The sequence below is a fragment of the Thunnus maccoyii genome, chromosome 15, assembly GCF_910596095.1.
Source record: "Thunnus maccoyii chromosome 15, fThuMac1.1, whole genome shotgun sequence".
Lineage (NCBI taxonomy): Eukaryota > Metazoa > Chordata > Actinopteri > Scombriformes > Scombridae > Thunnus > Thunnus maccoyii.
Genome location: NC_056547.1, coordinates 29,153,864 through 29,298,042, shown reverse-complemented (window position 1 = coordinate 29,298,042; position 144,179 = coordinate 29,153,864). Strand labels below are relative to the sequence as shown.

The 144,179-nt window shown below is 38.6% G+C and overlaps 3 protein-coding genes and 1 long non-coding RNA gene across 4 annotated transcripts; 1 reads left to right on the top strand and 3 right to left on the bottom strand.

The window, feature by feature from the left end:
• Nucleotides 1–51,217: 51,217 nt before the first annotated feature.
• Nucleotides 51,218–53,617, bottom strand: arl4ab (ADP-ribosylation factor-like 4ab). Its single transcript, XM_042436554.1, has 2 exons — nt 53,498–53,617; nt 51,218–52,353 (listed from the first exon to the last, which is right to left on the bottom strand). Exon 2 carries the CDS (start codon nt 52,273–52,275, stop codon nt 51,670–51,672), a length of 606 nt encoding a protein of 201 aa, XP_042292488.1. The 5' UTR covers nt 52,276–52,353; nt 53,498–53,617; the 3' UTR covers nt 51,218–51,669.
• A 6,033-nt stretch (nt 53,618–59,650) lies between these two features.
• scin (scinderin) lies at nt 59,651–82,338 on the bottom strand. The gene is made up of 16 exons (XM_042436553.1): nt 81,319–82,338; nt 75,232–75,386; nt 72,875–73,036; nt 72,609–72,758; nt 71,040–71,132; nt 69,470–69,602; nt 69,261–69,349; nt 67,514–67,729; nt 66,793–66,914; nt 65,856–65,946; nt 63,850–64,020; nt 63,578–63,755; nt 63,361–63,482; nt 60,944–61,021; nt 60,799–60,859; nt 59,651–59,902 (listed from the first exon to the last, which is right to left on the bottom strand). Exons 1-16 carry the CDS (start codon nt 81,509–81,511, stop codon nt 59,739–59,741), a joined length of 2,178 nt encoding a protein of 725 aa, XP_042292487.1. The 5' UTR covers nt 81,512–82,338; the 3' UTR covers nt 59,651–59,738.
• Nucleotides 82,339–90,673: 8,335 nt separating this feature from the next.
• Nucleotides 90,674–101,322, bottom strand: LOC121913358 (transmembrane protein 106B-like). The gene is made up of 8 exons (XM_042436053.1): nt 101,219–101,322; nt 99,259–99,462; nt 99,096–99,159; nt 97,687–97,846; nt 95,917–96,057; nt 95,776–95,825; nt 94,444–94,497; nt 90,674–94,335 (listed from the first exon to the last, which is right to left on the bottom strand). Exons 2-8 carry the CDS (start codon nt 99,452–99,454, stop codon nt 94,197–94,199), a joined length of 804 nt encoding a protein of 267 aa, XP_042291987.1. The 5' UTR covers nt 99,455–99,462; nt 101,219–101,322; the 3' UTR covers nt 90,674–94,196.
• Nucleotides 101,323–102,278: 956 nt separating this feature from the next.
• LOC121913842 lies at nt 102,279–119,947 on the top strand. Its single transcript, XR_006100383.1, has 4 exons — nt 102,279–102,430; nt 102,559–102,770; nt 106,056–106,111; nt 119,869–119,947. It is a non-coding gene; the product is annotated as an uncharacterized LOC121913842 (long non-coding RNA).
• Nucleotides 119,948–144,179: the final 24,232 nt, after the last annotated feature.

Below are 144,179 nucleotides of genomic sequence, written 5' to 3'. Positions count from 1 at the left end.
GTTCAAAACATACACACAGACACACACACACACACAGGGCCGCCAAGCCTCATGATTGACGTGAGAAAACATACAAAAGTTCTGTAATGACTGTCTAGTTATGGGTAAATCAGGATGAAATGCCCTATAGAATGCCTCTATATGTGACAACCTGCCTATACAGAGACCAAAACCAAACCCTGTGCTCACTGACTGCAACTGGCAACCCATGCTATAGCTGGAGATGCTATGATGCTGGGTGTATGGATAAGCTGTTGTTCTTCTGTAATGTTTGTAACACCCCCTAAAAGTGTAGATTGATATTCTTTTTTATTTCTGTTTGTGTATAGATTTAACAAAGAGCTTTTTAGCTCCTTTTTAGCTAATTGTTTTGGTTTGATGGCCCACAATCACAACAGCTCTGTGTGAAAAAACACAGCCCTCTTATTCACTTCAATGGGGGCAGTGTGTTGACGCAGTGTGGGTGCCAATGCATGGAGCTCCAGCAAAACAACACAGGGTCATCTGGCAAAAAATTGAACCTGGTTCAACATTTGCTGCAACGCAATGGTAATGTTGCTCTGTGTCTGCTTAATGTTCAAAAAGGCAACTGTTTGCTAATACATTTGTCAAAAACTATTTCATATGCCAATGTACTGTTCTGTTCATTCAGAGTAAGACATTATAATGCTTTTGTCAAACACATTCTCACCCCTTTCAAGCTTTCCTGACCAACAGACCTCAGTCTATGAGGTTTGACAACCACACCTCTTCCAACCTGACCCTGAACACTGGAGTCCCACAGGACTTCATGGTGAGCCCCATCCTCTACTCCCTCTTAACTTTCACTTCCATACATGGCTCCAACGCCATTATAAAGTTTCAATGCACAGATACGACACCACGGTGATTGGCCTCATTAATGAGGCGACCTACAGAGAGGAAGTCCTGCCCCTCACGGAAGGCTGTGCTAACAACAACTTTGCCCTCAACACCAAGAAGACCAAACAGCTGATCGTGGACTTCAGGAAAACTGGGGGCTACAGACACATCCCCATCTACATCAACTGAGCAGAGGTGGAGCATGTCTCCAGCTTTAAGTTCCAGGGTGTCCACAGCGCCTCTGTGGAGATTGAGATGATAATGACGCACTGAAAAAAAAGATTGCTTTAGTATTTCCAGAGAGAAGTTGAGGATTTTTGAATGGGAGTCAATTGGAGCATCTGGTGGTTGTTGGTGGCATTGCACTTTGAGGTACTTCCGCATTGGTTTCAGCCTACCGCTTGCTCCAGGACCAGCAGGCTCAAGAACAGCTTCTTTCCTACAGCTGTTAACCTGCTGAACTCTGTTCATCCCCATCCACCATCCCCATAGCCCCACTACAACACGAGAAACTATCACCTCATTCTCCACCTCAAAAAAGAAAAAAAAAAAGAAAAAAGTCACGTTGGAATGTATACTTTATGTTTGTTCTTCCTCAGCACTACATCTAGCTTTGTACTGCTCATTTGCACACCACCATTGTTGCTACATAGGACCCATTTTATACTACATAATTGCTGTTCTTTATACTGAACATGTCATATCTGACTCATTCCACTGTAGATATTGTTTCGTCTATCCTATTTATCCACCTATATCCAGGCATTTGCTACTGTTTGCACTATCTGGTTGGATGCTAACTAAATTTCATTGTGTTGGTACATAATTGACATTGACATTAAAGTTTAATCTTCTCTAATCGAATAACTAACGACTTGTGAATTTTGTTTGTCCCAAAGAGGAGACTATAAATATGAGAAAATTAGTATATGCCACAAGTTCTCTTTAATTGGTTGTATGTACTACTTATGAATGAATCTGTTCATCCTGTGTGTTTTATTTTTGAGGTGTTGATGGTAAACCTTTTTGAGAGGCAGTGTTTAAAAAGAACAAAATAAATCATGCAAGCCACAGGCTCATGAAAGCATTAACTCCTGGTGAGGTAATCGTAGAAAGTCAAAAACATGCATGGCCCTTAACTTTATACCCTCAGCCTTGTTTTGCAGCGGTGACAGAGTCTGTGCTGTCACTACTATTAATAACACAAGCGTGTCTTGTTGGCAGAGTTTCAGCAGTGGTATCAGTGCTCTGCTGCATGTGATCTGTCAACAAGCTGCTGCCCATATTTCACTTCTATTCTAACTCCACTACTGTCCATAACAGACTTACCATAAGTCTTACAGTATAAATACACTCAAGTCATTCTACATGACTGATACACATTCCAATAACACAGGCAGACGTACACTATACACTGAACATTCTTGAAATACAACACTGACAATTTTGGGGAGGTGAAAGTTTTACAGTATATTTTGTAGCATACATGGCCTGCCTGGCATGAGACTAAAGTTCAAACTAGAGTTCAACAGATATCAGTGTCTGAAGTCAAAGTTTTTTGACATGTTAGACATGATTTTTGATTGAAGCTGCCAATTTTCAGCATTTTCTTATGGCATCATCAAACAGATTGTAGGGAAGACCAACATAATGTTAGCTTAGCTGCATAAAATGTTTTTTTACTACTAGGAGGCCAAGAGACATTCCCACAGAAACACAGGGTATTGGCTAATTAGGTTGAACTGTGTTAACTATTTGCAGAACCAGCACAACATTCATTTGGAGTTTCCACCAACTCCAAACTCCAAACCAACTGAAAAAAAAAATCTTTTTGTACTGGGCAGGTAGTGCACACTTTTCTGACCTTGGTTGCTGCAAACATTTCCTTACGAAAGGTTTGTGTGGGCTGTTGAATCAAAACAATGATCTAAATGAGGCTGCAAGGTCTAGAGTTGACGGTAATAGCAACCCTCTCACATCCAACAGAGTTAATATGATGTTAATATAAAAAAAACAATAGATCTAACTATAACATCTCTCTCATATCACAGGTGAAGTCTGTGGAGGCCAAAAGCTGCTGTGATTGCTGCTGTACAAATGTTTTAATGTCTGCAGATATCAAATCATTATCTCATAATAATTTCTTAATGATCTCATTACCTTGAAACAGGGAAGTGGTGGTCATATATTTTGTTACTGTTATATATTGTTGAAGCCTGTTCAATTCAATTCAGTTCAATTCAATTTTATTTAAAGTGCAGAATCACCATGCAGCATGGTCCCAACACACTTTACAGTTAAAAAGAACAACATACAGCAATCAATTAACAATAATAACAATTAAAAGTGGAACAACCACATTAAAAACATCAATGTTAAATAGATGTTAAAAGGAGATGTTATCTGTTATCGAAAGATTTGTCTATGAAGATTCTCAGTCATCCAGGTCATGGTTATCCAAAGAGAGTTGAATCGAGGGTAACTGGACTTGGTTGTAGATACTTGAAGATGTTTCGCTCATCCAAGCAGCTTCTTCAGTTCTGACTGACTGGAGGGGAGTCTAACCTCTGTGGGGTTGTCATCAAGGTCACTGATACTACTTGGGTTGTTAGTGCTCCTGGCTGTTGTAATTACAGTTGTTAAGAGTTGTTGGCGTCACCTGAAGTCAAGTGTAAATGACAGTTGTTGGAGATGTCACATGAGACCAAATGTGAATGGTTATTAAGTCTCCTGGGAAGGGATGAAAGGATAGCATTGTGGGTGGGGGATAAGTGGTGTCGTAGACCTCCTCCTCTGTTGAGGGAGGCGTCTCTACTTTGATGTAGATAGCCTTCCTCACTCCCGTTTCAAACTATCTGTCCTCCCCATCCAAAATATGTACTCTGTTGTCCTCGAAAGAGTATCTTTCAGGTGTAGGTAAACTGCTGAATCTTTACCTGAGGAGTTGGCCTTCCTTTGTTGAGCCATGAATTTGATTAATGGTTGTTTAGTTTCCCCGATATGCAAGTCTATGCACTCCTCACTGCACTGGACTGACAACACTAGATAGCTTTTCTTGTGTTTGGGTGTGGAGTTTTTTGGATGGACCAGTCTTAGTGTGTTGCTGGGTTTGAAAAACACAGGGGTGTAGTGTTTGTTGAAAATCCTCCTGAGTTTCTCAGATACTCCAGACACGTATGGAATGATGATGTTGTTGCATTTATTCTTCTTTTCTTCACCACCTGCAGTGTTGATGTTCTTCCTGGATCTTATGGCTGTTTTCACAAACATCCAGTTAGGGTATCCACAAGCTTTAAGTGCATCCTTCAGGTGTTTATGTTCCTTCTATTGGGCTTGGGCATGTGTTGGCACATTATCAGGTCAGTGGTGCAGGGCTCTGATAACTCCTAGCTTATGATCTAGTGGGTGGTGAGAGTCAAAGAGTAAGTATTGGTCTGTGTGTGTGGGTTTCCTGTATAGCCCAATGTGGAGGCTCCTGTCCTCTTCAGTGTGTACAGCGCAATCCAAAAAGGCCAAGCTGCTGTTCCTGACATCCTCTCGTGTGAACTTGATGTTACAGTCCACTTACTTAATGTGTTCTGTGAAGGCTTGCACTTCCTGGGTTTTAATTTTGACCGATGTGTTGCCCACATATCTAAATCAGTTGCTCAGTGCTGAAGGAGTTCAGGGCTCTGCTTTCCATGAAGAGGTTGGCCACAATGGGAGATACTGGTGAGCCCAACAGACAGAGGTCCAGCAGTTTGCAAATCTGGTCTGGGCTAAGGTTGGTTCTATTAAGGGTGTTGTCATGTAGCAGTCATTTCCTTATGGTTTCCACTACCTCCATTGTTGAAATGCATGTAAACAATGAGGTCACATCATAGGACACCATGGTTTCATCTGGGTCCAGTTTCAATCCTCAAACCTTGTTCACAAAGTCCATGGAGTTTTGAATATGGTGAGAAGTGTTATCAACCAAGGATTACCTAGGATGGTAATATATGTATGGCTGATTCTGTTGCTGTGATGAGGTCAATTATTGGTAAATGCTGTGGTGTGATGGCAAAGTTTAATCCTTTGGCTAGGACACTTTGCTCTGACTGGCTGAGTTCCCTGTCTGGCAGGCTCTTCACCCATCTGTCGTATGTTTCATCCAGTGTGGAATTATCTTTCTTTTGCCTCCAGGTAAGGTCTTCTGCTTTTCTAGTGTTGCTGGCTAGGGACTGTAGGTTTTGGAATTTCCTTGTTTGTCTTTCCTTGCTTTTGGCGTGTTGAGATAGTTATGCCTTCTCAATAAAATCAGTGACCTTTTCCAAGACTGCACTAGGCAGATGCAATTTCAATTTCTGAAGTAGGCAGTCAGCCTCTTTATTCAAACCTTCAATTGTGAAATGGACCTGTCTCACTCTTTTATTCAGTAGCTGGCTCTGCGCCATCTTTAGGATCATTCAAGCTCTGTGGCCTTTCACCGTAGAAGTATGACTTTGTGTTGTAGGCATCTCAGGTTAAACTCTAGGTGGTTTCTGTAGTCTGCAATTTTCCTGGCTGTCCTTTCATACTCCCATATGCACCCACTGGAACTAGAAGTTATCAGAACTCTGCACCACTGAGCTGATAATGTACCAACAAGTCCCCAGGCCCAAGAGAATGAGCACAAACATCTGAAGGATACACTTAAAGCTTGTTAACCCTAACCCTAACCCAACACAGGAGGACCAACTCCTCAGGTAAAGACTCAGCAGTTTACCTACACCTGAAAGATAAGGTGCACTCTTTCGAGGACAACAACATACATATTTTGGATGGGGAGGACAGAGGCTTTGAAACAGGAGTGAAGGAGGCGAGGAGCACTTACGAACCAAGTGGTATCAATAACCTTGATAATATCCCCACAGGTTAAACAGGTTCAATACCTGGGACTCCACCAGTCAGTTAGAACTGAAAAAGCCCCTTGGATGAGAGGTGAAAAGTCTTCAAGTATCAACAACCAAGTCCAGTTACACTCGTTCAACCCCCTTTGGGCTGTCTGTTGATATCACATGTTCATTTCAAGACATCATAAATATAATGTACATTATTTTTGCTGCTTAGAGACAAGACTTATGCTAAGCCCAGGAAAAGGGGTTTATTTCTATGTGACCATAAAATAGTTATGTGTATGCTTTTAAAATGATAATGGAATACTGGGAATAGTAATGTAGTTTTGGGATCCAGTGTTGAATCCATCTTACAATCCAAACTGATGCTAGAGCTAACTGTGTCATGCCTAACTCAATAAAGACATTCATTTTATTCTATATTTTTGCTAACTTTTTTAAAGGCAGGTATAAGAAATTCCAGGTGCTCCTTTTTTTACCAAGTGAAAATGCCACACCTAGTTTGGCTACTTTTATGACATATCTAATGTGAAAGAAGTTAGACTAGGCCTTTTGGACTTTTAATATGTAACAGGTAGTTAAACAAATACTTAGAATCTCATTTATTTATGGGTCCCTCCAAAATTAAAATTGCTTACCTCTTTATTCTTTATAACTTCTTCCTTGGTAGGTACTCAGAAAGTATTTCATTGCAACCCTGTGTGTACAATATTTACACAATAATTTGTGGGCTGTAATCAAGGGCAAGGCTGTTTTCTGGTGCTTACTGCCTTAAAAACATTATTTGCACAGCTGCTTTTGGCCTCCATAGACAGACACTTTTGGAGCAGGTAACTTTAAAGTCTAATACTTCCCTCATACAGTATATGGCTGCAGTGTCTGAGGGTTTACATTTGAGCTTGTTTTCACACATCAGAGTGAGGCCAATCTCATTTCCAACTGCCTGCTGTGTTCCACTAACCACATGCTCTCCTGCAGGCTGCGATTGGAGGTTTTGACCTGATTTATACTCCGGTGGTGTCTTCTGCATGACCTTCACAGGCAGCCAACACTGCCGGGGCAAGTCCTGTCCCCTGCAATCATCACAGCCTGGGTGGGACCTGTAGAGACGGCGTGTGTCAGCCAACCAAGCCCAAAAGGACAATTTGTTTTGACAGCAGAGGATTTTTTAATTCCGTGGTGCTCAGTGTTTTTCCTCATCTCACCTTAACTTGTGCTGTACCAGCATGTATGCTGGCATGCTCAGGCTGACAACCTCTGTTTCTCTTTCCCTCTCTAACACACACACACTCCAACACACACACTCCAATCTTCCCCTAGGCAGTGGTAGTTGGCTGTGGCTGTGCTTGAAACTGGAAGGTTGTATAACAAACTCCCCCGGAGGCTGTGTCTAGTTGTGTTGTGTCTAGACCTCATCCAGGCTGAACAGGAAGACATCTGCTAATGTATTATTAAGACACATTCATGCGATATACACATTAAAGGGTAACAAAGGTAAACAAACAAAAAAGTCACCAGATTTATCAGTACATGTGCTACATTAAATGACCACAACATTACTGAGACATGAGGTGATTTTTTTTAGAGTACTTCTTGACTCATTTTGGTCTAGAGATATCTAAACAACTGCTGGCCGCATTTCAGTTCAGTGTGGAAAACCATTCTCCAGTGGATGATTCCTAGTGACCTTCCCTGGCCTTTCTACTAGTGTCACCATAATGCCTGAAGGCCCTGACATACCAAGGTAACAGTTGGCCATCAGGTAATACTGAGCCAAGTGAAGCCAGCCATTGAGGTGGAACTGTTAAGTGATTTGGCATTAGAGGCAGCTGGTGAGAGAGCACTGTATGACTGTTAAGATAAACATTAACACTTAATCAGTTTGATTGGCACACAATTTTCTGATCACATTCATGCTTCCAAAGTGATGAACCCCTTTTGTGACCACACTAAGAACAAATTCTCCAGCACTGGTAAGTCTCTAAGAATATTTGTACCGTCCATCTCATATTTATTGTGGGGGAAATTAACATTGTAGCTTGTAGAGCTGCTACTGCAGCTTGATTTTAAACTGTTCAGTCTTGTTCAGACTGATATCTCCTGCAATCATTCAGAGTTTAAACCATTGTGCCTTAAGCAGCGTTAGTCCATGACTTTCAAAAGGGTCAAGACTGTTCCACAAGTTTAATACTGGTCCATCCTAGCTAGAAAAACTACATGCACCTGTGGCTGTCTTTACTGGGCAAGCAGTAGTAGTTTGCTAGACTTAAGTCTCTTAAAGGATTTTAACATCTGCCTTTGCTTTAGGACTTAAACTGTGGCATGACAATATAATATAGACATATACACCCAAACACTTTGCAGTGTTACCCCTGCTTTTGTGTGAAGAACAAGGATAACATTGCAGTGTGTTTCCTCCAGGCTGATTGGTTTCCTGTCTTTGCGACAGCGTCTTTCCTTTCATTCAAACTCCTTTATTTTTGGTGAGCAGCCAGGCCATTATGTTCCAACGTCTATCCGGTCAGCTCCTCTTGGACCAGCTGTGGAGGCTCAGGACAGACACATACTTAATGCAGAAATGAAACAAGTCACTGCAGGCACATAGAAATGGTTGGAAAGGCTGTCTGAAACAGTGCATATAATTTAAGATATGCCCTTTGACGTTCCCAGAAGATATTATTGACGTAGTGTGTTTGAATGAGGTCAGAGCTAAGGTCTGCAGCATAAACCGGCTGTGGTGAGACTGTAGAATAGCACATGGGTGTGGCACAACTTCTCAAATTAGCCTGCTGATAGAAATGTCTTCATGTCAGTCCCTGCACAATGAAACAGATCCTGAAACAGAACTCCGTAGACAGTGAGTGACAATGAGGCAAGGTCGACAGCAATAGGTTAGAAGAAACTCTAACAGTGTCATTCATGGGACTGTATAATATATTTAGGTCACAATAAAAGCTAAACAACATTAAAGTCACTTTCACACATATTTCAAGGTAAATTACTGGGATAACCTTTCAGGCACCACTTGTGATTTTCACTATTCACAAATGCAACTGCATTCAGAAACATTTCCATCTTGTGTTTTTTCACACATACCATAGCAATGCTGGAATGGATGGGGCAAAGGACAGACCAGCAGATGTCGGTCATGCAACACTTATGGATGCCAATTGCCATAAAACTCAACAGAAGAAGAAGAAGTTGGGGCAAGGCTGGATGTACATGTGTGCGGCAGAAGATGTCTCTTATTATTTTCAGGAACATGGCAGGCGAGGAGCTGTTTTTGTCCAGTGCCAATGTTCTGGTAATGTATTTAATGTTCAACAAGTTTACGAGACAAATCACCCGCAAATGCATTGGCAAGGCAACCATAAACAAGTCGCAGAGTCAATTATGTCATCAGCAGAGTCTTGTGATTTGTTTGCTTGCTCCACATGAAAGCATCTTTCGTTAGACGGACGTAACCCTTTACGTGCTTGTTCCTGCATTGTTACTCCTTTCATTCACAACAGAACTGTACTGAATTTTCCCTGAAATATTATTAATCTTGAGGTGGGAAATTGGTGGTACAGACATCCCTGAATATTGATCTCTGCTCCCAATCACACATGACCCCATGTAGGAAATGGTCCTGAACATTTCAGGGATATACTACATGTTTGAAAGGGACTTAAGAGTCCACAGGCACTCTAGCAGCCATGGTTGCCATCTTAGTTTAGCTGACGATAGTGCTAGGTGAAAAGTTAAAGGATCACCACAGTGATTACAATTCATCTTGTGGAGAACATGAATGTGTGTACCAAATTGCATGACAATCCATCCCATAGGTTTTGAGACATGTCTCTCTGTACCAAAAAATGGCACAATGACTGTACAAAAATTTGTGCCAACCCATCTAAAATGTGTTGAGGTATTTCACTGGATATGTGAAAAAGTTGACATTCTGGTGGAGCTAGATGAAAAGTCAGGGGATCAGCAAGGTAATATTCAGGAGAACAAAGGAGGGAGTCCACCTCCCCCTCATGGAGGTGGATACATGGAGAAGCAGTGGAATGCGTGTAAAACCTAAAGTTCCATAGAGTCAATATGTGAAAGCAGCTAACATGGTCCTCCAACACATCAGACTTGGTTAAAAAGGCGCAACAAAGATTCTTCTTCCTCAAGAAGCTGAAACAGGCCCAGCCCCCACAGAAACTGCTGCTAAATTTCTACAGGAGCACCATTGAGAGCATCCTGACTAACTGTGCCGCTGTGTGGTATGCCAGCTGCACAGCTGCCGAGAGAAAGGACCTGCATTGTGTGGTGAAGGCGGCCCAGCACATTGAAGCTCCCAAATCTGGATACTATCTATGCCAGTCGACTGAGGAAAGAGACTAGCAGCATTATCAGGTTCACCACACACCCTGAACGCTCCTGTTTGAACCACTGCCGTCCGGCAAATGGTTCAGATCCCGCACCAATAGACTGAGGAACAGCTTCTTTCCCAGAGCACAAACTCTGAGCACAAACTCTGAGCACAAACACACATACATCAAGGACTGTAACACACACACACACACACACACACACACACACACACACACACACACACACTTCTACACTTATCAGACTGGTCAGTTACAACTCGATATTCTGCCTATTCAGAAATGGGATGGATGGGATGTCCCCCCACTTCAAAACTCATTCCAGTGCCGCTGCGTCAGTTACCATGGTAACCAACTCTGTGAAGCTAACCTGCTCGCTGGCAGGTTTTCTTCAACAAACCCTGAGTTTCTGTCTGTCTCCTGCCTCTTACAGAGTCAGACAGGCTTCATTTCCTCATTCATTCAGTCTATATCACAGTGCATTCATTAGCGGAGGTTTACTGTATGTCAGAATCAAAATTCTGGTTGGATATTAGTTTGTTACTCAAGAACTATCTAAAGTTATCACTTTTATGTGATAACTTTAGATAGTTCCCTGTGATAGTTAACTGTGACTCTGTGCACAAGACAGCTGTGAGTTTGTTAGAGCAGCCCCTGCACTGAAATGTTTATTGCACATAATGTATAATACCAGTTTAAATCTAAAAATCATTCTAAGCTTTAGACACATGGGATCAATGAATAATTATCTCTATCACTCACTGATTGGTCGCACTGATGGAACATCATATCTATAATATTGGCGATTATATGTTAATATTTCTGCGTGAGCAGGATCAGACCCTTTTGAAAGTCATGGACTAACGCTGCTTAAGGCACAATGATTTAAACTCTGAATGATTGCAGGAGATATCAGTCTGAATAAGACTGAACAGGAGCAGCATCACTGAATGCTGTTGAGCCAAAATACAACTACATGTCTAAAATTTTAAAATCTACTGTATTTTAACCTCGACACCTTTTCAAGTACAAATCACCATACACATTATTACTGGATCAGACTGTAAGCTTACAGTCATGTCTCTATGTCTTTGATCTATATATTGTTTAAATCTTTATATTTTTCATCTTCAGTTGCTGCCTCCTGTGTTTTGTCCCCTTCAGATTAAAGCTGAACAAATATATGTAAAATATAATGTAGCTACAGCCTGATACACAGTCAGAATCCACTTTATCATCATTAAGGAAATGTAAGTGTGGTAAATGATGAATTAATGGACGACACTGAATACAACTTTATTGTGTTAACATGTTGCCACTTTTCCCGCTCTGACTCAGGCTCTGTTTTTTAAAGATAAATGTGCACTGTCCGCATATACATGCATTAATATCTCTACATCCACTGGATTGCCATGGTCAATCATAGTGTCAGAGCTCCATTGATGATGGCTTTTTTTTCATTCATCACTTATGCACATAACTCAGAGTGAACATACTCAGAGTTGATTGAACTGACTCTGATCAGCTGTTCTGGAACCGAAAACTCGGAGTTTCCTATCTCAGGAGTCATCAACTCAGAGTTTGTTGAACCTGCTTTCTGGAATAGACCCCAGATTGACTAACGTGAGTTAAATTACGTAATGCTAACATTACTGCCTAGCTAGCTTCATAATAGCCTAACATTAGATGGCAGAGTACATACATATGAAAATATGAAGACATTGAACAACTTTGCTCATTTGTGACAATCATCACATAGCGATAGTAATCATAGTTAGCTAGCGAACAACGTTTCACTTACTTCCCAAACATGCAAGAACTTTCCTCTTCCACATGTGCAGGCAATAATAGTCTGCCGGCACTTATAGATGGCTGGTTTCATTGTCACCATCTGTTGTTGCACATTTCCGTTGTGGCTCTTGCATTTGTGTTTTAATTTTTGCATTTGTGTTTTCCGTTAATACGCTTGTGTTTTTCGAATTTGCAAAGGGTTTTGCATCTGCAGTTTGTTTGACACGTCTCAGCCACTGTGGTATTGTATCTGAAGGAATTATTATTATTATTATTATTATTATTATTATTATTATTACATAGGCACTAATACTTCAATAATAAAACACTAATAGGCAGACTGTGGTCTGGACCCAGATGCTGTCCTATCTGGACCTATAGCCAGTAAATTGTTGAGAATTATTAATTTTTGACAGAGCATTTCTATTTCAGCTTTTCTAGCCTTCATGGCACTGGTTTACCAACCCAGGAATCTCACAGACCAAGCATTTTAAATCATCTCACATAATGATACTCTGAATGAGGTGTTAAAGCTGTCCCATTGTTAAGATGTGTTGAGAATGTGTATTATAAAATTGGTTGAGACTGTTAAGATGTGAAATGGACTTAACAAAAAAGAAGAAAAAGGGAAACTCAAGCAACATTTTTTTTAAGAAGAGAAGAAGACTTATGACCAAATAATTGGTATAAAAAATCCAGGTCCAGGCACTCAAAGTAGGTTTGAAAAATAAAATACCTTTATTTCAGTGGGCTAGAATGATTAAAAATACACCAACACGTGTCGACTTAAGCCTTTTTCAGGGTGTGAACATTTGAAAATGAGGCACTTTTTTTAAGCTCTCTGTTATTTATTTTATTTTTAAAGGCAGATCTTATTGTACTTGAAATGAGAAAAAAACATTTGTTTATTATTAGAGTACTTATTTATAATCCCTCCAGTTCAATGTGAAAACTGACAATAAATATTGTTGAAATATTATTGAATTTTACTTTCTTTATTTGATTTGACAGTCAGTTGTTGACTACATACAGATGATACATCTATTAGGCTACTTCCTACTTCAGTATATACGGCACTGAATCATAATGCAAGTTAGACATTGTGATGTTTCAGACCTTTACTTAAGGAAATTTTCTCTAACTTGTAGCAGTCACCCATTTGTGGGACTTGCTATCATTTCCCTGTTTCCCCATTCTGAATTCGGATAGTTGCATGTCTAGGTTGATTGGAGGGTTATGCAGATCACCTGTGTGCAGAGTGTGGGGACTGGCTCCCAGGTGGTGATTGAGAGCAGCCGGTTGCATTCCCCTCTCGGCCAATCGGGGTGTGACGACGCCCTTTTTCTGAGATTTAAGAGGGGAGAGAAACTGCACACCGTGGTCACTCTGTTGTTTCCTCCACTGGGTGCAGACCTCATTTGAAAAGCTTGTCAGACAGAAACGCTGGCCTGTTCAGGTCCTTTTATGTCCTCTTTCTGGTCTCTTTCTTTCTGATGTGAGGGTACTTTTGAGGGAATACCATGACATAATCCAAGTGTCCTGCATTGGTTTCTCAGTGGCCATAGTGCAAGAAGTGCCCATCGTGCTTGCTCCACGATAGCCTAAACACCTACAGGCTTTATTTATTTATTTATTTTTATACATTAAAGAGGAATTATTTCATTAAGGGGATGTTTCCAATTGTGCAACACCTTGTGAGGTTCTCCAAGTGAATATTATTTGTTTTCTTTTTTCTTTTTTTTTCTTTTTTTTTTCTTTATGTGGCTGGGAGCTGGTTGTCTGACTTCTTACAGAACATCTGTGTTCAATGGAATCAGTACTGCCACAAACTGGACCTTTTTTTATGAATTCTAATTGAATAAAGTTTTTATAGTGGGAGCCTGCGTGTGACCAGTGGGCTCATAGTGCCCCCAAATGCAGGGCCTTTTGGGACAAAGTTGCTTTGATATTCATGAAATTTGGTGGGATCATTGCTCTCATCATTCTGGACATAATACATATTATTTGAGACATCTCAAAATTCTCGATACTGCCCCAACAAAATTTCAAAACCCCCACCTTTTTTAAATTTAATGTAGATGAACGAAATTTGGTAGGCACATATCATGTCCAGGAAAAAAAGGCTCTTGGAGCCATACTATAAGTCCAACAGCCATTTTTAATTTACTTTGCAATTTTTCTGCAGTTTTTTTTTCCATTTGCAGGCTTTGCACTTCAACAAACTCCTCCTACAGAATTAACCAGAGCAACTTCAAATTTGGTGGATGTCATCTAAAGACCTATGCAATGAAGTTATTGAAATCTTGAGTTTTCATGGAATGCCCTTGACATGGTGTGCAAGTAAAGTTGCATGTTTTGCCATGAAAAAGGAAGTTGTTGTATCTTGACTGGACTTTGTCAAATCTGCCCCAAATTTATCATGCTTGATTGGAGTCCAGGCCTGAACACATTTACATGTCAATATTGAGCCATAGTCATAGAGCCACCTACTGACAACAGGAAGTCAGCCTCATGTGACAAACATAATCCAATTTACATGGCATGGCCTACATATGATCTACAGCAATATGATGTATAATTAGTGGGTGTTCTCCAGTGCCACATGGTGGACACAGGAAGTGATATTTAATTCCTTTTTGTGCAATGTCTGATATTCATGAAAATGCATATGTATGTCAGGCGACCTCCACTAAATGTACTGCTGCATTAATGACCCTTTTGATTTACATGAAATTTGAAGTGTGTGTGTGGTCTACATTTGATATGCAGCAACATAACGTACATTTAGTGTTCTAGCATGACATAGTGGACACAGGAAGTGATGGTCAAATCCTACATGCGATGTCCAATATTCATGAAAATGTATATCTGTCACTTGCCCTCTGGTAAATGCATTGCTGCATCATGGTGCTCCACAATAACAACACTTCGATTGTGGCGTGCCCTGGTATTATTATTATTATTATTATTATTATTATTATTATTTATTATCATTATTATTATCATTATCATCAATATTATTAATAGTCATAGTATTATGCTGGAAAACTAACCTTTTCGTCCAATTTACATGTTGTGTTCTACACATGAATTTTGCAGACCTACTTTTTTTATTTTTTTTTATTTATTTTTTTTTTTAGGCAAAGTGTATATTATGTATATTTTACACCAGTAATCAGAATATAGTTTTTCTGATGCACATGAGTGACAGTCAAATAAGGAAATCTGTATATGAAATATACTTTTTTTTTTTTTTTTTTTTTTTTTTTTTTTTCCCCCCCAAAACTAATGAGTGTTCCCTAAGTCCAGAGCAAGATACCGCTAAGTCTTACAGTGAGTCATGCAGTTTGGAATGGATAATCATGTGAGTGATTATTCCTACAAATTTGACCCCTCTGGCCTTTCCTCTGACCCAAACATCAGGCCAAAATTTTGACTTGACTAATGTTATGTGACAAAATAATACCAATGAAAGGTCCACCTACTAGCCTTTAAGATATTTTTACCACATCACATGACCTAAGCTCACATGGTCGTATATTGGATGGGAGATCCTAAACCTGACTCAACAGGGACCACCAGAAGCATCCCAGCGGGACTCTTAAGTTAATTTTATCAGCCTACTAATTTCAAGTTCAAGAGTGAACCTTTGAGCTCAACATGGTTGTTCTGGCTTAGTTTCCTCATAAAGAACCAAAGCACAATATAGAAAAGGCTCCAAGTAGAACCTATAACAGCTCCTCCTATAAATATCTCCAAGAAATAGAAGTAGCATAACCCCCCCCCCCCCCAACACATACACACACATCTAGCTTCTATTTCAGCATGTCTCAGACTCGACAACACACGTCTGAAATCAATACTTTGTTTTTGACGACTGCTTTCAGTCACACTCCATCATATGATATATACACTTAGGAGTACATGAATCCTGACTTTACCAAACTAAACTATGAGTTAGCCCTCTGCTCTGGCTTGATCCATCACGAGACAGATTTCATTCAAGTTATTTAACCTGATGTGAAGTACACAGCAAGTTAACCTGTATTTATGCTGATTTTGATAAATGATTTAGCAATTACAACATTTTTACATGCTTTTTTTTTTTTTTTTTTTTTTTTTTTCTCTCAGCACCACTGTGCAGCAGCCTGGGAATGGGTACATAAGCCGTGGTCAAATCACTATTTAATACCGTGTCATTCTCACGAGAGAGATCACAAACTGTGGTTGAAGCTGTCAGTCACATCTGTGTGGCAGAAAAGTCAAGACACCTTTCTATCATCTATAACTTTCTCTGTGCTCACTCATTTTAAATGTTGATGCAGCTGGTAACACAGCTATTGTCATGAACCTGTTTTTTATGTTTGATTTTGTAAGATGAAGTTGTGGCCATAAAATAGTGTTTTTTTTTTTTTTTGTTTTTTTTGTTTTTTTTGTTTTTTTTGTTTGTTTTTTTCCCAGCTGGGCTATCTGTCCTACACATTACCAGATGTTGGCTGTGATGCAGTTTTGTTGTTTACTAGAAGTGAGTTGGAAATTCTAGATGCAGATCTTTTTCACATGAAAACAGTATTTGCCCATTCAATTTATTGAACTCAGAAGTTTATTCTTTAGGATCACTATGTATCAAACAAAATAACTCCACAGGACACCTTTATTTTCTTCTAAACAAGTTACCAAAACTTACTGGGTCTCATGCAAGAACATTTTTGTATTCTTATCCTAAAACTTTTTTTTTTTTTCTGTGAGGTTTGCTCATATGAGTGTTCCCAATCACACTCCTTGACTGCCTGAACTTGTTGTAGATCGCTTATTTCAGCCTGATGAATGTCACCTGTTCATTAGGTGTGCGTTTGTGACATTTGATCATTAGCATAATCAAGTCCCCTAAAATGTCAATATAAGGCAACCTGTTACAGTCTATTTGTGGGCAAGTTTCATTCCCAAAAAGGATACCAAGAAATGTAAAATCAAGAATTTAATACTGTGGCTCTCCTTTGAGAAACCAGCAAACAAACATAATAAGGTTAGGAGTGTCAGTCTGTAAGGGACCTGAAACAATTAGAAAATATTAATGCGACATGTCATCAGAGCAGCGGTGTATTCTGACAGAAATAAAGAGGGAATGCTTTGTGATGTTAGATGCTAAACATTTTTCTAAAGCAAAGCGCTCCATGATGGGAGGTGATCAAGGGATGTGACAGTCAGATATTAGAGGAGAGAATATTAGTCTACAGTAGGTGACTGTCAACTGCAACACAACATGATACTAGACAGAGAGACACAGAGGCGGCTGTCAGAAAAGTTTCATAGCAACTATTGAAATGCTGCACCAAAGTACAACAATAAAAATCAAAGTCTAAAAACCCTTTCTGTAAATTGGCAGCCATGATGATGATGATGATGATATGGTGAACAGATTATTCATTTTGCATGAATTTTGTTTTAGTATTTTAGTTTTTCTGGATCATATTTAAACTCCAAATTCATTCAGATTAACACATTATAATTCTGGGTCAAACAAGTGTTTTCCCCTTGTGAAGAAATCCTGTTCAGGACTTGTGCGACAGGTCTGGACTACTTGTAGATCCCGTTTGTACCCAAGAGAAAATCCTAAGTACGAGAAAAATTGATGGATGCCACAAATTTTCTTCACTCATACATGCATGAGGCCCATTGTGTGTATCCTTGAGGTGTAAAAAATGTGTCAAATCCAGTTTCTTCCTCATAAAACATTTGCAAGGCTGATTTTGAATGTATTTTAAATCCTGCATTGTTTACATCCATGTTTATTAACTTGTAGTTTTCTTCTTCCATGGCTTTGCTGGTGCATTGCTACATTTCTTAGCACATTTACAGTCACTCTGTATCATGACACCCACTGGTGTGTGTGTGTGTGTGTGTGTGTGTGCGTGCATGTGTGAGGCAAATAAAATGGGTACCCACTCATAAAAAAATGCCCTATAGTGCTGCTAGAGGACAAAAACTCCTCAGGGTACCTTTTTTTTAACTCAAGGTGCAGCTACTATACTAGCTTTTTTGTCAGCTTTTAACCACGTTACCATTTGCATCAGTGAATAGAGCTGGCTCAGGTGTCACCCGTGTGGTCCTCTGTGTGGGCTGCACACAGAGTCATTCTACATGGAGTTTGGACTGTAACATAAAGCAGAGGATGAAGTTAGGGCTGAATCTGTCTCAGGGAGGAGCATAAACAGATGCAAACTCAAAGACCTGAAGACATGTATGTCTCAGGCCAGAGGGTCTGACTGCCATACTGGCTCTCCTTTCAGCTGGGATTGGGCACTCACACTCACACACATACTCAGCACCACTAAGGACAGAGTACCAGGGGCCAGGGAGTAAAAATAACCCTGTTTTTGCATCTGTGAACATGTGTTCAGGCAGTATTTTCTGCTGATTATTTCTGAGCTTTCGCGTGCATTCTCTGAATAACTTATAAGAGGATTTACCCACCTAAAGTTGATGTTGTAATACCAAGTATACAAAACTCTCTTTATGTAAAACAGGCTGTAATCTTCTGCTGTAAGATTTTTTTTTTTTTTTTTTTTAGCTATTTCATCAGGCTTCACCTCAAAAACATCAGTCAGCCGATATCTGAAAAGCAGGCAGGTTTTATTGCTGAGGCTAGACGTGGTAATTATGTCATTATCCAGTTTGTGGTAAGGAGTGTTTTACACACGCAAAGGTGATCTGAGCATAGCAGCACTTCTCTGTGAAACTCTCTGTCTCTTCCAGATTCCCCTGAGCCAAGACATAATCCCTGTTATCACTCTCATTATGTCAATATGAGCCACCACAGGCTAAACTAGCAGCTGCTAAATATTTCACTGACTTTGTGTGAAATACAGTTTAATGTATAACTTTAAATGAGGCCAAAGCACTGTAAACAGAGATGACAAATCATTTTTTTGATAGTAAACAGATGAGTGATACCAGTATAAAACACAAACAAGCTAGAATGTTTTTGTTCTGCACACAAAACAAAAAGTATGTGAAGCAGGAGCTTTGAGTCTCCTATCTGCGTGTGTGGCTGTTTATGGCCAAATCAAAGTATATGTATGTGATCTGTGTAGGATAACAGTGCCAGGTTAGGAAAGAGATTTGTGCAAAAGACATAATGGTTACTGGATGTAACTCTAGTTCTATGAGTACATGCGTGAAGCATCATTATCATCAACTTAGTGATGTGGCTACTCAATAACTTAACTATCACAAAACATCACAACGATAAAGCTCTGTGAATTACTGTAAACCAAATCGATACATATACATTAACAAAAGTCAAGCAGTCCTGAGCTGAGTACATCATTACACGATGCTATGTCCAGTTAAGGTTATCAGTCCATGAAGGGAGAGGGTTCCTTGGTGTGCTTTGTTAGCTGGCTATTCCGTCGGTTGTGGATGAGCCAGGCTGGGAATTGTTGTTCTGATGTTGAATGCAGTCTTCGCTGTGCAGTGTCCCCATGGTGCAGGTCGGACGAAACTGTTGTTGTTGTTCTTGCAGAGTTAGCAGCTCAGCACTGACCTGCTTTGTTGCTCCTGCTGCTTGTAAAGAAGCTGGCAGACTTTGTCATAGCTGCTGGCTAATAAACTTGTTAACTATCGATTAGCGACACGTATTTATTTAACCAGGAATCTATCTTAGGCTCACTCCCGTGCTGCCATAAAGTAAGAGTTCGGTGCAAACAAAGGAGTGACTGAGTTCGGTAGTCTGCTCCAAGCAGACCACTGAACTCTTTCAGTAGAGCCATCAGTGGAGAAGAGCATAAAAGAGAACAAAGAGGACCTGGGGTTTTGTTGGCCTGGTCAGGGCATACTACATATAAATGGATATCAGATTACACTTACAGGAAGTGATTGGAGGAGAGGTGGCTATTTAATGGCTCACACTTCACAGTAAAAGTTAAGTTCAAGTTTCACAATGAAAGCTATAATATGTAACTAACTATTCCACAATAAAATGTCAAAACAACTAGACCTATGTTATATATTTGAGTTGTGTACTTGCATTATCCGAAATGTTTCCAACAATTTTCAAACCCAGAGAAATCTGTCATTTTAATCAAGGTAACAGTCCGTTTCATTTGGATGCCTATCAATGGTGTCATACCTCCTCTACCAAAGAGTATACCTGCACAAGATGCATGCCTTGGCGTTGTGTTTGTCCGCTACAATTGTGTCTACCAAAGATACACACATACAAGATAATACATTGGCGTTTTGGGTGTTTGACAGAAACTGTTATAAACTGACTTTTATTCAGTTTTAAGACACATTTTTATGATAAACATTTGCTTTGGGTAGGTATTTGCTAGGTTGCTTTTAACTATATCTTTTAACCAGATGAAGGATTTTAGTTATGGGATGTCTGGATCTTAAGTTATCAGAGAAACAAGCTGAGCAAACATTAGCAGCAACTCAGCTAACAGCCCCTACCGGACCTCCGGTGCCAGCTGAACAGCATCAGAGAAACACGGATTTTTAATGTGAAACTGCTTTATTTAGTATTTTACAGTTTAAATCCCCATGTACATTTCTTTTTGGAGAGGAGACCTCTGCGGATAATTCGGCTCTCGGTAAAAACATCTTGGATGATGAACACTGGAGAAATCCTAACCCGGAGAAGCTAGTTATTTAACAATGAAGACAACAACTCCCATGATCTCACGTTACTTCACACCGTCATTACTGTCTTTTTGTTATTGTTTTGATTGAGAGACCCCTAGTGGCTGAAGTTACATTGTGCGTTGAACAAATTCATCTGTGGAGTTCCAACTGTTAGTCTTTTTAGTGCCAAAGTCCTTTTTTTTTTTTTTTTTTTTTTTTTTTTTTACTACCACCACAGGTCAACAAGGAAACAGTCTGAGGAAACCCAAAGAGGGAATTTGATGCTAAAAAGACTGTAAATGTGTCAGATATCCACTTGATATGACTAACTCAGACTGCGGAAGCCTCATAAGCTTCACATCAACTTTTAAATGCATTTTTGCACAAAATGACTGTATGGACACACTGTGGCTTTTGGTCGTCATCACTTACTTAAATTGAAAGCACATTTGAAGCAGATCCAGTATGCTAATATCCAGTATGAACAGGAGGAATGATTACAGCGAGGAACATCTCTTTCAGTGTTCATATGAGCACGATGACAATGTAAAATTGTGAACCCTTTAAACTATTCAGAAATGCCACTATTTTGCATGTGAGTATACATGCATTAGGAGACTTTTTGAGATTCTGTAGAGGAGATCACAGCATTCCAGGGATATAAGAACCATGTTGATTAGACATTCTGAGCCTCAATAATGTCAAAATGTATTGATTGTGCTAAATTAACAATCTTTTACATGGTGAATCTGCTCCACAGTTACTTCTCAACACACAGAGATGGATGTAGCCGTAAAAAGATTCACTGGCTGGGTTACTTTTACTGGAGAAAATGTCATAAATTTGTCTGTGATTTCAAAGTAGATTTACTGGCAATGATTTTTACAGTGTGTGTATGATGTCTGTCTTCTGGTTTGACAGAGTTATGATTTTGAGATTATGAGGTACGAATTTTGATGCAAATTGCATCCCTTAGGTGCAAAGGGTTTAAATGGTACTTCCATAAAGTTGAGGGACTCATGGGAGACTGAGTCAAAATCCAAGCATAGGCTGAGATATCCAAATTTTTTAGTCCCTGGTATGGGTTAAGCTCCAAGAATGCTGGACCCTACAATTCCCATGATGAAACTCAGTAGCCTCTTTCATTAGACCCCTGCTTCCAAAACGCCCAATTCTCGCTCACCACAGAAGACATTATATAACTGTTCCACAGGCTGAGTAGTAGGGGTGGACCCGAATACAAACACGTTATAGCACAAATAGTGGGTTTTTTATAAACATTTATTTCGTACAAATATTTTAAATTATTTGTTTTTGGGAAGAAAAAAAAAACATGTCAAATACCAGTGCGTAGGTGGGTTACATCGCTATCTCAGTCTCTCTCCTCCGCTCTGCTGTTACGTCTATCAGCAGGTCTCAACGAGGGGAGTCACATCCACTTGCTACATGACGCACATTACCTTATTTGGACATCACTCCCAATGGAGTTAGGGATGTTCCCCAGAGATAAAGCTGAGCTACTGACACAAGCAAAGTGCTTTCAAGAGACTCTCCATAACCTGTTGTTCACCTTCTCTTTTCCACAAAGTGAGGTTGTAAAAAATAGGCAATAAATGAAAAATGCAAAGCAAAAATCACCTTTGAAGTTCTTCCCTACATGTTACATGCTGTGCTGTCTCTGTGTTATGGGTGTATAAATATATAGGTAGAGGTCTGCCTGCACATTTGCAATGCATTTGGTTTTAGCTCAGTAGTCAGCGTAGTCATCTATGATATGGGGGACCTCCTTCATAAGATAGTTTATTCATAATCACTTTTTTTAAACACTTAAGTATCCTAAAATTAAAAGCATAATAAAACCAAAAACCGTTTTTATATAAATTTTTTATTTGAATACAATATAAATAATTTTGCTGCCTCAACAAATTTAGATACAAATACAAACACTGGGCTCTCTGCACATGCCTACTGAATAGTACTCCCCATGATGAGTAAGAGTCAGTTTATGCTTGATAAGATCTGTTCATATGATGGAAGTGTTTGTAGTTGTTCTGAACAGCAACACCCAAAGGCGGTGTTAAAAGCCAGTTATTCAGTCTTGTCCTTCAAACAGCTAGAGTATATCAGTAAAGCTCTACCTCTGATGCCTTCTGTTCTCTGATCTCTCTTGTTTACTGAATTATTCACTGATAAACTGTGCTATTTGAGGAGCAGTGCTGTTCTTCTGTTCTTAACCTTGGGAATTCCTCCTATGATTCTGATAATTACAGCGCAGTCCTCCCATTTTTACATGACAGCTGAGTTACATAACTGGCAGAAAGCTGCAGTTTACTGATTAAAAACGGCATGATAATCTCTATGGGTAAATTGAAGGCAGGGCTGTTAAATGCACAAAAAAGCCTCATCTTGAATGGTGTAAGTAATAACACTAATGTTCTACATAAAGGCTGCAGTCTGTAACGAGTCATGCTTTAATTCATTAACTTCATATTTAAATAAACTGAATATTTTCTGTAGAGTTGTGGTCCATACATGAAAGGATAAGTCTGATGTTCTATATTTTTCTTCTCATCAACAAAACCCATGAAACTACCCAAACCAAGTACAAATTCTATTCTGTTTCAAATATTGTATTATTTGTGTGAAAGAAGACTTACTGATGGAGTCAGTGCTGCAGAAAGCCACAATATGCTGAATTAGTTCATGAAACAGGATAAACATGGAATAAGTTTTGAGTTTGTCTTAACCAGGAAACATGGGAAACTAGCAACAAGTCGTCCAAATTAAATTACATCATTGATCCATGCACCCCAGCCCGATATATAGAAGTGTTTTCTGATCTGACACCGCATCATTTGTCAGCGCCTTCCAAAACTGTTGGTTAGGTTTAAGGAAAGGCCATGGTTTGGGTTACAATGACTACTTCATTAAAGCTATAATAACAGTGGTACAATACATTTACTCAAGTACTGTACTTAAATATGATTTTGAGGTACTTGTACATGTTAAATCAGTACTAAACGTAATGTGCACAATGAGTACTTTTACTTTTGATACTTTGGGCCATATTATGTCTTTTTTGGTTTTCTGTTATTTATGTTATGATGTTAAACATGGTCAAAAGTGAGTTTTTTTTTCTACCTTGCCTATGAGCTGACTTCAGATTGTTCGCACATGCCCATAAACAGCTGTCCATTCCATAGCCATGGTTGCTAAGGTTGTTGCTATGGTTTTTCCATGTGTTGTTTGTATTGTCCACTCTCATATTTCTGACTGGATTCTGGCTCAATAATGGATTTTATTTGAGAAATAGTGAAAAAGTAGTGAAATCCTACTACTGTAGTTTGCATCATGGTTTGTTGATGTAGCCTCCTTAGTTGGTTGAAGTCGGCCGTGACGCAGCTTCCAGAAGCTAACCAATCAGAACAGAGTCATCGGGAGGGAGCCTTAAAGAGACAGGAATTAAAACGGCCTGTTTCAAATGGAGGCTGAACTGAGGGGCTAAGTAAAGGACCAATATAAGATATATAAGGAGTTTTTAATTGTAAATCATGCAAAGATATTCCAGTAGAGCCCCTAATTAAAAACATAGACCTGGAAATGTGCAGAATTATGTGTCCTTTAAGTACATTTTGCTGTAAATAGTAAGTAAATAACTTTTACTTAAGATTTTGAATGCAGGCCTGTTTAATTGTGATGAAGTCATTTTTTCAATGTATTCATTACTTTAGAGGTGTCAGTACTTTACACCACTGTAGAGTAATAACCACGAGGTTAAGATTAGGGGACATTTGTGGTCATGGTATTTAATGTTGACTCTAAATTGGGAACAGGAAATGGATAGTGTTCCAAAATCTAATGTTTTGTTGATCCATCCATCCATACTGACCTCCTCCTCCTTTGCTCTATCACAGCATCACCTGATTTCCTCCTTTGCTCTGGTCATAATTACCACTAGAGGTCACTTGAATGTGAGGATACTGAAATGACTGATCCTGTTGTTTTTATAAGGAGGACAGTCTTTAAATTAGGATTAAAAGTCTGTCCCTGATATAAGCCTGTTTCCGATAAAGGCCACCTCCTTGCTGTTGAGATAAAGGCCTCTGCTAATATTTGAGAATTTATGGTATTTTGTCCTGTTAATAAAATGTTTGCTAAAACAATACTGTGGCAAATTTTTTTAGGAAATGACTGTCTTTCCTTAAAAAACGAAGCTGTATTTTTGTGAATTGTCCTCAAAGCTTTGCATCTCCAGCAGGAACCAATAGGCTTGTGGCTGAATGAGACAGGATAGGAGAGTGTATGTGATAGTCCACCTCTTAACACTTAAGAGGTGGACTATTACATAGTTGGTTTTGGGCTTTTGATGGGATTTGTTGATGAAAAACAAAAATACAGCCTAAATGTAATAACTTAATCCTAATAACCTGTGTTACATCATCCCCTTAGTGTAATGAGATCACTCTGAAGGCAGGGTTCAGCCAAAGATAGCGGTACAAAGGAAACACACACACACACACACACTCACTTACTTCAGAAGAAGGGTGGCTCTGGTCTTATCACTGTCCACAGTGTGCTGGTTATCTGTTTCCTGCTGTACAGGCTCAACATGTTAAACCCTAACTCAGGACTAAGTTAGGCCTCTGCAGTTCACACAAGATGAACCAATGAATGAATGAACGAGTGATGCAAAGCAATGCAGTGAATTTTGGGGCCAAAGCTTCAAATCTTTACACCCTGGTTTTCTGTGTAATATTACAATAAAGGTTAAACCCCCCCAAAAGCAGTGATGGTTATGAAATTTTAATGACAGATATCTAAACCTAAAACATCAGACACACAAGGGATAATGTACAGCAAGCAGGTCATTATTGTGAAATGAACGCCGACTGAAAAGCTAGCAAAGCTATAAACGGAGCCATGTTTCCGTGTATATGCAAAAGTTTCTGCCTCCAATGATAGACTTGATGTGTTCTTAATAGTTTTTGGACAACAACGGGGATCTACAGCACAGAGGAATAAGATATATCAGGCTTTGGATTCACAATACTAGCCACAATAAAGCCATATCCTTTAAGTGTTATTAACATTCATTGAGCTTTATTTAAGTTACTGTTGGGTAGTAATGAAGTTGTGGACAAGTGCTACTTTAAAACGTCTTCATTATTGGTGTTATTAAAGAATGTGTTGGTTCAAAACCTCACCATCATAAACTTGAACCTGCTGTTAAACAGATTTTTTTTTTTTTTTTTTTTTTTTTTTTTTTTATTGCAAGGAGAAGCTTCTGAATCCATTTTATCCTTTTACAATGTCCTTGTTTCCTTATTCTCTGTCCTCTGAGTTTGATTATCCAACAGCTGGTGAATGCTTCCAGTTCTCAAATCTTTGATGTTAGAGCTTGTTGTATTTCAAACAGCAAGGTGAATTTCATTGTAAACTGGCCTGTAATGAAAGTAATTTCTGTCTGAAACATAGGAAATCAATGTCATGGGAAATGGTCAATGATGGACAGTAGACCTCTGTGTGATTTGTATGTAATGAGGAAAGTGTTACCACCAACTCTGCAGTTTCCCTCAGCTCTACACTCTCACCAGCTCCCTAGTGTTTTAGCTTCTTTCAGCTAATTGTTTCGTTTTTCTGTCCCTTAAACTCTGCCCTCATTAGCCAAAGGACTCTGACAAACCCATTGTACACTACCTGCTCAGCACCAAACAGTAGACAAAGTTAGAGACTAGCTGGTGAACATAGTGGCGCATGTAGCAGCTAAAGAGACTGATATTTTTCTCAGGAGTTGGTGCATACCAAACCAGAGCTAAAAGGAGAAACACAACTGCAAATGAATGCTAATGCTAAGAATTTAATACTCTGTGTCCGCTAATTGTTCATCATAACTATATAAGTTTATAAAGAGACAAATTTGTTCAGTTTGTTCTGCTGTCCACAGATGGCCATAAAATTATTAAATGCAGCTGTAAATACTCTCTTTATATTAGATAAAGCTAAATGGGATATGATTACTCATTGTATGTGGGTCTAATGATGACATAGGAAAAGTTGATTATACTCTTGTCACATGTTTGATAAGATGATTAATGGGTCACCACTAGAGAAGTATTCACCAAAGCCATCAGGGTTCATTCTCTGGGGAGCCTGCACACTTCAGAAAATTTGGTAACACTTTATAATAATAGTAATAATTATTCATTAGTAAGTTATTTATAAGACATGAACTAATCGTGAACAAAACATTGATATACCTTTTGGGAATGATTAATCAATACTATGGTAACATATCACAAATATATTGTAAGTCATCTATAAATCATTAATCATTATTAAACACATTAATGAACATTAATTAAATTAATAAACAATAATGCAACATTAATAAAGCAAAAATAAACAAAGCAACAGCTGACTCGAAGATATCTTACTTTACTCCAGTGATGTAACTCTCAACACTTCTGCTCTGCATTGGTTATGATGTTGTGGAAGTAGCGTGGCTACATTTTTCTGTTTTCACTGTTTGTTTCTGTGGTTCAAGATGCTAACACTGTAGCTGTGTAATGGGGAGGCTGTGACTCAGGAGGTAGAGCAGGTCGTCCACTGATTGGAAGATCGGCAGTTCGATCTCCGGCTCATTCAGTTGAAGTGTCCTTGGGCAAGATACTGAACCCCAAATTGTTGTGTGTATGTGCTTGTGAATGATTAGAAACTCCTCCTGATGAGCAGGTTGGCAACTTGTATGGTAGCCCCTGTACCCACTCAGCATATGAATGTATGTGAGTGGGTGAGTGTGACTCGTAGTGTAAAAGCGCTTTGAGTGGTTGGAAGACTAGAACGGCGCTATACAAGTACAGTCCATTTACCATTTACCAAAGTAAACATTAGGGTTAGTGCTACCTCTGTGTTTGTCAAGATAAAACTACATTCCACAAACTATCTCTCATGGCCAGGTTTATTTTTGTCACAATTGCCACTAACAGTCTGCATTTACTGTCAGACATATCCCGATTGTTTTCATTTGTTTGTTCAAGGTCAAGGTCACTTTTATTGTCTTCCTCAGGAGAAATTTGTCTTGGACAAAGGGAATTGCTGCAACAACATCACAATGAGAACAATCTAAGAAAAAACACTATAAATAAGAATACACATGCAGACCGTGGCCTAAGATAAAAAAATATCATTGAATTAGTACAAAAACCATTCACTAAAAAACTGCAGTCTAAGGCAAAAATATCTCAAGCATAAACACCTTAGTAAATAAATTCACATCTCACTTTACATGCTTACAAACAAACACACACAGTGAAGAGCAGCAGTTATGAGTGCCTCACTGTCCTTCAAGAGTTGTCTGTTAATAAGTTTAACTGATAAATGAATGTTTATAACGATTGTACTTACACAAGGGCGCCCTGTACCTCCTGCCGCAGTTCATTAGCACATACTCAGAGTTCAACCCATGAGACAAGGCCAGAGACAGTATTCAACCCTGTCTCTTTGAAATTTATGATCAAATATGACTAAATTGCAACATTAAATACAATTAGCAGGAAACCTTATGCTGGTGGAAATATATTTTCTCTCAAGAAAATGAGAAAATGTTGTTTACTAATGTATTTGACAAGTTGTAAATATGTTGTAAAATATGATTAAGACAAACTTGGAAAAATCCAAATCTATCTTTTAAAGTGTCATAAAATAAAGAAGATATGACATTTTAATTAGCAGTCTGCTTAACCTGCCTCTGCTGGTTATTGTTACTGTTAACAATAACCACTAATATCATTAACTGAGAGCAGTGTGTCATGCACACGTCACTAGTATTGAAGTGAAATGTGGCCCCATGTTGGAGGGATGAGCTCAGCTCAGCTGTGGATCTAGACAGCCAGCTCTCACAATATCCTCCATCAGAACCAACCCACACATGCAAGCTTTTCCACAGAGCTCGCGATCAACAGCTTTTCATACCGAATCCTGAAGAAACTGTATTTCACACCATAAAGTATCATTTGGATACACAAATGCAGATTGCAAGGTGTGTGTCTGACCTCAAAATAATTCAGATCAAAAGAACTGAAATCATCGTTGTGATAAACTTTTATTTATATGAATCTGGATGTGATGGTAAAATTATAATATTATTAATATATTATTAGTAATAACAATGAAGGAAACTTCAGTATAGTGCGATGTGTGTATGAGGCCGTGCCTACAAACTTTTATGGATATCTGTCAGCAGTTCAGGAGTTTAGACAAAAGCTATTTATAAAAACAACCTGAAAATGTTGGTTTGACGCATACAGTCTTTAATCCTTTAATCAAGACTGATGTAATTCATATGTTGACTTTAAAGTTGGTTGAACAAAACATTTTCCTCCCTTTTTTTTACTGAGGCTTTCCTCGGTTTACTTGTTTACACTTTAGATTAGGGAGATGCAAAAAAGTTTGTAAGAGCCTTGTGTACATGCATAAGCCTTTGTAACAGGTAAGAGTAATGTGAAAGTGATAGGTTAGACATTTATTGTTTACACTTTAGATTAGGGGGATGCAAAATCACTTGTAAATGACTCATAAAAGATTCAGTCATACATTTACACATCATTTATGACCTATGAGGAACACTGATGATGGTATTTGGGGATTGTATAGAGCTGATACATATGGAGTCCCCAGCCTCTCTTCACCTGCATGAGGAGCTATACTGGCAGGTCACACCATGTACAGGTTCACATTATCCCACTCCCACAGACCCAAAACACTGCCACTTGTGTTCCACGAAGCACCTGGCCAATAAGATAATAAGATATACCTGGGCTATAGTGCTGCATTCAGCTACAGCTGCAATCCATACTGGAAACATGGGAATGCTAGGGACTGTAAATCTCTGTGGTGGTAGGTCTGTGTATTTGCCCTGATTGTAAATCATTTGTCCACATAATAAATGAATTATTTATAAATTTGACAATGTTTTGTTCATATAATATGACTGAATTCAACTGTTTTACTATTCATGTGCAAAACCTTTTTGTAACTTTTAAATTGGAAAAAAAAATATACAGCAAAAGGATGTTCATATAATATAATAACATAATTTCATATCGTTTTGAATGGCTCACAAGTGATTCATAATATATCAACAAAACCATTTATGTTGAAACTGCTCTGAAATGCAGTCGACAGTATGATGCCAGTCCACACCTGTGTCTAGCAGTCGGGACCTTGATTTCTGGGCATTTATTCATATTATGTGACAGTCTTTGTTTTAAGATGTTGTTGATGACAGCAGCTGTCAGCTTATAATGAAAACTTACCTTTCTGATCCCTACAGTATCAGTGTGTTCTGTCATTAGCTGCTTGGTTTTAGCTCATTTAAAGGGCTGTATCTTGACTAGCTGTCACATTAAGTTCCACAAGTGTGGTGAAGCAGAGCAGAGGGCTTGATTTCCCTATGGTGAGGACAATTTTACCTACAATAGAAGGCTCAAGTCATAGCATTAAACTGTTTGTGTGCTCCTGAGTCCATGCGTTGCAGAAATTCTTCTTTTTAAATTAATAGTGCAACCACCAATGAGATGTTTCTTTTTCACACTGTACTGACATAACTAATACCTTTCCCACCAGAGTCTTTTTGTTAAAAAAGTAAAAGTAATATTTATATGGTATTTATGATGATTGCACCACAGAAAAACCCAGGGGATCACCAAAGTTGTAACACTTCAACCTGTGGGGATCATGAACATCTGTACTAAATTTCATTCCAATCCATCCAATAGCTGTCAAGACATTTCACTGAGATCCACAAATGCCAGCCTCATTCTGGTGCTAGTGAAAAGTAAGGGGATAACTCATGAACCAACCAAGCAACCAGTGTTGCCAAGCCTTGAGCCAGACTGCTAGCGTAACTAAAATGAATGTATAAAAAGAACTACTACCCCTCACTGTTCAACCACTTTACAGCTGAAAATCAGAACTTTAACCTTGTTTACTGTTTAATTACAATGTAACAAACTGCCCGTTATCTGTCCTGCTGACTTCAGATGGCTGTAGGAACTGAATCAATGTAAGGAGAAGGCTTTCAGACAGCCTAAACGAAGCTGTTACTAAATTAATAAATAATGCATAGAACCGAAATTGTTGAAATAGTATATAAAAAGTGACGTGTAGCATGATCTGTGGATTTCTTTGTATTTGATGTGTATGAATGTGTCCTTTCCTCTGTAGCGCTCAAACATCTCCAGAGTGTCCTGGATCAGGTCACCAATATTCTCTCTCTTCTGCTGGCTGTATTCAATGCCATCTCCACAGTTTATGTTCATGTTCTTTCAGATGTTGAAAATGGGGAGGATCTGTCTGTAGTAGGACACCAGAGCCTCTCCTTCCTTGTCTCCAGACATCACTGGATGCTACTAAACTTCTCACATGCTTTCATTTCAATAAAAGTTCAATTGATCCAATATTTCAGCAAAAATCAAAGATTAGAGAAAAAGTCTAAAAACTGAAAACAGATTTGTGAACTTTGTTTTTTCTTCTTTCCTCTCCCATTAATCATCTCACCACCCCTCAGATTTATCTGCTGACCTTTTGGAGGGGATCGACCCCTAGGTTGGGAACCACTGGACTAAACTAGCTAACTGTATATAAAGTAGTGTAAACTAGCTCCACCTCCAGCAGCTACAACAGTAACATGCTGCTCTAACACTGATGCTTCACTATTAATAATCTAATGATGTCATATATAATAATATATCAGTCAGAGGGACCAAACCACTACTTTTACTGCAATACTTTAACTACATCAAGCTCATAATACTTATGTACTTTTACTTTTACATTACTGTATTGGTACTTTTACTTAAGTGAAGAATTTGAGTACTTCTTCCACCACTGGAAATTATTGTAATCTTTACTGCTTTTGTTTCAAAAATAAAAGAAGGAAATTCAAACATTTGGGACCTTTCATGTATGTTCATATGTCATGTTAATCTCTTCTTCACCACTTCTCCTCCAGCTATAACAAACCCAAACCATGTTTCACTCAGCCTTGAGTGTAGCTCTATTCAGCTGCAGGAGAGGGAGGATTTGTCTATTCAAGTCCAGATACACAGGTGACTCTCGCATGGAAATTCTGTACGCATAGGCAGCAGGAATGAAACATTCATCTGCTTCCCTCATACCGGTGACCTTTGCTTATGTGAATAAGCAAATGTGAAAACATTTATCTCTGCAACTGATGGAAACCATGGAGAAAATCAATAAGCTTCAATGAATTACAGTGATGTGTGACTTAGCCTTGGCTCATAAACTACACAGATAAAGCCTGCAGTAAGCTTATAGCAGAAGCAAATTTAAGTTCATATATAGTTTCATGTGAACAAAATTGTCAGAAAAAAAATCAACTTGACCTTTGACCCCTACAGGTTGTGTGGAATTTTGTTCACAGCAAAATAACTAAAAATAAATAAATAAATAAACTACACCAAAAACTTGGCAGTTTAGTGTTGCTGTATTACCATCCATGTGTCCTCCTCCCTCTGCCAAAGGAAAACACATCCCTCCCAGCCATTGTTCCTCACACTGAGTTCATTAACATCAGTGTAGCAACAACACCCGGGGAAAAGGGGCTTCCCAAGGAGGTTGGGGATTCACAGTGGCTTAAAAGATTAGCATAATTCCTCCTGTCAGTATTGACTCTAAGGTGAGGTAGATTATAATTAGCAGTATGGGGTTTGAAGGCTTTAATGACAGGACAAATGCCAATAAATTTTAATAGCATTCAGATCATTATAGGATACTAAAAACAATCAGTGAATGCCAGGATACAACAAATACATTTGATTCAGTCAAAGGGCAGAGCAGTTTTTTTGTGGCATTTTTAGCTTTTATTGATAGTGACAGTAGAGCTAGGCAGGAGACATGGATGAAAGAGAGGATGACATGCTACAAAGGTCCCTGTACAGGACTGAACTGGAGATGGGGTAACTATACATGGTATGTATTTTAACAACTTGGCCACCAGAATGCTCCAAACAGTGCAGTATTGATCATTATCCATCATGTTGCAGGTGCACTACACTAAGCATTTTGATTAAAGGACAATATAAATCGTACTACATGCAACTACATGCAACTGCAAAGTTGAGTGCTACTTGGCTAAATAACATTAGAAGTTGTAAATGTTTGCAGCTTAAATTCATGAAATATTTCCATATGTTGGTGGCTTATCCTCAGTACTAACACGGGGGGGGGGAAACCTAACAAATCACACACAAATTAACACAACTAGAAAAGGATGCATTTTCTAATGAAAAATGTCAAATATTTTCAACTTTTGAAACTTTTGAATGTAAATTAAAAGATTAAAATGTAAAATAATTCTTGCTGCTGAGATGTTGAGACATAGTTACAGCACTTAAGGAGTTGAAGTGTCAACTGAAGCGTTAACAGTTTGAAGCTATAGCTGAAGTGTTAGCAAAGAGACAAGATGAGGTGTCTGTCAAAGTGTTAGCAATCAAACTGGTTATGTCAGTTGAAATTTAATCATTGCAATGAGCTTAAGTTTCAGGTGAAGTGAAAGAGTTAAAGCAAATGGACTTTAAAGGGTTAACTTAACGGGCTATTCAGCTGAAGTGTCAGTGAACACAAGCAGATGAAATGTCAGTTGAAGCACACACATTGTTAGCAAGTGAACTGTCCATTGGCATGTAACAACTGAAAGTAATTAAAGTGTCAGTTGTGTGAGCAAAGAAAGCAGAAATAATTTTCTGTTGAAAGGTAACCTCTGAAAGTAGTTGAAGTGTTAGTTTAGTAAGAGATGAAAGTAGTTCAGTTTTCAGTTGAGGTGAAAGGGCTCGATATATTGTAGTTCCTACAGTGTGCAATGTAAGAAACTGAAGTGTCAGGTGGTATATAAGCCTGACAGCTGTCGGTTGGAGTACAAGAGAAGAAAGCAGTTGCAGAGTAAGAAGCAAGCACTCTAGTTTAAATCATGAAATATCTGATCAAATAATAGTAAATAAGACAGTGAATATTAGCTGGCATTGGCATATGAAAATAATTGGTAGCAAATTATATTTCTGTTAACTAAAATTCAGCCTAATCCTCACTATCAGCTTGAGTGTCTTGGAGAAATAAATGCTGAAAGCATGAATGTAGCCAGTTTTCACAGTGTAATAATATATAGTGTGCCGTGGATATCTTTCTCTGGTGCCTATTAGAGTCAGATGTATAAGGCAATTATTTTGAAAAGTTAAGTGGTTGTGTGGTGCTGCCACTGCTACAGAAACACCTCTCTTAAAACCCAATGTCCTTGTCCCGCCAAAATATTATTCCTCCCAGATGCAGTGTTCTTATTCTCAAAGGATGTGTGATCTGGTCTGTTGGTGCCAAGAACACTTGGATAGACTGCAGGCCTATCTTACTGCTAAACAGCTGCCTCCTGTTGGAGCCGCTTCAACCATTTACACCACAGTCTCCACACCAAGGATCACACATTTTAGGTAATCTGCCTGCTGCAGATACACTCTCCACACTGCCGTCATTTCCAGCTCTCTTACTCTGACCAGCACACATGATCATTATCATCTGAGGCTGAGCTTCCATGCTTCCCTCCTTGTCTTTGTGTGCGGATGTAGAGGAGGAAACAGTGTTTAGGTACTGACGACAATAGGGCTGTGGGAGGTTTGGGTGTCTATGATATTTTCAGTTCAAGTTGCCAGTAGCCTTTTAAGGACATTCAAAATCTTTTTATTTAACAAAGTCAAATTCAGTCAATTGAACAATCATTATAATTATAATTGACAAACTTCTAATATGGACTGAATCAGATTTTAGGAAGAGACCAGTTTTAGTCCCATGTGCTGGTGTAATGGGTTTAACAGATCAGATAAAACCAGGGCTGTAGTCAACACTTAAAGGGTCTTGAAGTTGCAATACACAACATTCAGCCACTAGTTGTCGCACTATAGCACCAACATCTTAGACCAAAAAAAACTGTGCACGTCGTTTATTTAATAAAGTTGGAAGAAAAAAAAAGAAAGCGGTCCCTGGGCCGTCAGCTCACAAAACTCAGATCAAACTGTCAAACTAGGCAGTTCTAGATTCTGTTACTATGTTGCCTATTTCTCAAACGTTTCCAGAAACATATTTTAGTGTACTGTTTAGCTGTAATTTGAGAAAGTTTGTGACACGGCCACCATCTTGGAAATGGACATGGAGGACACGGAGGGACTCATATGCATATCAAATGCATGCTTACATGCACTAACATGAAATAAAATGCATGCATGACTGGATTGGCTACCAATATAAAGAACAGAGAAGCTCAGATAACAACACACACAGAGGGAGTGTGACTTCATTCTCTGCTCAGGTCGCCATTAATTCACTATATCTTTACATAGCAAATAGTTGCTTGCTGACATCTAGTGAGGCTGAATGTTGTTTATTACAACTTTAAGGAGAACTACTGCATATGTGAAAATGTAGTATAAAGTCTTTTGTGTCTCCAGAGGGAGCTGTGTGAAATCTGATATATTGCTTCGAGTGATATCAAATGAGTCAGTGTCAGTTGGGGCTGACTATAAGTTTGAAAATGAAAAAAACCTTGAGGGTGAGGAGTTAGAAAGCAATAAGGTTACCAGACCTCTGTAGCCCACTCCTCATCTCTGCTGGAGGCTAGCAGCTCCAGGATATATTAGCTACTACTAGCATAATACACTTGAATCTCTGACCGAACTGTCTGCGGTCGATTTGCATTTTGAGTAATGTAGGTGCCAGGCATTGACAAGGAAGAAGAATGTGTAGAATAAAAAAGATGATAACTCTGTTTCTGCTGCATCTATTTTGATACTTATTCATTTACTTATCATGGAGTACTCCTTTAAGTCAAGTCCAACTGATAATGAGAGTCAATCGTGATATTATGCCAATCAGCAGAAATGTGACAAGGACAGGAAACACAATATAAATCTGTCTAAAATTGCAATAATGATGATAAAATAGTGATGACCACTCTGAGGAAAAAAGTATATTAGTGACAATATATTCTTGCACAAAGCTAACTTTGAAGCTAACTTTGAGAGCATGATAGCCAACTTCAGATGCCCTGTTTAACACCTAAGTAGTTCATAGTAAGAAGTAAATAAAATAAGCTATTAAAGTATGTAAATGTTGTGCATAATGTCAGAATGAAAGTACCTGACTCATGTTAACATCAGTATCTCACTATCTGACATAATATATTTCTGAGAGAGGATCTGCAGTAGTCACATGACTTTGCTACATAGCATGGAAACAGAAACATTAATGAAATGCTCCTCTAACCAAATTCCCTTAACAATCAAAGTTATGCATCATTTCAATTACTGCATTCTCTGATTTGATTATTAGTGGTCAGATTTAGTGGAAATTCTGTATTGCTTTATGGCACAAAGTTATGCAAAGAATCTGGATAATTACTCCAATCTGTGTTCGCTGGACAGCAGAAATAAAATGATCAAATCAGGTCATAAAAATACAGTAAATTACAATGCAAAACAACATGTGTTAAAAAGAGCATTTGAAAACATTTTTAAGGTCGAGACACAATTCAAAATATTGTTGCGTGCATGTCTGTATGTCCAATAGAGTGCGGGAGTCAGGATGTGGTTAGCCTAGCTTAGCATAAAGACTGGAAGCCGAGGGAAACAGCTAGCCTGCCACAGTTCAGAAACACCTCAACAGAAAGTGTACTTCCCAAAATGTTGAACTATTTTTTAAAACATGTTACTCTTTTCAACTTTAACAGATGCTTTGCTCTTCAGTCATTTTCTAAAAGCAACACTTTTTATCTGCAGCTTCAGCCCTGCTATAGTTAATGGGCCTTGCTCAGTGAGTGAGGACACGAGTCAGAGCTGATCAGATCAAACAAACATTAGCAAGTGTGTAAGCTGTTCCAGGCGTGTGTTATTTGTCACATCCTTTAAAGAGGACGGGGGTGACATGTCAGCCTGTTCAAACAGTTGAGACAAGTGGAGAGGATTTTAGCTTCCAGCCCTCTCAGCATGTCAGTCAAAGGTGCTAATGAAGCGTCAAGTGGTGGCTCCCTGTTAGTCCTGCACTCTCCTTCCATCCCCCCTCCACCCTGCTGCTAGGGAGCTACGGGTGAACCATGCAGTGCCAACTAAAACATCATACAGTCATTTTTCCTTTATACAGTATATTAATAATTTCCAGTGTGCCTCACAAGTAGCATGACATGCAGTGAGTACAGAAGTGTGTCAGCCACACAGAGAAATAAAAAGCCCATCTGCCCTGATTATCACGCCACACTTCACTGTTGCTGAGCAGACTTCAGTCGGAGGCAGCGTCCACATGGGCTGAACTAGTGGTTGAGAAGCAGAGAGTCTTCTCCAACCTGTCTTTTTCTGTTGAAATATTCAGGCAGAGGGATGGGGCAGCGATAAAGAAAGATTATGTAAGGGTTGGAGGATCAGTGTGGTGGACAAAGACAGAGACGAAATTCCAGCATCTGTGCAGAACATGGGCCAAGTTATGTAACAGTTTGGAAGGAATACACATGCATTTACAAATGACAGCTGGAATTTTATTGGGCTGCTTCTAATTTGACTCCGCCTCAGTGTGTTTTAGCAAAACAAGGGCTGGGGTGATGCAACCTGCACCGGGCACAATAGTCAAAAGAGTGAGTCTAAAGAATGTGTTTTTGCACTATCTGCTGTAACATATCATCTGATTTACTGAGGCTGGACTGAGGGAGAGTATTTTGAATCTTTCCAAACTGAAACATAGAGTTATGTTTCCTCTCCGCACTCAGAAAATTGAAAATATCTCACCCTGAGAAAAGTAGTCTTGAGATATAAAATAATATCTTCTGCTAGCTGTCTCTTTCATGTATGTCTCTCTCTTTTTCTGCTTTGGTGCCAAGTCTCTCTCTTCAACTTGTTTTTGCACCAACCACCTTGCATTAAGATCAATTTAAAAATGCATGCACTGTCACAAGCTGTCAAAGTCATGTGTGAAATGCAGAAAGTAGTAGTTGAACAGTTTACTGCGGAAAATAGAAATATCAATGATCATCAGTCACAAGACAGAAGATAAATTATGATCTTTATTGACTTTATTAAATCAGGTATTTTTTTGGAGTTTTGACAGCTGGTTGACTGTATGTAAATAATCTATGATTAAAACAAATAAAGGCTGCAATTAAACTGTAGATGTAATGTGTAAAGCAGAATAAGCTGTTTGTCCCAGTGAAAATATGACTATTCCTCCTGTGTGAAGAGTGGTACTGGCTATTCACATGTGCTTTGGTGCCAAGTCTCTCTCTTCAACTTGTTTTTGCACAAAACACTTTGCTTTGCATTAAAGGGATAGTTTGCAACTTAAAAATGCATGCGCCATCACAAGAAATGAACATGTATGAAGTCAAGAAAGTATCAGTTGAACAGTTTACTGTGGAAAATAGAAATATCAATGATCATAAGTCACAAGTCAGAAGATAAATAATGATATTTATTGACTTAAGTAAATCAGGTATATTTTGAAGTTTTAACAGCCAGTTGACTGTGTGTAAATCATCTGTGATGAAAACAAATAAATGCTGTAATTAAACTGTAGATGTAATGTGTAAAGCAGAAGAAACTGTTTATTCCAGTGAAAATAAAACTCTTCCTCATATGTGCACAGTGGTACTGGCTATTCACACTGAAGGTTTACTGGTTAATTCTTTACAGGTCAGCTCATATGTTTACAATTTAAGTCCTTATTCAGGTTTCCATAAAATAATGTTAGAACTTGCCAGGGGTCACATGGTAGAAAACAAATATCAAATCTTTGTGCTTAGATTATTGAACTGTGTGAACAAATTGCTAAACTGAACACATGGCTGAGGATTAAGTTTTGAATAAGGCTTCAGGAATATGCGTCTGACATTCAGAATAAAAGCACAGAAGTTTGATAAGATACAAAAAGTTAAAAAAAATGGTGTCACAATAATATTCCATATGCTTACTAAAGCACAGCTGGTCATGGTGGATGCAGTATTTAGATAATTTACTTCGGCAAAAGAACCATTTCATTAATGTAAAATGATTCAATTACAAATAAAAGTCCTAGATTTTAAATCCTACTTGAGTAAAATATATCAGCAGTGAAATGTCCTCTGTGACTTATGTATTATTGTATATGACATTATTAAATTAATACTGCTGCATGCTAATTTGAACTACTTAACATACAGTCAGGTAGTGGTTTCCAGCCCAGAGGTTGGGCTCCAACAAAGGGTCACCAGATAAATCTGAAGGGTCATGAGATGATTAAGGAAGGAAGGAAAGGAAGGAAAAAGGAAAAAACAAAGTTCTGATGCACAAATCTGTAGTAAGTAGACGTATAAAGTAGTGGTACTTGAGTAAATGTACTTTGTTAATAGAACAGTATACTCCATAAGAACTCCTTGTCCAATGACTTGAATAGCTTTGAAAGCCCCCTCCCTCCACATCTTTCTAAAATATCATGCATGTACTCCTGCAGAGTTGCAATCTTTCTGTTAAAAGTCAAAAATCCCGTCATGGTGGAAGACACCGTCTAAGCAGGCCAGGAAAGAGTGGAGGGCCGGGCCAGGAAACTCTGTTCTTTCCCACCCGTTAAGTTAACAAACCCTCCTTAGACAAAACAGAACAGCACAGGTCCTGCTCTGACTCTGCAGGCTGCAATGCTCCAAAACCAACTCACCTCCGTAGCAGAAGGTTCCGGGCTAGTCTGCTTATTAAGTGCATAAAGATTCAGTCTGTGGCTTAGTCAAGTACTGCTGAAACAGTCTGCACTTTTGGAAAGCATACAGTTTTAACCCAGAACCCTCTCACTGTGAGGTGTCTGTGCTAACCAATGCACCACTGTGCCGCCAGATACAGTAATTAGTTAAATAGAGATCACCTGTGTGTGGTCAAGGGGATTCAGTTGATTGTAGTATAAATACAGCTGTATCTTTTATGTATTTCGCAATTTGTGTATCATGGTCTTTAGATTACAATTTTAAGCAAAGTGTACATTATTTTTTGGTAAGTGGTTCAAGTCAGTATTTCACCTTTAATTTAAGGTCATTTTTAGCCATTTAGAATATATCGCTGCAATGAAATTCAATTGAATCTAATATTTCTACATCATTACCTATATGTCTCATTGAGTAGTTTTATTGAAGCCCATTCCTGCCAGAAAAAGACAAATATTAGGTCAATGAGTTTTTAATTAAGTATCTTTTTAAAGTCAGAATTATAAAGCCAGATACACTGGCTTTTTACCAACACGTAGACCACAGCTGCAATTCCAGCATCATTGTTCACATTTGTTTTGTGTAAACATGGGTGATTAAAAATCACCGGGGCCTAATCATCCCTTGTTGACACAGAAATTCCTTGAACTTCAACTTTTGAACAACATAAACAGAAATGACGGCGACTCTCGTGGAGGTTGCAGTGTTGTAGATGTTGGGATCATGGCAGAAAAAGTGGCAGTGGCGACAATAAGCATCGGTATGAGTTTCTCTCCAAAACTTTGCAATATTGTTGTTGTGACTGGACACTGCTGCTGACCTTGTTTTGTGATACTGCCCCAACTGGTCATGCACTGAATTGCATCTCACAAATGCGTAGCGTTAATTTCTGACTACGTGCATAAACAGCTCCCCCAAGGAATGCAGGACACGCAAGGTAGCCATGATGCACATGCGAACCTGTAGATAAAAGCAAGTATATGAGTGACTTATATATGAGTCATACTTTGGCTTATTATCTTATAATCACAGACTCAGTGAGTTAAAAGTCTCAGAATTTCAACTTTATCTGCATATTTTTCTTTTTTATCATTCATAAATTTTCATCTTTTTTTGTGGTGGGAATGGGCTCCCATACTGTTTAATTTATTATATGAAACATAAGTAAAAAAAACAAAACAAACAAACTTAACTTTCCACTTTAATAAACATCATGCATCAAAGGGGTTGAACATGTGTTTCCGTTCTGCCGTACAAGGGAAAGAAATGATCAATTTTATATATAAATACGGTTAAAATTGCCACAGCTGAATTCACCTGTACAGTGACAAAAATTGCAGTTATTTTTATATAGGTAATAATTTCCTGTGAGATTGGGCACATTGCTGATATATAAATTCTAGATACTTTATTAATCAAATGACAACAGATACACACACACACACACACGCACAAACACACACACATTTTTCATCCTCAGCAAGAAATCTGGACAGCAGATTCAAGCGTCATGTCATGAGACCTTGATAACTTTAAAGCAGATTTGCCCTTCAGAGTCTTTTCTGATGCAGTTTATTATCTGATTGATGGCACATAAAATACTTAATTACAGATTGAATCTCTTTGAAGTGTGAGGTCCACAGAGGAATAATACCACCTTGAATTCTGTAAATGTGGCGAGTGTGATTACTGACGCACAGATAACATGTGGCCTTTTTATTACGGCACAGAACAAGGTGGTGTGTAACCCGGCTTCCTGGCTGCTGGGACTGTCGCAACTTTGCTCCCATATCTGTCAGTCATGAACCTCTGACCAGGAAAATAAATCCTGAACATTAGCGAGTTGCCTCCCTCTTCCTACTGAAACCTTTAGAGGGAAAGCAGCTTTGTTCAGACTTTCAAGCCCTCAGCAGTCCGATTCTCCTTCCATAGGGGTCAGGAACAGCTCCGAGACTGGAATAAGTACAATAAATAAGCTGGGCCGTTCAAAGTACCTTTTGATTCTAGTTAAATGGAGATGATGGCTGGTTCTGTTTAAACAGAGATAAAAGAAACCACCACTGGAAGGTCAGGATTACGCAACAAGAACTAGTACAGGCCGTTCTCTGCTGTCTGCATGTTTGGAGTGTTCAGAGCCACTGAGTGACACAGCTGGTCAGCATATGATGTTGTTAACATACTTTGACTGAGTCATGTGGAAATCAGAGATACATCCAATAGTTTATCTAACAGTGATGATCCCACAGATCAGAAACGCAGTGCTGTAAAATATAAGATACGCATATGTTACGACTCACAAATTACTGCAACAAGCACAAAGCCAACAAAACCGTGATCACAAAGTCATCCAAAACATAAAAGGCAACACACAGTACACCTGACTACAAATACAAATGACCAAGAAGCCAACAAAACAGTGTCCAAAAAGTCACCCAAAACACAAAAGGCAATACACAGTACACCTGGCTCCAGGCACAAACCATCAGAAACATCCAGATAACACAGGCATACCGCCACTAAGCCACCAAATCTAGATGCCCAAAAACACATTGACAACTTTAAGAGTTTTCAATCAGTTTTGACAAGCCCCCAAAGGAACATTTCTAACATACAAGAACATATGTAGTAGAAATGTTTGAATGTGTATATGAAAATGAATGAATGTAGCCTGATAATAAGAGTGAAATATCATTTTTGTTGTTGGAAGCTGTGGTAGCGGTTGATTAAAGTCGTTAACAATTTTAACAACATTCGAAAAAAGAGTTATTATTGCTGAACATTGACTTACAACAAACCATACAGCTGTTTCAATGTCATCTACATTGTTGCCATTTTTGTGCCCATCTTTCTGTGGCTATGACTCCTTTTAACCCTTTGTGTCGACCATAATTCCGGCTTAAATCTGTATTCAGGCTGACTGTGTTTACAGCACAGCTCAATTCAAGGAGACCACTGATTTGGCACAGCGGAAAGGCCTCCTGGAAAAAAAGTACCTTGTTGTACATTGACATGATTCTGCTGTTCAACTCATGATTTACACGATGGATGACAAATAAGATGGGTGATGAATAACTGTGGTGTGATCAGGGCTGTAGCTACCAGTGAGTGTATTTTTGTGGAGTTTTAGCAGCCCTCATATGTTAAAAACATACTCGTTAAGTGTGTGTCCATTTTTATTTGCACATAAACAGACCTGAGTGTTAATGCTTAGCTGAGGTGGAAAATCTGAGTGTCATGCTGTACTGCAGCACGGCCTGGCTCAGCAGCCTATCTGTGAAACTTCAAACTAAACTATATAATCAAATCCAAATATGTGGGAAGATTATTGGCCAACCTGTGGCACACTCCTTTCAAATAGATCATAACACAAGCGTGCTTAGACTTGTTAACAGTATCTCTTCTGACTCCTCGCATGTTTTAAATGGAAAGTACCAACTTCTGGCCTCTAACAGGCGATTTAGAGTCCCGCAATTTAAATACAACAAGCTGAAGAATTCTTTCATACATCAGGCTATGCTGCTGCTAATCCAACATCAGTGTGCTGCTAACTGAGATCTGAATCCAGAGGATATAATATATGTGTGATAGTCATGACTGTTTTATGTGTTTTGTATGTGTATGAAAAGTGTCATATGTGTAACTTTATGTTTAATCTGTGTGTGTGAATCTCTTGAATGGAACTGCCTAAGGATGCAAAATGAATTTCAGTGTAAACTGACCATAAAACATGTATTAATGAATGAAAATCTGACAAAGAGCAATGGAAATGATGATGTACATGATGCATGTGACTTGAACATCAGTGAAGCTTCTGTGTGGAGTGATGAGGAGACTGTAACGTTCCTCAAATTAATACATGAAACAAACAGAAATGTCATATTTCCATCATATTCTCCACGTTTTTCCATCATTTGAGCTTTGACTGCAGATCTTTTAATGATGTCATCTCATTGGGGCATATAGATTTTGTGGCTGCTCTTTAGGTGATAAACAGCTGAATAGCATTTCCTCCTTCTTTACTAAAGGCCCACACAGATGTTTTGTGCTGGTAAAATGGGAGAAAAGTGGTACAATTGTGCATGTTTGAGCTCATACAATATGTTTAAGGCGTTCCTATTTAGAGGCACCTGATTTATCAGTACAGACTGACCGATGCAGCATGAAACTACATCTGAAATGTGATATGTGAGCACTGTTTTATAAGGATACAGCATAGAGCATGTAACAGAGAGAAACAGTGAGAAAGATGCGTTACAAAGTGACTGTGGCGGAGCTCTGTGCTCAGCAACACAACACGATTAAAGAGCAGGAATGCAGCAGTCTCTTATTTTTCACACAACTTTACTTTCTGCTTCCCTGAGGTCCCTCCTGCATATTTTCCCTGACTTTTAAAGGCTCCAGTTATAGTTATTATGTAGACTAGACCGTTGTATTATCTGTTTACAAAAAACAGTCTTGTGAAAGGAGTTTTAAAGTTTTACCAAAAATCTTCCCCTGATTTCTCATAACTCATTCAATCACTGATGTTTTTGTTGAGCTCAGAGGCTCAGGACATTTTAATATTTCCTCTCATACAGCGTTCCTCATGTGGGATGATGCTTGCAGTTCCAAAAGTGTCTTTTCTTCAACCAGTATTCCCAGTTAAGCGGCAGAAAACTACAGTTCAGCAGAAGTCTTAGTAAATATCCCTGGTTATCTGGATGAAGCCAACTGCTAATATCCTGCTAATAGTAGTGGATGGAAACGCATAGATTCTCATTCTGGAAATTTGGTTTGGCTAATCATGCAAGCCTTGAACCTGTGTTTAGACCTTGATGATGAGAATCAAAACACTAACACTTCAATTTATAAGAACTGTAATTCCCTGATCACTTTCCAGGGGCATTACTGGATTGAGCTATTTAATCTAGTATTAATTATAAGGAAAACAGTTGTGAGACAGTTCTTTTCGGTAGAGTTTTGTCAGTTGAGTTGACCCCAGTATTTCTGAAATCCTGGCTAAGGAGTTGCTGTCGAATGGATGACCGACCAACTTCGATTGCAATGACAGTTGAAAAAGACGATACAGTTCAGAGAAGAGTGCCCCTCTCCTCTCGGTGTTTCAGGGTTGGTTCAGGTCTGGATTGGGGGGCGGGGTCACAGTGGCAGACAGCCAGGCTCTTCTCAGGAAACCGAAGCGGGTAGGGAGTGGTTCCTCTTCCCTTATCACCACATCCTGTCCTCGCTGTGACGACCCCACCGTTTACACCCTTCACAGCTCACGCTGACGGGGGACCAGATTAGCAGTTCACACAGTCATCAATCAGTTTGAACAAACCCCCCCCCCCCCTCCTCCCTCCACCCCATGCTGAATACGCACTCCTCAGATGGATGGGTGTACTTTCAAAGTCCATTTCCTCAGCTGTAAGAAAACAAAGGGATCAAAGACAGGATAGCTGAATATGACTGAAATACACAAGCACACTGGCACACACGTCAGTGGAGAGACTGCAAGATACTGTTGCTTTACTTCTTACATCTTTGATCCTTTACTGTGCCTGAACTTCAGGAGCAGGGTAACAGCTGCTGTAAAATAAAAAGTTTAGGAGTCCAGATCTGCTCCACACTCCTTATTAAAGCATTTAATGACCACATACTTTGTTTTACTCTCTACAAAAGCTCTAATGTTAGAGCTGAAACAGCAGAGGACTGACAGGCCCGGGACACAGGGGGTGTTCAAACATAATGGGTTTCTTAAGGTTGGCACTAATACTGAATGTTGTGGATTAAAGCTCTGCTTTTTGTAGATACATGTCAGATTTTAGACATTCTATCTGTTCCTTCCTTCGATTTATCATTTATCTCGGGCCAGATTCCATACATTTAAATGCTACAATGGACCGGTTCCTCGTCTACTTTGACACTGCTAGTATTTATTGGCAGCCTGTAAAGTGACTCATACTGTATGTGCCTCTTGTGTTTGCTCTCAAAACAGCCTGCATGTGTAACAAATTGTAGATGTCAACCTGAGCCACAAACACAGCTAATCACCATCTGCCATTGGTCTAAACAAGGAAACACAGTGAGGTGAGCTGGATTTCCCCCATCACTGTTTTGTGGGAAACGTCCCAAGATAAAAATGCAGCATTTTGAAGTGAGTGGAAAGATATGATCTGTGTGTTAGGAGCAGGGGTCTCAAACTTGAATAACCCCGGGGGCCACTGGCCAGGTTATTCTCTCCAAAGGGGGGCAATTAATTTCAGTCATGCACACTCCAAAGCTACCTGTCATTCTACTGTTTAAGACTGCCTTCGTCTTGCAGATGAGACAGGAAGAGGTCACATTTAACTCCATGTAAAAATAGTGAATTCATTGTCCACTTCTCTTGAAACTGTGCTCCAGGTGAACTTTTCTTTTTAGGTTTAGAAAAAGACATTTTTTGATGAGCGAGTGCTGTTGGTCTTATCTGAAGAGTCAGGATCAGCTTGTTAAATATATTTCTTATGCTCCAATTTTGAAGCTTTGTTGAGGAAATTAAATGATTTAACTAATATAAAAGTCTGGAGAAAACTCTAAATTAAAAAAAAAAAGTCAAATTAATTTGCAGGCTACATCAAGCAATGGATTCTAAACATGTGGGGGGCCACATGACATTGTCTCACAAGCCAAACTGAATTTGAGACCCCCTGGTTTAGATCAAAGTCACATCAGCAGATATCTAATTCTTGTCAGATTTGTCTTGACACATGAATGTGACCCAAAGCAAATCTGAAACGGGAATATTTTTTTCACATGAGAAGAAAAATCTGACTCAACTCACTTTTACTTAAAAAATATCAATAGACACATGTTTTATTCCTTCATTCTGACCATTAGTGTCTTGTGTCTCAGCTGCTCCCACACTAATCCACTGATAATTAGAGTCCAGGATCAAAGTGAGGAGTGCCGGCCAGGACTCTGCTGTTCCAGGAAGTCAGGCAGGCTGATATGGATGTTTGGGAACAAGTGACCCCTGAAGCCCCTCTGTCACTGTGCTAAAGTGTGTTGGTTATCCTCCAACCAAGGGCCATGGGAAGAGGGAGAGGCTTAACCTGGCATGCCACCCAGCCTTGCGTGAGCTTTGTGTAATGGAAAATATACAGGGGCACTGGGCAGGCAGCCATATTGCTGCAGATGCAGGGAGGACAACAGTGTTCACAGTCAGTCCCTAATGAGGCTTTTTTACTTTTATATGCATCATTTTACTGTTTCTGATACATGCAGAAAGCATGGTGATGAGAAATATATGAATACACTGATAAAATGTTTTCTTCCACTGCTCCAACAACTCCAACAGTAAGCTTATTAAAGAACTGAATAAATAACTAACCATTTTAAATTCTTTTTGAGGTTGCTGGACTCAGCTGAGCATGCTGGGAAGCCAGTCTGCCTACATATTTCATTATCTCTGAAACAATTACAATATGTGCCAGTTTCATCTCCATTATCTTTGGCTGGATGACCAGGAGGTAAAGTGTGTGTGTGTGTGTGCGTGTGTGTGTGTGCACCACATGATTTCAGCCCCAGAAACCCCAAACACAGTGTGAAGAAACGAGTCCATAACAGTTCATGTGCTTCTCCCCCCGCCCCTCGTCACCCTCCATAATCTTCTCCCTCCATGTGTTTGTGCTTGGTATTGTTCTCTGAGCACACCCAGTCTGAGCCAAAACACCCCCCCCCCCCCCTCACCCAACCCCCCACTCCTCTCATGGCCACCAAAACTAACAGTCTACCACAACACAAATGTATGAGAGAGCTACTGAGAAACTGTTTGGAATTTACAACAAACTCCATTTATGTGATATCTGTGAATCATGTGTGAATCACCTTTATAAATGTGCTTTTAAGAGTCAAAGTTAAACCAAAACCTCATCCAAAATCACATTAATATTTGTAATAATGCAAATAACTACAAATTGTCTAGACAGGGACGGCAGTTTTTTAAACACAATGTAATCGAGTTCAATCAGGAGAGACTTGAAAGATTTGTTATAGTGCGCACAACAGGAAAAGCTGAAAAGATATGTGAGGTTGACGTCATGATTTTATAGTGGCAGTCACGCCATGAGCCGTACTGGAACTATCAGAGGAGAGAAGAAGATCTGGAGTGGAAGAGGATCACTGATGAGCTCAACACTGACACTGACAGCTGACAGCAGCAGAGAAAAGAACAGCTTTTAAGTTTGACAGTAATGAGATGATTTGCTCACAAAGATCGTGGCAAAAATATTGAACTGGACACTCTCAGTCAGCTTATTGATCTGGAAGCATGAGCAAGATAATCTTCCTGAATTAGCTCTCACTTTAAGTTTTATTCTGTTTTTAGTGACCTTTTAAATGGGACATTTTTGTGGTTTTCTGTCATTTATATCCTGTTATGATGTTGGATGTTAAACATGGTCAAAGTTGCAAAACTGCTCCCTGCAAGTCAGGGCTTCTTTCTGACAGTTTTGTCTACCTTGCCAAGAGCTGACATTGGCTCATTGCTGAACTGAGGAGCTGTAGAAAGGGTCAGTATAAGACAAATAAGCCCCAGAATATAACCATAGACCTGTAAATGTGCAGAATATGTGTCCTTTAATGAACAGAATAGTAGAACAGTGCGGCCTCAGCGACATAGACGAGTATAAATTACTTTCCGTCTCTTCACAGCTGCAGTGGTCCTCGTGACGCAAACATCTCTTTTATGACTACATGAGTGTATTTGCCAACATATGTGAACATTTCCATCCATGCAGATATCCGATGCTGGGTGGGTAATAATGGCTTTGGTCACCTTGTGACATTTTGGACAACTTTTTGTCATCATTTGGGCGTTTTTTCCTGAAGTACAGGATGTACCTGGAAAAACACCATCCGCTCATGCAGCATACACATTCAAGCTCTAGAAAAACTAAGTAAGTGGCCATTGAGTTAGAAGTTTTTTTCAAGGTCAGGAATGAAATGACCTATGGGAAAACTGGGTTTGGAGGGTAAAGGTGCACTTACTAGCTTTTCAGAGCTTTCAATCACATGTCATGGTCTTTTTCAGCAAATTCTTACAAGCTGATCATTTGAAGGGGAAACAGCAGAACATTTGGATTTTAGGCAACAGTGTAATGTGTCCCTCTGGATGAACGACTAATATAAATGCAAAGTGTTGCTGTTTAACTATCTTTCATTTGAATATTCATAATGATGCAACATGCTCATGTTTAGAGTACTGAGAGATTCAACTGTTGTACAATGTGGAAGAACATGACTCCATATATCAGCTCCAGTTTGCTGTGCTGTAAAAGCTACTGGTGTCTGAATGTTCCACTTTAGCAGGAAGAGCTTTGTTTTCCTGCGAAAGCTGCCATGACTCACCCTTTTATCACCCCTTGTTGTGAACAGTGCGTCAGTAACACACAAACCAACAACCTGCACCTGATGGACTGTGCTCTGAACTGCTACAATGAGCTACAAACAGACACACAACACTGAGTTTTGTCACTTTTCTTTTGTTGCTTTATTCCAAACACATAAATATGAGCACCCTGCCAAACAGAGTGGAAGAGTGAAACCTGGCAACAGTATCCAACTTCCCATATATATGTACTGTATATATGTAAAACGCTTCTTTGAAGCAATATTTCACTTCTTCCCGTTCCAGAATCATACAGGATTCTGTTAGAGTCCATTTGAAGGTCAGGAAAAGGGCCATTAAAGTGCATTGAGACGTCGGCTCTGCTGAACATGTGAATGTGTCTTCAGATCTAGGTGAAGCTGGCTCTGACACCAGCCTGTCTCTGAGGACAGACTCGACAGGCAACTGAGAAATATTCCTGCTGAGCTAACTGGTCTGTCAATCAACAGGATTACACAAGACACATCTACAGGGAGCTGAGTTGGTGACGATGTCACAGCTTCCCCAATAATTCTCACCTTTTACAGCCACATGCAGATACTACAGCTGCAACTGGTGGCTCTGTTATTGGACTGTTATCAAAATAATCAGTTTTGTGATTAGCTGATAATATTTTTTTAGGATGTATATATTTTCTCCCCAGTTACCCCAGTATGATTAGTTATATCTTTAAGAATTTAACCACAGCTAGGTAGCCAAACACAGAACCTTTCATCGCAGTTAATAATGCATTGCATAGACTACACTCCATGAGCACAAGCCAAAACCATGGAACAACTAAAACTACAACTGAAGAAGAATTGAATGGTTGATGAAATAATATACTAGTAAATTAGCTTGATGATAGAGCTGCCGCAGTATAATTTTTTCCTTACCACACAAAATTAAACCTCTGATGTTATAAAATAATTAGCTCCTAAATACCACATTGGCCCGAATATAAGGCAACCCCCTCCTTTTCCAACACCTGTTTTTGGAAAAATACTTTGAATGTAACAACATAGTATAGTTACATACTGACAAACTCTCTTACAAGACTCTTTGAAGTGGTCACAAATTATTTTCCCCGCCAGGTAGCATTTATAAGACTCATCACTTGAGCCACTCATTTAGCAGTGAAGTGGTGATCAGCTTGACTCTGCGGTGGGTATAACATGATAGCGTTACCGTGGTAATGCAATAACCGCGGCAGCTCTTCTTGACGACAACAAACAGACAATAATTGCTAGCTACTGAGCATGATAGCCAAATCACTGTCAACAACAGGGGCAAGTTATGCCAATTTTAGCTAGTAAGCTAACAAATGTATGGAAGAGGGTAGGAATGTTGGGAATGCTGAGGAATGTTAGCTTGCTAGCAGGGGTAGTAAACTAATGTTAACTCACTTAACTAACTTTACAACTACTACATGTCTGTGGAAGAAAATTCACTCCAAGCAGTCCAGCACTAACATTTGTTGACTAGCAAGAAGGATAAATATTCAACAATCATTTTTTGGTATTGACCATGTCTGCAGTATATCAACTATCAAGTACTGAATGTCAAATTTGTTAGCCTGTTAACATATTCCTTGATTTGGTAGTTTATAATAAATAAATCCTAATTTCAAACTTTTTATTTGGACATAGTTTGTGAGAATTTAGTCTTCTTTTGGTAAATTAAAACAGGGTTTTTTTAGGAAGTCATGATTATATTTCTAAAAGTATCAAAAAAGTATCTTTTTGGTATCTGTGCTGAAACCAAGGCATTGTATAACACTGAAAACTGTTCAAGTTCAACTTGCCCTACTAGCAGGCTTATGTTCCTTAACAAATGTTAGCTAGCTAGTTAGCTCGCTAGGTAACAATCAATGGAGGATGGGTTAATTAATCAAAGAAGCAGCTTTTACTTCTAAACCATGACACATACTTTAAAACAAAGTTTTACTTTTCTGTTATTTTAAATGAGTAGTTGTTTTATCATCTGTAAATGGAAGTTACAGTGTGGTGGAGGTAATCTGATATTAACTTTGACAAAGGTCCCAATTCAGTACAGAGGAACTATCAGCCATTCCCTTCACTCAAAACACACCATGTGTCTGCGATGCATTCTGATCTTTTGGGGCTAAAAATTGAAACTGGCTGTTTCCTCCATTTGCCCGTTGATTTAATGTTGGTATGAAGTGGCGGCTCTTGAAAGAAGCCCCTGCCTTTTTTCATTCTGAAGGTCCAACACCAAAACCTGACATTTAGCACTAATGTTTTAGATAGATGAACATTTTCTACTATCAGTGTGATTGTGCTGAGAATATTTTTGGCTGGTCATGTCAGTTGCTTTCCATCACCAACACTGTGGGCATTTTGAGTAGTGTTTATGTGTTTTAGGATCATTGTCATCCTGTACTTAGTGAATCATTAATTTTCATGTAAACTTCTGGACCAAACCCCCTTTGTGCAACATGGTAAAAAATACTATCTGTCATTATACTGACATATACAACTTTGATTGATTGGCTGTAATATGCTGTATGGCCCTGTGTGTAATCTCAACACAAGCTTTGGTAGAATAAAAATATAAAGACTGATTGTTTATGAACAGATTGGCAGCACATATTTGAACAAATAACATAAAAGAGACACTGTCTGTCTTTTACATTTAGAGTTCAGTGTAAACTTCATAGCTTGCTGCTGTATAGCATAATACTGTACTTCCTTTAGAGTGACTTCAGCGTCCCTTGTTGCTGACAGGATATAGGATTGTTAGCATCCAAAATCCACAGGGCAAAATCAATCCCACTGTCCTCTGTGGGAGCCAAACATTGGCTGACCCGAACAAACAGTTCCACTGGATGGATCATACTCAGCCAATCAGACTTCAAAGGGGACGCCGAATGACTGGACAGGGATCGCTGTGTCTCTTTCATAGCAACACAATGACCAGCAGATTGTATGCAGCTCACATTAGTTCTTGTGTAGCTTTAGATCCAGCTCACATTGTATAGTTTCCACTGTTAACATATCATCTCTTCTTCTTCTGTTGCCGGAGCATCTTCCTCCTCTTAATGATCATAGTGTGAAGCTTCTCCAGACCTTCTTGCAGGCCTTCACCAATGATAGCACATGCTGGCTGCAGGTGCCAGGGTGTGGCGGCGCTGAGCTCACCCAGAGCCAGCATGCTCTCCATCTCAGCCAGGCTGAGTGAGTTCCTTAGGTCTTGCTTATTGGCCACCACCAGCACCGGCACGCCCTGGTTCTCTGCCAGCCGTGTGATCTTGTGCAGCTCCGTCTTGGCCTCCTCAATGCGCTCAGCATCCACCGAGTCCACCACGAAGACAATGCCATCTGCGCAGCGAGTATAAGAGCGCCACAGAGGCCGCAGCTTCTCCTGACCACCTACATCCCAGAAGTGGAAGGACGCAGTTCTCCGGTTACCTCCGAGTGACACTTTGATCTTCTCTGTGTTAAAACCCTTTGTTGGGACAGTGTTCACAAACTCATTAAAACGCAGCCGGTACAGTACAGTGGTCTTGCCCGCACAGTCCAGTCCTAGAATGACAATGTGGAGAGCCTGGAAAGACGGGAGGCAGGGGAAGAGAGAGTGGTTGTCTGATAATCCATTCCCCATCTTGGTATATGGAGCAGGAGAAGTCGTCACTAAATATTCACCAGGCTGCTTTTATTCTCCGGGGACTGCAGCAGGAGCCTGGGGGGTCAAGACAGTATGCATAATGAGTCAAAGCACACAAACACCCAGCAAACCATTGATTTACAAAAGACTAAACACCCAACAAGTGAATATATCCCCCTCTCCCTTTGGACTACACATCCTCACATTATGCTGGCAGAGAGGGACGAATGAGAAATAAAACAGCAGGGTGGATAGCAGCCCATTTGCACATGTAGCGCCACAGCATCCTACAGGGATTTGATACGCTAATTTCTATTCAGTGTGTGAATCAGTATACAACAGGATAGAGGCTTTTTGAATTTTACTCAAATCGAAGATTCAAATAATTATCCAGTCTTCCGTGACAGGGACAGAGGTATTCAAACAGCACAGCAGACTGACATGGAGATACAGCTTTAAAAAAAAAAAAAAAAAAGGTGTTGCTCAGCAACATAGCATGACTTCTATCTTATGCTGAAACGGACAAGCGAATGTAAATTTTAAAATGTATAAATTGTAAAATTACACACAAACACATCGTAAACCATAACGTAACACTTGTGACAAATCTGTAGGATGCGTTGATAAATTCGGCATACATTCAGTCCGCCTTGCAGTATTACATTTGAATAAAAATGGACTTTATGACTGGTTTACAGGGACCGCTCCCTCCCTGCCCAATACATTTGGTAGATGGAGAATGTGGAGATATCGTTAACAGGTGAATTTTTACAAAAAAAGTGGACATTTAATTGAAGGTCAGTGCTGTTTAGTGTATAAGATTTAACCCGAATTAAAGAGCGGATCCTAGAGTTCCAGAAAATGTCTTGAATCATATTAAATACGACAGGTAAAGCTAGCTTTACACCTGAAGCGTATCAAAGCCACGTCAATTTGAGAGATTTTAAATGGAGCCTGGCGTTTAGTTCTCTCCGCTCCTATGACAGAGAGAGCCTGAGATGCCAACAAGTGTTGAAAAATAATAAAACTTACATTGGCTTCATTAGGCTACAGCATGCACAATAGTATAAAGAAACGTAACATGAACATTACATTATAACAGAGGACATAGTAACTGTGTGTGTTTCATTGAGGAGAAATTAATTTTACGCTGTCTATAACGTCAAATGTCACTATGACAGCAGCTAACAAGGTGATAGAGCGGAGAGAGAAAACTTACCTGCACAGACAGTGTTAGTCCATTACAAACTGGCCGTGTGACTTGTCCTCTGGCTTCATGCTCTGTTCATATCCTCAGAGCCACTGAGGCGCGTAGCTGAAATGACTCCCTCTTCTTTCCTCGGCGGCGCCAAGTCAGAGTAAATGATACAATTTCCGGTTCTGATTGTCAGAATAAACCTAATTCTGAACTACTAAGCAACTCATTTCATTTCTTTTTTTCTTTTCTTTCTTCATTCATACATAGGCTACAAATTTCATATCAACTTACATTAAACAATCAAATACACTAAGATGAATGAAACAGAAATACAGACAAAATACAGAGATGATTGAACACTATTTTTCAACACACTGTAAACTACATTTTTCATTAAATCTAACGGGGGGGCCAAACTTCATTGAATTCTCTTAAATTAAACACAACTTTTTCAACATTTCAATAAACCATGTTGATTAAAAAGGGGGGATTCCTGTCTTTCCAGCAGAGGAAGTTTTGATAGCTTTGGTAAGGACTGGGCTATAAGTATGAGGCATCTCTCAAAAGGAACTACAAAAGTTACTACAGTTATTGTAGGATCAGGATTCCAGCAATATTTTTCCAAAAGGAAATAAAATGTGTGCATTTCCGAAACACATGAGTAACATTTATTACTATTCATAGTTCATTCAGTGGAGCTTTGCTAGTGTCCAATAGACTCTATGAAACAACTCCTGGTCACACAGGATATTTCCTAAACTCGCTGAAGTTCATTCCAGTATTTAATTATTTCTAATTTCCTATATGGTATAAAAATACCACCTGTTGATGTTGTGGACATTGTGTTTTTTCAAATTTATTTAAAACTTTTATTTTGATGGGATAATGGTCAACATTCCGGTGTCATTGTGTCTAACATTGGTTAGCTGGATGCAGCTCAATTTCGTTGTCAGCAACGCCTGCCCGAGGTCACGCGCACACATAAAAACGCACAAACACGCGCTCACGCACGTCACCTGTTTCTGTCACTCAACTAGACGAAACCTCCACAGCTGAGAGACGGAACTGAGACCATGAGACACATTCCCTTTGAAAACTGTCTATTTTAATAGGCTTATCTCTCTGCTACAGAACACCTGCAGTCCGGCTTCAATCTACTCTTTATTTTCCCTCAGTCTAAATAAATTACACGGAATTGCACTTAATTTGATTTAAAAAAAATCTTATCAGCTAGCTTGCATGCTCTCATAACCTTTTTCAGTTAAATTACAGAAGTTGCAGGTTGCTGGACGCTGGAAGCCAATTCTATATGTGAAATTACATGTTTAATGGATTTGGATGTATTGGGATTCTGAAATAAGAGATGGGATAAACAGTTTGAATTTTTATTTCACACAGATTTTTTCATCTGAAACATGCTGTATGAATGCATCACAGCTCAGAGGAAAGCCTATCTTGTATTCGTTACACTATGTTAACTTGCTTCTGTTCTGAGAGTCAAATGAGTAGATGGGTCAGTCTCATGTCTGTGTGTTCAGTACAGAGCTGGAGTCAGGACGTTGTTAGCCTAGCTTAGCATAAAGACTGGAAGCAGGGGCAAAAAATACACCTAACAACACCTCTAAGGCTCACTAGTTAACACATTGTATTTCATTTGTTTAATCTATCTCACACTGAAATGGAAAAAAAAAAACCCAACAATTTGTAGTTTTAGAGGAAGTACGCTATTTATTTGTGAACAACACAAAGTGCCTGCGCAGCTTCCTGCAAACTTGCCAGTTTTGGTGCCATTGTGCCTGTACAGAAACCAAAACTTGTGCTCACTGACTGTATCTGGAAACCCCCCAGACAGAGACACTGCGTGCAGTGCATGCAGTGTCTCTGGGGTCATTCTACAAAAAGGGTTCCATTTCCACTTTGCATTTTTTTTTAAATTTTCATCAAGAGCAAACTCTTTTTTTTTTTTTTTTTTTTTAAAGTCCACAACATAAAAAATATGTTAATCCTCTAAGAAAACATATTTTTCCACCTCAGGCATAAAATCCCAAACAAGATGCAGTGTGTTAATCAGGCTAGCTGTTTCCCCCTGCTTCCAGTCTATATGCTAAGCTTGGCTAAATACATCCAGACTCCAGCTCTGTACTTAACACAGAGACACTGAAATGATGTCCATCTGAACACTTCACTCTCAGAAAGAAAGACAGTGAATCAGCATATTTCCTAAAATGTTTAATGTCCAAACACTTTGGTCAGACTGTTTTGGTGTAGTTGAAGAACTACTTACATACTTACACCAGTCTTCACACTTGCTTTTAACTGGCCAGTAATGTATAGATGTATTTAGTCTAGCACTCCATTGTTGCAGTTGTGAGAAAGAGACTCAATGGTGCCATCAATACAAGCAATAGATTGTTCCCAGAGAGGACTGTCAGACAGACTGCTTTCATCCATGAATGAATGAATGAATGAATGAATGAATGAATGAATGGTTAAAGAGTACGGTCCAGAGCTGTTCTATGTGAAAAGTGCTCTGAGATGACTTTTGTTGTGATTTGTTATATAGATAAAATTGAATTGAATTGAATGGTTACAGAATACCCATTCTGCAGACGCAGTTCACATGTCACAATATAACCAGAAATATATTAAAATCATAGTATGTTCAAAATGTTCTCAATCTTAACATTCTTTCTTTTTTCTTTTGTTTAAATGTATTGTTGGATAAAATGAACTCATGAATAAAACTCAAGTAATCTCACTGAGAAATGTGCTATATAATGTACACTAGTTTTAGTTTGGCTACGAAGAAGCAACCTAGACTACAGACTGTAACAGCTACCTCTGTATGCAAGCAACCACTAATCATTTTCATATGTTGGTAGCGCCCCCATGTGGCAGTAAGAGGTAACTGTTTCACATATCTGTAATTCAATACAGAGACATGTTGCATTCTTACATCAGTAGAAGTCAATGTGCTGACCATGAAAAACTTGTTTACTGCTTCTGGCTTCTTTAAAATCTCTCTGAACCTTCTGTATCCTCATATGCACTTTTAAAAATACTCCTGTAATCTATAAATAATGTGAATAAAACAGTCAGTACCTTTGCAGCAGCTTTTATACTGCCACTGTGGCTTAATTTAGAAACACACACAGGTTAAACTAAAGAGAATTTTTTAAAAATAAACTTGTCCTTCAGTCCCCCTGGTGACATTACTATGTTACAGTCATCGTAACACCTACATGAAATTACTCCTGATGTTGCTAGTGGTTGTTTGATATGACTATCTAATGGCTGAAATATGATTCTGAAATGACATATGTGAGCTCAAATAAGGGTCAATCAAATTGCACAATGATGTTCAAAAATACAGTCAAAGCCTGTGGTTGTATATCGTAAAAGCTCTGCTCACAAGTTTCAAGTTTATGAATTTATTGATTGAGTTTTGTAGCTTGTGCAAAGGCTGCTTCCAACCCTATTCACTTGGCCTTGATTCCAACTTTACAGGTTGTGTGTGTGTGTTAAATTCTTAATTTCAGTCCAGTGGTTCAGTTAATTTGTTAAAGATCCCCTCTATACATTTTTAAAGATGTAAAAATACTCAGCTTTAAATAATAATTTGTTTAATATGGTTTTTCCAGAAAGTTAAATTACCAAATAAAAATCCTCAAAATGACATCTGCTCCTTCTCCCTCCATTGAAAAGTCCAGAATATATAAATATGCAAATAGGGATTGTAACAAAAAGAGGGACTTTGACACTAAAAAGACTGTAACGTTGAAAGATATCTACTTGATTTGACTCATTTGGATGACAGAAGCTTCATATTAGCTTCAGATAAACTTTAAAATACATTTCTGCCCAGAAGGAGGACTGTGGATTTTGTCCTCCATCACTTACATTGTAAATGCATTATGACGGGATCTTCTAATGGTCAGTATGAACAGGAGGAATGATTACAGCAAGAAAAACTGCTTTCAATATTCATTTGGGCTCCTGACTGTTGGTTTAACACAGACTTGAAAAACTGAACCCGTCCTTTAAGATGAGCACAGACAAACTTTCCACTTTCAGCAGATGAATGTGAAAACACATAACATCATTCTACACAGTGAACATCCAACTCCGGTGATAAGCAAAACATATTTTTGACTTAATTTGACAGGTTTATTTATGTTCCACAGGGACAGGGTCAGTTCTATTGTCCTTCTGTTTGTGACGTCAGTGTAAACCATCTGAAACAATGAAAACTTCTGGCTATCATTAAGTCCTCTGAACAGTGAGTGACTGCTCTGTTAAGTTGTGGAGGGAAGTGTATAATTGAAATGTAATAAATGATACTCTGTTAAAGTTGGTGCATACATGAATGTGTGCCCATAGGTACATTGTGATGTCAGCAGTAAATGAGGAATCTTAAATTCATTTCTTTATTGTTGTTATTTAAATGCTTTGTAGCCATCTAGCTCACCCTGTGCTTACCTGAGCAGCCAATCAGGTGAGGCTGAGATCAGGTAGCAGGTTGCTGTGTGGCTTCAGGTCTTCCCAGGGTTCATTTTTGCCTGATTCATTTATACATTTGTTAACACCAACTTGTTTGCACAAACTCCTGCCTACAGTGTACTGTTTTTATTTTTATATGGGAAAGCTACTGTAGAAAAAAGGAATGTAAGAATGTTTGTCTGAATGAATGTGTGAATGTGAGCATAAATAATGTCAACAGTGAGGTAACACAGCACTTGCTGCTTTGAATATCTACTCAAATGTTCACAAAAGCACTTTTTCTCAGAATCTTTGTGTGACCTTTGACATTATTTGAGCACAAAACATATTTAGACATTCTATCTTTTTATTGAATGCAAGATAAGTGATGAACACGAAAACACACATGAAACAGGAAAAGATAAGCGGGAGAAGCAACAGAATTAGACAATAACCCAAACAAAACTTAATTATTTAATTTTAACCATTTTATTGACCCTTATTTACGTCATACATACCAAGAACAGAGAGCAGGTAAAAACTTAGAAGTGTGGAAGTGGAAAAGTTCAAGATTCAGTGTTAAAACAATAAACAATGTCATTATGTCTTATTGGTGTGGAGCTGCTTTGAACAGACTGTAGGATGCTTCTCTGGTTTCACTATCTTAAGGAAAAAAAACACTGGTGGTCTAGTGTTGTTGTATTTCATTATCATCATTTTTTATATTTAACTCTGATGCTTTTTTCAAAATCAAAAGCCTATACACAATATAATATCATTACACCTTAATGTTTAAATGATACTGACAAGACTGTTAACACTTAATTTTACCCCCACCAAACCCCATATAACATTTATAGCAGTTTATTAACAGTTGGTTATAAATAGTTTATAATATACGATATTGTAGTTGTATGAGAACATTTCTAAGTGTCTATCAGTGTATTTGTTAACAACTAGAACTCCTGTGAACATCTGTAACTGCTGTATAGATGTGCAGATAATGAATGATTGGCAAAATAATGTAACACAGTTGTAACTATTTGATATGAATATGAAAAATGTGTTTTAATTTTTCACCTCTAAAGTTATTAACAGATAATAAATGTTTTCTAACACACTATTTGTTTGTGTTTGTAGTCATATAACGTTTAATATGATTACAGCTGTGTGATTTCAGTCATTCAGTAACTGTTCATAAAGCAGTTACAGGTGCTTCATACAAGTTATAACTGTTGGAAAATACATTTACTGACACGTAATGTACTTATATCTGCTTACAGATATATAAGCGTGTTCTAAGCCATTTATTAACTATTAATATAATGCTTGAGAAGGGTGTTATTGAAATATGTACTTATACATACAAAAGGATTGTCAGACAGAGTTCAACATTTTGGGAAATTTACACTTATTTCTTTTCTTTGTGATAGTGAGATGAGAAGACCAATATAAATGACTCATAGTGCATATACAAACAAATGATTAATAAAAACAAAAACAAAACAAAAATACAAAAATATTCCAAAGGAGCTACAATATGTCTCATACCCATCTTCAGAAGCCAAACTTTGACAGTTTAAGTTACATCAATAGAAACAGTATCTCAGGATAGAAAGAAATCATGCAAAAGCTGTCCCTACATGTGGGTGGAGAGCCACTGTAAATATAACTGATATCAGTTATATCAGTACAAACAGATTTCTGATTAAAAATGCCACAGGAAGCATGTTTATGAATATGTAAGTGTTTCTGTGGATCAGCACATACAGTATGTATTTATCTATAGACTCATTGACTTCATGCTCCTGCTGACAGTGTCCCAGTGAGCGGGGTCCCAGGCCAGGAACCAGCCTGTGAAGGTGGGGGGTTCATGGCCTTGTTTCACCACCACCAGAGGAGTCTGCTTGTCCCGGCTGCTCGGGTCACTCTCGATGTACTGTTTGGCTACCAAAGAGACAAGGAGTCACCGTTACAACACAGTGTATAACAGTAACATCTGGCTGCTGTGTGCCAGAAATCATTTTCACATGTTAGTAGCAGCCTCATGTGGCAGTAAGAGGTAACTGTTTCACACATCTGAATTTCAACACAGAGAAATTCCAGGCTGATGTGTGGAGATGTTCGACTCAAAGACATGAAAGGGATGAGAGAGATCAATGGTTTTATAGGTTTCCTCTAGAACATTCTACACATTCAAGGACTTGAAGACATCTGGAGCTCAGCTCAGACTCTTGTGCTCCAGACCCTATCAGACAACTTATACAGTATGTTATATATATATAGTATATCTCAGTGTTTATGCAGCCCTGTCTGATACAAAATATGTTTATATACTACTAACCTGCTGCTAAAATATTTGATTTATGAGCAACTTTATACCATCTTTTACCTTGAAAACATGCCATTCATGAAGTGAAAGGAAATGGAAATTCAGTCTGGTCATCAGACTGAAAGTATACAGATAGGTTCAATAAAAAGTTCCCTCTATATGTTAATGAAAAAACAAACATCATGCAGCTGTCTTACAAAATGTTGTATATGGAAGTCATGAGCAGACAGAGTTGGTTTGTGTCCTCCAGGTGCTCCAGTTATTTCTCACAGTCTAAAGACAAGCAGGTGGGTTAACAAGAAGCTCTAAACTGCCTTTAATCAATCAGTGAATCTCTGTTGTGCCTCCAGCAGTAAAACCCATCATGCATGTTGGTTCTGAGCTCTCCTGGTGCTGACCAATGAAAAACCTGCTTACAGCTGCCTCTCTATAGTCTGTCGCAGCCATGAAACAGCAACACTACAAAACCACATACCCTCATGGATTAAGTTAAAAAAATCTCAAACCTCACCAGATTTGACAGATTCAGTCCTCTCCACCTCGTTGGCTTCCTTTCCGATCCAGACGAATACCTACAACACAAGACAGTCAGTGTTAGAGCTTTGGTTTAGGATGGATGGAAGGATGGTTTAACATGTTCTTCTACAGCTGTGTACCTGGTCCCACACATCCAGCAGCATCACATCATCCTCAGCCAGGTCATCCTGTGTGAACTCTCCTGGAACCTCCTCAATCTGCACACAACATGATAACTCAGCTCATCGATGTGGTCATATAGTATTTTACCATCAGCTCCAATTCAAAACTCTGCAGTTTCTCACAGATTGGTGTGGGATTCACTTCACCACATGAGAAATATAACACGCAACTCGTGTTGTGGAGAAGTGCATTTAAAAAAAAGTTAATGATTGCTCCTGCAATTTAAAGTTGCTTATCAAATCAAATAATACATGCTAGAGCAGAAGATATTTTAGATGAGGGAGTAATGATAAAAGGGCTGGTTCACATTTAAAGTTTTTTAATATACTGAACATTGCTGAATTTTCTATCAGGGTGTCAGGGCGCTTATGTGCAAAGCAAAAATAAAGAACTCTGGAGTCTGATTACTAACTGATGCTACACATTAAAAATGAAAACATAGCAAACCATCATCAGCAAACAGCACCCACCACATGGACATTTTACTTGCTGAATACCTACTAATAACAATAAAAATACAGATTTATGGTTAGTAATATATAGGCCAATCCTTGATTCAGCTGAACACATTTACACTGACAGTGGAAGCAGAGATTTCTCGGCTCAGCAGTCTCCCCTCTAAAGCTAGTCATTAGTTTCCATTCAAGTGTAGCAGAAATTTTAACAGGATTTCTAGAAAATCTGCTAAAGAAAATGTGAATGAATATTTGTTGAATATAACAGTTTCCAGTCGGTGCCATTAAACCTTTGCAGAAGAAGAGGACACAATGAGATGATTAAAAAAGCTGCAGTCAAAGCTAAAATGATGGAAAACCATGAGGAAAACATGATAGAAATATGGCATTTCTGTTTGTTTCATGTATTCATATGATGAACGTTACAGTCTACTCATCGCTCCACACAGATCTGATGTTCTGAAGCCTCACTGATATTTCAGTCATGTACATCATGTACATCATCATTTATTCATTAAGTCTGTTTACATTTGCTTCTTATCCACACAACAACTTTTCCGCCTCAGCCAAGTGTAAAAACTTTTTTGTGATATTTCAAGAATTTTTTTTAAATTTCCAGTGTCTCCACTCCGGTGTGTTTATGCACACATAAAAACAGGTGGATGGAAACATTCTGCCTAAAAACACAATAAAATAACAATAGCTTTTGTCCGACCTCCACAGTGGTCAGATGTCACAGCTCTGTGTAGTAATTGCTAATCTGAGCTCCAGCCAGCATTACTAGTGATTATAAATCAACAGACTTTCTGTCTGTACAGTAAATATGAAGCTGGAAAACTGAAAACAGGGGGAAACAGCTAGCCTGGCTCTGTCCAGTAGTAACAAAATCCATCTACCAGCACTCTTACCCCGGTTCCATCCAGTCTCTGTGCTAAGGTAATGCTAAGCTAACCGGCTGGTGGCTGTAGCTTCATATTTACAGTACAGATATGAGAGTGGTATTGATCTTCTCATCTAAACTCTTGTCAAGAAAGCGAATAAGCGTATTTCCCAAAATGTCCCACTATTTCCTGAATAAAAATGTGAAACAGACATCACAGTGAAAGTGAAACTTCAGCTGGGACGATGATACGGCTCACTATCGGCTCTGTGTAGGCAGGCTTTGCTCTAGATTTGAAGTTTAGTGTTAGAGCAGCTGATAACAGCACAGCCCAGTCAGTGTGGTTTTGGTGATTTGCAGGTGAAAAGCCGTCTATTAGAGAAAAAAGTTAAAAGTTTACATTCTTTAGATGACACCTTCATTTCAATTTGCAACTGTGTAACCAGTTCTACAAGATCTTCTGGTCAGATTTCTTGGCAAAAGAGGTTAAAAACTGAAATTCTTTACATTCATGTCAGTGTTATTGTGTGGATTTACAAATGAGATGCCACTGCAGTCATGGCGACTTCCGCCTACAGCTTGGTGGAACAAAATGCAAATCAAATCCAGTGTCGGTGGGAGCCGTCCCTCGATCGAGGCCATGAAACACACATGACCTGTAGCAGATCATTACCATGAATAAAACACATGGAAATTACACTGAGAATGACCATGAACCAGAAGCAGCTCTCAACACTCTTTATGATGTTAATGATGATTTAAATCCTGCGTACTGAACAGGATTTAAATCATCCAATTTGAAAAGTCACAACGAAAGGTCAGGACTATTTACTTTAGATGATGACTGCAGACCTTTTTAACGCTTCCTGGAATTGCGGTTAACATATAAAACATAAAAGTTGTATGAATGATAATGAAATTTAAAGGTAATTAAATGTTTAGGGACACATTGGCTGACATGTTTGTCTTACTTCATTTTCTGTATTTAAGTGGACATGTACTTTTTTGACTCTTCCAGACTGTGCTACATTGTACTCACTATGAACCTGCCAGTCTTGTTGGAACATCCAAATAGACGAGGTGGGTGAGTCATGGTCTGACTCTCCAGTCTCTCTGAGGTCTGGTACTCTGTCTTCCCCCCTAAAGCTGCCCAGAAGTCATCTGCAACACACAGACAAGGTGAAATGAGAGGTGGTGGGCCGCTGACCACTGAGTACAGATGCTACAGCAGACTGAGAACGTTCCAACAAGTCTACCTGGTTCATTTCCTTCCACGATGCGTTTGGTGCTGCAGTTCAGCACTTCACTCATGTACTCAGCTCCTCTTTCCTCTTCCTCACTGGCCCCCTTACCCATCCACAGATAGCCTTTCCCATTAGCCATCTTCAGCAGGAAGGCGTCGTTGGAGTTCAGACTGGCAGCACCAGCGTCAACCTGAAACACACATGACATGCAGCATCTTCAGACATCTCAGTCATCATTTACTCCCTTTAATAAACAAAGTCCAAACAGCAGGAAAATCACTCACCTCCGCGATTCTTGTGATGGTGTCCAGATTCCTTCGTACCTGGAAGAGTCGGGTTGGAGGTGGTGGGGCCTGGCCTCCGAGTCGGGACGTACCACTCTTGTATACAATGAGGGGTTTACTTTTGAAGAGAGTCAGCAGATGTGGGGGTTCTTTGCCTTGGCACACTCTGACCTGAAACCACAACAACAAAAAACTTCATTCCAAACATACATTTGAAACAGAAATAAAACATTTTCAGGGAAGATTTCCTTCTCTAACTGAATTTTTATACAAAATGGAAGCTCATTAAGAGGTGATACAGATGCTACAGCTGTTAGCCATTGCACTTACAGAAAATTAGTTTATAACCACTTGTGTCTTAACTTTTGACCATCATTTCTATCGGTTGAGATAACATTGTTAGATTTGAGAAAATGGTAACATCGCTAAAATGTGACTTGCTTATGGTATAACCCTTGTTTATGAGTTGGCAAATCTTCATTTTGCTGGAGAGTAGTTGTCCTGGTGTTGGGGGAGCTCTGCAGTGATCAGTTTGTAAGTAGAGTTTAATTTGCAAATATAGTGTAATTGGCATTATGTGTAGATCCAATCCAATGCTGACATTTAAAAAAAAATATCCAGTGCCACAAAATTCAGACGCACGCATTCTTGTTTTCTCAACAAAGCCTCTGTTTTAACCCCTATTACTGTGAAAGAGAAGCTCTACAAACTAACTGAAAACAACTGGAAAAGGATTTGGATTTTTGGATTTTCAGCAACAGATGTATGATGATGTATGCGCATAGTTAATACATTTCAAACCTATTAATAGAGTTTACTGGACTCCTTCCAGACGAAAAATAAGAACAATAAGCTTTTATAACACATTCATTCATGTGTTATAAAATTGTGTTGAAATCCAGGAATTCTGGCCTTAAATTGGTGATTGTATGCAGATGGTTATTGTTATTGCCTACACTTATTGGTGCTGGAGGATATTTCATCTCCAAAAGTTTAAATTTCCTTCAGTGTTTTGTGAATGGATTCTAACAGCCATTCTTCCAGACAGGAGGTTGCTTGTCCAACAGTGGAAGTCAGTGCTTGTGTTGTCATTTACAGACTGCGACATCCTGATCACTGGAGTGACCACATATGAAAATATATCCTTTTCCATGATGGGCAGATTAGATAAGGGCTATGTGAAAAAGGGAACCTTCCTTCTCTATGTCAACATCCTATTAAGATATTCTTACTGATCAGTCTTTTGTTACTTTAACCTGATACTACACTACACAGCCTCTCAGTCTGTTAGTTTGGTATTAAATATTTTTTAATAAATTTTAGTATTCCTTATTGTTTGCTGTGATGTTTTTGTTTAACAACACATAGCACATACCTGTTACTAACCTGATTTATGTAATTTACAGTATACATAATTGTTTTGTGTGTATGTGTAATGTATGTGTATGTACATATGTATGTAGATATGTGTGTATGTACAGGTATAGTTACTGTATAGTACTATATGATATATATATTCCAGTATATAGTTCATACAGTACTGTATACGATTGGGAAAATCCCTAAATCCCTAAAAATAAATCAGTTTTTTTGGAGGTTGTGAAAGTGATACACCTGAGATTTTGCTAATCATATGTCATTATGCTGATAAACTGTGAGCACAACTACAAAGTACAGTGGGTCAAAGTTGAAGCAGGAGGTCTGTAAACAGTGATGGATGGTTACAACAGACTGTCTGAGTAATAATTTTACTGTTTCACCTTTGTTTCTTTTTCCAGTAAGTTTGTTTCCAGATCTGCTAAAATAAGATCCAAGTTGTCATAAACTGGAATTATTCTTTAAAAAAGAACTTCCCGTTATGACTCATTTGCTCATTGAATCAGAAATGAGAAGTGGCAAAGCACTGCAAACATCATTTAGCTTCACTTGGCAGAGAGACTCAGATTTATGAGCAATTTCAAGCATCCATTGAATGTGTTGCTCATTTTCACTATTAGTGGCTGTACCTGAACTGCATTCCCTCCCAGTGAGCGATCCAGTTCTACAGTCAGGAAGGCTGAGGCTGTCAGCTCATCCAAAGAGCAGCTGGCTCCTTGCCTACAGACAAAAACAACACATATGTCTAAAGCTGCACTACAAGCATTTCGTACTAACAATGTATCAAGTTACTTTGTTTAATGTGACTAAGAGAGACCAACTCTGTCATTCCAAACAGAACATTTTTGCCTCTTTTAGCTCATTTTTTTGGTTTAACAGCCCATTTCTTATTGCTTTGGTTCAGTCTCATGTCAGCATCATTTTCTGTTAAAAAGCTCTAAAAAGCCACCATACACTACCTGCCCAGCACCAAACAGCAGACAGACACAGTTAGAGACCAGCTGGTGAACATAATGAATATAACTCCAATATTCACACCTCTTTAAGCTCTAGTTTGGTCTCCAGCAACTCCTGACAAAAACAGCTGGCTCTTAAGCTACTACATGTTCCCCTATGTTCACCAGCTAGTTGCTACCTGTGTCTGTTTGCTGTTTGGTGCTGAGCATCTAGTGTACAGTGGGTTTATCAGAGCTTTTTCTCTAAAAACAGCTGCCCACTGCTGCTACTGCTGCTAACCAGCCTGATTAGACTGAACCAAACAGTAAATGTGCCAAAAAAGCAAAACAAAGAGTTGAAAGAGGCTAAAATGCTTTACAGAACTGCGGAGTTGATTCATTGTTACAGTATAAAAAGTATATATTTTAGGGAGGAGAAAAAAATATATTTAATGGGTCATTTGAACATTACAGCTGACAATTTAAATGCTGGAACAATATGAAAATAAACCAAAGAAATAAAGATATGATCAACATTCAGCAGAGCTAAATCAGGAAGCTCAGTGCAGAGTGTTAGAGCGTATCTTTGTCATCTATGCAAAACCAGCTAAGAGACTGAATGGTGTCATACCAGGTGTAGATGATCTGTCTCTTCCCATAAGTGTACAGAATGATGTAACAGTCTCCACCGTAGAACTGACCGTAGCTCTTTGGCTCGACAGGGACTCTACCGCTGCTCTCCACCCTCCAGATCTGTGAGAAAGAAGCAGCGCAATTTTAAGGGCCATGTGTGAGGATAGAAGATGCAAAGTAGCTGTCAGTGTCAATCCTACTGGCTCTGCTGGAAACAAGGCAGATGAAAGTGGAGTTGAGGGCTGTAAAACCAAAATAATGAGCTAAAAGAGGCAAAAAAGCTGAGGTTATAATTGAAGCAGGAGCATATGATATCACCATTACAACACTAGACAGATGTATTGTATGTGATCAGGCCATGTCATGCTTTTCCCCACTGTAACTGTGTTTACATTCCTTCATTTACTTTTGTGATATAGAGTGATGGTGGGCTCTGCATGGACATCCAGGTAATTGTTGCTGTGATTATGTTCTTCACCCTGCCCCTGCTGTCTTCCCCTGGTGGTCCCCCTCCCCACCTCAGGGGTTGGGCATATTTGCCAGGGGCTTGTTTTGTAAATTACAATCCCAGAAGACCCAGCTTGCCTACTATCAATATTACTTTTTAACTTTATATTTTTTACTTAGAACATATTTTTTCTTTGTCATAAGTTATTCATTTATCTTTATCTAGTACAACTATATCAGATGTATCTTATAGTTTCAACTTGAGTCTGTACCTGTGTGTCTCCACTCCCATCATCCACCATGTTATACTGGGCTGCCATGTGGTGGGACTTGTGGAGCTTGGAGGCATCAAACTCCACCTGCTGGATCCTGGCAATCCTCTCAGTGACGAACACTCTCCCAAAGCCTTCGCTCTGGTCTCTATCCTTCCATCCAAGGAAGAACTGCTTGAACATGGGAGTCTCTCCTCCGTCCGGCAGCACCTGGATCTGCACACACGCGACAGAAACAACACTATTAGCATTGCTGCTTCAATTTTGACCAGACTTTTTGACATCTGTCTCTCACAAGCCTTCCAGCTTTATAGAAGTATAAATTACTGGTGTATTCCTTTAAACAACAGTGAGAAACCCTGGTTTTGAACTTAGATGCATAAAAATATTTAGCTTGATGCAAAAGCAATTATCAACAACATTTCCTCTCAGCTTTCATTTTCATCAATGTATGGATTGTCAAAGTTGGTGTAGCCAACATCTGCTTATATAAAAAGTTCCTCAAGTAACATCAGAAGAAATTATTACACATTTATGATGTTAAACTGCAGGGAAAACAAGCAGAGACGCTATATCATCCAACAAAAGCCACAAAGAGGGAAGCAGTTGTTTAACCCCTCATTTAGTTACAACAGTGATCATGACACGAGATGTTTGATCTGATTCAGTCAGTTCAGCAGGTGAATGAGTGACTGATCACATGTTTGGGAAGTTCAATCAGTCACAATCAGACAAAAAATCTTTCAGACAGCAGGCTGAAGTTAGTTCACTAATTGGGTAAGTTTGTATGGGCCAGCTGTACTTGTATCATGTATGACTGTGATCAGTATTTATAAGACATCTGCCTCATGCCATGTTCACATCATATGGGATGGATGGCAGAGATGGGAAGAATTTCCATGTTATTGAGCATTCACATAATCTAGACAATGGTTACAAAGTTTGTTGTCTGAGGATTACCATAGTGGCCCATGAATTCATAGAATTACATTTGAAAGTGTGGGGGTTGTCTTATTGGAGAATGTCTTCCAGTCTGTTTACAGTGAGTCTGTTAGAGTCAGTCAGTGCTTAAAGTGTTTGGTTAGCTCAGTTTAACCTGCTGGAGTATCTGAAGGCTCATTTAATGTGATTTTCTGCCGCAGAGGAAATAAAGTCATGATGAGTGAAGTGGGTACTGTATCATCTGTCAATAATTACTGCTGTTACTGATGAGGAGGAGCTCAGACAAACAGTCTAAAAATGCTAGAAAATCATTTTGACTGCTTAGAGACAAGAAACAGAAGTGCGCCATTTATGTTCTGCTTTAATGGTGTTATTTCACTTTTATGAGCGAAAAGGCTTCAAATATGACGACTCTCTTCTCTTTGGATAATAGTATCTTAGACAAAATTTCCTAAGTTTGTATCAAAAAGTCTTTTTCCAAAAAAAGGTTGGAAAAGGGGGGTCATCTTATAATCAGAGTCATCTTAGTTGGGTAGTACAGTAATAAACTGTGCACTGACAATAAAACATCATATCCATTGATCCATTGGGTTTCATTACATTGAACAACAGGCTTTGCCGATATGAGTTTGATTTGAAAGGCCAAGTCAATATATCGGATCATCATCTGTGAGAAATGAATTTCATTTCATATTAGGATTAGAATTTTATCAACTAAAATACCATGCATTTTTCAAAAAAAAAAAAATGTAAACAACACAGTGTAAAAGTGCAAAAGTGAAAATGAATGTGTGTGTTGATCAACCTGTGTGTTGGCTGGGTAGCCCATCTGTTTGATGAAGCCCTCGGCTGTTTTCATGGCCTCCTTTCTCTCACTGGGGTTGGCGTTATGCCCTGTTGGAGATAAATAAGAGGAGACTGATGTTTATATGAAAAAACCCACACAGCCTGCTGCACAGTCAGAAAGACATTCAAAGCATATGCTGAAATACTCCAGTGGTGCTGCCTGATTACCTTTCCATACAAATATCATATTGTTTTGGCCATGATCCAGGATGAAGCATTCATCTGACAGCAGGTCACTCTGGAGGAAAGGGTTTTCCTCCTTCACAATGGTCACTTTCATGGATCCGGATGCGTCAGATACCTGGTGACACACACACAAATAATGTGCCAACTGTTAAAGAAATACAGGGGGTGTTTTGTACTGTCACATTTGCTGGTTGACTTATAATATGAGCATAGGGAACTATTGAGATGAGCATAGGGAACTATTGAGATCAATGTCATCTGTATGTAAGGAATATTAAGTGGTCGTGTGTATATAATACAAAATAATACAATAATATATATATATATATATTATTGTATTATTTTACTCCAAATACTGAAGAACGTGATTCACAACTATGAAGCTTATCAGATTGAAATGTTTATATGATATGGTCATTTCTCTAGAGAAGAGTCTCCACTCTGCCAAATTACAAAAACACACAGACCACTGCTGGTTGTTCACTGATGTTACAGAGTGATGTGTCTTCATATACAAACATCTTTGTCTGAATACAGACACCAGCTGCAGAGAAGACATTAACCAGAGAATAGACACACTTTTCATTTTAGCCAGTACAGAATTAAGGTTAGCTACAGCTAATTCAGGTAAAATGAGAAGCTGCTCCCTTTATGTTTTCTAATGTTTTATTTCTAATGAACATGAATGAGGAAAGATAAAAGGTTCGATAACAGACCTGCTAGCATCAGAGCTTAACAAATCTGGATGTTTTGCTGGCCGGGACCGGATCCAAAATGGAACCGACTATCATACTTACATAATATACATACATAGGTTCTCAGCAGTGAACTCTGTTGACTGCTGAGAACTAAGTTTCCCTGTATAAGATGTTAATCTATCCAGCTTTTGAGTTTATGTGGTCAGAAGCTGAGTGGTTCAGAATTTTAAGTATATAACAATCAATACTCTATTTTACATAATATACTGTTTTAACTTGCAAACCTCCAGAATAAAACTAAAACTTTGATGATGTCCTGTGGTTTCATTAGAATTATGTATCAAACTAATCAAACATACTTTTATGACTGCACTTTTTCCATTAAGTGGGAATACTCAAGTACATTTTTACACATATTTCTGTTAAGTTCATTGGAATCTTGAATATAATTTACATCAATAGACACATTTTGGGTGTAGCAGTATTGCAGAGGCTATAAAATTTCTTGTGAAGTGCTCCAGTGAAGCAGGAAGGATATTAGCAATTCTGGCTTCACTGAACTTTCATCTCTGATTTTCTTTTTAGGGCATCAGAGGTGTTAATGCATGACACCACAGTAGTTAAAAGCATCTGTCTCATTTTGTGTGATAGAATGAATCAATAATTCTTTTCTGGCCAGTATAATTATGGTATTTAGGCTTATTTAGGCTCATTCCTTCCAGTTAAGTCAAACAACCAGCAAAGCCGCCAAACAAAATGTTGTGTTCAGTTTTTCTTGTTTCTGTTTCACTGTTAGACAGACATAAATTGCATTGAATTACTGATACTTGTTTTCATGTGTGTGAGTACTCTACCATATACAGTTTGGCCATTTTCCTATTGGATATGTCTGCCTCTCTGTCGTCATCATCATCTCCCTCTGATAGCTCAGGCTTGACTCCGAGGACCTGCGAAAAATTACATTACAAGCCATTAATGCATCCATTTAAGATAAGCATCCATTTTCATTATCAGGAAACTACAGAATATCCAAGTATACCAAAGCCACACTATCAACACATTAGGCAATAATGGAAAATATAATGGGCCTGCAAAATAAAATCCAAGTCACTCATGGTGGAGGTGGGGGATTGCTCTTTGACAAATATTAACACTGTATGATTCACAGTTTTGTTGAAGAGATTTAATTGTTTTTTTAGGCATTTCAAGGTGGGTGGAGATCTTTATGAAAATGACCGGAAAACATTTGAGTGTGCACATGTTGTTTTCAGATGTTAATAGTGTTTTTATATTTAGCCAGCTAAGGCAGATGGTTGTGCACTGGTCTATGCACTCCTGTTGCAAACCAACAAATGTGTTATTGTTAGAACAGGGTTCTCTATGCAGAAAGGACTGGAGCACACTGATAAATTTGCTGTCAGAGACTCTGACTCTGATGAAGACACATTAGTGTTGAAACGTTAGTCAGTTTGCACAATTAAAGGCTGCAAATTTATCAATGTGCTCAAGTCCTCTCTGTTTTTTGGTATTATTGCTAGGTTATTTAGATATGGTTGGGTTACAGCATGGCTGTAGGGATGGCAATGTCAGTCTGCCTGTCTGTTGGTCCACCACTTTGGTCCAGAGTGAAATATCTTGATAACTATCAGATGGATTGCTGTGACATTCTGTACAGACATTCATGTTCTCCAAAGGATGAATCCTACAGACTTTGACCATGAGGTTAATTTTTATGGTTCAGAGTAAAATACCTCAACATCAATTACATGAATTTCACAACAGATGTTCAGGATCCCTAGAGGATACATTCTAACAGCTGGTTAGAATGTATTTGCATGCAATGCATTTAGCTCAAGTGCAGCCTCAGAGAGCAGCTAGCATGGCTGTAAACTGTCAGTCTTGTTGTAGGCTACTGCTAGCAGCAGGGTCTGAGGATCTGGTGATATCTATTTGTTCACTGGTTGATTCCACGGAGGATCATATCTGCAACTCAGATTGATATGAATTGTGGTATAGATAGTCCCCAGATCATGGTTCCTAATAATTTTTATTATTACATGAACCCTTTCATGTTGGACACCCATTGACATTCGCTACCACCTTCTTCAGGCCAGTCTGTGAACTTTCAATACAAGATATTTTATCGTGAAATCTTAACTCACGATCTACTTACTAGCTTTATGTCTGAGGTTTGTTTTTTTGTTTCTTTGACAAACTACTGTTTCCGAGAATAAACTCTGACTCAATATTCTAAGTCCTGTCGTCTCCTCTATTACATCATTTTGTCCTATTATTTATTGATTATTTGTTAGATCTTTGGTCAATTTTTTTCTGTATTTATCTTGATTCTGTATATATTTTGATGTCTGTGATAAAGGGCTACATACATGAATGAATTTCAAATAGAACCTGTTGAAACTCACATCAGTTAACTTAGACGGTTCACTTCCTTCTTCAACAACCACAAGCTCAGCGCGGGCGTTTCTCTCGTTGTCACGGATACCTCTGGCCACTTGCGCTGCCTTCAGTCGCTCAAACTTGTTACACTTGGATCCACACCACTGGTAGATCTTCTAAAAATAGGTAAACACAGGTAGAGAGTCAGGGTAGACTTTTAGATGTTAAAGATTGTCCAGTTTGATCAACCCTCCCTTTGCAAACATACAGCAGGAAAACAATGTGTACTTACATTTCCGAGATCCACAATGAAGCAGTCTCCACTGTTGAAGCTGGACCAGCTGAGGGGGACCTGGGTGGCCCGGACGACCCGTCGGCCCTTGATGTGGAGGAGTCTCTGCACTGAAAGGTCGTTGGTGACCACATGGTGGAAACCTGAGGCCACGCCTCCAGTCTGAGGGGCAGAGAACACAGCATGCTGTCAACCATCTTCCAGTTCTCTGTTTACCCTTGACTCTAATTTCTCTTTCTGTCTCATGAGTCACTGTTCCTCTGCAGTCACTGCAGCCAAGTATAATGCTGCAACAGGTTTTATGGAAAACCAGCTGCGACTCAGTTATGATTCAAACTCCAGTTCAAACAACTTGGGTCTCTGAAAATCAATACTAATATCAACATTATATCCATTAGAGTTCAAAACCCAAAAATGTATGTGTTGCTACATATTTGTTGTTTTAAATCTAATAGCTTTACATTAACTGATGGTGTAGTACTGATTAGCCCTTCAATAAATGTGGAATCAGTTAAACCACTACCGGCCACATTACCATGAAATTTCAAGTGGATGCACATGGTCCATGCAGGACCTTTCATTTTGGAGACTGAATAATGTTTTGGTGACCTCCTGACATTTCCTCTTCCACAACCCTCATTCCAAACGTCAACTTTATACACCAAATATCTAATTTGGTGAAAAAAATCTCAACTCAAGGTCCATTCAACATGATTGTTCTGGACGTTTTGACTGGATCACACAGTCTTCATTAGCAGATGGAGTTGCTCAGTTGTCATGGAAGAACTTCTTGTCCTCATTGGCTTTCATCTGCTCATGAAAGAAAATCAATCAAAGTGAATTTGTGATCATTTATGAAATGTGACATTGCTACCATTTGTGATCTACATGTAAGCAGTAATTCCAAACCACTGAAGGCCCCTGGTTGCCATAAAGTTTGATGTGGAAATCCATGGTCCCCAAAGGATGATTCCTGATGTTTTAGCGACCCTGACTTTTCATTTAGCAACCCCTTGATTCAAAAAAGTGAGAGAATATAATATACTCAATATGAGCACAAATACAGGAACTCAATGACATGAAGAAAACAGAAAAGGTGAATCAGCAGTCCTGGGTTGAAACACATTGGTGCTTTTACTCAGGCAGAATCAGAATTTTATACTAACCTGTCTGTAGAAATGTAGAAATGTCAGGAAGTGACATAATAAATACGTTATAATATAAAAACATGAATACAAAAAACAATATAGCACCTGTTTTGGTGCACATATTAGGCATATTAAATTCTCTCACCTTTTTGCATCTGATGGTGCCATCCATTTGTTCTGAATACTATCACTGACTTGATTGGGAAGCCTCTCAATTTGGAGGCTCGATTTTCTTTCTACTGGATCAACCCTCAACCCAAATTTAAGATTTACACACAGAATCCCCAACAGTCTTACAGGCAGATGCCATAAAGTGTGCTACGCATATTTATGCCTCTGTAGCAAAAGCGGGAGAAGTTTTTTTAATCCTGTCAACTACGCCAAGAATATGACAAGAGCAGGGGGAGTTTTTAATAGTGTCACACAGGCCCGAAAAACACAGAACAAAAACTTCATTAATAATATTCTTTTTTTAAAAAAAACAAGAACGTCTCCAAACTTTAAAATAAAAATTAGCACCTCAAGAAATTGGCAAAATCAAGCAGTGTGGACAGTGAGGGGGGAGCACAGAAGACATAAACGTCAACTAAAAAAAAATGCACACACACACCACATGCACACCCAGTTGACCAAAGGGAGAACACAACACAGGGGGTAATCTACAAATACAAGCCAAAAAAGAGAAAAAAAAATGAAAACACACATTGAACATGTATGAACATTACAGTGAACCCAGTTGCATTCCTAATGTCCTAAATGGACAGCTTCAGTTCACTCCTGGCTGAACTAAGCGCAGACAGAGCCGCAGAGCCAAACCAGTTGCAGTGCAAAAAAACAAAACACGAAAAAAACCAATACAAGTAAAAACCAGTCCACAACAGCTGACATACAGATGTAAATATATAGATAGACAAAGAAGAAAGGAGAAAAACATAATCTGCCACACTTCCAAGAGGATGAACCATGTTTTCTTTTGTAGCCCCAAGGCCTTATCTCTAGTGCCACCCTTAGCACAAACTTTTTCAGACTCCTAGAAAAGCCTGTGTGTTTTTTTTAAATAAAATTGCCTCCATGTTGTTTAACGCTTTAGTGTAGTGTCATGAGCTTTTCAGCCTCTAGGGACTGCAAGTGATTGTTTGTTAGTTAAAGGTCAGTGTATGTGAATATACTGATATGGATATCAGTTCAACTAATGAATTCGATCTGTACCTTGTAGGTGATCCCTCCCTTGAAGTAGCTGGTGAAGGCTGTTGACTCCACGCCCTGCAGTTCTCGATACTGTACTGGCTTTCCCCCAAGGTAGTCGTCCAGCTGCACAGTAAAGATGGCTGCCGCAGTACTCTCGTCCTGGCTGCACTCCTTCCCTTTAAACAACAAACAAAAGCTCAAATGAAGGACACTGGATGGATGTATTCATTTCTGTTGAATTTATATTAGAATCCATGGGTTCTTCCTATCACGCATTTGCCAGACAGCAACACTGAATATTCATGGAATCATCTTGTGCATTCACTGCATTTACTGCATTTGTACTTGGTAAGTGTTTGTGCAGTATCCTGATTTCTTAAATTTTGTGTAAACAATAAACAAAGCCTCTTTAAATAGGGTAAGGTTCAGACTCTACTGGCGAAAACTGATATTGGTACTGATATTATTGGCCATACAGTTTGTGTTTCTAACTGGGTTTTATAAGAGTACAGTATCATGATGAAGCCCAGGTAATTACACAAGTAAAGGGTTGAAAGGAAATAAACATTACTCACATTTGTGTCCAAAATAATCCAACACAACTCAAGTCTGAGTATATAAAAATTCAAACAGCAAATAATAAGTGCACTTAAGATGGTTACTGCAGCTGAATGTAGGTAACTTATGACTTCAGAGACATGAGGGCAGTGAGGAAAAACAGTTCCTATAACCTAATTTCTTCCAATAACTTACAAACTTGTGCACATGTAAACCCTTACAAAATCTGCACAATATGATAATATATTTATCAGATTCAAATATCTTTGGAAACTGTATGTAATTGATAGGATAAACTTGTTATTTGATATTGAACTTGGCCACTGTAGGGCGTGTAGGTGTTCATGCGTTTGGTCGTGTATGCGTGTGTGCGTGTGTCCATGTATCTGTGTGTCTGTGTATTTGTCCACAGCTAATCTTACATACTCCTGGACACATCAGCCTAATATTTTTTGTTTTGTGCACATTTATGACTGTATGCTTAAGGAATTCTTGTAGTTGCAGTGATTAACAATTTTTGAAAAACCTAAATGCTATTCCTTACGAGCCTATCATAAAACTTAGATTTTCACCTTGTCATCAGTCCTAACCATTTTACTATATGCGTTACAACATAGCAAAAGGCATTTCCGGTAATCTAGGCTAGGCTAAAAACAAGGCTTATTGTTGCAGGCCACATTTTGGCATTTGTCATGGCTCAAAAACATCCATAGAAAAGTTTGGTTTCATCTTGAACAGGAGCATCTGATGATTAATTCCATACCCAATATGTTATCTTCCACTAAAGTTAGGCATGATACAAGGTGAATAAATACCTGTTTCTGTTCACCGCCATCTTGACTGTACACACGTGGTGGAGATCTGCATTCTAGTGCACTCTTCAAGTTGGCTAGTCAGTTGTATCTCAGCTTGTGCTTATATTGTTTCTTTGAAGGCTTATGACACAAAAATACCCCCATAAAGATAGATGGCAATGCAAGAAGACATCAACATCTATTCATTGTCAAAATGCTTGTTGTGTTATACTGTCATTTGTTCTGACTGATGATCTGACTACAGTCTACTGTGAGTAGGTGACAGCGATGTAAACAAACTGCATGGAAAGTGTTTTGTGGTCGGGAGGAGCAGGAAGGAAGCATGTTAGCTGTCCATTTGAATGAATGATGGTTAATGATTAATGCTGATGGGTTTTCAGAAAGAAGGCAAAAGCAAGTAAACATCTTAGTCGTATTGACTTTCCACTCTAAGAGGAAATGGAAAGAGAGAAAACGCAGGAAGGAAGTACGCTTACTGATCAAAATCTGTGTGCCTTAACCTCAGAACATACTAGCTTTGTACAACCACAATGAAAGTGGTCCTCTTTTTAGCTATTAGAATGTATGTATGTTGGTCATTACTAGGATAATGCAATTTAGAAACTATATTTTTCCACACACACACACACACACAAAAAAAAGAGAACGGTCAAATTCAAAGCAACAGCAGGTGAGATTTCCAGTCTTTTACTCCCTAATATGGTTCAAAATACTGGATCCTACATTCCTCATAATTCAGCTCGATTGTGTTTTTTAACCCTGGTGAATACCCAAATCTTCCAAACTCCATGTCCTCAGTTTGTAACATAGGCTTTCTGTTTGAGATTTGTAAATCTAGCAGGACATTGCTAGTCTGATGACATCATTACGACATTGCCAGAGTTATTGACAAAGCTCAAGCCTCTGAACACATTACACAATTATTTTCACAGGCTGAGCAGTACTCCTCTTGACAAGTAAACTGACATTCATGTGTAAAATTGGTGGAGTGGCCCTTTAAAGTTCTTGTTTCCCAGCTCTTACTAAAATTTTCACCAAAACAATTTCTATAATAGCAAGAATTTATATAGAGAAAGTCCAGCCACTGTTTAAATGCAGGAGGATTAATAGAATTCAATTCTCCAAGATCAGTCCAGTTTGCTTGTGACTATCCCAAATGTCAGAGCTTTCTGTAGGTAAAAAGGTAACCACAAAGCACCTTCTGAACAGAAAAAACAACTGGTCTGTATCTCAAGAAAACCAGTGGAAGATGTCCTCTCAATATTGAACCAAAGATGGACAAGTTAGAAAGTGATGGGGTCGTTTACTCCCTATATTGCACATCTGTTACAGAGAGGCTAAATTTATGGAAGAAATGTGTTTAGCTTTGGGTGTTTTGTTGTTGTTGGTTATACACGATAGATAACTTTGAACTAAGTGAGTCTAGCTCTAGCATTACATCAATCACAACTCTTTGCTAGCATGGCTGGATTGACCTGTTAAAAGTTGGCAAAAATTAGCTGTCTACACCCAACTGATCCCCTGTTTGTGGTAATCTGGTAAAAATTTGGAATAAATGTAGGAATAACTTTGGCAGAATGTAAATTTGATCCAGAGAATAATGCATGACCTGCCGTAAGGAATGTATCATTTGAGACGATATTGTATTTTAGTGGTGCTTATGCTAGAAAAAATTCTCAACAATCACAATCCTTTAGAGACCCTGAAGGTCTAGAGCACCTCAGATTGGTTACTGGTGGCTGACTGTACATAGCATAACATTTAAGGAAATTTGGGATCATTTTTTAAAAGCTGAATTTTTTTTTTTTCCAATTGGTGGCAGTGGAACAAGCTAAAAAAAAAACTGACATACTGTATTATTGTTACACTATAAAGCTGATATATGACCAATGTGTTGTCTATTGACACATCCATCAGACACAGAACAACATTAGTGTTCATTTGGAGTAGTGCTTGTGTCTACCTGTAAGTCTCCACCAACTCCTGAGAAAAATATCTGACTCTTTAGCTGCTAAATGCTCCACTATGTTCACCAGCTAGTCTCCAACTATGTCTGTCTGCTGTTTGATGCTGAGCAGGTAGTGTACACTGGGTTTATTTCAACTTTTTCACTAAAAACAGTTGCTGCTGCTGCTGGAAAGAAAGATGAGTGGTGTTTGCAGGCCATAAAACTAAAACAATAAGCTAAAAGAGGCTAAAAAGCTCAGTAGAGCTCAGGCGAACTGCAGAGTTGGTGATTTTGGTGATTGTGATTTTGTCACTACGAGTGACCCCTTCCACATTACACATAGTCATGTGATTGATTGTTAATATTAAAAAATTGATTAATGCAGCTTTAAACAATGTTTCTAATCTGTGAATAAAAAATAAGAATAGATTAAGCATATAACTTCAAGCTGTATGCAAAATCTTGCTCACACCAACACCAATTATTATTTCTCTATTATTTTCCCAATGGGCCTCTTTAGTATTCTCATTTGTGTGACTACCTGCTGTGCACTCACATCTCATTTCCTGAACAGAATCGGCTTGATAAACATGCTTTTCTCTCTTACCCTGCTCTGGGGCACACACACCGAATATGGCATGCAGTCTTGCAAGTCATTTAAAATTAATCACTGCTTCATCTTCACTGGAAGCAAATTAGCTCTCTTGTCTGTCCAGTACTGACAGGAATCACAGTTAGAAAACACTCAGTATAGGAAACATCTGCGCCAGTGAGTCAATCAGCAGCATTCTTGGAGTCACTTTACACATAACAGTCAGCATTCAGGAACAACTGTCAGTAAGGAATGACACCAGACTTGAATTTACAGAAGCCAAACATATTCTCTCATGTACCTCTGATGGTCAGCCAAAACTATGCGCAGCCTTGCACACAGTTTGTTTGATTTGTGAAGGTTTTGAGATTTCTGACAATACAATGTAGGCAAATAGAGTTTAGATATTACTGTAGTGCTTACAGCAGTGAAAAAAAGCATCCTGTACTCTGTTTCCAGGAACAGTGTCCCTATTTTTTTAATAAAGATGAAATGCATATAAAATGTAAACTATCTGCATTGCTAAATACAGAAGTGAGAAAACACATTACATTTCAGAGGAATATTTATAATATAAGATTCTACAAGCAAAACTTTTTTTTATATAAAATAACAATAAATGAATATAAAGTTAAGGGTTGAAACCGGCTTGAAACTGCATTTGGAGAATCTTAAAGTTACATACAACCAAACAAACCATGAGCTCATAAAATTTTGAAATAATATCTAATTGCAATTATTTTGACTGATATTGCAGTTGCGACATGATTTGCGATATTTGAGGGAATGATGATTTTCACATCATTATTCTTATTTTCATTGAAAAACATATTAAAATGATTCTGGTGTGATTATAGCAGGGATCTGTACCAAACAAAGATGTTTTTTTAAGTCTGTAGAACATGATGTGTAGGCCAGGACATCTCTGCACCACCACAATATTTCAATATTTTCATAACGAATATTACTTCCTGCTTGTTGCCTTGGGGTTGAATTTCAAGAGATGGCAGCTTTGTATTGTACTGCATTAAGTATATGCCCAAAATACTTGTTAATATTTGCTTAAAAACTTGAAACAAACACAAAAACTTCATGTGAAGACTTAACAAAAAAGTGTGATTGTCATGGCTTTAGTTTGGCTTTTCTCAAGACAATTGTAATTATACATTTACTTTTTCTTTTTTTTCTAAAGGTACCATTCTCTCTCTCCTCTCTCTTTTTTTGTATTTTTCTTTTTGTAAGTTTATTTTTATTTACTTGTCTTTTTCTTAGTTTTGGGGGAGCAGAATATATACATGATATATATTGCAATGATAATTAAAGGATTATTTTACTTTTTTAAAAAGAATGGATACTTTTACTGTATAAAATCTGGTCACTATAGTTTTAATTGATTCAGTTATTGGTTAATTCATTTGTTGGGGAATATTTTCAGCAGCAGATTAACCCACATTTGGTGCTCTAGTGAGTATTTGTGCCAGCAGAATGGTGTGTGCAGGATTGGGTGAAAATAAACCACAGTGTGTGTGTTTGTGTTCATGTTAATGAAGGAACATGTCACCCGGTGTAACATTGTGGCTCAGTGACATGTTTTTAATAGTTTTTGGATGATGGTGAAGCTCTATGACACAGAGGCAGTGCCTTCAAATAGCAATGATGAGTCCTAATGCAAGTTTTTTTTTTCCTCCCTCTGCTCTTACCAGACAGTGCTGTGTCACTGTGTACATGTTTTCATACGGACTCAGTGTGAAAACAGCTCATAGGATAATTGTCAGTCTGTTGACACACTGACTGACATGCAAAGAAGCACTGGCTGAGTGAGCAGTCAAACTGGAAAAATTGACATTCTAGTGTCCTGAAGTAACTGAAGCGCTACTGTTGCATAACATTTCTAGGTGTAAAAAGGGTTGTTGATGTCTAAATCTGAACACCAGTTATGATCTTTGAGTACAGATAGCATTGCAGCATAAACATAATGTCATTCAATTGCTTTCCTAGAACGTAGCTGAGTACTTCTTGAGAATCTGATAGGATATATATCTCTTACCCTGGAGGACTTTGTCTACACCCCTTTCCTCTCATGTCTAGAATGACTTGGTATATTATCACATGTATTTACCACTCATTCCCCTTATTTTCAGTGAGGGGAGTAAAAAAAGACCCAATTAAAAAAGCGTTGGGCCTCAGTCGCTTACCCAGCCAGTAGTGCAGGTGGTAGAAGAAGCTGTCCCTCTGTTTGACAGTGTAGAGAATCACATAAGCATCTCCAGTGTAAAAGTTCCCATGTAAGCTCTCGGGCACAGGGACCAACTCCAGATTCTCAATCCTCCATATCTGCAGGCCAGCTGTCTTGCCTGCCTTGGTGAACTCTTGATGGTAGAGCACCATGTCTGCTGCTGTTTTGATAGTGTGATGTTGAGTGAGGATCCCAGGCGAGGTGAGAGGAAGGTGGGATGGCTGAGAGCAGGCACACACTGCTGCTCTGTTCCTGAGGACTGACTGACTGTACAGCAGCAGTAAAGTGTGCTTTCAATAGCCCTTACACACACTGAGTGGGTGTGTCCACATGTTGCCAAAGAACACACACCAGCACCCTCAAATACACACGAATGAATCAAGCTTTTCAGCACAAATGCACGTGCACACCCACTCTTTTTTTGGTGACAGAAGAAAATAGACCAAAGAAAAGTAATTATATTGCCTCATTATATTCATAATAAACTAATTAATATGTTTTTGTCATCAAAACAATACATTTTTTAGTGGAAACTTATGGGCAGCAACATTAGCATATTGTCACTATATAAAGTTGTTACAGTGAATATGTTAGCAAACTAGCTTAACACATCCAGCAGACACAGAGCAACATTAGCATTCATTTAGAATCATGTTTGGGTCCACCTGAATTTCCAATATAACAAAATATGTTGTTTTATTTATTTTTTTGCTCCACTATGTTCACTGGCTAGATGTCTCTCCGCTGTTTGGTGCTGGTTCATGTGGATTTACCAGATAAATAACAAAAATACACCTACCAGCAACTCTAGAGTTCACTGATTAACATGTATCTCCTTTGTTTAGTGTGTACCAAAAGACTATATATATATGACGCCAGTTTTAAGCCCAGAGTTTCAGGTTATGGAGCCAGGACCTTCCAAATAAAGAGTGCGGGGTGTTGCCTTTCACTCTCTGGAAACACGACCCGCTACCTTGGACCAAAGCTAATGCTAGCTTACTGGGAACACTGAGTGCTGCACGCTTGGGCTAATGTTAGCTACTATAGCTTAATTGTGCTAACATGGCAGGTATTGTGATCAAGTAACATTAAACTTAGTGAAATATGGCAACGATAGTCTGACAGGAGGAGCAGGTGAGCCAAAAACTGCAGCAGGTGAGCCAACTGTCAATCACAGCTATCAATCAATATGTACACGGCAGACATCAAAGCCACTATAAGTCTTCAAATCTTATTAACAGAGCAATAATTTCCAAATGACCACTAGTACACTTATTAGAGGGTCTGAATTTAGCGATTGAGACCATATGACTCACTGAAAAAAATGACTTATAGTTATAGCGTTAATTAGTGAGTTTTAGAGCCATGGTAGGGATATTTTTAATCTTTAGACAGAGTCAGGCTAGCTGTCTCCTCCATTTATCAGTCATGGAAAGCTAAGCTAATTGCCACCATGGCGTCAGCTCGTTACAGACAAGAGATTGATATCAATCAATTTTACTCTTGGCAACAAAGTGAATAATCATATCATCATATCAACTGCTAGCTTGTTTGTTGAAGGCTGTTGCCAATAAAGAGCAAGTGTTATTAACAAATGACTACTAGACCTACTAGAACATCTGCTTGACCTACTCTGTGTGATAAAAGCACTGAAGTGATAGTTGTTTAATCTGTGAGCATTTAGCATTCATAGGGCAAGCCGGAAAATTCAATGTTGACTCACTGACTTCAGAAGTACATTCAGTCTGTTGTTAGTTCAAGCTGTTGCGTTCAGTTCAGTAAAAAACTAACCTACTTGCACTTCATAAGTTTATAAGCTCAGCAGCCACTTATTTGTGACAATAGTCATATTATTATTGTTTCTGTGGTTTTCATACTTTTAATAATTAACAAGGAGGTAATGTACTGTATCACAGGTGGGCTGACAGTCACATGTGAGGGGGAAATAGAATAGAATACTTTATTGTCCACAAGCGTGGAAAATTGCCTTTGGCTCACCAAAACATAAAAGCAAGACATGCAACAGACACAGAAACATAGCTAGAGTCAGAACTTCCTGATTCTGCTCCAGAAGTAAGAAAACCTCATTCAAAATCCTATTAACATGCATAACTATGCTAAGTAAAAATCCAGCCTTGGAATAGAACTTTTCTCAACAGTATATTGTGTGGCTCGCTTCATATGTTTAGATAAGGAATGGCGTTTTCTGAAAAAAATATCTAATATTGTTGTTTATTCAATATTCATTTGTTTTAGCAGCCGTATGGAAAGTAAATGGAAAGACGTCATAACTTCAGCTCTCTATAGAACAAATGTGGTAACATGATACCACTGAAACAAAAAACCCCTAAATAAAAAGTAGGTAGAAAAGACATAAAATACCAAAAGCAAAGCACAAAACACCAGAATGCAACGTAAAGTACTGTAGAGCAAGATTTGTGTTTTTTTGAGTTTAAAATATGAATATGAGTTCACTGCTCCACTGCTATTCGTTATTGATCGGGTCAGTGACAATGGTGATTCAGTATTCAGTCAATTCAGTTTGAAGATTTGGTGTTGGAGATTTGTTCATGCACTGAACACCTCTAGTTCAATCTAGCCTACAATCAGATAGAGCTTTATTTATTTATTTTATCATGAAAATTCTAACTTCTTCTTTTTCTTTAACTGATCAAAAAAACAGACAAAACTAGTCTCCAGGGCCACTTGTGAAAACTGAAACCACAAACTGCTCAGCACTTTATCAAGCCCTACAAGCTTCCATCATTACTAAAATCACACGTAATGGTCCACACAAAGCGGTCCGGTTCTAATGGACTTGTTAGCATTGTGCAGCTGCTATGCTAATCATAAGTTTTACTTCTTGCCTCTAAACTATTGCTTTTATTTTATTTATTAATGGTTTCATGTTGATTTGTGGCACTGATGTTGAGGACAGGAAACTGCGGTCTAGTATGATTTCCTCTCTAACTGTTGCTATACAGGCAACTTGTGGCTCATTGTTCTTGCATTTATATTTTAGAGTGAAGGCATGATTATCAGGCAGCTACTGGTTTCTGTAAAATGTGTAAAAAGAGTTGCTTGGTCCCCTGCAATGTCCAACCTTAATTACATTTGGCTATGACCATGTTCTACCCCATTTCTCTGTTATTGTACATAGCCTTGAGTGCAGACGGAACATAGGGAGGCAGTTAGAATTTCCCTGCAGGAGTTAGACAGTACAGGTAAGCCAGAATAGGGTGGATGAGATTTTTTGTCCCCCTATTCTCAGGTGTTATGTTAATAAAGTGATAACATCTAAGCCAGGTATTATGGTAAGCCTACTCTAACATGTTGGACCTTTAAATCCAATCATAACCAACCATTGTGTAATTCAAATTAAATCAAAGTGATCTGACATTCAATAAAATTCTGTCATTTAAAGAACAGCATCTGTTCTACAATGACAGAGAAATGACTTACGAACCTGCTTTTCCTGCACATCTAGAAAGACTTGACTGATGATATGGACATGAACACAGGATGTTTGCTTTGGGAGTGATAGGCACACTCAGTATGGAAAATGAGCCTGGGGGACTAAACCTCAATCGCTGCAATGATATTTGTATGTTAGTAGGCATATTGAATGTAAAGGCTCCATTTTAATAAGGCATGAATTCTGATTCTCTTCCGAACTTTATTAAAAAAAACATATTGACATGTTGGTTGGTTGATTGATTACAGTGTAACAGTTCTCAGAGTAAAAACATAAGGGTGTGTATCAGGGATGTATAAAGAGAAGTGGATACAGCGTCAGAGGCGGGGCCCCGTTCATTCCTATGAAAGTTACTCGGTGGCGCATGAAGCAATAAAAAATCGATGTCCTGATATGAAAGTACCCGGATCTTCTGCATTGTGCGGCCCATAGAGCATGAGACTGGTGACTTTCGATGGCCGAGTTGGCTACTTCCGGTTTAGCCCTCCGGCTAACTTGAAAGGGGATAAAACAATTCAATCATGCAGCTCTTCTGGGCTTTTGAAATGTGATCAGACCGAACGGATTTAATTCTGATAGTCAGACAAATCATTTTGCGGGGGTTATGACGCTCAGAAAAAATGTATCCGCTGATTTACAGACGCCTCTTTCACGATGTAAGTCTATGGGAAAAAGTCTTTTTGGGCCAGTGTGCATCACGTGATGTTATAATTACACGGTTTAGCTGCTAATTTTTGTTGTTTTTGTGGTTTTGCTGTCAAATTTGCTTCAAAGCCTGGCGCCCTTCCTGTATCCAGTTCTCTTTATACATCCATGGTCTGTATCAAGAGAACCACCGGCAAACCACTGCATTAAAAAAAAAAAAAAGCTGCTACCATTTTGATCTGGAAGTACCCTGATGAGAAGAGGGAATGCATTTCTTACCATAATTTAGTGGTACAAACAACAGTAGGCTGCACTGAGATTGTTACATGTCCCCCCATTTCAAAACTCATTCCGGCGCTGCTGGTACAGGTGGATGCTGGGAGCAGCTGGAGGTCATAAAGAGCAGTTGCTACCCCAGTAACAACTAATGGGGATCTGAATAAACCAACAAATCAATGAAACTCTGGAATGTTAATGTAACAATGATTTTTACTGTTGTCAACTAAAAGCAAAAGTGACTCAACAATAGTCTGACAGTTCCAACAGAGCTTACATTTATGTACTGGTGAATGGATACAAGAATCCAAGTGGCAAAGCAGCTCAAGACACCTGGCAGTGAAACTCTAACAAGCTAGAACCAAATGAAAAATAAGAGGAAAACATGGCTGATAATTTGTGGTTTAATAACAATATTTTGGGGTTAGTAATGAGAAGGGAGAGTTTTTAGAGAGCATGATAACCTGTTGGAAACATACAGCAGTGAAGACACCGTCACTCATTTCAGTTAGATACTATCCTGAGCCCGACTGTTGAGTTAGCAGAAGTACTGCCACAGCAGCTGACTTTTGCAACAGTTCTGCAAAGCTGTGGAAGTTTTTTTGTATTGTAACACGTAAAAATTCACCGAATTTTCACAGTAACATAGTGACACGACTGCTAGGTCAACAGTGTCTTAGTCTGAAAAATGAAAATCTGAATTTACCCAGAATTAATTGCAAATTAGTCCTATTTAAGATAGTCAAGAGCTAGACAGATTTTTGCAACTGATAAATTTAGATGTCTGTCTGAAATCTGACTAAGACTATGGTTTGGCTATGGCTAACTTCAAAGTGCTGGACAGAACAACATACTGATGACTTAGCAATTTTTAGACACTTATTGATATAGGGGATGAAAATGTAACATTTATTCTGAAGGAGGTGAAAGAGGAAAGTTCAAGGATCATTGAAATCAGGTAAGTTCATTCCTTTGAGAGTGACAATCTGCCATTTAGATGATGAGATATATTATGTGCTAGTATTTGATTTGGTGTGACGGTGTTATTTTCACTTGTCAATCTGGCCAGTAGTTGTGATATCTCACTTAGGAGAACCTCTATAGGAACCCTGCTGGCAGGCATATGGTAGTGTGAAGGGAGAGCAGTATCACAAAATAACCACTTCCTTTAATATCAAACAGAAATATTTATTTACATAGTTAAGGCTTCTTTGCTTTGAGATCTTGATAGGATCACTGACAACTAGTTTTCATGTATCCTGCATGTGGTTTCACCTCCCCTTCATTCATGTTTGTTCTGGGTTTTTTTTTGCCAGATATGAGCAGGGCTTCATGGAATACCATTCTCAAGTCTGGTACAATGGATGGCAGCGTTTAATGTGTCGAGCTTTTCCATAAGTCAGTGAAATGAAATACATGATTTACAGGCCCTGTCTTTGAGTGGATTTGACAAAAGTTGCTCTCGCCAACATGTGATCATTACAACTTCTCTCTTAAGATCACTGGCATTAGCACACAGTACTTTGTTGACTTTTTGTCCTTTTTTTGTTATTATTTTCGACAGTAATGAACTGAATTTTCCAAATTATATCTGAAGTTGGATTACAGAATAAAGAGGCTGTAATGAAAGCAACCAGGACCTCAGTCTTCTGAACTGCACACAGTGAAATCATCAGACAACTGAGAACTTTGACACACTGCATCACATAGGAAAGAGAAGAATACAGAGCTGCTTCGAGACACTCTGCAAGATCACAGTGAATACATTTAGTGACAATTGAAGATTTGGTGATGATATTATCATGCGACCAGCATGAGGATGAAAATGTCAAATCTATTTAGACACAAACACTCAAGATGTACCATGCTGATATCTCACATGATTAATCACATGTTGAAGAGGATGACACATCTGTTTCCTGTGAGTAATGTAACTCACATAGTGCTAGCAGCTGGAGTTCACTGAGGGCTGTCAGGACGGGTTTGAAGAAAACAACACCTTTTCTTTTTCTTCAAAACGGGCCATATTTTATATTTTTGTTATTAATGAACACAGAATAACATTCAGCATATTTACATGTGCACAAGAGAGCAGGTTCCTCAGAGAAATCACTTTAGGTAGGAAATTGTTAAAGTAACTGTAATAAACTGGTTACTGTAAATTCCACCTTTACTGCAGTTGGCCAGTGATGAGATTTCTCTCTGACCACCCTTAACTAGGGACCATGGCTCAATACAAGACGCTGTTTTTTGTTTGTGTGTGTTTAAAGTTATAATGTATCGTATTTGTGCAATAATTTTACCCTATGTATGATCAATAATGCCAAAAGTCCCATAATATATGATAATTTGATAATTTTGTGACACTTAATATTAGTAGTCATTAGGGATGTGCCCGAATACAAATACATTATTCAGCAAAGCACAAATAATGTTTTTTTTTATGAATATTTGTTTCATACAAATATTTTAAAAAATATTTGTTAGTTAGAGGTCTGTCTGCAATGAGGCGATGAGTAAAGTTTTAGCTCAGTGGTCAGCGCAGTCGTCTATGATCTGGGGGACTCCAGTTCAAGACCCAGTTTGGGGACCTCCTTCATAAGGTAGTTTATTCATGAACACTGATTGTAACACTTTAATTTTCTAAAATTAAATGCGTAATAAAAACAAAAACAGGATTTTTAAGCCTCTTTCCACTTTTATTCAAATACAAATACAAATACAAATAATTTTGCTGCCTCAACAAATACAGATACAAATACAAATACTGGGATCTCTGCACATCCCTAGTAGTTATAATCAGTCTAGGCTATCTCATAAAATATGGATCCTACATCTGTGTTTATGCATCTCTTCTCACGGGATGTCTTTCCAGCCAGTCATGCCTGTTGTGATGACTCACAAGCATGGCTGTCGTTTTCTCACAAGAGTTTGCATGAGTGCAATCTCGCATCTTATAACTACATCAGCAATTCTTTATTTTTCTTACACATTATGGCTAGATTTGTAGGTGGTGTAAAAAAGTCGTTCATCTCAATAAAAGCGTGTTTTCTGAAATTACACATTTACGCCTACTTGTTTTTGGTAATGACTCGCATACGATAATTTTCCTCAAAATACGATAATTTGAAGCCTCTGGTATGATACTTTAACATTTCCCAACATCTGGCAATGATGCCTGCAGCTGACACAGTGATGACAGATACGTACATTCAGAGCTCAAGAAAGGTTCTGAAATGAAGAACAATAGATAGCAAATGAATGCAGAGACATTTCAAATGTTTTTTTTTTAATTGTCTTGAATTTTGTTGTTGGTAACATTTTATGAACTGTATTATCAGTTCAGATCTGTCAGTGAAAACCAAATGTAGTTATGTCTTAAGTTAAAACATGCAGCTAAATTGTTGTATGTGAGCAAATATTGTAAATCAAAACTCCCTTCAGTAGTTCATACATTGATTTTGTGTATTAAAACAGTAAGACTAATTTATTTTTTTTAACAGAAACATCACTTCCTGTGAAGCCTCAGCAGATAGAACCTCTCAAACAAAAATTGAGTTCTCAGAGTCAGAAGTTATCTGAAAATCACCTTATCATGACAACCCCATTTAAAAATGTGATAAGAGAGCACATTAAGGTTGTCTGTTATCTTGACAAATAAAAGAACTGCACTGTATATTAGCTTTGCAAGGATGTCAAAACTTTGAACCTAAATAACTCAAAACCACTCAGGATGCAGATAGAACCTTACAATTCTACAGTGCCTAAATGTTGAGTTTCATTGCCTTCAACTTAACGGCCCTCCAAAAAAACTGCAAAGTAGCAGCAACTGGAAATAAACAGTGAATGAAATCAGAATAAGTGCTTATAATGGAACTTGAGAGCAGCAGATTGGTGACTATCTATGTGCTGATAGAATTAATACTGTGATAATGTACATTACACTGAATTTATACCATAGTCTGGGTGAATACTCAATTCTGATTGACTGCTTGGTGTCCATTAATTCCTGATAATGGACACCTAATAAGTAGTTCAAATGGAACCGTCTGTTCACCGTTCTAAATCAATGCACTGGCTAAAATGAGTAACCATAGCAACAGGGACACAGTAAAAGCCTCCATTTATGATTTTTTGCAACACGTTAACAAGCTTACATATTTCAACAATGACTGACTTCAATATATCTTTTAACCTATTTGGAGGATATGAAAACTTCGATGACTGGGATGCAGCTGAAGAAAGACAAATTGAGAAGAAAAGGCAGAAACGGCACAAGGGTTAACACCGGGATAACTAGCTAGTCTTGTTATTAAACATAACTTGCTGCCAAATTATACTTAGTTTGTCAACCATATGCAATGTCATTGACTTGTTAGCATATCATTAGCTTTCTGGATCATAGCTGAGCCAAAATGTTTTATGAGCTTAAAACATCTCCTGTTGCCAAGTCTAAGGTTCCTTCTATTTGGTGGAGTAGTAAATGTTTCCACTGCCTACGAACTTTATGGGATGGTAATGAATGTTCCAGGTATTAGTCAAACCTTTAGGTGTTACCAGGGAAACTAAATTAATGGTCTTTTTCTTTGACAAGTGACCATGGTAGAAGCGAGTTAATGCCCTTTGAGGTGTCCATAATCAGGAATTGATGGACTCCATGGAGGTCATTAATTCCTGATAACAGACAACTCGTCGGGTATTATCCCTCACTTACCACAAGAGCTATTAAATCACAGGTAATTCCACCCCTCTTCAATGTTTTTTTTTTACCCAGCCTTTATTAGTGACTAGTAGCATTCATTTGCTTATGCTGAGACTGGACCTTTCTTTAAATACCCGTTTTTAGTAGAGAATTTACCATACTTACACTCTGGGGTAATGGTCACTCTAATGTAAAAAACACTCCAAAAAAAAATACTTGTGTTTTAAAACTTTATTCATGCTCCCACAAAAAATACTCACTATGAATAATGACCAACAAAGTGTTTAAAATGACAGAAGAGGTAGGAGTCTAAAATAACTTTTCCAAATGTTAATAAAGATTGTTAATGCATGTTAGGATTAAAAAAAAAAAAACATAAGTGTGCTTTTCTTTTAATTCCACTCAGTACAAATGTTAGAGCTGTGGTCTACCTTTCCAACCAAAAGTTTGTATGATAACATTATAGACAAGGTTTTAAAGTATTTACAGGATGAAAAATAGATAATGGTTCTATGTTGACAGAAATCATACAAAGTTCTAGATATGAAAGATGTTTTTCCAAATTCAAAATAATTTAGTTTAATACACAAAGGGGTGATTTTCTATCAAAGATGAGAAAATATACACCATTTTAGAATTTCATCAATCAAAATAAATTAGTTGAAATGCATTACTATTTATCTTTTTTTGTAAGGTATAAAAATGGGAACATCATTCCTTTGGAGGACACCAACACAGGTAGAAGAATGTGGTAGTGATTAGTATGCGTAATGTAGAAATTAACATGTAAAGTCATTCATGGCCATAAAATCACAGGATGCCCCAAAATGTAACAGAAACAATGCATTCAGGAAATGTCAGAAAGTTGGAAATTACAGTTTTAATTACATTATTTACCAACCCTAAGCTGTCAGTGATTTGATGTTCTGATGTTCTGTCATGTATGCATTATTTCTAGCATGTAGAATACAAAAGAAATAGAATGAACTTTGATTTCAAGATGTTGCAGTTGCTGATTCATGGTTCTCAATTGTGAGGATTTGCTGTTTGTCTCTTATATGATTGCAAGTTGAATGTTCTTGGGTTTTGGACTGTTGGTCAGACAACAAAACAAGCAACCCAACAGTTCAGACATAGAGGATTAATAACAAAACAAAAGACAGATTAATTTACAATGAAAATAATAGTTAGTGCAACATTTAGGGTATTACACCTCACCCAGATACAGATGAGAAGATGTCAGTCTCATCATGGAGTGTCCAGTGCAGAGATAGGTCGGGGACATTTATAGCCTAGCTTAACACAAAGACTGGAAGTAAGGGGAAAATGCTAGCCTAGCTCCCCTCTAAAGTGATAAACCCTGCTCATCAAAGAGTAACTGTATCCAGTCTAATAATCCTCCTTGTGTAAGTGGTGCTTACATGCTCTTTCCACAGCCCGAGCAGCAGTGATACCATAAAGTGTTGCCCTGTAACACATCATATGGTTAATTTTGCACTCGCCACTGTCGTTATTAAGTTTTGGGAAATAAGAGATAAAAATCTGTATCAGGGCTAGCAGCTCAAGCTTTCTAGGGTTTTCCTAATAAACAACAATTTTCCATAAGTCATTTCAAATGCTCTTAGTCTCTTTGTCAAACCAAAAGTAAACACAGGAATTAGCCCCCCAGATTAGCTATTGTAGCTAATTGCATAGGATCTACTTCCTGAGCAACTTGCTGGCTAACTAAACTAGCTGTTTGACTGTTCAACCACAAAGTGAACTTCAACTATATATCCTCATAAAAAAGGTGGTGCTAGAAGCTCGCAAGGCTAGCCAGCCACACTAGCTCTAACAGCTAGCTTGCTTAGTTATTAACCGCACAATAAACTAAGATAGTTCACTCCATTTTGGACTTTCCAGCTCTCCCAAAGTCAGCTTGCTATTGTGGTTTGCTATTGGCTGATGGTGAAAATTTGTGTTTTTTTATTTACTTGGCCTTTGCTCGCAGATCTCCTGATTGCGGTGATTGCCATGGCATGACTTTATTTCATGTGGAAATATCTGATTTAAATGCTGGTGTGACCACGCCTCAAGTCTTTCAACAGTAAACATTACATTAGAAATTCTCAACTCTGGGTAGGAAGGATTAGAGTTGGGGTAAAAAGCATATTTCTCAAAATGTTCGTCTCTCACTAGCTAGACCACTGGAACACAAGGAGGTTAGAATTTTCCACTTCAACCTTTAAAATGGAATGCAACATGAGTGCCTTCATTTTATAATAAGATAGAGGTAAATAAGAATAGCAGTGTATAAACTATAATAGCGAGCAACCGACAATCAAATACTTAAGAAGGAAAGTACACAGATTGTACTAATTCAAAGCAGACAGTGCAGTCAGAGGAACACTATGAACAACTTCAGCTTCTCCCAGTTTCAGATAGCAGTATCTGAATACTCGAATCAATGAACAACACCACTTTTTGCCCAACACACTGTGGTGGAGGAATAGGCTTTTAAGAACTTGGGACTGTTAATAAAATGTGTATTTTAAATAGACTTATAAAGTGCATTATGGTTTGGTAGGTAATATATTACCATTATCAAGTTTTCAAATCTACATTTATTATTCTAAGAAACCCCTTTTAATCCCTCCTCTTGCTTAGGATCACAACTGCCAAATTATAAATCATAGATCATGGTTTGTAACAAAAACATAAGAATGGAATCTATTCTCTGCAGTGTTATCACATTGTTGTTACAAAAAATATGATGCCACTTCAACACTGTTAAAAAATATCCAATCCAATACTAAACTATATAAATGATACTTTCATCATGTGAGCAGTTGTAATAACTTTTTATTCTCGTTATCATAACAAGAATAAAAAGGATCATATGTAAAAATGGATCATAACTGAAATGTTGAGATATAATGCTAAAGATGTACTTTTTAAGCCCATTACTCAGAGATAAAGATTTAAATTGGAAGGTCATCTCGAGATATCAATAATAGGAGGCTTACCCATAATATTACAGTTAGGACCACCATTTCTTATTCTGAAATAAGGGCTGGGTATCAAACCTCAGTCTTTTTTGAGGACCAACCAAATACAATCAAGCAAATCAATCAAAACTGAGGTATCACTTTAGCACTGAGATCCATATCTTGTAGTTACAAGAAAAGATCTTAGAATTTAAAGGAAGCATACTCAAATTAAAAAATTGGTATCTTTTAGTTATGAGACACGTATCTTCTCATAATTATGAAATTGTTTTGTAATTGCGAAATACCGGTCTTGTGTTTATGAAATAGTTTCTTGTAATTATGAGACCCATGAAAGCTTTCTTATAATGACAAGCTTTGTATTTTTTTTAATTATGAAACCATTTTCATGTAATTACGAGACAAGGATCTCATTATTATGAAATAGTATTTAATTGAGCTAAGGATTAAATTGTTTTCTTGTAATTGCAAAATACAGATCTTGTGATCAAGAGTAATCATTGTCTAGCATCTCAAAATTATCATATGAAAAATAATTATGAGATAAAAATCACCATGTTTTTTCTTTGCTGAATGCAATGCGCTTTCATTAGATGAATTTTCTTATCTTGGTGTGGATTTCTTCTAGTACTGGTATTGAAGTGAACATCATGGTATTGTGACAACAGCAGTTAGTTGGACACAGCAGGTGGAGGGGAAGGGGGAAACAGTGAACCACCTAAGGCTAACTTCTGGATTGGACAGTGATGTGTTTACTCAGCAGGATGTGAGAGGCTGAATGGCTTGGTCATCCCTCTGATAGAAGTGGTGTTCCCTCCACAGTCTACATACTGGTACATCTCCTGAGACACCTGCTCTGCATGGCCAAAGTATGTTGTGGTGACAGTCACTCTGCAGGGTTTGGAAAGGGACGTGGTGAGGCCACAAATACACAGAACACACATAGCAAGCTTAAATGTTGAGAAGATTTGAATAAATGAAAAGAACAACATTACTTACTGCATCATGACGACAATGTTGTGAACCTTGATGGTTTGCAGAGTGCAGTAGTCACTATAAAATAAAACAAGTGTTGGTAAATGTGTAATGTGGATCAATTAATGTTTTCAAGCATAATGTTCTTATGTAATGTTCTTAACCTGGTAACTCTGACTGACTGACGTGTGTGGGTTCAAAGTAAAGATTATAGCAGATGACATAAAAACATACACAGTACAGCATACTGGGCCATACAGACAAAGGTACTGCAAGTGTATAAAACTGTACAGTCGTAAAGTTATTCCACGTTTCATGCTGTCAGATTGCTCAAACTATTTTTAGCTCACTCATCAACTGGAAAATTTGTGAAAAATTGTGTTGCTTCAAGTCCTTCAAAGGTCTTATTTATATGATATATGATGTCTTTGGTAAAATGATCACAAATCAGACACCTGGAAATAATTGACAGGGATTTATAGGCTTTATTTGAATTTTGAAAAATTAGAATTATACTGTGATTAGATGTCTTAAAACCTTACTATATGCGTGCTCTTGTTTTTGCATTTCATGATGAATGTTCCTGTTTTGCTCTGCAAAGTTGCTGAAACAGCAAACGTAGCAGCTAAGATTAACGACGGGAGACCAGTACATGCATTAGAGGAAGTCAGGAGGAAATAAAAGTTAGAGACAGGTCAGAAGTGTGTCATCTCCATTTAGGGACCTACAGCTGGCCAACCAATTAGAGAACTGAGAAAATGTCATGACGTTATTTATGGAGCATGTCTGTAAACATTAGAAGAAGTATGAGACGCTCATTTGTAAGGTATATAAACCTATTGTGAATATTCTGAGACGAGCCTTTTTCTCTGTAACCCTGTTTGTGTGTTGCACTGTGAAACGCTCCTTCTTGTACAAGAAAATAAATTCGACTTAAACTTCGATACTTCGGATCCAGACTCCATTATTTTAAAGGTCATTGAGAAGACATTCTTTTAACATTATTCACATGAACAGGTGAAATCAATAATAACTCTTGTTTCATGAAGTGTGCTAATAAGACATTCCAATGAGGCTGCATGCACAATATCAGAGCACTCAACACCTTAATTAATGTTATTGATTACACCTGTTTTTCCCACTCTGGATACACAGTAAGAAGACAAAGCTTCAACAGATTCATGATTACTTGCTGCTTGTTGCTCTACTTCAAACCATACCCTGCATTGGCCTGAGGTCAAAGGTCAAACAAGTGTAGTGAAGAGGTTCAGGTAAACAGCTCAACGTGATGAAACCTTGGACAGACATGTATATCTGGATTAATCCATGCTCTGCATCAGTATACACAATACTTACTACATGTAGCTCATCTCCTCTGCTATGATGGTGGGGACCATATAATCGATCTGGAGATAGAGATGGAGACAACAATGGAGAGTCAGAGTTGTACCCGCACACAGAGGAATGGTTAACTGGTGAACAGACACTGAGCTGTACCTGTTTCATGTCCAGAGGACTGATGGCAGTGGTGTTACTGATGCGAGATTTACCAATCACCGTCTTGGCGAACTGCACCTGAGCTGTGATGTTGGCCACCTCCACTGAGTAGTAGTTGTTGTTGGTTATGTTGAGAGTGTTCTGAGGAAGAACCAGCATTGGAAGAGTTAACCAGTATCATTGTATAATTTCTAGCAGTGGCCATGTTTCCTTTATTCATAATACAAACAACACAAAAACAGTGTTCAACTCCAAATACTTTTTACTAGACAGTGTGGATACCATGGGAACCACATTCTGATATAGTTGCTAATTTTTTTTTTTTTTTTTAATTTTTTTTAACTAGACAAAATCCTGTAATCAGCTACATACATTTGTAGTTTTGCTCCTCTACTGCAGCCAGTAGGTGAACAGTTTTTTGCTATGCTAGTAGCTCTGGGATTGTTTCATCTTGGTTGACACTTGGTTTTGTTCTGTATGCTGTTTGTTTACTAATGGCAACGTGTGCCCACACAACTGACACGCTTTCTCTTTTTCTGTATTATCAGATCTTTCTCATCTACAGCCACACCCCAGTTTTCAAAAAGCTCAGTTTTGCGGAGGTGGGTTGCAAAGCCAGTGTGTTGGTCTCATTGAAATGAATAGGGGGCTACAATTTTGAATGCAGGGCTAACTTCAGGTTAAACATGTCCTTAATGCAAAAGGTCTTTGCTTCCACATTGTGTGGTCCTATACCACTAATCAAAGATAATAAATGGTTGTTAAAAATTATTATCTATTCATATTTTGGGACAGAATCATGTTTTTAGCGATGCTAGTAGCTCTGGGATTGTTTCCTCTTGGTTGAGACTTGGTTTTGTTCTGTATGCTGTTTGTTTACTAATGGCAACATGTGCCCGCACAACTGACACGCTTTCTCTTTTCTGTATTATCAGATCTTTCTCATCTACAGCCACACCCCAGTTTCATTTCTCCAATATTTGAGCTGTTTTCTCTATCAGAGACTCACAACTATATCACTTCACCTCTTCTGTTATTACTGAACCCATGCAAAAGGACGCAGCCTGGACTGATCGGTTGTTACTTTGGGTTGGATGTGATTTGTTGCTCTACTTTCAGGTGCCTTCTGTAAACTTTCAGTCAATTTCCCAGCCAATTGAGATCTTACTTTAAAGACCTTGTAACTGTTGTAGAGTAAAGACGTTGCCATATTCAGTATGTTTTAATTGTTCAAACTGTAGTGAAATGAGAAAAACACATGCCAGAAAAAAAACCCCAGCAAGTAGTGCGCATGATATGGATTACTTATCAGGTCAGTCTGCAGAGTTAAAGCCACTTACTGTCAATACAAATCAGCAAGCGGACTGGGTTCAATGGTGCATGGTTCATCAGGTGACAAACCAAATTCTTACACTTTTCCCTGGACATTACTGAGGTTGTTAAGCATTCATCCACAAGGGGACAGCAGAGCCACAATTGTTCTAAAGCTCTTGAGCAGGGAGAGTTTTTAAAAAACTGACACTACAGAGGGATGCTGACTTTGATGCGCTATCGCTGAAGAGGTTGAAAATATTGATATGGGATCATTTTCATGTATTTGTATTTACACATGAATGTAAATGACGTGTTAATGTTATTTAATAAATTCAAATTCTTTTTGTTGTACAAGAACATTACATATACCCCTTGTATTGTTGCCTTCTCCTGTTTTTGACCATTAACGGGACTTGAAGGCTTGTAGTAGTTTCAGACCAGGGACCTGAGGCTCACCGTGATGTTCAGATAGACACTGCGCTTGTCAAGGTCGTAGCTGACAAAAACGGACTTCACCCCGACATAGGTCACATCGATGGAGCGAGGGAAGAGGAAGAAGACAGCCAGGCTGGACAGTAGCAGGCAAACCACCACTGACGCTGTTACGTACAGCTTCCTGAGGAGGACACAGGACAACCACATGATTCTCTCACTAAACACAGGCTTATTCCACAGTTGCACACTTTTTCCAGACTCTAATATGTAAAATTGAGAATTTTTGGTGCAGAGTATGTCATGTACTCTGGGGAATGTATGTAATTGGGGGGAAACAACAGACGGGACTTTTCTTGGTCTTGAGAGGCTGCGGCGTTTATTAACTGACACACTGTAGTCTGTACTGTACGTTTACTGTCAGATTGATGACTAACTGCTAACTTTTTCCTCTGCTCTGCTCGCGTTCACTATCACTTTTCTGCCGCTCGCTCTACTCGCTCAACCACACACTTGCTATGCACACACATTAAGCACTGCCCTGTTCCTTAAAAGGCTACCAAGAGTTTCCCACGCAAACGACACAGAGGTTGAATCACATTTCGGAACAGCGCTGCACAGAGACACTCCCAGACGAATGAATGGATATTTGACGTTATTTGTGGACTTAAAAAAAGATATTTTTGGCATGGTGGGTGTTCTTGTTGGCGTGACAGCTCGCCAGGCCTGTACTATTATGGGGTAAACACTGCCACGTGTTACCCAGCAGTCATTCCAAATCCTAAGTTTATGATGATATTGTCTGACAGAATCATAAGTAAAAGTTAATTGTAACAGCGGTGCTGTGTGATTGGCTGTACTGATATTCAAAATGAGAGATCACTGGAGGTGATACACAGCCCCCAACTGCACAAATTCAGCACAGTTTTCAAAAAGCTCAGTTTTGCGGAGGTGGGTTGCAATGCCAGTGTGTTGGTCTCATTGAAATGAATAGGGGGCTACAATTTTTAATGCAGGGCTAATTTCAGGTTAAACATGTCCTTAATGCAAAAGGTCTTTGCTTCCACATTGTGTGGTCCTATACCACTAATCAAAGATAATAAATGGTTGTTAAAAATTATTATCTATTCATATTTTGGGGCAGAATCATGTTTTGTCAAAATCAAATACTTTTAGGAAATTTTTCATCAATTATGTCCTCTCCTACTTCTCATATGTTTTGGTTAAGATGCTACAGTTCATCACAGCTGTGTGGTTATCTGAAGATAATGAGCACACACTGCGTGCTCTACACACTGTGCAATTTCCATACATGAGCACGTTATTTTTTGAGTGTGTTAGTTAACCTTGGTCCTTTACTTCACCTTCCCCGCTCATGCACATACATGAGAGATGCAAAGTTGTGAAACACACACAAAGAGAAGTGAACTTACGTCCTCCTGGGCCGCAGCCTTTGGTCACTGTATGGAATCAATGCCACAAGTTGATTTTCCTGTCCTGAAACACAGGGAGCAATCAATGATGAGTCACTGTCAGCTACTGATTTTGAAACTAAGTCTCTGGTGCAACTAAAGCCTGTGTACACAGCAGTGTTACCTCTGGGGATCCTCCCGGTGCCTTGACATGTGGGACACGTCACGCTGTCCCGTCCTGTGAACTCCACATAGGGAAACTGGGAGACATCTCCACATTTCCCATCTTCACTCTGCGTGTCCTCCAGAGGAGAGGTCAGACTGTCCTGGCCCTCATCATGGCCTGTCTGCTTAGTGAGGTGGGAAAAGGATTTCCCCATAGTCACACCTGCAAAACACAACAGAGGAACAGTCTGTCACTCTCACTGTCAGATGGGTATAAAACACTCTCCATACGTGGACTCAGTGATTGGCTAAGCCAAGGACCAATGGAAAGCAGTGTGATAACAGTAAACAGTACTAAATGACTGTGCTGATCAGGTCAATGATAACAACACAGTAAAGGTGCACAGGCAGGGGATTCCCCCAGCACTCCTTACTGGCTAAACAACCATTTACTAGACTTTGTGTACGCAGCTTCTTCTACTGCTGACAAGTCTTTCAATTTAGTAGTTTGGGGCACTGGTAACATTGATTTCTACCACAATTTTCACCTGCAACTTGCTGGCAATTACACAATGCTTAGTCACCCTCAGCCAGATGTTTCAACAACAATTCCAGTGTGTCATAAATTAACTTGTTAAAATAAACATCTGTTTATTGGTATTAATTCTCATCAAGATTTGATTAACACCTCTATGCAAAAAAGGACATTATTCTTCCATTGATGACAGATTGAACAGTGACATTGCATAAGGACAACGCTCCATTCATCAAGTACTTTGTATGCATATACAAGTATATTGTGCCTATAATCTGTTTAAAGAATGAGATGAAACTGCTTTATCAGCCCTAAAAATGTTATGTTTTTACACAGAAATATCCCTTCCAAGCAATTTATCTGCAAAACACAGAATTTGTTGCTCTGAGAATCTGATTAAAGCTGTTTACATTCTTCATCTGTGCTGTTTATTCCCAATTCTTCTGCTTTTTTACCTTAACATTTCCAACTTCATATTTCCATTTGGGGATTTTACACACATTCCCTCTTATGTTTTGTGTCTCCCACTGTATTTTTCAAGGTGTATTTCAGAAAAGTCTGAATATTCTACATCGAGTTTGTCTGTTTGCAACATATAAGCAAGTATCTATAAAAGTGATGCAACTAACGATTATTTTCATTATTGATTCATCTGTCAGTTATTTTCTCGATTAATCGATTAGTCGTTTGGTCCATAAAAGGTCAGAAAGTCTTGAAAAATGATAATCACTATTTCTCAAAGCCCAAGATAACGTTTTCCTTGTTTTGTCCCGACCAACTTCCACAACCCAAAGACATTTAGTTTAATCTCATATAGGACTACATAAAACAGAAAATGTTGACATTTAAGACATTGAAGCTGGAATCAGGGATTTTTTTTTAACTTTTATTCTTAAATAATGACTCAAAACGACAAAATAGTTGGCGATTAATTTAATAGTCGATTAATGGACTAATTGTTGCAGCTCTGCGGTGATTAAATTTATTTAGCTTTGAGCCTTTGATAAAACTCCTCATTCACTCTTCCGGTGTAGTAGCTATTTAGTATTTAGCAAGTTAACGTTAGCACCGCTACCTTAAATTAAGGCCTTTAGGCTACTCTCTAACTGTGAGTTAGAGAGTAGTTTAATAGTAACACAGTTAACGTTATTTAAAAAATATATTGGAAGAGGAGTCAGTGTAAATGTAGCTAACTTCAGTGTACAGCGAATTAAAATGAACAAATAAGCTGTCAAGCTGCCCTTTACAACAAAACAGTTAGCCTGTGTAAGCTAACTAGCTTTCAGCTGACAGCTAACCAACTGTCCAAAATGAACGTTAGCGGTGAACAGTTACGTTACTATGCCAGCTAAGCTACCGAGCCAGTTTAATATCTAACACAGTATGTCGATAAGAGCTACAATAACATATCACTTGATTTAAATAGAGAAAGACAGAGAATTACCTGAATGTGACTGTTTATTTACAAGATTACTGCTACCAGTTGTTTATCCTCTAACAAACACACATGCGCGGATATGATGCATTCCTAACCGTGGGAAAAAACGCTTTCTCATTCATCAATACCTTTCTCTGATACAGTTTCACGTAAACTCTGCTAGAAAATAGTAGATAATTCTATTCGCCAGCGTTTTAAGTCTGATAATAGGCTACTGTTCAGTCACCTTCTGTTCTGTTGGTTATAAACACAGAGTCGCTGATTTTGTAATTTCTTCAAATATTGTAGTGAGGTACAATAAAGACGCAATTATTTCCAATACAACCAAAATCAGCGACAAAATAAATTGTTTCCATCACGAATTTTACGAACAATTAACTGCCATGATGGGATAAAGTTTTGTGTTGGACTTGTTTGGCCCTGAGCACAAATTAACAAAACGACTTACTTATACTGCAATAATTGTCTTCATCTTTTATGCGGAACAGTAATCAAAACTTTTTTTATGAAACAGACTGTTTGGACTATTTAACACTGTAGTTTACACACTTCAACAGTTGGTGACATGTTCAGAGGGTAATATTTCAACCAAAAGTAACAAAAAAAGAGAGAAAAAAATGAATTGTTTTCCTACAGACTCAAATGCATCATTATTATATTGGTTCATAGTGAACATTGACTTCTTCATCATCTCAAGGCAGACAAACATCCGGCAGTTTATTGATCTTATCATTATTTTTACTGTTACTGGAGAGTCCACAATTTATCTGCAAAGTTAAACACATGCATGTACTAAATACTTAGCCTACATTACAACTGATTTAGGTTAAAATCAGCTTGGAATAATCAAGATAATGAGAGAACAATGTATTCTGAAATTCAATCTGAAGTTTTACAGTTTTTTCTGAATGCTTAAACACTAACAGTGATTCTTGAAGCCCTGTCTCTGAAACCATTAACACTTGTGGCCAATGCATTACTAAATGTGCCAAACTGAATGCACATTCTCTGCTTTACACTCAGTTTGTAATTTTATATCACACTTTTTGCAAAACTGTAAAGACAACTCACTGCTTTACACTCAATTTGCAATTCATTAACACACTTCTAGCAAAACTGTAAACATTGGTCTCTACATTGCTGCAATATTTTGCCAATTGCCTTTCCACGTTGACACAATAGACTAATTCCTAATGACCATGGGCCACAGCAGCACAGGTACGTTATCATCCGGCACAATGTTAGTTTCCACTGGGCTGTTTTGGTCCACAATTGGTTCACAGGTCACTCACTTTGCATCACACTCAATCTCCCCCCATACTATCTGTTCTTGAATCCTATTGAAGAATTCTTCTCTGCATGGCATTGCAAGGTGTATGATCGCCAGCTCCACCAACGCATAAACCTTCTACAGGCAGTGGAGGAGGCTTGTGGAGACAATCAGGGGTCATGCCAGGCCTGGATACGACACTCCACGTGATACTTTTCCACACTGCCTAGCTCAAGACAACATCACATGTGATTAGGATGAAGTCTTATGGCCAGACCCACAAAGAAGGTGAGATTTAGCCCACTTTTTCAGTTCTTTATTTTCTAATATAAATGCTTTTGTTTTCCTCTACTGAGCTTTTGTTGTTTGAGGAATGTTAGAACATTTTGTGGGGAAAAAAAACAACAACAAAAAAAGCTTTTTCCCCTTATTTTTATTGATAGTGTGTTCAGTTAGGAATACATATACATACTTTACACATTTGGATACCTGTGTTTATGTGTGTTTACTGCATGTATGACAAAACTTTACTGCAAAGTGCTATGACCTGCACACAGAAAAGGCAAAAGCCACAAATGTTTTTCATTTATACCATCAGTGCATAGTTGTTGTTCCAGAATTGATCCCCTTGGTGGCAGTGTTTATCCAAATTTCCTCATTTGAATGACACCAACAGGACTGATTCATTTACACATCTGGCAGTGTTCCCTTTGTTAGTTATCAAAGGCTCTATAATTCAAGTCATGTTGTAGCAGGTACTGTGCTGGATTCAATATGACCATAGACTTTATATAAATGATACCTCACATGGAAAACACGGAATGCAGTGCCAAAATTACAGATCCTAAGAATCCTGATTCTATCAGGGGGTGTCAAGATTTTGACACTTTTTATTAAACAAAATGATTGAGGAAACTGAAGTGGGAACAAATAAAATTATATCAGTATTCTTGTTCCATGAAAAATAAGTCATTAACATGTGATATAACATTAAATGACAGGTTGAGACCAATGTTTTCTGCAGAGTGATCTCTAGTCACTTCCAATAAAATCTCAATTTCAGTTTATATATCGTTGTCACATTCTCTGGTGCTGATACACTGCCATTTGTCACAAGGCTCTTCCCAGTAATTACATCACTTGTGCCCAGTCTTCCATGCTCCTTGTCTTTTACACAACCGCATTTCATAATCAGCTACTGAGAAAAAGTGGACATGACAATTCAATATCCCCATAATCACTAAAAATGGTGATGAAATGTTCTGAATGCTGAAACGTGGTGGCAGGTCTATCAGCTGCTATCAGGTCTACGGGAGACACCAAAACCAAAACCAAGCAAAGATATTTTTTTTTTTTAACTTCGAAGCATCTCTTGACCTGCGACTGAACCCACACACTTTTGATCTTTTCCCCTCAAACCTCACTTTCACTGGACCTGCTGTTGCAAGTCATCAAATGTTCAGCATACATAAAAAACTGTAGTGGAGATCAAAAAGTTCCTGAATTACCAAATATATCAGGCTTAATATCAGAGAAATATGTCTAAAATGATGTGCAAGACATGTAAAATATTTAAATTTGATGGAATAAATAACATGCACTCTTTTTGAATATTTCACTCAGTATATATAATGACACTGTTACATAATGTGGAATAAGAGGATTTTAACAACCCTGCAGAGAAACTACAGTTTATTAAAACTTTCTCGAAGCACTTCTTGGGCCAGTGCTTCTATTTGTTATGATTGTACTTAAATTTGGGAATGAAAAATAGTTCTGTTCAACACAAGTGGTTTACAGGTTGTAAACAGACTTATCCATATTATTTAAACCACTTTATTTGGAGGTGAAAGTGAGCATATATTAAATGCTGCTAATAATCCCTCACTGTACAGGTAAACTGTGTGCATGTAAAGTTGTGGATGTGTATGAGAGACAGTTTTCTCTCCAAAATAAGACTGGATAACTTGGGGGTTCAAATCTGAATTTGAAAAAAGCATAAATAGTGGGCTTTTACAAATATTTATTTCGTACAAATATTTAAAAAAAAAATTGTTTTCAGGAAGAAAAAAAACATGACAAACAACAGCGAGCAGGTTGGGACTCGTAACAGCAAGGTTATATCGCTGCCTGTCTCTGTGTCATGAGTATATAAAGAGCTGCAGATCTCACTCTCTGGCACAGTTGATTTGTGGCTGACTGGTCAGTGTAGATGTTTGTGACTGGGGTTGGAGGGTGTGTGGAAACCCACCTTTGCAAAAAAGTTTATTGCAGAGCAGTTTCTTTAACACTTTAATATCTTAAAATCAGAAGTGTGGTAAAAACAAAAACAGGATTTTTCTTTTGTTTGAATACAAATGCAAATACAAATACTGGCCTCTCTGCACATCCCTTATCTTTGGACATGTAGTTGTGAAGTGGTCCTTTTTCAAAGTAGAAATTACCACAAATTTATTTCAGTTAAACACTCTCCAACTAAAATCTGCACTGTTAGCATGTGCTTACCTTGTTGCTAACGTGATACATTCTTCTAGCATACTTTCCTCTGGTGGTGTGAAGTTGTTTTGGATGTTGTCTATTAGTGTGTGTTACATATGTGCTATTTAGCTGATCACTAGAGATACTCACTTGGTTTATGGTTTTTTATATAATCTTTAGTTGAACTCCTGCACATTGCTAATGTGATTAGCTTTGAGAAGAGAGGAGTCCTGGCTTACATAAGAGCAACATGTGTTTCTCTCTCTTTAGTCTTAATATTTTTCCCTTATATCAAGATACTATTTGTGCATTTCTGATATGTTCACGTGAGGATAATCAATATTACTGAGTCACATCTCAGATGAGAAGGGCTTTGCTAGCATTCAGAGGAAATTGCAACATGCTGTTGCTTCTCATAGGTTAGGTACATTTAGTTTAGAATATTTCCCTTGAATCAGAATACCGTTATTATCCTGCTAAATGTCCATCTGAGGCTACTGTAGCCAGGATGCTGTCTGAGCTTCATCTCAGATGAGAAAGACTTTCAAGGGAAATTGCAAAATCCTGTTGTATACATCATTCAGGATGGTGGATCTCAGTGGCTCTGTTGTGTTTGGGGTTTAATGTGTTCCCTGCTAATACTTCATTCATTTTGTTTCGGGGGATTAGATCTCTCAGCAGAATCCTTGTAACTGCTTAGAATCTTTGATAGCCTTTTCCATCAGATCTAACTGTGTAACCATTTGCTATAAATGGTCATTCCTTGATGTAAATATCTCTAACCCTAACCCCTAACCCTAACCCCAACCCCTAACCCTAACCCTAACCCAAGTAAGATAACCCTATGGATCAGCCCATAGAGGGAAAAACAATCTAATATAAAACTAAATTCAGTCATTACTCAAAATATACAGTTTGAAGTTAACTTTTAACTGCAGGCTGATAACATGATGAGTTAAAAGACAATAGGTTGGAGACAGGACTGATGTTTCTGTCAATATGTTGTCTTATCTTCAGTTTGAACTAAATCCTTTTCTGCTTACTGGTTTCCAGTTTCTGTCCAAGTTGAAGTATTATGTTTTTTATTCTCTGCAGTGAAAAGCTGTCACATTTCATCCTGGTGCATGCGACCTTATCAAATCAACCCAGAGGTAAGAACCTTTCATGCATGCTCTTGTCAGCAGCTGAAGAGCAGCTGTCGCCTGTAAGAGTCACCGTCACTATCCGGCAGTCACTCCAACAGCACTGTTTTTGTTGTTTAACGTGTGCATCCATGCCGCTGTTGGTCAAGTGCAATCACTCATGCAGTCACTTCACTGCTCGACTGCTATATTCTGTGTGACTAAGATTAATTGCTGTGGTGCTGCTGCTGCTGTATTGTGCTGGAGTTCACCAGAGGCACAAGAGGTGGTTCTGGTTGACTGTACCAGCAGAGAGTCTCAGTCTGGACACAACCATTTTGTGATGTTTTATTTTCATTTTTGTACTTTTGCAGATTTGGAGTTAAAAACCAATTTACACAATAATTTCCTTCCATGTATACTTGTGGCCCAAACTGTATTATTAATTACTTAATGAATATTAATGTAAAATAATTGTCTTTGTTATCAAAGCCACTTGTTCTACTGTCAGGAAGGAAATATTAATCTTCTACTTTGCTGTGTCAAACCAGTATTATGTTCTACCACTTAGCAGGGCATGCGGAGTTTATACATGTATATCACAGCTATTATTAATAACTATTCTCCCTAACAATACAAATCAACACCACTTATAACCAATCAAAATTACATAGTGACAATGCAACACAACATATACAACTATGTCCACATTCACTTATATAAAGTACCAATGATACACAGTAGAACATCACATTCATTATTAAATATGACACTAGAAGACACACACTGTGAAGATTTAAAACATTTAAAAAACAATTCAACTAAAAATGAAGTGAAATATAATACACATTGTAATATGTATTTCTTTTTTATGTATGCATGTATTATGTCATAAGTCAGTGGAAAACATATTATAAATGACAATTATTTAGCTTTTTGTCTTTAATAGCTGAATGAATTGTTGGGGGATATTCATTATGACATGAATTTTCCATGCCACATTAAAATCAAATCACAACACAGAACACAAGTGAGTCGCATTTTAGTGTTGTCCAGCCGGGGGCAGCATAGACCTGCCGATACTAAATACAAAACACTGTTTAGTGAGTTTTCATGAGGAAGTGCAAGGGAGCTTTTTCTTTTTTGAGATGAAAATGCATCATTGATGACAAAATGAGAAATGATCAACCGTCCACAATGAATGTCCCTGCAGTCAGCTGGCCCACAGCAGTTTGAATGTAAAAAGCTGCCATAGCTCATGGTTCCTCCTCGAGCTGTGGCTTGACAGTTGATTGTTTGTCATTTTGGCATGGACAAGTCTCAATCTCCAAAAAACCAAAAACAACAACAACAACAACAACAACAACAAAAACCTTGCACCTCATCATAAAAAGTACTGACAGTGTTTTTTGTAACAGCAGACAGTCTGCTGGACATCACTGAAATGCAATTCACCTCTTCACTTTGTTTTCTGTGTTGTGATTGTGGCATGGAAAATTCATGTCTCATGTCACAATGACAAAAATCAGTTTTTAAAGAGAAAATTATTTAATTATGAGTAAATACATAAAAAGGAAATACATATAACAATGTGTGTTGTATTTTTTTTAAAATTATTTAGATCTTTAGATTTAAATCTTCCAAAATACACAGTAAAACTAAGAGAAATCAGTTAACTAGTATAAATGGAATAGTTCAACATTTTGGGAAATACACATATTTTCTTTCTTTCTGAGAGTGATCTTATTTCCGTCTCATGTCTGCATGTTGAGTACAGAGCTGGAGGCAGGCTGTGGTTAGCTTTCTACTTTTTCTTCCATATTTGGCAATGCACTGCACGGTTTTAATACCATCTCTTAAAGATGTAGTCAGCGATTCTAATCCAATACACTTTTTGTCAAATTCAACTAATATCTCCTCACGGTCAACTAGCTGTTCGTTCCGTGTGTGATGGAAAAAAAATCCAGTGTTCGTACATATCCCTGGCTCTGTAAATGGGAAACAAACAAATTGGCTTGGACCAAGCCATACAGCACCATTACACTATTCCAGCCAATCAGCAACAGGGGGCGTTGGTGCTCAGCAGAGCTTCTGAAGGAGTGCTGAAGGGAGGGGTGTATTTGTTTGGCTATTGAGTTCAACTATCAGCGTCTTTCACCAGAATCACTGACTCCACCTTTACATTAAAAAAGACTAAAGGGTCCGTGCCTTCCAAAACCGTTACAAATTACTGTTGGACAAATAAATCAGTTTTATGATGTGATAGACAAACAGTGATCTGCTGCCTCTGCATTAATGTCCATCATTTTGTTGTGTTATTCATCCACTCTGACCTCCTCATCCACCTCCATCCACCTCCGAAAAAAGGGTTTTTCGCTGAGAAAAACTGTTGATTATTTTTCAACAGGCATTCCAACCATCACATCATGTCCCAGTGTGACGTCTTCATGCCTGTTTTGCCTGACTAACAATCCAAAATTTGAAGATGTTCAATTTATTATCATACGTGACAAATAACTAATCATCACATTTGAGAGGTTGTAACCAAAGAAAAATGAATTAATAATAATATAATAATTGATTATCAAAATAGTTGCCTATTAATTTTCATTTGATCCACTTATTTATTAACGGACTAATTTTTGCAGCTCTAGTCTCCTTATAAAGATTTCCTGGTTCCTTTAGCACAGAGTGCCTCGGCCAGGTGCAATAGATTTAAACGTTCCTTTTCAGTTCTAGCTGTGCAGTCTCCAAATTTTCACTGTGGTCACCAGCACTGTGACACTGTAATACAGTCTGACCTGTAGTTTTATAGTTTTCTTTTAAAAATTGTTCTTATTTATTGATGTTACCTGTTTTAATTTGTTTTTTATTTACTTATTTGACTTATTGTTTGATTGACTTTTGCAATGCTGCATGTTTCCCATAAAGACTGTTAGGGACACGGTTAAGGTTAAGAATAAAAAAACATGTATAGGGACAAGTATATAGCATATATAACTTATTTCATATACCACAGCATTTATAGACTAAGCTAGTTTGTATTATATGTGTTTGTGTTGTATTCAGAGCTCAACAACGCTGCAATAATTCAAGTAACACACAGAGCTCCATGTTGTGTTTGACCTCTTCACTGTAGATTGACTGACTATTTTTATACCAAGTGGCCCTGATGAGCTCTGATCTGCAGCTTAAATCATCAGCTGTGATTAGCTTCTGATTGGTCCTAATGCTAAAATTGCTTGTCCTTGTCATTTCCATTGACCACACAAGTAGGCAGTGATTGTGTCCGAGGGAGTGTCGGGGTTAATCAGCAGCTCTCTGCTGCACACTGAGAGGGAAAGAAAGCGCTGTGACAGCAGATATTTCTTCACCTTCACTAACAGGAGCAGGGACATAATGGTGCCCTCCTCAACCACAGCACACCACAAAGAATAGGACTGTGCATGTGTGTGTGTGTGTGTGTGCACAAGTCTATAATGTATGTGTGTGGAGCATTTTATATTGGAATTTGACACATTTTGTTGTCTTAAAACATTGAATCAAAGAGGATTAATTATGGATTGTTTGACACTGATCAACAGAAAAAGAGCCTTTTAATTTCAGGATGAAAACAAACAGTTATCTAAATGAATTACAAATATGAAAAATATAGAATACATCATCTGTTTTACATGTAAAATATTAATCTGAAAAGTAACTAGCAGTTAAACAAACTGGTCTTGATGATGGTTGCTGTGTGTGAAAGTATGCAGCTTTTGGATTTAAAAAGGGAACTGCATCAATTTGGAAGCATCTTTCAGTGATCTGCCTGTATGAGAATAATGAAAGTGCAATTTACTGACCACTGCTATTGACTAAATGTCTTTAGATAAACAGAAGTTGGTCTATTTGTTCTTGAGTGAGGGGGAAAAAAGTGTTGAGTTGAGTGTTGAGTATGTTGAGTTTTGTGTTCTGTCTCCAGCAGTGTAGAATACCTCTCTTCCAAAACACTAGTATCAGTCAACCTATTGTTATCCACAGCTCTGTACAGCTGCAGGGCTTTTCATATGAAACACACTGTAAACAGAGTTATTTTCTCCACCCGACCAGAGTTGGCTGAAAGTGCTGCAGTGTGTGTTGGTCCATGCAGGTTGGTTGTCCGGGTGATGGCGTATGAAGTTTTAACAATATATTTCTCTTCTATCTTGCAAAGTTGAAGTTATTAAATCCAGAATGGGCCCAACACTTTCTTTCTTTCTTTCTTTGAGGATGAACTAACTAAAAAAATAACTCTAGTATGTGCACGCTGTACATTGTCCCAGTGTTGCAATGTGTTCTGGCTTTTTTGTTCTGCCAAAATATCATCGATTCTTATGTGAATCAAAGGATAAGGCTGGTGATTTTCTATATTTTTCTTATTTTCAACAAATCTCATGCGCAGAGCCAAACCAACAATGAATTGATCCTTACAAGTACTGTGTGTGTATCAAAGTCTGATATATCTTATTCCTCTGTGCTGTAGACCTTTGTTGTTCTCCAAAAACTATTAAAAACACATCAATGAGCCACACTGCTGCACTGCGGTTGCAGTTCCAATGCTATTGTGATGTCCATGTCAAATAAACTTAACTCTTAAAAGAGAAGTTTCTTGTAAGACACTGAGCATGTGCAGGAACACAGTTCTGTTTACAGCTCCACTAGCTTGTTGTGCTACATATCACAACCTTTATAGCGAAGTTCTTTGAGAAATTTACAATGTAGCATAGTCTTATTTTAATCAATTTGAAATTTATGTACCTTCCAAGTATTTTGTCACCATCTTTGTTGTGTGTAGTTACCATGGTTACAGGCGTTGTTATCATCTATCAGGAGGTTAGGGAAAAAATCTGTCTATTTGAACAGAGTTGCTCACTCTGTCGTTCCTGTGCTCTCTACTGCAGAGCAGCTGATCATTCAGAGTCACCTCCTCACTAGAATGAAAGAGCATCAATTACAGACCAGGAAGATTACTGACAGCAAGATGTTTCTTATTAATGGCACAACACAACAGGTCAAACAGCTAAATCAACTTCTGAATGAGAGACATTATTGGCTGCTGGAGGAGACTGTTTTACTCATCAGTATGTGAGTCGAGGATGCAGGCAGCTTGTTGAATAAGACCTAAACAGCCATTAGGTCATCTTTATACATTATTCTTTCATTTTCATTCATTGACAAAATATGTTATACATTTTGCCATACTTCTAGTTTTCAAAGGCTACTTTTCATCCAGTTTTCATGGAAAAAAGGTAGTTGATAAACATTTAAATTATTAATTGAGTTTTTGAAGTTGATATCTTTCTAGCCTGGTTATTACATACTTGTATATGGTCAGTTCTCCATTATGTCTCCATGTGGTCTTTGGTTAATTTATCGAGCAAACAAAATGCAGCTACACAGCTAGAACACAGCTGAGTATATAAGAATCTACAATTTATCTGGTTTTCATGGTTTCATGGTTCGATCATTTCACTCCAGAACAAACACACAGGAGTGTTTTCTAATCTGGTGCTCCTATCGGAAGAAATCAGCAGGACAACATCATTTGTCTGCTTTCCAAAACTGTTACACATCACTTTGTAACCACCACCACCTTTTCTTTAAAAAAAAAAAAAAAAATGAACACACATTAAAGAACATACAAATGTACATATAATACAATACAATATGGTGAATTTATATAAAATATATATATATATATATATATATATATATATATATATATATATATATATATATATATATATATATATATATATATATTAATGTCTTCTCTTCTAATAACTTTTTTATACAACATTATTTCTATATATTTCACCTCAGATTCGACCCTAATTGAAGCAATAGTGGAATCTGTACATGAACATTTAATATTAAAGGATAACCCTGATGCTTTTTAGAATATTGAAATTGTATCAAAGCCTTGATCTGCTGTGGATTTATTTCTTATGAAGAGCTTCCACCCACCTCTCCTCCTCTGACGGAGGAAATCTGTCTCCATATCCTGTATATACATCATCTGAACTGCACCGCTGCTCCAGGTCAGAATTACTACAGCCACAAATAATGACATATAGTTACAAACGTAACTATATGTCATTTTTGGGCGACTGGCATTACATCCTATTGGGTCGTTTTTCTTTGGAGGACAGTCTCTATCATTTGGATGAATAAGGACACATTAGTCAGAAAGCTTCAGCCTTTCTTTCCCTTTGCCTTGCATTACATTTTAGTGGCTGTATTGCAATTAACAAAGGTCATACCTTGCCATTGTACACATATGGTAACCATGGTGGCAGAGAATTATGTGTATTCCAGTTGTCTGTATCTTTAATGGGAAAGTGTTATGATGCAGGAGGCAGGAGGACCAAGATGTAGCAGTGTAATGAGTATTTAAACTGCGGTATTAAAATTGAGAAACATAAAACACATTGGTGGCGGTTGAGTTATCTCATCCTCCACCAGAATCAGAATGCATGGGTGAGATCATTTATGCTCTGTGTTAAATATTCATGCCGTTGTGGGTTATCACACATCCTCAGCACACCACTCATAACATATCAGCAGTTCATAAGGTGTCTAATGATAGAGTCATTGTATGCTGATAGTGCTCCACTTCCAATTTCGCCCAGTGCAGGTTGTCTGGCTGACCTGTGTGCTTAGCATGTCTAATATGAATGAAGGAATGCATTTGATAAAACCCTGCACTCCTGGCAGGATTAAGTGAAAAATGAGCAACAAATATGATTTTATATCATCAACCAGGTGTAGGAGTGGCTCTAATTATGTCAGTCCTGTGAGAAAAGAAAAGACTTATTATTCATTACACCTACTGCATTAACTTTCAATATCTAACATTGAGACAGAGACCATTTAAAATTCAGAACTGAATTTGCACAACCATGCTCAGACCCATGACAAGATATCTTAAGAATACTGGACAGACAACCATCACATTTGTTGTGGATATTAAATGATTGGTTCACAATTTTTCAAGTCTTAAAATAATAGCTGGTGCCCATATGATCATTGAAATTGTTTTTTCTTTTTTATGATTACTGAGATATGGCTGTCACCAGGGGACACTGTTCCCATGACTGTTCCCCTGATTGAGGCTACACCCCTGGATTTTGCATATTCCCAGGTCCTCCGGGAGAGGGGGTAGTCTAGCTGTATTTTATAAGTTAGGTTTTAAGTGCCATCCTGTTACTTTTGGTAATTTTATTTCCTTTGAAGTATTAATTTTCTTAATTACAGGCCCTGCCCCCTTACTCTGCAATTTAATTTATAGGCCTCCTAAATCTGTTAGTTTTATTTTTGAGTTTTCTGAACTTTTATCTATTGTTATACCTAACAACATCTTGTTAATAAGGTTGAGAGTATCAGGTCCCAAATCCAGCCTGACCCTTGCATTCTTTCTATTTCCCATGTTATTTCTGTCTCTTTTTTCCAGTTTCAATCCATCACATTTTCAGTGTTAGAGGATACAGTCTCCCATATGAACTCCTCCTCCTGCATCTCAGACATCATCCCCACTAAATTGCTCAGGGAGGTATTTTCCACTGTTGGCCCTGTTATTTAGCAAATTGTAACAATCCTCCGGCCTCTGAATCTTTTCCACAGTTTTAAGCATGCTATTATTCACCCATTGCTAAAGAAACCTAACTTGGACCCTCTTTAAGTCTTTAAGTAACTACAGACCAATCTCCAAATTGTCTTTTTTATCTAAAGTTTTGGAGAAAGTAATTTTATCCCAGCTGATATCTTTTATGAATAATAATAGTGTTTTTAACAGTTCCCAGTAGAGATGCACCAACTGCGACTCTTTTGGCTGAATCCAATTTCTGATTTTTTAAAACTCTGACCTGCTGCCTCCGATTTTTGCTTATTCCAATTTTCAGAAAGATTCTCAAGGTTGTTCCTCCAAGGCTTATTTTGGATTCAAAGGCATTACAAATTGCGAGCTTTGTGTCTTCTTCACTCATGCTGAAGAACTTTGACATTAATGAAATGCTGTGCATTTGTGGCTGTGGCTATCTGTGCGCTGTGTGCGCCACTTGCACGTTGTGTGTGTTTGGCTACACTGTCTGTCCCACAGCTGCTGTTGTGTGCACAATGTGCACCATAGTGTGGCTATGTGCTGAAAATTTGACCAGCGAAAAATTGAATATATGAGACTAATTTGGGCTGATCTGCTGATAACTGGCCATTTTCAATCAGTGGCCAAATGGTCGGTGCATCTCTATTTTCCAGTCTGGTTTTAGTGCTTTAAAATTTAAGTGCTGAATTTGATACAGTTGATCATGGTATACTCTTACATTGGTTGGAAACTTGGGTAGGCCTCATGGGCTCAGCCGTCAGCTTATTACGGTCAATGGCTCAGTTGAGTTGTAGTGTCCCTCAAGGTTCTGTTCTTGGTCCCCTTCTGTTCTCTATATACTCGGCCATGTTATTCAGAATCATGATGTGCTTAACCATTTTTATGCTGATGACACTCAGTTATATCTGCCATTAAAACCCACAGATCTGACAAGTCACATGGGTCGTGGGAGGAGTAGTAGGTGGAGACTTAACACTTCTTTATTTCAAGACCCAACATATAAATACAGTGGAAACCACTTATAGTGATCACGGTTACAATGATCAACTGCTTATATGGATCAAAAAGCTCAGGACAGAATCATTTCTATACAAATGGTGTTAAAATGATTTGCTTATAGTAGTCAAGCAGTCCACTTACAGTGTTCATCTTGGGTCTTTTCATACATGAAAACATAAAAATATTAAACAATGGTACTTCTATTTTCTTTTTACCTTAATCCCATAGTACACATATGAGGTGTATTTAGCGGCTGCGGCACCATTATCAGGTGTTGCGGTGCACTACTGCAGGATTGTGTGGAGGTGTGGGGTGTGGTTGTGAGTATTTTTATTTGTAACCGCCGTGAAACAATCAGAAAATAATGTTTTATTCCTCTCATTCACTGATTTTCTCACTACCACTGCTCACTCTCCTCATCCACTTTCTAGCTCACTCGACCACTGCTCCTCTCTCTCTCTCTCTCTCTCTCTCTCTCCTTTTTCTCAGCCAGGAAGCCAACAGCAAAGCCTAATTTTACTTTTAACGTTATCAAATGAAGAGAAATGTCCTCCCCTCTTCCTAGTAATGTTTTTGTCTGCCCTCATGGCAGGATGGTTGTACAGCATTACAGGTTGTGTTTCTCCAAAATATACAAATAAATATAAATAAATATACAAATGTCAATTCTATGGTAATCTTTATGAGAAATAAAGAAAAAGAAAAAAAAATGGTTATAATAATAATCCGCTTATAGTGATCAATTTGACCTGGATGGCAGTGATCACTTTAAGCAGTTTCCACTGTAGTTACTATCTGAAGAACTTCAACATTTTTCCAAATAAACTTGGAGTCTACTGAAAGGATAGCCATTGTCTGGGAGGCTTCCAAGGCATTTATTAGGGGCAAAATCATAGCCCATACATCAAATCCGAAGAAAGAAAATAGGGAGAAAACCAGGAAATTTGTAATTGAGTTAAAGCAAAAACTTTATCTGAAAAGTATAGTGAGACTTTACTGAAACAGATATGCAAAAATAAATATGAGTTAAATGAGATATATAATAAGAAAGCTGAATTTGCCATATTTAAACTTAAAACGAATTTCTATGAGATCAGAAAAGAGTCAGGAAAATTTCTGGCAAGACAGTTAAACCAAAGGGAAGCCACATATGTTATATCAGGTATTAAGGATGAATCTGGACAAGTGGTGACTACACCTCAGGAAATTAACCAAGTCTTTAAAAAGTTCCACTCACATCTGTATACTTCAGACACTCCTGTTAACACTGAAGAAATGAATGCATGGTTTTCGAGGATTGATTTCCCTAGGCTGTCGTCTAATCAAGTAGAAACCTTGGACACTCCAATTACAGAGGATGAAGTTAGGAAAGCTATTAAATTAATGAAGTCAGGAAAGGCTTCAGAGTTAGATGGCTTCCCTGTTGAATATTATAAGAACTACATTGATATTTTGACACTTATCTTAACGAAGGTGTATTCTGAGGCTATATTAACGGGTGAGGTACCCAGTACATTGAATCAGGCAGTTATCGCAGTGATCCTCAAAAAAGGAAAGGACCCACTTGATTCAACCAACAGGCCTATCAGTTTAGCAGGGGTTGATTATAAGATACTAAGGTATTGGCTATGCATCTAGAGCATATCCTGCCAGACATTATAAATCCAGATCAGGTTGGATTTATAAGTGGTAGGTCATCCTCTAGTAACCTCAAAGGATTGCATCACTTGATGTGGCTAAGCAGGGAGGACGACACTCCAGTTGCGGCCTTCTCTCTAGATGCGGAGAAGGTTTTTGAGAGTGGAGTTTTTTTGTTGCATACTATGGAAACTTTTGGATTCAGAGCTGGGTTCTTAAATTGGATTAGGGTGATATATGCAGACCCACAAGCATCAGTCCTTACAAATGGGTTGATATCACCCTCTGCTAAGCTGTCACAGGGTGCAACGCAGAGAGACCTGCTCTCTCCATCACTGTTTACGTTATTTCTTGAACCTCTTGCAGTAGGTATTACAGCATACTAAAAGATTGGGGGGGTTAGAGCTGGAGGAAGAGAGAACAAGCTGTTTCTTCATGTGGATGACATTTTGTTACTAGCCACAGACCATGCCACTACAACCCTATGTTGTTAGATTTAGTTGAAACATATTCAAAGTATCAAGAACTTGTCATAGAGGAGTAATTAGTCCACTGTAATTCAGATGGATAGATACAGAAATGGTATATGTTGGGATAAAACTTTGTGCAGATCTGACCAATATAGTGCAAATCAATATGTCTGCGCTGCTTCAAAAGACTGAAAGAAAATTTGACAGATGGAAGCTAATAAATCTGAGTTTATGGGAAAAGATAAGCACAATAAAAATGGTTGTTGCACCTCAGGGCTTTTTAAATATTTTAATCAGTTAATCAGAGACTTTCTGTGGAGTGGGAAGAAACCCAGAATTAACATTCTTAGATAATACACTACAAGGAATTTATGAGGGCTAGGATTACCAAATGTAGAGTTGTATGGAATATCGCTTGAAATGACAAAATTGGCTAAACATTGGAATAATGGAAATACTAATCAACTTGTATGGATGCAGATAGAAAGTGAACTTGCTACCCCTTTGGAGCTGATAGAGGTATTGTCACAGAAAAATGTACCAAGCCTTAATAACAACCCAGTTGTGGAATATTGGGTGAGACATGGAAAGACACTCATAAGTTGTTACATATCTCTCAATATAAACAAGGATATTCATCAATTTGGAACAACCCATCAATCCAAATAGGTGACAAAAATATTCCGTGGGACTCATGGGTAGGTAAGAACATTCGAAAATGTAGTGATTTGTATAGAGCAAGCATTTTTCTATTCTTTCAAGAGCTTAAAGATGATTTGGGCTTAGCAGATAAGAAGAAGTATCTACAAGAAGAGGTATCTACAATTAAGGAGCTGCATAAAAAGTCTGGGGGTCATATTAAGCGAAAAGGAGAACAACCTAATGTCCTGTTTTAATTTGCCTAGTACAATCAGCTCCAGTCTTTCATAAAACAATGGCAAAAACTCTTTAAGGTAACTTTGAAAACTTAAGGAAAATATGAGAAAGAGATCTGAACTCAAACATAGAAGTGGATAGATGGAAAATATGGTGGCAGATGTTGGCTGTTGTATTATTATTATAACCCTGTTGAACTTCATGGATTCATGGAGGACAATTATTGTTGGAAGTGTAAAAATGAAACAGGTACCTTTCTTCATTTAATGTGGGAAAGTTCTTTCGTTTCTCCTTTTGATGTTTATTAGGAGACCAGTCTCTCTTACCACCCAATATAACCAAACAGAATCTTGGACTTGCACTGGCAGGCTTTATTGCCTCCTCAAGGATTGTTCTACGCCATTGGAAGAGCCAGACAAAACCAGATCTTGCTGAATGGTTCAAATTGATGACAGACATTGCCTCATAAAAGCTCTAATCGCAAGGACTAATAATTACCAAGGAAAGTTTTGTGAAGTTTGGTCTAAGTTTATGATGTATATAAAGGAAGGAACCTAACATGAAGTAAATATTCCTATAATTCGTTTTGTTTTTATGGGAAATATGCTACTCCACGTATAGATACATGGTGCCCTCTTATCTTTTATTTTTCACTTGTCTCCACAGTTTACTGTGTGCTTGTTTTCTACTGTACTTATAGCTAATTCTGCTTTCCCAGATATATTTTGTTTGTTCTCTTCTGTTTGTCCTGTTATTTATTTTTCATTGATTTACTATAGTAACTGGTCCTGTGCGTTATTATATTTGTAGAGTTGAAAAAGTTAATAAAAACTTTATTTGCTTTACAAAAAACCCCCCACAGATCCTGGCAGCCTAGCAAATCTTACAGCTTGCCTCTCTGATATCAAATCCTGTCCCAAAATTTCCTTAAATTTAATGATGAAAAGTCTGAGGGCATTCTGTTTGGTTCCCCCAAATTCCATCAGGTTTTTTGGTGCTAATCTTGGTGATCAGTCACATAATATTAAGCACGCTGCTAGGAATCTAGGATTAATATTTGATGCTAACCTCTGTTTTGATGACCAAGTCAAAACTGTTGTCCGGTCATGTTTCTTTCAGCTCAAGATACTCTCTAAAATTAGGTCATTTTTATCAATTGCTGATTTACCAAAAGTTGTACATGCTTTTATATATTCTCAGCTTGATTTTTGCAATGCACTTTACTTGGGTATCAGCCAGGGCTCCACCATCTCCAACTGGTACAAAATGCTGCTGCTCAACATCTTACTGGAATAAAAAGGCATGATTACATTACCCCTGTGCTTTCCTCCCTACATTGGCTCCCTGTTAGATTTTGCATTGATTTTAAAATCTTATTACCCACTTTTAAGGCTTTCAACAGCCTTGCACCTACATAAATCTCTGATTTAATTACCTGGTATGTTTCTTCTGAGCCATTAAAATCTGTGGATGGAGCCCTGCTGGTTACTCCCTGGTCACGATTTGTGAACTCTCTGCCTACTGAACTCAGACACACTAAATCGCTAGCTTCTTTTAAATCTCTTCATAAAACTTTTCTCTTTGTGCAATCTTTTGTAAATGTTTCATATATGTTTTTATTTATTTGATCTTATTCATTTTATTGTCTTTACTTTCTTTTTATCTGCCTTGTCTGACTTTGTTTTCTTTTTGTAAAACACTTTTTAGCATTGTTAAGAAAAGTGCTATAACTTCCATAAGTTTATTACTATTATTATTATAATCATCCCACCTGTACATAATGACCATTAGAAGATCCCTTCATAATGCACTTATGATGTAAGTGATGGGGGACACAATCCACAGTCCTCCTTCTGTGCAAAAATGTATTTAAAAGTTTATCTGAAGCTAATATGAAGCTTCAGCATCCAAAAGTCAAATCAAGTAGATATCTTTCAACGTTACAGTCTTTTTAGGGCCAAAGTCTTTCTTTTTGTTACTATACTTCCACCACAGCTCAACAGGGAAACACTGTCTGAGGAAACACAAAGAGGGAATTTGATACAAAATGACTATGTGGACAACCTGTGGATTTTGGCCCCCATCACTTGCATTGAAAGCACATTTGTACAGGGTCTTTTAATAGCCAGTATGAACAAGAGGAATGATTACAGTTTAGTGATTACTGTTTTTTCCCTTTTTAGAATTCCAATAGTGGGTTGAATAAACCTTTTTCCTCTGGATCTGTAAGCTGGCTTTTCACTTCTCAACAGTAATGGTGTCAAGGCTGACACTAGCCAGACAAGGCACCGGTGCTCTCAACCCCTGAGAGACCTATGTTTTGTCATAAGGACAAGATTAACAGCAGGACATGGAACCACTTAACAACTCTTTTTGGGTCATCTGACTGTGGACCACGGGAGCGGGGTCTGAATACACCAGACAAGCTAGAAGGATTACCTCTTCCCTTCTCTCTCTCTGTCTTACACACACACACACACACTCACCCTGATGTGGCCTGAGTATATACAGTTATGGTTTGTGTAAGACTGCATTTTATTATATTGTGTGATCAAACTAGTTGTTGTTTAACCCTCTGCTCATCCATTAGCAGTACTGGAAAATATTATGATAGTTAATTAGTTAGGAGTATTATATTAACTGACTGAATGATGCTCTGAAATATGATTGCTGTTTAAACCATGTGTTTTCTTTTTGAATGTTTTGGGTAATGCATTGTAACATGCATGTTTATGTTTATGTTTATAATCACTGTTGATTGATCATAGTGATGAGCTGAAGTATGTGACTTTTGCATGTAAACCTCAATTAAATTAATCTCACTAGAGCAGGGAAAGCTCCAGATTGCAAGTTGATAAAAAGAACAGACTGCCTTTGTGTCGGCAGGCTGGTCCTCACCTAGGCTCACCAAGACTTTGCTCCGGTTTATCTTAGTTTTTGACATCTTATCTATTCATCTTTTCTCCTAGCCTAAAGTATGTGCACATTTTAACCTTTTTCTAAATCAAGCCTCACTTTGCACCTCATTATCGAGCTGAATGAACTGTTTCTTTTTTATGTTTTTGTCCTGCTGTAAGTTTTGTCTTTTATAGTATTTTGGAAGTTTTGTCAGAATTACTCTCTAGTATTCAATGAGTCTAGTTAAGGAAAGTGAGTGTAGCATCCATCCACAGCTGTGTTCAACTTGTTTGATAACAGGATAAACAAATATACAATGCCATGTGTGCCCCCTCACGAAAATCAAATGCCCCTCCTATTGATTTGCTCTGGCGCCGTGTCTAAACATATATATTTACCAAATATAGAGTTATGAGCAGCAGTCTCCCCGCAGCTGCGTCTCCCCATTGAGAGATGCTGTGCGCACACCGACAGGATCAGTCAGGATCAAATGTTAATTAATGTTCTGTGTTCTTCTACACATCCAATAGGTCAGCTGTTACACACACACAGTTCAGGTTCATAATGTTTGGAGTAAAGCAGTCGTCCTCCTGATAAATCCTGAGCTCCATTATGTCAAGCAGCATAGCAAAACTAAAAACTGTAGTTATCAACTTGACAGCACAGAGAAAACTATCTAGCAACGTTTAGCTTCTGAAATATTTTTTAGACATACAAGCGAAAAACAAGTTATTTTCTGGTTTTGGTTAAATGTCTATTCTAACTGTCGATTTGATGATGAAAACGGGTTAGGGGGACGGCAAACAGAAAAAGACGGAAGGTGGATTGCGTTTTTCAAATTTACATGAGAAACGGATTTATTTATCCTGTTATCAAGTTGAACACAGGAGGCAGCAATTCAATTCCCGTGCCTAATCTGTAGGAAAATAGAGGTCGTCAGTTGAGTGGGTGGGCCTTCAATGTGGCCCAGGATGCATTGCGTTTACACTGCTAAATGACCAGACCACCTCCGAATGTGGAGTGATTGGATCTCAATTCGTCCTCAGTGCATTGGGTGCGTTCACACCTGTACTTAGAGCTGTCCACTTGTGATCAGATCACCTGAGACACATGTTTATGCCAGGTGTAAACAGGGCCTTAAACACACAGTGACGGAATGTCTGTCTGAGTATTATTGGATGTCAGTGCTGCATTCGACGTGGTTGACCACAACATATTACTAGACTGACTAGAAAACTGGGTAGGACTTGGTTTGAATCCTACTTGAAGGACAGAGACTACTTTGTGTCTATTCGTAATTATATAACTTAGTGGACAAAAATGACATATGTGTCAGAGTCTGCTCTCCCCCTCACCTGTTGCTGTGGGAATTATCCAATCATTCAGTCTCACTCTCTGCTCTGCCACACCCCTCATTAGTTCAACCACCTTCACCTGGCGCTCCCACCTGCTCATCATCTGCAATCAAGCCAGTATATAAGCTGCCTCGGCCCACTCCCTCCTTGTCAGATTGTCTACGCTACTATGCTAAGTCATCTTGCTTTCTTCACTGGACTGCCTTCCTGGTTTCTGATCAGCTTGTCCTCGACCATCACTCCTCGTCTCTGCCCCGGTAAACCCACCAGCCTTCTGTCCCTGACTCTGAGTTCTGCCTGCCTGTTCCCTGGTCTTTGTCCGCTGTGGGAGTGGAAGATCGGGGTTCAATTTCCGGTGGAGTCATACTCATTAGAACTGTGTTTCTCCGACCGTGCTAATATCGCCTTGACATCATGTGAAATAAAGACTGCAAAGTTTATACCAGTGTCATTTGTGCTGCTATTGGGTCCATCCTATACCCGTTACAATATGGAGTTCCCCAAGGCTCCATTCTGGGGCCTCTTCTGTTCAACATCTACATTCTCCCACTGGCTCAGATTATGTAAAACACCAAAATATGTTACCATAATTATGCAAACGACACACAAATTTACATAACCATATCACCAGGAGACTAAGGTCCAATACAAGCACTGAGTAGGTGAAATGAACAAATCAACGATTGGATTTGGCCAGAATTTTCCTCAGTTAAACAAAGACAAAACTGAAGTAATTCTTTTTTGAGCCAAGGAAGAACAATTAAAAGTCAGCACTCAGCTTTGATCGATAATGTTAAAAACCACAAACCGAGCAGGAAATCTTGTAGTCATGAACTCAGACCTGAATTTCAATAGCCACACTAAGACAATTACAAAGTCAGCCTACTATTACCTTAAGAATATATCAAGGATTAGGCAGGGAAAATTTATTTATATAGCACCTTATCCTGCACAAGGCAACCCAAAATGCTTCACGGAAATACAGAAAAACAAGACAAGTAAGAACAAGCAGAGTAAAAAACAGGGAAAGAAGAAAACAAACAAACAAACAATAGGATGATCAAAATGCACAGAAAACATTAAAAAATGGAAACATAATTATGTAAGCAGCAAATACTAAATAAATAAATTAGATAAAAGCAACTGAAAAAAGATAGGTCCTGAGTTTAGATTTAAAAGTGCTCAGCCCTGTTTTTAGTCTCAGCTCTTCTGGCATTTTGTTTGAAAGTTTGGCAGCATAATAACTAAAAGCAGCATAGCTAGTTTTAATTTGAATCCTGGGAACCACAAGTAATCTCAAACCAGCCGACCTGAACAGTCTGGGGTGTTTGTTGTGGTTCAGAAGTTTGGATAAGTATTTTGGACCAAAGCCATTTGATGATTTATGGACAAGTAATAACATTTTGAAGTTAATTCTTTCAGAAACTGGTAGCCAATGAAGTGATCTAAGAACTGGAGATATGTGCTGAGGTTTTTTGATTTCTTAGATAGACCTGTATACAGACTGTTGCAATAGTCCAGTCTGCTAGAGATAAAAGCATGTGCAAGTTTCTCTAGATCATGTTGTGACATCCATTCTCTGATCCTTGTGATTTAAGGACTCATATCTCACCAGGATTTGGAAAAAAACTTGTACATGTATTTATTTTCAGTAGACTCGACTACTGTAACGGTGTCTTCACAGATTTCCCAAAAAATCAATCAGACAGCTGCAGCTGATTCAGACGCTGCTGCTCGAATCTTCACTAACACCAATAAAATGGATCACATCACTCCAGTTCTCAGATCTTTACACTGGCTTCTTGTCTGTCAAAGAACTGATTTCAAAATACTGCTGTTGGTTTGTAAAGCACTGAATGGTTTAGGCCCAAAATACATTTCTGATCTGCTGCTACATTATGAACCACTCAGACCTCTCAGGTCATCTGGATCTGTCTTTTATTAAATCAAATTTGAAGCTTTTGATTAATTTCTTACACTGCACTGTTACTTTTATTCTTGTATTTTATCTCTTATTCTATTTTAGCTTATTTTATTTTCTATTCTCTTAACTCTGTATTGTATGTATTTAAGTGTCCTTTTATAATGTGTTTCTTTTGAACTTTGTCTTAATGCTTTTAATGTTTTATGTAAAGCACTTTGAATTGCCTTGTTGAAATGTACTATACAAATAAACTTGTCTTATCTCCAAATGAGTAATCAATTATCAAAATAGTTGGCAATTAATTTAATAGTTGACAAATAATCAATTAATCGATTCATAGTTGCAGCTCCACCCTTTATTAAATCTTCAGCCAACAGTTTTTGAGATAACTTATTGTTGACCAAAGTGGTGGACTGACTGACATTGTCATCCCCCGAGCCACGCAGCAAACATGGCTACAAATAAGTGTCTTTACCCGAAACTAAATCTCCACTATCAACACTGTTTTTCTCAAACATGTAAGTTTTCCTTTCCTCTGCATTCCACCTTCAGTGTGTGACATGTAGAGACAGTAGTGAGGTAAAGTGTTTTTGTCCTCCCATGGGGCTGTAAAGCCTGAGGGAAGGAACATAGACACTGATAATTAAGTTTGCTCCTGAGCAGCAGCAGCAGTGTTTAACACTGCATTACATGTTTGCCAAGCAGTAATGGTGTCTTCATCTCATCTAATGGATGGTAATTATATACAGCGCTGTTAAGGTGATGCTAACAGTATTAAAGCAGGTGAGACAGATGGTAGTGATGAAATAATGGTTAAAAATAGTCTTTCAAAGTGGATTCAGGCTAACCTTTCACATCATGCTGATAATACCTCATAAAGACATGACATGTAGATCATAATGTCAGAAATACAACTGAAGGGGTAACCAGAACTGGCTATTCAGAACATTCTACACTGTCCTAAACAAAGGGACTGCATTAGAGATGGAAATGAATGACCAGCAAAGGACCGTGGTAATCAAAGGGCATTAATAATTGAGACAGCAGTGTCTCTAGCTTCAGCACTATGGGTCCACTGGGATGCACATTACTTCCCACAACCCCCATGTGGAATGATGTCACTGCTGCAAAGAAAAAAAAATCATTACTGTTCACCGGTGTGTGTCTGTGTGTGTGTGTGTGTGTGTGTGTAGCTCTGCTCCTGCTAATGTAGCTGTTAATGTGGCCTATCAAAAATCACTCTCTGTTCAAATATGGTGTAAATCAAATTAACACAGCAACCACCTCTGATGAAATGACATCATTTTACAGTTCCATTGATCTGATGGAGCTGTTTGAATACAAAGTAATTAGAACAATTTGTTTTGCTACACCCTGTGTAACATAAGACTGAAGGTAATCAATTATCATGGTGAAGACATGCACCCGTGCCTCTGTCCTCTAACCTGTCTCATCCTTCAGTATGACTGGATGGCTTGATTTTTCTATTAGGAATCTCATTTATTAGAAAATGCACTCCACTGAACTCAGACTGGTTTATGGTTTTATAGAGCAGAGATACAGCCTGATGAAGAACAGCATCTGCACATAAAATACTAGTCAAAATTTTGTCATTTATTTACAATTTATTTTGCCATATTTTTCTCAATTAAGGGAATAGAAAGCTGTGTCCAATAAATATTAATAATCAATATAAATAATAAATATTTATATGCACAGATAGATATTTCTATGCATTTACAAACACACACAATGAGCTGAAGGAGCCTCCGACTGAAGACAGTGTTGTCTGACCAGAAGGTTGTGTAGGGGGTGTCAAGTATTGTCCGTTATGTTGAGCAACTTATGCAACACCCTTCTCTCCACAACCAATTCTAGGGGCTCCACAGCAGTCCCCAGCATAGAGCCCACCTTCTTTATCAGTTTGTTCAGTTTCTTATTGCACTCGCCACAACAGACTGGTAGAAGATATGCAACATCTTGCTGCACACATTGAAGGACTTAAGCTTCCTCAAGCAGTAGAGTCTGCTCTATCCTTTCCTGTAGACAGCTTCAGTGTTACATTTCTGTCTGTTTTATTAGCCAATGCAAGCATAGAATGAATGTGTCTTAGCATTTGCTCCCAGAAAATGAAACACAGAAGAATAAAAATAAACAAAGGTAATAATAATTAAAGGTTCTTCACTAACAAAGACCATGCCATTTGACAGTAGTTTTATTTGGATCATCGAGAGGGTTCAGGATTGGGGAAATACGACCTGGCACTAGCTAGGGCTGAAGCAGTCTGTTGCCACGCCGTAGTGGCGGCAGGATGGAATCATCGGTGTGCCAGTGCGGGGGGCGCTGGGTAGGGAACCTGCAAGCGAGTGGTCGGCTGGAGCGAACTGGAGGCTGTGCAGAACTGGAAAGCCTGGCTTTGTAGGCCGTGGAGGGGTGGAGTAACGGAGGCCAGAGTGAAAGTGCTTGCAGGCACAGTGTTAATGATGGCTGGAGCAAGGGGATTGGCGACGGGGGGTGCTGAAGACACAGAAAAAACATTTGGGTGTTGGGGGAAGGAAGGGAACAAGAATAGAACAGTAGGAAATTGAGCGGGTCCATCAGAGGGAGCACTGTGGCTCGGTGCAACAGTTGCTGTGGTAACGGCAGGACCGGAGGTGGCTGAGGGAAGAAACATAAAAGAAGGAGCTGCTGGAGCGGGTGGAGCCGAAAGCGTAGAGGTAACTGCAGCTGGAGGAAGGGAAGAGGAAAGGATGAGAGGATGTATGTGCGGGGGTTGATTGTGCAGCCTGTGGACACGGGGATAAGAGAAAAGACGAAAAACACGAGACAGATCAGACAAGGAGGGAACAGGCACAGGGGAGGATACGACCTGGCTCTGCGAGAGGGCTGAAGCGATAGGCTGCGTCGTGACGTCATCGGCGTGCAGCGTATGGGTGGCGCTGGACGGGGAACCCAGAAGTGAGCGGCCGTCCGGAGCGGTGGTGGAGGTGGAGGCAGAGAGGAGCAGGAAGAACCTGGCTTTGTTGTCAGTTCGGCGAAACGGGATTTGTATCCAGAGTTCAGCCTGGCCTTCAGCCGGGGCTGAAGAAGTCTGGGCTCTGTTGTAGTAGGTGGCGTTGTGACGTCATCGGTGTGCGACGGCCCGGCGGCGGACAATGAACCCGGAAGAGCGGGAGGATTTGAGCTGCCGGCGAGAGGGTTGATGGAAGTAGAGTCTGCCTAGAGTTGGAAAGTTTGTCTTTATCATTGTTTCGTAGGAGTGGGACGACCGTCTCCTTGAGATCTCGCCGGACGTGAGCAAACATCTGGTTGAAGATGTTAATCGCTTGGAAAAGAGCCGCGTCCGAGTGGGCCATTGTGTGGATGTGTGTGGAGCGTCTGGATCCCAGCTGATCAGAAGCGCGGCGTCGGAGGAGAAGGGTTCCATGTGGATGTGGTGGTGAAGGAGATATCACGCTGGATCTAGTCGTGGGTGGTATGTTGCTGTGGAACGTGGATCACGGAGCACGAGCAAGTGGGAGGTAAGCGTTTGCGATGCAAGCGTGTCATAGGTCGTGTGAGAACTGAGACGAACGGAAGAGAAAGGGGTTAGACACGCTTATATAGGTATGCACGGATGATTGAATTAGTGAGGCACAGGTGATTGAATTTAGTGAGAGAGAGGGGCGTGGTCTTGTTCCTGAACCTTTGTTATAATAACAACTCCATTATATGTAGGAATCAGAAATTCCTGCTCATTAGCGACACCTGTTCTCTTAAATAAGCTGTGGTCAAAATCCTAGTGCTCAAGCTCTTGTGCTCGCACGCATGCAAGACTATACTAATTACATAAAATTACACATTATAATTATAGTTACACAGAGGCTCCTGCTGCACTGTGACCGCTGTCCAGTGAGAGCCAATCCTCTCCGCCCATCTCGCACAAATATGCGTTAATCAACCACCTGACCCACAAGCCCAACTTTTAAAAAATTTTTTACCAGTCATGTTTACTAAGCACCAGTAGGCTCAATGAGCTGTGGTCAGGGAGCAATGCACTGGGGTTTTGTTGTTAAATGTGTGCTTATTATGACCTTTGGACTACCAACAGGAAAAACAAAAGGGGTAAACTATGTCCTGCTATCACTCTGGAGCTTGTTTTATGCTCCTGGTAGTGTAAGTGAGGCAAAAGAAATCAGCTGCAATAGTCTCATATCGTGAGCAGGTGCATGAGCACATGAGCGTAAGCACCAGGATGTTGACTGCAGCTCATTTAACGGCCACAGATGTCACTAAAGAAGGATTTTTTGATTCTTACATATAGAAGTTTTTAAAAAATGCTAGTAAGAAAACACTTCCAGATGTCCTCATACCTTTGGAGAGTTTATACATAGTTTTAACATATCTGAAATGCATTCTGGCCCCAAACCATTGAGAGATTTATATATGAGCAGGAGTATTTTAAAATAAATATACAGTGTAGCACTGGACTGAAAACTGGAGGTAATGTGTTCTTTTGTTTTGTTTTGTTTTTTCCTGTGAAAACTGTCTTATATGCAGTGTAAGACAGTAGTTTGTTACTTCATGCTGTTCCAGTAGGCCTACAGCTCATAATACTATTAAATATCTGAACACTCTGCCCTCCCTGTCCTGGCCCATTTATCACATACATCCTGCCAAGTTAGCAGTGTTATGAGTGACAGAGGGACGAAATGCTACAGTGGTGAAGCTCTATTTGCATTTTCTTTAGACACCACAATGCTGTCCCCTTGAATCAATTCATTACATCTGAAGGAGAAAAGTTAGGATTTTGATGTTGGAGACTGGGAATCATATCCAGCTTCCTACATGTTGTTAGGTTTAGGCTACTAAAATGATGAGGGAAAGATGGGGGTCTTAAATATTTAAAGTCACATGTTGATTTTTGTGGATATTTACCCAAGACCATGAACTTTCCCCAACCTTAACTTTGTGCTTTGGGTCATTTAAACCAGTGGTTCTCAAAATTTTTCATGTCAAGGTACCCTAAACTGACACAAATTAGACCACAGAACCCCATTTGATGAGATCTTGTCCCAGGGTCCCCCATCTAATAAGATTTTTGTTTTTAGATATTTTTATACAGAAAGTGTATGAAACCCATGACTGTCATTTTGTTACTTATGGATGGAATTATAGTGAAAATAAGTTCTTCCCCTTTTTGCTGGGGACCCCCTGGAATTTCTTCAAGGACCCCACTTTGAGAACCTCTGGTTTAAACATAACCATACAAATGTTAATCATGGTTTAGTTGTCAGGAGCACATGGGGAAAACCTCAGGCTCAATCTCACGGTTTTGCTTTTGATAACATTCTTTGAAAACATTTTCACACGGGAAGCAGAGAGCAGAAAGTCTTACAATGTGCTCTTGGCCATAAAAGCAGTATAACATAATCCTAATTCAATAATATAAGAGTAAGATAACATTTCACACACACACACACACACACACACACACACACACACACACACACACACACACACACACACACACTGTTGGAGTGCTTTATTGGATGACTTGGCTCAATATTGACTGAGGAAGACTGTTTTGAGAAAGATGATTTTATATTAAATATCCTCAGCCACATATTCTTGGAAATATAAAATTAAGCTGCTAGCAGTGATGAATGGGCCCTCGCGCCTCGTTGCGTTGGAGGGAGCAGCTCGTCCTCCTCCATGCAATTTTCACCAGTTTTGACATGTGTGCCTATTTTCATGAGTTTTCCAGCATCCCAAGCCTCTCAAAAAAGCAATGGTGGAGGGGATAATAATAATAATAATAATAATAATAATAATAATAATAGTAATGATCTTTACAAAAACAATAGCTTCCTCCCACTTTCAGTGCTAGGGACTGTTGGGCGCCTGGCACTCACATGCTCATGCCTTTCCTTAACAGAGATAGTGGTTTTTAGATTCGTGATCCCCAACTAACTGATATGTTCTAGTTAACACTGAATGAAACTTTGCTCCAATGATGGTTTTTAAATCTGACATCTGTGCTGGATGTGCTACTGCCAGGTCACATGACCTCCAGAGCATGTGTTCCCAACTTTAAGAAATGTATAACAGGCTGTGTGAACTGATCAGGAACAAGACTGCTGATTTGTATTTACTACAGCCAGAAATATCAACCACAAGTTAAGAGAAAAAACAGGAAATGGAACAAACAGACATAGGTTGTATGTATTTTTGTAGTTTTTTGTATTGCTGTGAACACTGTAGCCTCTAGGGGGCCCTCGTAGGGTTCCAGACCTGCATGTGATGATTAGTAGTTGCTGTTGGAGCCTGCCTGGATGTCTCCACTCAGCCTCTGTATGTCCTGTAGAGATGGGAGTGGTCCACAGCTCCTCAGCTGCAGAAGAAAAACATGGCTGACCCACATTCTAGGAATATCACCCTTCAGTACAGAGCCTGAATAATAGATACTTTGTCGCAAACACACATGGGATGCTGTGTGCATTCCATGCAGAACTAGATCACAAGTCTACCCCTATAGAAAATAGAGCTGCTTTTTAGAGCCACTGGGCCACATCAGAAATGAAATTCATATCAGATCTTTTTTATCTTGTATTGCCTCTTTAATACCATCATTCCTTTCTTTTAACGCCTCTGTTCCCCTGTCGCCCGTCCTCCATGACGCTCCTGGATCCTGCCAGTCTGCCTCTGCGGCTGAGCGCTGGTAAAGAGCGTGACATTTCCAATACAACAGCCAGGCAAACCGGGGGACATCAATTACCTGTGTGTAAAGTACGCAAAAACAAGTGGCTCCTATTAACCCTGCTGTGTTCTTGCAGCCAGCTCAGCGCTTGCTCATTTCCCAGCATCCTCTCTGAGATTGAGTGGTAATTCTTCACCAAAGCCGCATATCTGACAGCAGTCATTCACTCAGGAAATAGCTGATTCCTTTTGTCTTTGAGCGACATATCTTATCGATTTTCACCCTATCTCAGGGCCCGTGTTCCAGAGAATATGTAAAGGAAAACCATACACTACAACACAGATTAAAAAAACAGCTATAGTTGTTTGTATTTGTGGCGTGTTTCTCTTATTTTTGTGGGTAACTTGCCAGAAGTCCAGCTCAACTACAGGTGGAGTGTGGCACTGGAAAAAAATATTTGAGCCAGTTTGAACTACTAGTAGCAGCATCTAAGCTCAAAGGTATATTTTTGGGGCTTTCAACCCTTTTTAGGTTCTTCGTTCAGCAAAACAATCTGGCACAGGTGTCAGACATTTTGATAACAGGTGGTTGTTTATGTGTAAAGATGGGGTCCTCTGTCTTTGTTGTAAGATGGTCTCTGGTGTCAGATGTGGATGTCCTCCTTGACCTTTGACCTCTTCCCAGTGGGTGCTGTGAGTGTTTTTTTTTCTGGTTTTGTCTGTTTCTGCTCTTCATTCACACTCTTGTACAGGGTCTTTGCTGTTGCCTGTTCTGTTTGCCGAATGAAGGCTGTGAGAGGTGGTTGATTGCTCAGAAAAGGCAGTAAGTAGGCCTTTGAGCTCAGATTAAATTGTTACAGGTACTGTTCCCAAAGGTCAAAAATTTTTACTTCCATGCTCAAATATTTTCCTTCTTTAAGATGGGGGGAGGAAAATGTGATCAACTTTCAAGTCATCATATCTAATCATCTTATGTTATCATTTAGTCTTTAAGATGAGCTTCAGAGCTGTCTGTTGGACAGTCCTTGTATTTACGGGTCTCTTGTGTGTGACTTTGTCCAGTATGAAATTGGCACACAGAGAAATGTTTTAATGATGACATGATTAAATGAATCATTTAATCAAATTGAAATTTCATTTCCCATTTTCTTGTTTCTCATGAAAATCATGTTTTTCATAATTGCAAGACTCTCGCGGGCCTCTTTTGGGAAATCTGTCCTCTTCCTCTTGAAAATGTGTTTTGTTGCTCGTTACTTCAGTTAGATGTTTGAGCTTCACTATGCAGAATGATGTGTGTGCAGAGTTTGTTTTCACATTCATCTGCTGAAAGTGGAAGGTGTCTCTGTGTTCACTGTAAATCTAAGTTAAGACGTGTACAAGCATCATATGGAACCAATCATGGTCCAGTATTCAGCTGGACAATGTGATGTGGACACTTAAAGCCTCCAGTGCATATACATTGAGAATGGACTTTTCAGTGACGTAAGAGTGAGACATCTTGTGTCTAGCAGTTCAACTTTTGATATGTCAAAATAGTTAATGTGTCTTAAAACATGTCTGGAAAGGATCTTTAAAGTCCATCACTATGAAATGACCATTAATAAAATTGCCATGAAAATGTCATTTTTATTGAAAATGAGCTGAAATCAGGCCATTTTGGAGCGTCCTGGTAGCCAAATGGTTACTGCAGATACCATAAAACAACAATATTCGTGGTTCGATTCTGGCTAGGAACCTTTGTTGCATGTTTTATTCCTCTCTCTCCCTTTGTTTTCTGCCTGCTTGTTTGCTGCCCATTAGCCAATAAAAACAAAAATGCTAAAAAAAAAACAATCTAAATGGAAAAAATCAGGACATCTCAAGCACAGTTCAGAAGCCAAAGTATAATTTGCAATTTCAATTTGTATCTGTGCAAATTTAGGTTGCAAATTGTCTGCTTATTTGTAAAATTAAAAAGTCCACTTCATATTCAGCATCAGTATGGCAGTATGATGGAAGTACTGAAAATGATTTGTAAACATTGTTTTCATTTTTACTTTAAATCTGGCAGAAATTGTGTATTTTCAAACATGAAAGTGAAAACTGGAATTTAAAATGATATTTTTTGGTCATACAACAGACAAAGACTATGTCAACCCCACAGAGACCCATATTACGCAGCGTATTCTTAATTCCCAATGAGGAAACACAGCTACAACCATGATGATTAAGGTTTCTCATGACAGTGGTTGTTTTTGCTCCAATACATTCATACATACTCAATTATTTTTGTGATTACAAAAGACTGACTAAAAACTTTTCTGCACATGGGTTTATCAGACTTAGTGCTCATTTTGTCATTTTTCCAAACACAAATGAAGGCCCACTATAAGAAAATCAATAACACAGTAACATCATTAAAGTAAATTGAATTGAATTGGATAAGCAATTGTTAATGAATGCATTATCCTTTATTGTGTTGTTCCATCTGAGTATAATTCACACATGCATTTAGACCATGACAGAAAACCAATAGCAGCATCAAAGATGAGCTTTTTTTTTTTTTACTCCTTAGACCTCTGGACTACATACCAAATAAAATAAAATAAAATAAAATACCAGGTTCTGCACCATGACCCTGGCCAGCCATCTGAGGTCCCTCCATCATAAAAATCTATTTAAAAAGAGATGTAGGGAAGTCAAAAACGATGACAATGCCAAATACCAATGTTATTGAGTGAACACTGCAAGTAAGACTGCCAAACCTATTGTTACTGTGTGACCCCAGGCAGCAGCAATTAATTACACAGTTAATTAGTTATGGCGTAAAACATTTGAATAGTCAATGGGTCCATCACTCTACCATTCAACAATCTAGCAACGGTAGCGGTCACTGCGTATGCCACATATGACAGGCAACATCTGGTTCGATTCCAGCCAGGGACCTTTGTTGCATGTCATACCCATCTCTCTCTCCCCTTGTTTTCTGTCTGCCTCTTCACTGCCCACTACCCAATAAAAGCAAAAATGCCCAAAAATATGATCTTAAAGATTTTTTAACAATTTGCAGAAATTATTGTAAATGACAAACAACGTACAAAGCATAAATTAAAGGTTTGTTGTCATGCCAAGGAACAATGCAATGTAACAATACTGTCAAAAGTTGTGTCAGTCTTCCATTGAGTAACATTTATCCTGACATATGTCCCTCAAATGAAAAATCACTCTTCCAAACTGTCCACACACCCACCTTTGAGCTAAAGGTTGGTTCATTTTTCTGTCACTGGGGGATGTCTTTAGCAATGCTACCAGTGTGGCCCTAAGAATGGCTATGTTGGTCAAATATCTCAACATTTTGTACAGCCACTCATGGTCCACAGGGGATGAATCCTGCAGACTTTAGTGATCCCCTGAAGGTAATAAAGGCTGCGCTGCTGCTCATGATTGGTCCTGCAGATGTGTTGTGAATTAGTACTGTTTGTATTATTAATTTTTCCACATATATATGTAAGGGGTAAAGAGCATTAAGAGTTATTTATTTCATCACCCCCCACTTGCTGCTGTGCTGAGCTTCTTCATGTGGAGTGACAAGGTCAGAGCCTTGACACCAAATGTCAAAGTTGTACTTATTCAACAGTCACATAATAATCCATACCACAAGAATTAGAAACTAATAAAGTAGCAAACTAATAGCGTAGCCGTTTTCTAAATCATTAAGTTTCCAGTGCTGGACTGTTTTGTTCCACATTTTCTCTTCAGGTCGGAAATGATTACCTACCAAACAAGACACATCAGTGAAGATGTGGTCTGTATCACTGTTGCTTTTAACATACATACATCCAAAACATCCCTGTTTATAAAATACAGAGGAAACTCAAGGCAGAGCCTAGAAGCAATAACTCATAGGCTCTTAAAAGTTGTGGTTATGGGAAACTCCAGGTTACAGTTCATGAAGTTCCCACAATGGAAACGAGCCATTGTCTTGGTCTTAATTGTCAATCAAACAAAAGGGTTGACTCTTGTGATTTCAGCTGGACTTTAAGAGGAGTGTTGATGATTTTGATTCTCTATTCCTTGTCTTTAAATTTTGACTGATTGAATTTCACAAAATTAATCAATAAATTAAATTTAATTGCATTTCACTGAATCCTTTTTATCCTTCACATTAAAACAACCTTTTTGCTCCTTGAACCTCAAGTGAGGAAGATGATTTGGCTGCCCCCATTTTGAAGTCTTTTACCACAAACTCCACCCTGCAGTCTCTGGTGTGGCACAATTCCAGGAATGAACAACTTGAGCCACTTCTTCCTTTTTCATGACCTGGATTTTTTTTTTATCTTACTGTAAAGTCCGATGGGTATTAAGAGCCCATATAAAAACCCCACAGAATCTTTTGGCCCATTTATTTATAGAGTCCTGGCATTATTGTTCAGTTTGGAATAGGTCATGAAAGAACAGCTGTGTTTCCTATTTTTGATATCCAGTGATTTCATATCTATTGATATCCATGCCACTGTTATAATATGGAAAGAGGACATGAAAATGAATTGACAGCATAAAGCCCCTGATTTTTTTCCATCAGCAGATTTGCTCTGGGTTTGCGCAAACATCATTTTTTAGAAATTGGATTGAATGAGACTATAAATATAATGTAATCTCAGCTCCCCAAGCTGACATACTGTGACACTGATATTGACATTATGCAGAGCTGATTTCATTTAATCCAAAGCAAGTTGCTCTGCATATCTACCCATGCCTCATTTTGATGCACCAGAAGGCTCCCACCGGTGAGGGCTGGAAATGTAAGACAAGTCAGTGTTGACCACAAGAGTCCTCGGTTTGACTTTGAATTGGATTCAAATGTCTGCAGGATTTCAAATTTCAACTTGGTATAATGATAAATAAACATGGTACATGTGTTTTTTTTTGTGTGTGTGTGTGTGCATGGCTTCACCAGGCAGGCAGTTGTCATGCCCGAGGGTAGTAACCATGAAAACCCACATATTATGCGCTTTGCCAATTCGGTAATTCTGTGATGCGGAATCATTCAGCGCTGAGCATGTGATTGGTGTTAAGCAGCATGACAGGCAGAGGGAAGGATTGCACCAGACCTGGAGGTTCTTGTCTCTGGGAAGGAATGCTGCTGTAGAGCTCTCATTGGTAGAGCCCTGAAGATCCTGGGGGGTCGCGGGGAGTGTAGCGGGGGTTCGGGCATTGGGGGATGGGGAAAAAAAGGGGTAGGGGATGCATGGAGGAAAGATGAAAAACAAGCCCGCGTGGTTCCTCCAACCTCGTTACAGCTAATATCCCGTCAACTGTAATTAACGCTGCCACTTTGTTGCGTTTCTTTAAAGTTCTGTCACTCGGGTCTCCGTAGACTCGATCTCATTACTCCACAGCTGCAAAGCATGTTAAATCCTTTTCTCAGCTCAAAACATGCATTTTATAAATATTCCCACAGCCAGAAGAATATTTATGGCTACAGCTTCAATTCTCAATGTCACTGATGGAAATATCAATGTGTGCTCATTTGGCCTAATATGGAGTCCTGAAGAGAATGGCTGATGTTCTGCACTAATTTTCAATATTATATACATTTGCATATCATGTGGAAAAGCCTCTGAAACAACTTATATAGTACACTTCATAGTAGTAAAAATAAACATGCATATTCAAAACAATGACAGAAAAATGTTGGATTACCATTAAAACCTATTAAAAGAAAATCCATGAGCATCTACTGTAAGGGTGATGACTGCTACTATAAATATGCCATTTATGCTCATTAGTCTTACTAAATAACACTGTTTTCTCCCTTATTTGAAAAAAAACAAAACAAAACTCTGTCTTGGCCAGTTCATATTTCAGCAGGCAGATGGTAAGGATAGGTATATAATAATAGTCTGTATGACATCAGATACCTGCCCTCCTTGACCAGATCCAGTCAAGATGTAGGAGGTTGAGATCCTGCAGACACCCTCTACCTCCTCTACAGCCCTGCACAAAAATAGCCACAGAAGTGCTAAAAACCAACAAACTGATCATAAATATCTGATGTAGATATCAGCGAAGAATGGAGGCTGAAGCAATTGATCTTGTTGGAAATATTAAATATAATAATAGTAATAATAATACATTTAATTTGGTCTGCACTTTTTATTCATAGTGAAATTCAAAGTGCTTCAGTATCAATGACATAGAATAAACAACATGAAAATAATAGTAACAATTAAGATAAAAAACCTTCCTGAATAGAAAGGTTTTTAGGCATTTTTAAAATAAGATATGGTCTGTGCTGCCCTCAGATGGATAGGAAAGCTGCTCCACAAGCATGGTGCAGCAGAGCAAGAAGGCTTGATATCCCATGGTGTGAAGCTTAGTACTGTGGGTCTGGAGGAGCAAGCTGCTGGCAGATCTGAGAGTGCAGGTGAAGGTTTGTGGTATGATCAATTCCTCTGGGTAGGGAGGTGCATGTCCAGTTGATGGATTTGTATGTGAGTTGTACGACTTGTAGTCAACCTTGAAAGAGACAGAATTGGTGTTACTTCTTTGTGTTATTGCATTCTCATCAGGATCCTGGCAGCACTGTTCTGAGTGTGCTGGAGTTTCTGGATGTTCCTGCCGTGGATCCCCATGAAGAGTGCATTGCAGTAGTCCAGTCTTGAGGAGATAAAGGCATGGACAAGTTTCTCTGCATGCGACAGGGTTAGAGAGGGGTGGAGTTTAGATGTGTTTTTGAGATGGTAGAGAGAAGTTTTGCATAGATGTCTTATATTAAAAAAAATCATAAAAAGTCAGCTGAGGGTCAAACCTACCATCCAGATTAGTGACTGAGAAGGAAAGGGGGATGTCCTGGCTGTCAGCGGTGAGATAAGGTATGGGAGATGACTGAACCTGATGTGGAGTGCCAATAAGGGGAGCTTCAGTTTTTGCTGCTGTTTAACTGGAGGAAATTTGTGCTCATCCAGGCCTTTATCTCCTCAAGACAGGTGCTGAGGCAGGACATGGCTGCAGAAGGGCTTGGGGCAGTTTTGATGTACAGCTGGGTATGATCAGCATAGCAATGGAAAGACATCCCATGTCTGATGACATGTTCAAGGGGGAGTATGTAGAGGGTAAACAAGATGGGGCCAAGAACCGATCCTTGTGGAACATCACAGGTGACAGGTAGTGATCTGGACCTGCATCCTCTCAGTGAGACATACTCAGTCTTACCAGAAAGGTAGGACTGAAACCACTACAGTGCAGAGTCTGACAGTCCAATAGTGGTGTGGAGGCGCTCTAAGAGGATCGTGTGATCCATAGTGTCAAATGCAGCTCTCAGGTCAAGGAGAATCAGGAGAGAAGGGAACCCTGTATCAGCTGCCATCAGCAGGTCATTCACAACCCTGAGCAAAGCTCTTTCATTGCTGTGTGCTGAATAAAAACCTGACTGACTATTTTTCAAATAAATTGTTGTGTTTAAGGTGGTCCTGAAGCTCAGAAGCAACCACCCTCTCCAACACCTTGGACAGGAAAGGGAGGTTGGAGATAGGTCTGTAGATGGCAAGAACGTCTGGGTCCAGGGTGGCCTTGAGGAGGGGTGGATGACTGCAACCTTGAAGGCAGATGGAACACTGGCTGGTTTGAAGGGAGAAGTTGACAGTTTGGGTGATCAGGAGGCTTAGAATGGGGATTTATGATTTGAGCAGAATTTTGTCCAGGACACAAGTACAAGGTTTCATCCTCCTGAGGATTTCCTCAATATGGCTCTGCCTGATGCCAGTAAAATGGAGGAGATACAGTAAGCTCCCAGACAGAGGGTTGATGACAGGAGGAGGCAGAGAGCAAGAGCTTGACATCACAGAGTGGATGTTGTTGACCTTGGCTCTGAAAAAGTGAATGAAGCTGTTACATCGCTCTTCTATAGCCTCAACTGTGGAAGAAGATTGTGTCTTCAGGAGATCATTTATGGTGGAAAAAGGTTGCTTAGGGTTGCCAGGATTGTTATTAATTAGGTGAGAGTAGAACGGTCACCAAGCCTCTTTAAGGGACTTTGAGTAAGTCCTTTGATGTTCACAGAAGGCCACTTTATGGATAGTGAGCACAGAGCATCTGAAGTGTTGTTCCAGGACACATTCAGCTGTTTTTATTTTCTGCAGTTTGTGAGTGAACCAGGGAGCAGAGCATAAAATATTGACCTCATGTGTCTTGATAGGGGCATGAAGATCAAAGTCACTGCTCAGAGATGTATTGCAGAGCTCCACTAGTTCATCCACTGATACAGAAGTTGAGCAGGTGATGGGCTGGAGGTCCATAGTCACGATAGCTGGGTCAGTGCTAGGGATGTGCAGAGAGCCCATTGTTTGTATTTGTGTCAGTATTTGTTGAGGCAGCAAAATTATTTGTATTTGTATTTGTATTTGAATTAAAGTGGAAAGAGGCTTCAAAATCCTGTTTTTGTTTTTATTACGCTTTTAATTTTAGAAAATTAAAGTGTTACAATAAGTGTTCATGAATAAACTACCTTATGAAGGAGGTCCACACACTGGGTCTTGAACTGGAGTTTCCCAGATCATAGACGATTGCGCTGACTACTGAGATAAAATTTTATTCATTGCCTCATCGCAGACAGACCTCTACCTATTTATACACCCATAACAGAGACAGCATACCGTGTAACGTGTAGGGAAGAACTTCAAAGGCAATTATTGCTTTGCACTTTTCATTTATTGTCTATTTTTTACAACCTAGAAAGGAGAAGGGGAACAACAGGTTATGGAGAGTCCCTTGGGAGCATTTTCATGTGTCAGTAGCTCAGCTTTATCTCTGGGGAACACCCCCAACTCCAGAAGTGATGTCCAAATAAGGAAATGTGCATCATGTAGCAGGTGGATGTGACACCCCTCGTTGAGACCTGCTGATAGACATAACAGCGGAGCTGAGGAGAGAGACTGAGATACTGATGTAACCGACCTGCACACTGGTATTTGACATGTTTTTTTTCCTTCCCAAAAACAAATCATTTAAAAAATATTTGTATGAAACAAATATTTGTAAAAAAAAAAAACCACTATTTGTGCTTTGCTGAATAATGTATTTGTATTCGGGCACACCCCTAGTCAGTGCTTTTCCAGTTGTGAAGAAGCATTTGATGCTTAGTTTTAGTGGGCTAAACACTTAAAACTGATAATTAAAAAATATGCTTCAATGTGCAAACAAGATGTCGCCTAAAAAGATCCCCTCCAGATATGTAAGATATACAAAAATACCACAGAGATCTGTTGATAGTGAATACCAGTAGGGGCTGCTAGACTGCAAAGTACAGCTAGGAGTTACACAACCTCAGTAAGACAGTCAGGAAGCCTAGACCAGGCTATGTAGTGAAAGCAGCACGTTAGCAGAGCAGCAGCGGCAGCTTCAGTCTTCTGTCAGTGTCACACAGTGTCAGTGTCTGTTCAGGTGCGGTGCTGCTGTGTAGGTCACCCATGTTTTGCCACCGCTCAGATCCCAACACACAATCACTGTAATTACATGCGTAAAAAATATACACTTGAACTGTAAAAATATGCTTAAAGTGTGTGTGAAACATGAGCCACTTTGCAGACAGTTGTATTGTAGACAGTTGTATTGTTTTTGTTAAATGCTTATGAGATGGATATCTGAAACACCTTCTGTGAAGACAGGCCTTTGGGCAGCAAGAGTCACTTTTAAAAAAGCACCACTAGCTACACGCAATGGCTTTATTTTATTTTATTAAGAGACACAAGAACAATAAAAATAAACACAAAAAAAGACAAAATAAAATTAAACCTCCGAACCTATTAAGCTACATATTAACAAACACACTGTATCTCATTTATTACCAGGTCGAACAACATGAACATACAGAACATTTAAAAAAAAGAATACTAAATCCCATTTCTCAAACACAAAGTAATGGCAGCTGCAAGCAGTACTTGCTGGTGCTGGTTAATGTTCCTGCTTCTGAGGTGGAACAAAGTCAGTACCAAGAACCATTCCTTTTTCTTTATCCCAGTTTATAATGCAGAGGGGGTACTCTGCACTGTTAACTCTAATTTTGACTTTTGGAGAGCTGTAGACACATGTGCGACCTCACTAACACACTGTGTTGCATCCGGATACAAGGCGTAACATGTGGGAGTTTCATGCTAACCCTCCAAGATCCACTTCCATTGTACAGGTGTCTTGACTGACCATTAGGAGTTGCTAGTGCAGTAACAACGTGAACACAGCCAAGTGTGTTTGCTGGAACATACTGGGAATCATCTCTGATGTGATGGATGGGACCTTTTGTATTGTAGTTGAAATACTTAAAAAACCTGGGAATGCAATTATGATGACACTGCACAGAGGCAGCATACAAGGAAGATGCTGATGGTTCCACTTCTATATACTGTATGGTTAGGGGAGTCATGCAGTTTTGTGCAATGCATATGTTAATGTTCACACCAAACCAAGTTGTTAGCAGTAATTATCTGCTTAGGCTTACATGTTATCTGCTTTGGATTCCATGTTTATGATCAAATCATCCCCCTATTGGTAACTGACATTTATTAACATTATATTGCATTCAATAGTTTCATTTAAATGTTAGCAAAAAGGGTTTAAGCTCAGGGCTAACATTAGCTGGTTAGCTAGACAGCACTGACATTAAGTAAAGGAAGCTCACAAACATGTAGCTGCTGTTTTTACTGACACTATTCAACTCTTGACTCTGTAAAAAATCTCCTTATGTCCATATATATTGTTTTGACCAGAAAATAATTTAGCTGCTAATAATAACAAAGGAAAACAATAACTAGTGCAGTGACAAAGACGTGAACACAGGCAATTGTTGTCTCTTGGAGCACACTGGGAATCGTCTCTGAGGTGATGGACAAGACCTTTTGGGTATGATGTCTCTGGTTAGCCCCCTAATGGAATTAGGCGTACCCTGATGCACCTGGAGACAGATCATTGAGCTCACTCTCACTGCCCAATCAGGTGGTAGCATACCCCATAAATGAGCAGCGAGCTGGGAAAGGGGCTCAGTAGCACACGCAGCTAACTAGCCACAGAGCTGGAAGTCATATCTATGATATAATTGCACAATGATGGCAGTGAAAAACCAGCGCAGCCAGAGAAATGTCTTCCAGCATTGCATGCTTGTACAAGTCAGGCAGGGAGGCAATGGCCCTGCTGGAGTGTGCCCTGGTTCCCCAGAGGGCAAGTTTATGTTCAAATTCTATCTATAGACTTATGTAAGGTTGCTGTCTTTGTATGGCCTTGTGACTAAAATTCTGGCCTGTAAAAACAAAGCATTATTGTTTTCTTGCCAAATTCATTTACATTTTCCCATCTCTGTGGAACGTTGGGATGTATCAGATATAAATACAATCAGGTCTGGTGCTGTGGGAGAGAGCTGACAGCTGGTGATTCACAGACCTGCCCAGCTTTGCCTTTACAACATCAGCATCTCTCCAAAATCCACTAGGGATCAGAGACTGGACGTCGGCACTACTTGTTTAGTTGCGAGCCATCCTGTTAATGGTATTAATTTGCCTGGAAAAAATTGAATCAGTGTCCCAGCGGAGGCTGCTATCGGGGCAACACACAGCAGGCCATGATGAAAGGCCTCTTCACCCATGTTGCATGTGACAGGGCTGTTTGTGCAATTACAAATCAATCAATCAACCTCAGCTTGTGGAAGATGAGATAAGGAAAATGAGTTAGTGTACTCTGCCTCATCTGCTTTAAATGACACATGAATTGACATTGGCAGTGGGACTCATTCAATTCTGAAATGTTTCTCTTTCTTTATAGCAAACTTGATTTTCAGGGGGTGAAATGTCCCATTGCAGGATACAGCATTAACCTTTTCCTTTTCTACCCCAATGAGGGTAGAAAAGGAGCTTACACAAAACAAGACAGGATCAGACAGAATCTTTTTTTTTCCTTTATTTTATTTGAAAGGGACTACGTACAGTTTTAATTATAAATGTTGCCATTTGATGCACTATACTAGAGTTAGCTTATAGCTAGTTTTCATCTGCAGTCCCTTACAATTAAAATATCTTACAGCACAGTACTAGACACAAACAGAATAAACATAGGGTACAAAATAATACAGGATAGATAAGACAAGGTTACACACAATAGCACATCACACATAGCCACAATGTCAACTAGAATGACTAATAAATACTTGTCCAATTAAAATCAAGAATACTTTTGTTCATAGGTTGATCATAGGTTAAAATGTAAAAATCAGTGGTTACAGAGCTGAGTAGATTTTAGTAAACATTTTAATTTGGTTTTAAGAGTACTGCAGGAGCTGCAGCTCTTCCTGATCAGGTAGTGTATTCCACTGAGTTGTGGCTTTTGCAGAAAATACTGACAGTGTAACAATATGGTATGGTACAATCGCGTATAGACAATATTCTGGAGGATTTTATAGAGTCCACAGAATGAAAATGCACAAAGTCACATAATGGAGAAGGGGCCAAACTATTTAAAATTTTATAAACAAGGCACAAATTTGAATACAATCTAAAATTCTCAAAGCTAAATACATTGTGTTTCTTAAGTATCCTACAGTGATGGTAATGCATTGACTTTATGTCCAGAGTTTTTAGAGTTTGTTTATATAACAACTCAAGAGGTCTTATGGCTGTCTCACCAGCTGGCCCCCAACATGTTATACAATAAGACATATGGGTAAGGATCATAGCATGCATAAACATCTTGGCTGCATCCACAGAGAGACAATTTCTGATGTGTCTGAAGTTTGCTAGATTGTACTTTATTGCTTTTACCATTTTTTAACATGTTTCTTAAAATTAAAATTTGGTTCCAGTACCATGCCGTATATCCAATATTTAAAATCAGTGACATCATTCCTGTCATTCCTTTCCCCTTTGATGAAAATATCTGCATTCTCAGGTTGTACCATGTTTTTAGTGAAAAACATACCTTTTGTCCTATTAACATTCAGACTGAGATATGATTGATAAAGCCACTAATGCAGCTGTTTTTGCATATGTGTATACAACAGTGTCATCAGCATACATGTGCAGTTCTATGTCATGACACTTTTGAGGGGGGTCATTAATATACAGGCTAAATAATAAGGGACCTAACACTAACCCTTGTGGAACACCCATTGTACACTTCATGTTATTGGACAGTGTGTCACACACTTTAACATATTGTATCCTATTAGATAAATATGAAGACATCCATGGTATTGCTTTAGATGAAAAATTTAATTTAGAGACTTTCATGATGAAATTGTCATGATTGACTTCCCTGGCCTGATGAGGGAGAAACATCCTCCGAAGAGGTTGCAACATTGGCATGAGTTATTAAAGGATATAGTCCAATTTTTTTCAACAACCTAATCCCAACTATGGCGTAACAAGCTTCCATTCTGGATCAGGGTCATGCTTGGTGACAGGTAGCCCTTTCTGGAATCCGGTTTGGTTTACAGGGCCTGTGCATAAATTCTTCTTTTGTCCTAACTGGTCAGAGCTTGTGTCATACCCACTGCACAGAAGTCCTGGATTGATATGCCTGGCTCTTGTTTCATACCTGCTGCATGAAAAAGTCCATGATGGATACATCCTTACCCTAAACCCTATCAAACCCTAACCCTAAACTGCTAAGGGATGTATAGGTG

Bases quoted from the DNA above. Each gene is read 5' to 3' on its own strand.
- arl4ab (XM_042436554.1), bottom strand. From the start codon at position 52,275: ATGGGGAATGGATTATCAGACAACCACTCTCTCTTCCCCTGCCTCCCG.
- scin (XM_042436553.1), bottom strand. From the start codon at position 81,511: ATGGTGCTCTACCATCAAGAGTTCACCAAGGCAGGCAAGACAGCTGGC. The intron at 73,037-75,231 runs GTACAGATCGAA...TCTGCCCCTCAG, and splicing joins AGGGAGGGATCACCTACAAG to ACTGGAGGCGTGGCCTCAGG. The intron at 72,759-72,874 runs GTAAGTACACAT...ACCTATTTTTAG, and splicing joins TCATTGTGGATCTCGGAAAT to AAGATCTACCAGTGGTGTGG.
- LOC121913358 (XM_042436053.1), bottom strand. From the start codon at position 99,454: ATGGGGAAATCCTTTTCCCACCTCACTAAGCAGACAGGCCATGATGAG. The intron at 97,847-99,095 runs GTAAGTTCACTT...TGTCCTCCTCAG, and splicing joins AGGCTGCGGCCCAGGAGGAC to GAAGCTGTACGTAACAGCGT. The intron at 96,058-97,686 runs GTGAGCCTCAGG...GTTCTTCCTCAG, and splicing joins GTGTCTATCTGAACATCACG to AACACTCTCAACATAACCAA.